The sequence below is a fragment of the Peromyscus californicus genome, unplaced genomic scaffold, assembly GCF_007827085.1.
Source record: "Peromyscus californicus insignis strain IS unplaced genomic scaffold, ASM782708v3 Scaffold_12__1_contigs__length_115047231, whole genome shotgun sequence".
NCBI classification, from domain to species: Eukaryota; Metazoa; Chordata; class Mammalia; order Rodentia; family Cricetidae; genus Peromyscus; species Peromyscus californicus.
The window spans coordinates 61,357,559-61,501,737 of record NW_026294413.1 but is presented as its reverse complement, the minus strand read 5'-3'; the positions used below and the strand labels follow the sequence as shown (position 1 = coordinate 61,501,737).

Below are 144,179 nucleotides of genomic sequence, written 5' to 3'. Positions count from 1 at the left end.
CCAGCCTTGGAGTCAGGGCCATGCGGTCTGGGGATGCTGAGCCGAGCAAGTAGAGATACACAAGGGGACAGCTGGATAGGGGATTGGAGAACTGCAGTCCGCCCCAGCTTTTGTTTCAAATCTAAGAGGAAGGTGACTTCTACAGCACCCACTTCTGACCCTTCTTCACCAACAGCCCTCTTTAAATAGAAGTACTACTTGACAATCACTTAAGCGATGCAGAAAAGGACATGGGAGAATTGTCGCTGGAGCCCAGATTCAGGGCCATCAGAGGCTTTGCCCGTTCCACCTGCTCGGAGAAAGTCCTCATGAGACCTCAGAACAGGATGGATTTGATAGACACCCTTCCAACTCCCACATCTTCTTAGTCTGGTCGGTGTCATAGAAACCCCACTGGAACATGTGTGGTGAGCATCCCAGTGAGTTTCACTGTCGTCAGAGAGGGCAGCAGAGGCAGGAATGGCTATGACCCATCCACAGCTCTCCCTCATGAGCACACAGAGACCCTTACAAATACCCCTGACCCAGCACATACTGATGCCATGGGCGCTTTGGCACAACAGCCTTAACTCTATGGAATTAAACGTCTTTCAGCCAATCATAACAGAGCTCGGAGGTAGGGCTTGTTGCTGTGGGTTAGTAGTTAGGTATCGGTGTATACATCTCCATCCAGTTCATAGAGCAAAGACAAACATTTAGAGAATAGATGCAAGGCTGGAGAGATGGTACAGTTTCCTCAGCACTGACTGCTCTTGCAGAGGACGTGGGTTCAGTTCCCAGAACCCACATGGTGGCTCCCAACTGTCTACAACTCCAGTTCCCGGACATCCAACAACCTCTTCTAATCTCCACAAGCAGCAGGCACACACATGGCGCACATAGATATATATATATGCAGGCAAGCATTCAAACACAAATTAAAAACAAACAAACATTAAAAACAAAGTGCTAGATAAAAATTGTCACTTGAAAATAATGAGGACTATAGAATGACAGGGAAAACAGACAACTTAAAATTAAAACGTTTTCTTAAAGTTATATTTGAGTTGTTCCTTATGAAAAAAAAAACACCTGCCTTAAAAAGATAAAAAACCAAATAGCGTCTTCCCCTTTCCTCTGAGCCCTCTGGAGTAGACACCAGAAGTCTTTGGCATGATAACCTGAGAGATGTGACATGTGAAATATACTTACATGATGTAGCTGATGCTGGACACCCGGGGAAGAAACCTGAGTTTCAAAATCCTCTCTTAGATAACTTAAAAGTCCTTGAGGGTTGGGGAAATAACTCACTTGGCAAAGTTCTTACCTTGATTATTGGAGGAGTGAGTTTGATCCCTAGAACCTACCTTTAAAAACTGGATGCGATGGTGCACTTATATTCCCAGTATGGGGGAGGCAGGACAGGCAGATCCCTGATGTTCTCTGGCCAGCAGGCCTAGACTAATTGGTGAGACAATGTCTCAAAACTAACAAGGTAGATGACTCTGGAGGAATAACACTTGAGGTTGACCTAGGGCCTGCACATGTATGCACACTCTTATATATGCATACATGCACACACACACACACACACACACACACACACTCCTTACACTTTGCTGGCATTTTAATTTTTTTCTGTTTTTGACTTTCATATATGTACACAAATGAAATGTGATCATATTTACCCATTTTCTCCTCCAGCTCTTCCCATATTCTCCCAACACAGCCTCTTACAGATTTCATGTCTTTTTCCTGCTGCCTGTATGTGCATGGGTATGGGGCTGGTCACTGGGGCAATAGAAACATGTTAGTAGTCATGTCCATGAGAAAGAACAATTCTCTCTTCCTCAGCATTGCCAAAAGCTCCTCCATAAGGGGCAGAACCTGGAGGTCATCTACCCCATCCATTATGGGGTTTGGGCTAGCTTGATCTTAGGCAGGTAACCACAGCTGCTGTTAGCTCAGAATTGTTATAGCCATGGCATGCCCCAAAGACAGCACTTCATAGCTCTCCTCATCTCCTAGTCTCAGCACTGGAACATCTCCTTATTGACCACAACCTGCTTCAAAAAGAAGCTTTTATGACCAAGGTTGGGAGCAGCCCATGTCTGACAGCACCAGGAGCTGATTGAGTGGTGGAAGTTTGGGCCAAATGTTCAAAGACTGGGGACCTATTACCTGTAGACTCCAGGAGCTAGGCAGGCTTGGACAGGAATTTTTGGTATTGGAATTTTTATTCAACACAGAAGTGCTTTAAGGTAAAGTATAGAGGTCTTTAGATTAAAATGTTAAATTGAAGACCCTAGATTACATAGTAAAATAAACAAAGGTTATATTCTACAGCCTAGCCATCCTAAGAAATAGAATTCATTCACATAGTGTATTTATTTCTTATAAATTATGCTAAATGTCTCTATAAGATTAGATTGAAAAGCTCTAAGTGCTTTCTTCCCAATATTTGTTTTCTTCAATATGAACAGCAAACTATTTTTTTGAACTTCTAAGTAAGTAATCACTTATATTAAAAAAAGCCTAGGCCACATATTTCATACATAGAATAATATAAAACACAAACATGGAGTCTTAGGTGGTATATATTTGAACGTCAACTTGGGAACTTTTTAGATTAGCAAAGGGGCACTAGTCACATCTGGCAGGAAATCAAAGAAACAATACTTTTTAATCTAGTTTCAACTTCAAAAACAGCATAAGAAACGGAAATGGCTAGCTCTGCATCTAGTGGAGCGAAGTCAGTTACCGCTGTGTTTTGAACAGTCGCTGGTGAGATGAAAATCTGAAAATAACATAAAAGAACAGAACCACATTTGAAAACGTGAAGTTCATGATGCCTGTGGCATGGGTTTTGATGAAGAGGAATCCTCACATGGATAATACAAGGGAATGCTTTCACTTTGGTTTTATGGAAGATTTTGATGGTAGTCATTTTTGTTACTATCTTAGTTACTTTTATATCGTCATAGTAAAACACCACAATCAAGGAAACTTACAAAAGAAAGCATTTAATTGGGGGCTTGCTTACAGTTTCAGAGGGTTAGAGTCCAAGAACATCATGGCAGAGAGCATGGCATCAGGCAGCCACGGCACTAAAGCAGTAGCTGAGAGCTCACCCACTGACCCACAGACACAAGACAGCAAGAGAAAGCTAACTGGAAATGGCATAGACTTTGAAACCTCAAAGCCCACCCCCAAGTGACACACCTCTTCCAACAAGGCCACACTGCTGTGGGATGTCCTGTATGTTGTGAATAAATAAAATGCTGATTGGCCAGTAGCCAGGCAGGAAGTATGGGATACGCGGGACAAACAGAGAGGAGAGGCTGGGAGGTGGAAGTCTGGAGGAGATGCCAGCCTGCTGTCCAGGGAGCAGCATGTAAAGGCAACAGGTAAAGCCATGGAACATGTGGTGACATATAGATTAACAGAAATGGGCTGAGCATAAGAGTAAGAGCTAGTCAATGGTAGGCCTGAGCTAATGGCCAAGCAGTTTAAATAATATAAGAGTCTGTATGTTTATTTTATAAGTGGGCTATGGGACTGCCGGGGCTTGGCAGGACCTGGAAAGGAAAACTCTTGCTATACCACACTGCCTAATCCTTCCTAAACAGTTCTACCAAGTGAGGACCATGCATTCAAACATTTGAGCCTATGGGGACCATTTTCATTCACATCACCACAGTACCTAGAATTTAAAGACTGAAGAATTATCTGGCTATGAATACTATTAATAGATTTCACAAAAACTCTTTGAAGAAACTGACATTGCAAAGAATAATATTAAGCAAATAGAAGCTGACTCAATGGGGCCTTAGCTTTTTTCTACAACCCAATCTAGTCTCAGTCTGGAAAAGTTGATCCACGAAGACCATCCATCCATCTTCATCATTTGTCCTTCCATCCATCCATTTGTTTATCCGATCATCATCCACTCACCTACCCATCAATTATTGATCTACCCATCTTTTTCTCCTCTCCTGATGCCTTTGCCATTTCTTCTGTGAAGTAGTAAAACCACCAGTAAGTAGTTTATTTGAGAAACATGCCGCCATACTGATTTGGGAGGTATTGCCCTTTGTCCCAGAGAAACACCTGAAATTTGTGATAAACTGATCAAATATTATAGCTCAAAGTTAAAAGCCCCTTTGGAAATAGGATACAGCAGTACTTACTCACTGCTAAGCCCATTTGAGGACATGTGAGCTATCTAATCACTGCTTAGAGCTGCATGTCACTCTGAAGCTTCTCGTTTCTATAGCTACACACACTGTTAACAGAGATCCTCTGCTCTCAAGAGATCTTTTCAACCTGTATTTCAATCAACTAAATTAGGGGAAGAAAATTAAAGAGAACAGTGGGAAATCACTTGTTTGTTGACACAGGAAATTACACACACACACTAACACACACACCTACCAAATTGCTATTGATTCATCATCAGTTATTCCATGTTGGTTAGATCAACCGTTAAGACAACTCAGTCACCAAGGCATAAGGAAACGACAGCCTGCTATCCTGTGTATGTAAAGGGCATAGTGGCTTGCAATAGTTCCATGATCATGTAAGGTGGGGATGTTGAGCAGTGCTCTGGATGCCTACCTCAGGTCCATGTGAATCTGTGAATGTTTGTGGCTGATGGAGACAGCATTTCTTTCACAGCAAGTCTAAAGGAAAATGGCAAAACATTGTTCAGGGTAATAATCGGAAATTATAGCACCATTTCCTTGAGAATGCTTGATTCTACTAAGCAGAGAAGTTTCTCTCTTTTATGGAAAATTCTTAATTGGTTTGGAAAACAGATAATATTTTTCTTTTTCTTTTTTCTTTTCCCCTTTTTTCTGTCTTTCTTTCTTTTTTTTTTTTTTTGTTTGTTTTTCAAGACAGGATTTCTTTGAATAGCCTTGGCTGTCCTGGAACTCTCTGTAGACCAGGCTGGTCTCGAACTCATAGAGATCTGCCTGCCTCTGCCTCCTGAGTGCTGAGACTAAAGATGTGCGCCACCACCTCCCAGCTAATATTCTTAAGATGCTACAAAAAATGTAAAATTCAAAATATAGAACAGTGCAGGTTTAACTTTAACTAAACAGAAGTGTGAGGACAGTTATACAAACAAGGTTTATTTCATTCTTACCCCTCCTTTACTTCAGTCAAAATTGTGAGAAAATGGACAGAAGGTGCTCACATTCTCCCTGGATATGATGTTCATCCAGTGTAAGTAGAAATAGCATTCCTGCCCTGGATACAGAGTGTTCAGTTCTGAAAGTCACAGCAAGTAAGTATCTACCAAATAACATGAAACCTGAGACTGGGCAGCGGGGCAAGAGAATAGGTGGGAAAGTGAAGGAAAAGAACCAGAGACCAACATCTGTTAAAATTACTTATGCATAAAAGAATATTTAGATGTAAAAATCATAATGCAATTCAGTCTTATGAATGCCTTTGGCTACAATTCTGCACAAGACGCTCCAAGAGACAGAGAGGGGCTGAGAGAAGACTGAGGATTAAGAGATGAGAGAAAACTAGCTTGGAGGCTTGCCTGTGATTGCTTTTCCAAGAACCCTCGTGGCACCAGGGTTTCCAGGCCATTAGAAAGTGGGAGCATGATGCTTTTCATTAGAGGGAGTCTAAAACCAACCAGGCTGGTGTAATGATCCTAGCAGGGGAGATGATGGTACCCCCAACACACACATTTCCCAAATCACTTTACCGTGTTCTTCATGTTTGGGTTACAACCTCAGCCTCCTCTGTATACTTTCACCCCTCTCCACCCTCCCTCCATGCTCAGGGCTCTTCTACCCGCGTCCCTCATGCCTTGCTCCGTGTTTTCCAAGCTTCTGCTGTGCTCTACACTCTCAAGTTACATTCTGAGCTACGTCCACACAAGAGGAGGGAAAGAGACTTTGCAGAGTCTCCTTTGTACCAACTGAAGCCAAAACTGTTCTCTGCAACTTGTTTCTGGGCTCACTGGGAATTTGCTCTTCTGCCAGATACCCTTACGCTCTACAGACTTTTCCTAATCCATCTTTACAAAAATGAAGGTAAAACCATGATCATTCTAGTTTTCATCAAAGCCAGGCGGGAAGAATTAGTGAGACCTTCTGTGCCAGGAAAGGTTTCTTCTAGCCTTGGAAGTATCTCCTGACTTAGGACTGTAAGCACAAAGCAGACATGAGCTTTTCTATAGGAAGTGACATTGGGATTAGTAATGCCAGGACTGTGGTGAGTCTTTAGTCATAACATGGAACACTGTGCTCCCCGATGAAGAGCCCCCAGGTGATACTCAACTTCTCGGTTGAGTTCTACTGAATCACATGTCTTGAAACTCATGGATCCTCGGGATTTATCATTATTTCAGATAGATTTACTGCATGGGGATCTGGCACTTAGAGAGGGAAGAAATGTGGAAAGGGGGCCAACTGTTGAGAGGGATTTTAAGATGTGAAAGATTTGATGCTTGCAGTCCAATATTCTGTCTAACACGAATCTCAGTGGTTGCCTATCCACTGAAGACCATCATTTAAGTTGAGGAAGCCAATCCACTTTGGGGAGAAACTGTGTGTCTTAGAGTTTCTACTGCTGTGATAAAACACCAAAGCAACTTGGAGAGAAAGGTTTATTTTATCTTACAGTTCCAAAGCATGAGAAAAGCCAAGGAAGGAACTCAAACTGAGTAGGAACCTGGAGGCAGGAGCTGATGCAGAGGCCACGGAGGGGTGATGTGTACTGGCTTGCTCCCTATAGCTTACTCAGCCTGATTTCTTATAGAACCCAGGACCATCATCCCAGGGGTAGCACAATCCAGTGTGCCTGCCACTTCAATCTCTACCTTTAGAAGCACAGTCTCCTTCTTTCCTACCTATATTGTCTTCTTCTTTTTGCTTATAAAAACATGGAGCGGCATTCAGTGTCCCACTCAGATAACCCCAGTCTCATCACAATAACCTTAATATAATATTCACAGGTTCCCTTTATTAGGATACAAATATATCTTTTGGAGACCTGCCCCATTTAGTTATGGCAACATAATCAATACATATAAAAACCATTAGAGGAGCAATGCAAAAGAAAGAAAGAATGGAAGAGAGGGAGGGAGGAGAGAGGGAGGGGAAGCAGAAATAATTGATCAGAGAGTGACGTGTGTGTGTTTGTGTGTGTGTGTGTGTGTGTGTGTGTGTGTGTGTGTGTGTGTGTGTGTGTACTTGGATGTTTATGTACCTGCACATACATGCATGTTGCTAGGGACTGAAATTAGGGCCTTACACATGCTGGCAAGCATGCCACCACTGAGCTGCAATCTTACAAAGGGTACTATTTTTTATTAAAGAAGCATGCAGATGTGTGCAAGAAGAAAGCTGGTGAGTGTGTGGGAAGGGAAAAAACCAGGGCATGAGCAACTGTGGAATCTGGACAAATCCTCCTAGAGGCAGAAGGGAGCTCAGAGTGTATGGGTACAGAGGAAGGGTTGGTAGTTCTACAGTAAGACAGTAAGCATGCCCATTCAATGGTTGTTCATTATCTTTGTGTGCTCAGAAGCCAAGCCACACGCTGAGAATGAGGACATCAGAGGAAGGTAGCTTGAGAAAGTGTGCCCCTGCCTCCAGACAGTGAACAGTTGAAGATAGCAGTGAACTGTCTCTTGAATTTCCTCCAACAGTACCACACTATAGAAGTACAATGCAAGTTGCTTATGGAGGCTTGTGTTTTCTAGTAACCATACTGAAAGTTTTCTTTTAAAGGTACGCTTAATTATATAACATATGTGTGCAGTGTTTGTGCATGGCATCTTTATGTAGTATGGGGGGTGCACGTGCATGGGATGCAGAGGCCAAAGGAGGACATGGGGTGTTTTCCTTGATCATTTTCTACCATCTTTTCTGAGATAGGATCTCTCGCTGGACCTGAAGCTTGCTGTTTTGGCTGGGCTCGCTGCCAGTGAGCTCCCAAGACCAGCCTGTCACTGCTCCCCATTGAAGGGGCTGCAGGCATTCATAGCTGTACCCGGCTTTTATACAGGTATTTGGAGATTTGAACACCAGCCCTCTTGCTTTCAGAGCAAGCATTCTTATACCTAATTCCTCTAATAACCCATTTTATTCAACCCAACACGTGCAAACCATTATCATTTTAACATACAATTAGTCATAAGATACTTAGGTAGGTTCAGTCCTCTCTGCTAGCAGCAAAAGCACTGAGGGCTCCTGGGAAAAGAACAAAGGGACCTGGCAGCATGTGCAGGCAATGTACATGTACAGATGTGTGCAGGTAAATGATCGTCATAAATACCGACAGGAGAGATGACTCCAAAGCTCAGTGTTAGGTGGGGAGGTGTAAAAAGACAGCAAGGACCAAAGGACCCTCAGAACTTGCTGCTGTGCAACAGACGCAGAAATGCAGGATTCCTGCCCTCAGAAGGTTGACCGCAGGGACAGATGTGCCCATTAGCCAGACTGTTAAAGACAATGTGCGATAAGCACCAGAAGTGCAGCATGAACTGTGCTCCAAACAAATTAAGGCAGGAGGAAGCCATTTCTAGAAGGGTGACCCAAAGGGAATAGAAGGACAGTGGATAAATGGAATTTTAATCCATCTCTGGGAACCACAGTACAAAGTGAAGGGGGAAAACACAAGCTCAGATAGAAAAAGCAAAAATATTCAATATGTATTAGAATAAGAGTAAAAAAAATAACCTTGTTCATCAAGAAAATGATTCATTGAAATGGAGTAGGCTGCCTGCAGATGATGATGTGCCTGCCTTTAAAGAGGAGTTCTGGGCCAGGTGGTGGTGGCACATGCCTTCAATCCCAGCACTCAGGAGGCAGAGCCAGATGGATCTCTGTGAGTTCGAGGCCAGCCTGGTCTACAGAGTGAGTTCCAGGACAAGCACCAAAACTACACAGAGAAACTCTCTTTCAAAGAAGAAGAAGAAGAAGAAGAAGAAGAAGAAGAAGAAGAAGAAGAAGAAGAAGAAGAAGAAGAAGAAGAAGAAGAAGAAGAAGAAGAAGAAGAAAGAAGGAAGAAGGAAGAAGAAGGAGAAAAGAAAAAGAAGAAGAAGAAAAGAAAAAGAAGAAGAAAAAGGAGTTCTGGAGTTGGGCTTGGCTTAGAGGTAGAGCACTTACCCAGCACACATAAAGTCCTGGTACCGACTTCTGCCCTAGCTGGGGTTCTATTGCTGTGAAGAGACACCATGACCATGGCAACTCTTAAAAAGGAAAACATTTAATTGGAGCTGGCTTACTGTTTCAGAGGTTTAGTTCATTATCCTCATGGCAGGGAGCATGGCAGCATGCAGACAGACATAGTAGTTGAGAGTTCTACATCTGGATCCAAAAGCAGCAGGAAGAGAAAGAGAGACAACTGGGCTTGGCTTGGGCTTCTGAAACACAAAAGTTCACCCCCAGTGACACACTTCCAACAAAGCCACGCCTACTCCAACCAGGCCACACCTCCTAATCCCTGTCAAAGTAGCACCACTCCTGAATGATCAAACGTTCAAATATATGAGCCTATGGGGGCCATTCCTGGTCAAACAACCACAGAAAAATTAACACTAATATTCCTCAAATTGTTCTACAAAATAGAAACTGAAGGAATGTTACCTAATTCATTTTATGAGGCCACAATAACACTGATATCTAAACAATATAACAAGACAACATAAAAATTACAGACCAATCTCCTTTATGAATATTGATGCAAAAATTCTCAACAAAATACTTACAAACTGAATCCATGAACACATAAAAAAGATTTTCTGCCATGATCTAATAGGCTTCATCCCTAAGATACAGGGATATTTCAACATATATAAATCAAAAAAAAATGTAATTACCATGTAAACAGACTGAAAGACCAAAATCAAATGATCATTTATTTAGGTGAGGAAAGGTCTTTGACAAAATTCAACATCCCTTCATGATAAAAGTTCTGGAAAGACTAGGAATACAAGGGACATATCTAGACATAATAAAGGCAAGTCACAGCAAGCCCACAGCCAACAGCATATTAAATGGAAAGAAAAATGAAAGCATTTCTACTAAAATCGGGAACAAGAAAAGGTTGTCCACTCTCTTCATACCTATTCAATACAGTACTTGAAGTCTTAACTAGAGCAGTAAGACAACTGAAGGAGATCAAGGGGTTACAAATAGTAAAAGAAGAAGTCAAAATATCTTTACTTGCAGATGATATGATTTTATACATGAATGATCCTACAAACTGTATCTGGTAATTTCTACTGGTGGTAAACCCTTTCAGGAAAGTAGCAAGATTCAAAACTAACACACAAAAATCAGTGTTCTTCCTATATACAAATGACAAACAGGCTGACAAAGAAATCAGGGAAGCAATACCTTTCAACATAGCATCAAAAATATCTTGGGTTAACTCTAACCAAGAAAGTTAAAGACTTGTATAATAAAAATCTTAAAACACTGAGGAAAGAGATTGAGGCAAATACCAGAAGATGGAAAGATCTCCCATGCTTATGGATCAGTAAGATTAATAGAGTGAAAATGGCCGTCTTCCCAAAAGCAATCTACATATTAAACTCAATCCCATCAAAATTCCTCCACAATTCTTCACAGATATTGAAAGAACAATTTTCAAATTCAGTTGGAAAAACACACACACACACACACACACACACACACACACACACACACACACAAAACACCTAGGATTGGCTAAAACAATCCTGAATAATAAAAACTGCTAGAGGTATCACCATCCCCAATTTTAGGTTGCACTACAGAGTTATTATAATAAAAACTGCATGGTATTGGCATGAAAATAGACATATTCAATTGACTCAAATAGAGGGCCCGAACACCTGATTTTTAACAAAGAAGCAGAAATACACACTGGAAAAAAGATAGCATCTTCAATAAATGGTGCTGGTCAAACTGGACAGCTGCATACAGAGAAATGCAAACAGATTCATCTTAATTACCCTGTGTAAAACTCAATTCCAAATGGACCAAGAACCTCAACATATGATCAGATGCCCTGAATCTGACAGGACAGAATGTGGGAAATGGTCTTGGACTCATTGTCACAGGAGGAGACTTTGCAAACAGGGCACAAATGGTACAGGCTCTAAGACCAACAATAATTAATAATAATAAATGGGACCTCATAAGCCTGAAAAGCTTTCATATGACAAAGAGTACCATCATTTGGTCAAAGCATCAGGCACAGAATAGACAAAGAACTTAACCAACTACACAGCTGACAGAGGTTTAACATATAAAATATATAAAGAACTAAAAAACTGGACATAAAGAAAACAAATAAGCCAATTAAATAAAATCACGTACAGAACTAAGCAGCGAGTTCTCAAAAGATGAAATACAAATGGCTGAAAAACAAATGCCCAACATCCTTAGTCATCATGGAGACACAAATCAAAGCTACCCTAGAGTTCATCTTATACCAGTCAAAAGGGCCAAGGGCAGTAAAACAAATGACATCCCATGCTTGTAGGGGGTGGGAAAGGAGGAATTCACCCACTGCTGGTGAAAATGCAATCTTGTACAGCCACTATGGAAATTGGTGTGGTGGTTCCTCAGGAAGATGTGAATAGATCTACCCCAAGATCCAGCTATATCACTTGTCTTAGTTAGGGTTACTATTGCTGTGATGAAACACCATGGCCAAAGCAACTTGGGGAGAAAAGAGTTAATTTGGCTTACACTTTCACATCACTGTTCATCATCAAAGGAAGTCAGTACAGGAACTCAAACAGAGCAGGAACCCAGAAGCAGGAGCTGATGCAGAGGCCATAGAAGGGTACTGCTTACTGGCTTGCTCTCATGACTTTCTCAGCCTGCTGTCATACAGAACCCAGTGTAGCTAGAGTTTTCCTGCCTGGCCCACAGTCAGGACAAATCTCTCTCACCCGCCAGTCCCACAGCCACTCAGACCCAACCAAGTAAACACAGAGACTTATATTGGTTACAAACTGTATGGTCGTGGCAGGCTTCTTGCTAACTGTTCTCATAGCTTAAATTAATCCATTTCTATTAATCTATACCTTGCCACATGGCTCGTGGCTTACCGGCATCTTCACCTGCTGTTTGTCATCATGGCGACTGGCAGTGTCTCTCTGACTCAGCCTTCCACTTCCCAGCTTTATTCTCCTCCTTGTCCCGCCTATCCTTCCTCCCTGGCCACTGACCAATCAGTGATTTATTTATTGACCAATCAGCAACACATTTGACATACAGACCATCCCACAGCAACCCAGGACCACCACCCCAAAGGTAGCACCACCCAATGGACTGGACCCTCCTCCATCAATCACTAATTAAGAAAATGCCCTACAGCTGGATCTTATGGCGGTATTTTCTCAATTGAGAGGTTCCCTCCTCTCAGATGACTAGAGCTTGTGTGAAGCTGACATGAAACTATCCAGTACAATCGACACACAAACATGTCATCATTAAACCAAAACCACTCTTTCTTGGTAACCCCCAAGATCACACAATATGCAATAATAAAGACATCACAATAAAAAGTCTTAAAACTTAAAAAGTCCCTACTGCTACTGGGCTACACTTTCAACAATAGCCTCTCCTGGGCTGTCTTTATGGTGTCAAGCCTCAAATTCTCTTCATGACCCCTTCAACCCTGAGGCTCCCACTCCCACCTTTACCAGTAGCTGGCCTCTCACAGTGCCAAGCCTCAGCTGCTCTCCATGATCCCTTCATAACTTTAAAGCCAGTGCCACCTGGGAGACTCTTACATGTAACTGAAGGGTATTCTCCTGCCTGCCAGTTCCCATATAACCATTCAGAGGCTTAATATTATTTATAAATGTTTGGCCATTAGCTCAAGCTTGTTACTAACTCTTACACTTAAATTAACCCATAATTCCTATCAAAGTTTTGCCATGTGGCTAAGTACCTTTATTCATCTTGCTTCCTCTGTGTCTGGCTGGCGTCTGCCCCGACTACACCCTCCTCCCTGTATCTCTGTTTAGCTTTCCCACCCAGCTTTATTCTGCCTGGCTATAGCCCAAAACAATTTTATTATTAACCAATGAGAGAAACACATATTCACAGTGTACAGAAGGACAACCCACAGCACTTACACAGTATCAAATTTGGCTGCCAGCCCAAGTCACACCTAGGCCACCTCCAGAATACTCTCAGGAAACACTTCCTAGAAGACCTCACCTCTGTGATGCTGGTCTCTTCTTAATCACAGCTAGTTCTTCAGCCCCAGCTGATGGGCATCCATTATCCCAGCAAAGCAGAGGTTTCACTTTAGTGATTCTGTTCTCTTGTCAATCACAGCTGATTCCTCAGCTTCAGCTGACCAGGCACCACAAATTCTTCACACAAAAAGCCTGGAAGAGTCTTCTTCCCTCTGAAATTTCACAAGCCAGGCCTCCATCATTTGCACTGCTTTCAACATTTGTCTATCCTCCTGCAACCCAATAAGTTCTCAACATTCAATGACTTTTCTATCCCAAAGATTCCAAAGTCTTTCCACAACCTCCCCAAAGCAACATGGCCAGGTCTGTCACAGTTATACCCCACAATCCTGGTCTGTTACAGCAATAACCCCACAATCCTGGCTGTCACAGCAATATCCCACAATCCTGGTACCAACTTTTGTCTTAGTTAGGATTTCTATTGCTGTGATGAAACATCATGACCAAAGCAACTTGGGGAAGAAAGGGTTTGTTTGGCTTTCCTCTCCAAGTTGCCTAGAGAATACTTCCACCTGGCTGTGGTCCTGGGGCTACAAGAAAGCAGGCTGAGCAAGCCATGAGAGCAAGCCAGTAAGCAGCACCCCTCCATGGCCTCTGCATTCCTCCTGCCACGGCCCTGCTTGAGTTCCTGACCTGACTTCCCTGGATAATGTATAGTGATTTGGAAGTGTAAGCCAAATAAGCCTTTTCCTCTTCAAGTTGCTTTGGTCAGGAGGATTCATCACAGCAATAGTAACCCTAACTAGGATACCCATAAATCACTAATTAAGAAAAATACCCTACAAGTTTGTCTACAGCCCAATATTATGGAGGCATTTCCCCAATTGAGGTTCCCTCCTCTCAGATGAATATAGCTTGTGTCAATCTGACATAAAACTAGCCAGCACACACTCCTGGGCATATATGGAAAAAACTAGTATTCATGGTACTGAAAGGTACTCTGCACACTACCAAAGGCGAAAGGTAAACACCAACCCAGCTGAAAATCCTGCAATCTATAATGGTGACCTAACTATATGGTGTGCTGGTGCAATAGTGGTACAAAAAAAAATGTTATATAAGCAACCACTATCTGATTTGATTTAAGACCCTTTCCATGGATGAAACCCATGCTTGTTACTGCTTGGGTAGCTAAGAACCTGAGACTAGACAGGCCAGGAACCTAAAAGAAAACCAAATACTACTCTTCTCTGAAGGAACATAGCAATAAAATGACTCCTAACAACATTCTGCTATACCTGTAGATCAGTGTCTAGTTCAGCCCTCATCGGAGAAGCCTCCTCCTGTAGTAGAAAGGGAACTAATACAGAGACCCACAGCTGAAGAGAGTTGTGCAGAGAGTCAGAGACTTTGGAACACTCGGTCCTAAACGGTGTATCGTCACCAAACCTCTCCATTCAGGGCTTGGGGAAATATGGGGAAGAGGAGAGGGGAAAGATTCTAAGAACTGGAGGGAATGGAGGACTTGAAGGAAAGTGTCTTCCAGACACAGCAGGACTGACCACATAGGAGCTCCCAGGGACTGTGGCAGCGTGAGTAGTTTCTACACAGGTCTACACAGTCAGATGGGGTCCCAACACTGAGAGAGGAAAGTGGACAGATGATCACATCTCTAACCAAGAAGCTATCTTCAACTGACAATCTCTTACAAAGGAAAAAGTGGCTTTCTCCCATTGAGTCTCACTGATATAAACCACATTTAATAGAGTGTCCAGCAGCAGATGGCCACACAAAACAAACTCAATGGTATTTTGGGAGATTTTTTTTTTTTTGCCTCATATTACTTTGGGCGTTTTTTATCTTATTGGTCTTTTGCGTGTATATTACAGTGCTGTGGATGATTGTTTGATAAATAAAACACTGATTGGCCAGTAGCCAGGCAGGAAGTATAGGCAGGACTAACAGAGAAAAAAAAGGAAAGGACAGGAAGGCAGAGAGGGGAGATACCAGCTGCCGTCCAGGAAGCGTCATGTAGAAGCAACAGGTAAAGCCACGGAACACATGGCAACATAAAGATTAACAAAAATGGGCTTAGTATAAGAGTAAGAGCTAGACAATGGTAGGCCTGAGCTAATGGCCGAGCAGTTTAAATAATATAAGAGTCGGTGTGTTTATTTTATAAGTGGGCTCCAGGACTGGCAGGGCTTGGTGGGAGCTGGAGAGAAACTCACCAGCTACATTACAGTTTATGATTTTATGTTTTATCTGGGAGGAAATGAAGGAAGGGAAACAGTGATGAGAATATATTGTATGAAAAATAAAAGAGGTTTTGCTTCTTACTAACACTTATTTTAGACAGATACACCTCACCACTCAGACCCAGTTATTAATTCTTTCAAAAGCAAGCCACTCATATATACTATGGTCTTCCTTCCTCTAACCTGGCGCTGCTTCCACAACAGACTTCTACGTCACAGCAAGGCCCTTTTAAGCTCAGGTATAGTCATCATTGAACAATAGAAAGCATGTGTAGATAATTGTTACCAAAAATAATAATGGAACCACCCTCTCTTTGCAGATCCAAATGTTGGATTGTGTGACGAGAATTGCTAGATTGCCCACTCCCACCTTCTCTTCGAAGCACTTTGCTATCTCAATTGGAACATTTAGAAACAGTAAGAGAAGCCAGATGGTTCCACATTGAGAGTTTAATAGTATGTACGTGTATTTACATATCGTAGAAGCTTGGTGCCCCGCAGTCCATCATTTTAAATGATGTGCACAGATCAGTACATAATGATACAAGGTTTAGAAGCAACTCTTCCTGGTAAATTACAAATGACAGGGCTGGGCTCACAATGACTGCCACCTATGAGTAAAGAGCACTGTCACTGCGTGTAATGGAGTGTCCAACAAACAGAATGAGTCAGTGCCCAAATGTCCCATTCACTCAAAATAATGTGAAGAGCCATGGTCCTTCTACTATACAAGTCTATATTAAGCCTGAGAGCCCCACAATAATACAAATATAGATTCAAATATCATTCAGTCAAAACCAATGCTTAATATGGTTAATAAATATATACATATATACAATCCAATTAGCTCCACAAAGAGAAATATATTTCAGTCATAAAATCAGCCGTAAGTTAACATACTTAAAAAATATACACTACAACTTTAAAAATATGTGCACTCGCATGCTACAATGCTGAAGGCTCCAGGCGCTCTTGGGCAGATGTAGACAAGAACTATCAAGTCCTTTTGGGAACATGAACACCCATCACTGCTAGTTGTTTAGGAAGGTGAAGGATCCGGTTTTCTCAGCAGGGCCAGCTGCAGTCTGGCTGTCTCTCACGCTCATACATCTGGGAGATTCTGTAAGATCTGTCTCAAGGAAGCACAGGCCACCACATGGGCATCCGATGGGAGATTAGCAAGTGACTGGATCAACTTCTTGACTATGGTCTTCAGGCACTGGTGGGCGGCATTCAAGTCTCTGTCGAATTGCTGTCCTTCAATCTGCAGAGCCAGGTGACTGCAGATGTTTCTAAACTCAACACTGTCCTGCAATGAACAGCAAACAGGCGGGAAGTCAGAGTGATGATGGGACATTGGTTGTGCTTCCCTTGCCTGATGTCCAGATTTTTCTCCAAGAACCACTCTCTCCATCCTTAGCTATAGGAGGGTGGTTTGACCAAAGCTGACCCAATCCCACCTCCAGGTCCATGAGATCAGAACTGATCAGGAATGACAAAATGACCACACCCAGTCAAGTGACCTGAACAGAGATAGACAGAGTGACCACACCCAGTCAAGTGACTGGTCAGGTACAGGTGATCACAAATGCCACTGGTCCCACGGCTACTAGACTGGAAGAGAGAAGCTCTCTTTGACCAGGATTACTTGGAAACATTTTGTAACCTGTAGAACAAAGTACTAATGAGGATGTCTCCAAAGCAAAAAGGTAGATGAAGGAGATTAAAAGTGACTGACTCTAATAATCTTTCTTGACTATACGGATCCAGCAGGGAACTCCAGGACTTCTCATCTAGCTGAGTTAACGAACAGCCATTTTTACTGAAGTTAGCTGAAGCCAATTTTCTGTTACTTATTCCTAAGAGAGCCGTGACAAATACATAAATAGCTTGTGTTCTTACTGTTTGGTATTTACCATGCTCAGGATTCCACAATAGAATTTACTATGCAATGGACGTGGCCTCCAGAATGGCCAGCCTGGGTTACACAGTGAGATCCCAGTCTCAAAAAACTTAAAAAGCCTAAACTGGTAGAGCATGCAACAAAATAAACCATGCAACATATACTACACAAATTGGAAAATATTAGTTTGAACCAATGGAAATAATCAAACAGAGTTGTTTTGAAACACGTGTGGAATATTTGTGGAATCTGATGCCAGCATATCATCACAGAGCATATCTTAACACATCTGGAAGTCTGTGTCACACAAAAAGCACAGCACAAGCAGGGAGAAATCAGTGAGGCAGCGCATCTTCCCAAACATACATGAGTTTAAAAAGCACTTCTAAATAATTCATAGGTCTACCAAAAAAAAAAGGACTTTGAAATACTTTATATAGAACATGCACAGAAACATTGCATCAAAACTGTGGAAAGTAGAAAGATATGCAGACTTAAATACCTACATGCATAAGTAAAAAATTACAGAAAGTTCCTAAGCAAATAATTAAACCCAATAGCTTGGGGGGAAAGCATAAAATGCTACCACACCCCACTTCCTACCAATGGAAAGAAGGGCTAAGAGTCAATGGGAAGGTTGGGGAGTGGGAGGTTTGAAGAAAAATGGCGCCATAGGCTCATATATTTGAATGTTTGGTCTCTAGTTGGTAGAATAGTTTGGGAAGGATAAGGATGCATGGCTTTGTTGGAGGTGTGTCACTGGGGGTGGGCTTTGAGGTTTCAAAAGGTCACAGCATTCCCAGTTAGCTCTCCTTCTCTCTGCCTCATCATTATTGTCTCAACATGTCAGCTCTCAGCTACTGCTCCAGCACTGTGCCTGCCTGCGGGCTGCCATGCTCCCTACCATGATGGTCATGATGTGCGCCTGTTCATACCTAACCCAAATTAAAATGCCTGGAAAAATAAACCCAGCTGGGGCAGTGGTGGCGCATGCCTTTAATCTCAGCAATCGAAGGTAGAAGCAGGCAGATCTCTGCGTGTGAATTCGAGGCCAGCCTGGTCTGCAGAGGGAGTTCCAGGACAGCCAGAGCTGTTACACAGAGAAACCCTATCTCAAAATAAAAAAACAAACAACAACAACAAAAAAGAATATGAAAATAATAAAGTAAAATAAACCCATGGATCTGAAACCTGAAGTTGATTTCACATTTACTTATGGAAAGACTCAAATAGGGCATCTTTAGGTGAAATCATAGAGGTTTCCAGCTGGTTCCCAATGGCCTGGGCAAACTGCAGAGGTCTGGTGAACTCTGCAAGGTCTCTTTTTTGATTAGCCTAGTACAGTCTTTTCTTTTAACCCTTTCTAAAATACAGTTACAGTCAACGAAAACAAGTGATTGGGAATTGACTTTCCATGGGACTCCTACTCCGGGGAGGGGGATGTAGAGGGAGGAAATAAAACAGTTGATCTCTTTCTTTCTAGAAGGGCTGAATGCCAACTCTGAGTACACCCATCATTGCCCTCAATCAACTTAACGCTGCTCCTGCTGGGGAAGACTGGAATCCCAAGACAGGAGGTTAAGGCTCATTAAATGCTTTGTGGCTTTCAGTAGAAACACACAAGATCAATACTGGCCACGATCTCCCTCTGAGTGCCTTCCATTCGATGACAAACCATATTCTCCTGTGACTGTTATAGAGGAAGTCCCCAGACGCTCCCCCAAATGAGGCAATATCCTACAGCACTTTGAGCACTTTGCCAGAGTTAAAACCACATACACAAGCAACTGAAAACAGTTGGGGGAGCCCCTAAAGCATTCTGTAATTCAGACTCTGCCTATGAAACGTGACCATGGCTACAGCGGCCCAAACTGAAGGCACCACTGACCTCTTCAAGTGCAATGAGATTCCCCTCCCATGTCTTGATTAACCTAGTGGGGTATCAATCTAGCCCTGTTTAACTCAGCTAATAAAGTAGCAAAATTATTTTAAATGTGCATCAAGCTATGTGACTTGACTACACTGGATAAAGTCAAGGAGACATGTTTTCCTGTCTCTAAAGAGCTGATAATGCAGTGGGGAGAATGGGCACATGATCATCTATCCAAACATGCAATGAAAATTGATAAGCTCTGCAGTGAGAGGAGGAAGCCATGAGTGAGTGTGTGTTTTGACATGGACATGGCCTGTGGAGGACTCCCAAGGCCTTGGACTCATGGGACAATTGGCAAAGCCATTACCCACAATAACCAAGCTCAAGATGGGTAGCAAAGCTCTCCTCCGGGGTCCATATATATGAGTGTTTATGGACCGTTGGTCAGTGTGTGCAAAGACTATCAACTGCAAATTCTTCCTCCAGATATGTATAGCCTGAGACTGCTTGCCTACAGAGATGGGACTAGCTAACTCCTCCCCCTGTGCTGTACCTAATAAACATGCTGAGCTTCCAGGTTGAGGCGGAAGAAGGCAACCAGCAGCTTCAGCTCTACAGGTATCTGTGTAATTTTTGTTTATTCTCTCACCACTCCCAACCATGGTTCCTGGACCCAAGCCACATGGGACACGGCAGAGGTCCATGGGAAAATTGCAGACATTGGAGAACAGACTTTTACACACTTAGAATCAATGCCCAGTCCAGGGTCCCTACTAAGCTGGGTGAGTCCTTTCTACTCTGTGCCCCATGCATTCCTGTCAAAAATTCATTCAGATACACTAGAGAAACCCATGCTCACACAACGAAACTACTTTAAGAAGATTACAGTTTCATTGATTTATCATTGTGGTAAGTGTATCATGATGTGTATATGTGTGTTTGTGCACACACTGATGTACACATGCCCGAGTGCATGTGGAGGTTGCAGGGAGAGCAGCTTTTGGCAGTCCATTCTCTCCTTCCATCACAGGTTTGGGGGATTAAACTCAGATTGTAAGGCTTGCATGCCAAAGGTTTCTACCCACTAAGCCAAATGTCCAGTCTAAAAGTCTTTTTAAAAACAACTGTTATTATTATTATTATTATTATTTTTATTATTAGCAGAAGTCTGTCCTGTAATAGATAAAACAGTAGCCTTCTCCAAAGATTCCAAAGATAACATACTGATTCCCAGCACCTGTGAATATGTCACTCAGCACGGCCATCAGGCCTTCGTGAGGGTCAGGACGGGCCTCCCTCTGAGCAGACAGAGCCCATTCTCTCAGGAGCAAAGCAATTGCCATCAACACTCTGGCTCTGCCCTTTGACAGGTCACCTTCAGACAATCCATTTTACCTATGGAATATGCATTTTCTCATCTGTAAAATATAATTAATGATAGCTGGCATAGAGAACTGTCTACACTGTGTACAGCCACCCCTGCTAATCAGTGGCCTGCCCAGGGGCATGCTCTCTTCCTCAGCTCTGAGCTCTTATTCAGTATGAAGGAAGTCTCTTAGGAACACCACTGCCCTAGGGCCTTCTTGCATCATATATTGTGTTTATTAATAATGCATACGTCTGGAATGTTTGAACAGTATTTTTTAAAACCTGAAAAGAAGTATGACTTCAAGTTCTTTGCTCCTATAATGCCCATAAAAAAGGAGAAGTTAAGCCCTTTTCAGGATCTTACTGAAAATAAACACTTTTCTCAGAACTGAAGGCTTAAAGACAGGAGGCATCTGTCAGCAGGAGCCAGCCTATTCAGGGCTTGCTTTCTGAAAGCAGCATTGATGGGCAATAAATCCATAAGTGCAATATGATGTCACAGGCTCTTAAATGCAGGTAATGCTTAAACAACCTATAAATGGATGTAAGTACATGTTCATGTGGGTGTGCAAATGTGAAGGAGGATAGAGATCGATGTCAATCACTATCTTTGTGTGTGTGTTATGAGTGTTGTGTGTACAGTGTTTATTTGTTAGTGTGTATGTGTACACGTGGATCTGCATTCACGAATACATAGAGGCCAGGGTTGACATTAGATGTCTTTCTTCAGTCCTTCTCCACCTTTATTTTGGGGTCTCAGTGAACCTGAACCCATCAGTTTGGCTAGACTGGCAGGTCAATGGACTTCAGGCATCGCCTGTCTCTACTCAGCCAAGCACTAGGCTTACAGGTACATGCCATACTGCCTGGCTTCTCCGTGGGTTCTGGAGATCTGAACTCAGGTCTACTCCATGCCTGTGCAGCACTTTCCTGACTAGGCCATCTCCCTACCCCTCTACTTTTAAAATATATATATTTATATTTTATGTGTGTGGATGTTTTGTTTGCATGTATGTTTGTGTACATGCATGCAGGCCAAAAGAGGTTGTCAGATAACCTGAAACTGGAATGATAGAGGGTTGTGAGCTGCCCTGTTGGTGCTGGGAATCAAATTCAAATCCTCTGGAAGAGCAGCCAGTGCTCTTAACCTCTGAGCCATCGCTCCAGCCCCTCCCAATTCTTTTTTGAGACCAAGTCTCTTACTGATCCTGGAGCTCATTGATTCAGCTAGACTAGCTGGCTGTCTGGCAAACTTCAGGGATGCTCCTGTTTCTGCCTCCCAGGATGGAACTGCAGACACACACTATCATCTTTCACATGGGATGAAGGTAAGAGCCTATATGTGCAGGGTAAGCACTTTACCACTGATCCATCGCCACAAGCCCCTAAGGTGATGTTTTTACCTGCCATGCCACCTCCAAAGTCACGTAAGAGATCTGCATAACTTTGGTTGGCAACCTACTGATGTCAGAATGACGTTCATTCTCTTCAAGATGGTCACAGCCCAAGCTAGAGTTCCAATGACCTCACAAGCCTCTTTCTTCCTGTTTCCCCCTACATCCCTTCCTAACAGTATCTACAGAGAGCAGGAAGGACAGGAAGTGAGGCAGACAGGAAGGCAAAGACAAAGGTGAGCGGGCTGTGCCTCAGAGACAGAGATATACACGGAGGCAGAGGCAGAAACAAGAAAAAAAATAGTACTATTGATCTTCAGAGACACAGCACTGAAGATAAAGAAATCATATACTCTGGAGGAGACATGCCTCCTGGCATCCGTCTGGGAGGACTGGGCCCGTTCCCACCCCGGTGCCATCGCCTTTTATCCCATCTATGCCATGTTGCACTTAAGAAGAAAAGAAACCTCTCCTGGGTTTCTTGGGGCAACACCTTGTCCTTGAACATCTGCCTCGCCAGCACATCAGCTCCTCTTCTGCAACCCAGGGCAGTGCTAACAACAAACATGGCCCCAGACCCATTAGGATTCTCCACAGCACGTATGTCAGTGGAATGAGAATGGTGTTTCCTGCCAGAGAGGAAGACTGGGAACTTCCCCAACCTCACCTGCTCGTTAGAGTCTGGCTTGCAACTCCAAGGTCACAAGGCCATGCTCACATAAATTTGTCACTGTGCATCAATGAAATACTCAGTGTGGAACCTGGGTGTGTACCAATCACCATAAAGAGTCCATCGTCTACAGGAAATTCAGCACTTTTACTTGTGGTGGGTCATAATGAAGCCTCCTCATGCTCTAGCTTTGGGTATGGCACCATTTACAGCAGGAAAGTCCAGTGAAAAGCACTTTTGTGAAGAGTCCAAATGACTCAGGTGTGCTCATGGAGATCAAACCCCATGTAAGTTCCTGCCCAGTAGCCAAGCAGAGCTGTTTTAGAACCTTCTGGCCTCTTTCCCCGAAGTTTCATTTCAGAAAGCTTTCATGTCATTTCCACTATAAACTATTATAAAACTGTAAATAAACTAGCCGGTGGACCACAAAAGCACATTTTTGTCTCAAGGAACAAGCAGTCTCCTAGCTGTGACTACTGACAACCACGAACTTTGATTTCTTCAGCAGTATCGCAGTGTGGTTTACTCTTGCAATGGCCCTTTGCACCTTGCCCAGGACATTAATCAGCCCTCTGCCCAGGTTACTACATTGACAGAGCTTGTGTTCAAGAGGCCCTTCTGTCAGTCATAAGGCCTCTGTCATTCACCTCACCACACACAGACAGTGCATTGTTCCAGGCCACCACAGGGGTGAACCTAGTGCGACAAGATTAGAGAGGGGGCGTGTTCACATGACTTATCACTATACATGGTTATTAACTGTTCTAGTTTACTGTTATTGTAGTTAATCTCTTACTTACCTAATTTATAGATTAAACGTAATCATAATGTACCTATAGGAAAATACAGAGTGTATTCCGTAGGGCTGAGTACTCTTCTCTGTAGAAAGCATGAGTAGGGACAAGTAGGATTCTCTTCAGTGGGACAAGGAAGAACCCATGGGAGGGAAACATTGATTGTTGATTTGTCTGAGACGATAAGAAAGGCGGGTGGAAGAACTGTGGAGACGGCTCAGTCAGCGCAGTGCTTTCTGGGTAAGCATGAGAACCAGAGTTCAGATCCTCAGCACCCACGTTAAAACCAAACAAACAAAACGCCAGGTGAGTAGTAACACCCTTCAGATCCCAGGGCCGAGGAAGCAGGGACAAGGAGATCCCTGGGACTCACTAGTCAGCCTATCTGGACAAACTAGTGAGTTTCAGGTTTAATTGGAGGCCCTGTCTCAAAAAAAAGGTGGAGAGAAACTGAGGAAGATACCTGACATTGATCTGTGGTCTCCACCTGTACATGTATGCACACAGCATGAACACACATACACCACATACACACATACCACACACACCACACATACACACATACCACATACACACACAACATACAACACACACACACACACACACACACACACACACACACACACACACACACACACACACACACACACAAATGAAATAGTTCGAGGGAAAGGAAGATATTTTAGTCCATTGGCGACAATTTTCCCAGAAGAGGAGTAAGATCTAGATAAAGACCTGGAAAGGGGTAGAGTGTGCGTAGGACCTTACGTCACCCAGAAATGTCTAAAGGATTACCGAGGATATGTGGCCACTGTACTGAACAAACTACCACAACCTCAGTGCCAATGCATTAGGGTTCTTGTTCCAGCAGCCTCAGAACATCACCACTGACCTGACTCACACTGAAACTCCCCATCTGTGACTGATCTCTCTAGTATTTTCTATGGCTATAGAATGCCATGCAGGCCTTACCCCTGCCCGGTCCTAAGTGTCCAGAATCACTTTTGCCCTTCTTCCAAATTGAACTCCTTGCAGCTGCAGCCACATCAATGCTTGTGGTTTGAATCACACAGCCCCTCTGCTCCCATGTGGAAAGCAAACAGTCATTTTTAAAAAAGAAAAGAAGAAAGAAGTTGCTTCCCCAAGCAGCCTTCATAGATTACCTTTGACAAAACAGATTGTTCAGCCTCTCTAGCTGCCAGTCTGTCTGTGTCCTGCATGTCTGACATCACACTGCTGTAGTTGGGTTTTTTGTTTGTTTGTTTGTTTTTTACCCTTTAAGGGCCCACCACCTAGCTCCCAAATAAATACATGGAAATGGATTCTTACTTATGAATGTCCGGCCTTAGCTTAGCTTGTTTCTAGCCAACTTTTCTAACTTAAATTATCCCGTTTCTCTTTAACTATCTCTGGGCTTTTTACCTTTCTTTATTCTATATCTCTTTCTTTCCTTCTTACTCCCTGGCTGGCTGCATGGCTGGATGGCTGGCCCCTGGCATCATCCTCTCCTCCTTTTCTCATTTCTCCTCTTCTCTCTCTTCCCTAGATTTTTCCTATTTATTCTTTCTGCCCTCTAGCCCCGCCTATTTCTCTCCCCTGCCTTGCTATGGGCCATTCAGCTCTTTCATAGACCAATCAAGTGTTTTAGACAGGCAAAGTAACACAGCTTTACAGAGTCAAACAAACGCAACATAAAAGAATGCAACACATCTTTGCATCATTAAGCAAATATTCCACAGCATAAACAAATGTAACACATCTTAAACTAATATTCCCCAACACACTGCTACGGCTTGTATATGAAAAACAACCATGGGCTCCTGTTTTGAGTGTTCTCCAGTGAATGACTCTACTTGGGTTAGGGCTGTACAGCTTTTAGAGAGTGGGGCCTATGTGGTGGAGGTAGGCTTTTGAAGACTAAAGACCATTCCTAGCCCTCACCCACCCATCCCCTTCCCTGCTTACAAGTTCCCATGATGTCCAACCACCAAGAAGCTCTTCCACCATTCCTTCCTCCAGAGGATGCACCAAAATGTCTTTGCAACTGTAAGCCAAAATTAATCTGTCACTGGGCAAACAACTCAGTGGGTGAGTTATTGCCTGGCATGCTTGGGGTCTTGGGTTCACTTCCCAGTGCCATCAAAGAGGAAAAGAGGCGAAGGCTAGGCCAAAATAAACCTCTACTTCTTTAAGGTATTTCCATCAGGCTTTTGGTCATAGTGACCCCAAAGCAACTATTGCACACATGTATTTCTAATGTGTTTTAATATTGCACAGCACTTGAAATTTCATCAGTTCTGAGATACACATTCTTTTATAACTTAAACTCAATGAAATTAGTATGTAATTCACAGCCAATGATGGGTCACACATTGGCAGAATTTAAATGTTTTCTTGGGGCGGGGGAAGGAAGAGAGAGAGAGACACCCCTGCATCAGACAGTGCTTGGTGATGTTTGATTTGAATTTTTACAGCCTATGATGCAACTTAATATAGTGCATGTTTTCCAGACTTTGGCATGTAGAATAAGAACAGCATCAACTCTTAAGGAATGTACCAAGCTCTCCTCAACACCGCATCTCCTCTGGACTCCCAAGTGGTTAGATAAGATGATGCTCCTGGCCACAACTTGAGAGCCAGCAGGTCCCAAAAAAGTTGTGACCTTAAGACAATGTCAAGTTTGCTTTCTATTGCTGTGATAAACACAGTGACCAAAAGTGCCCTGAGCAGGAAAGGGTCTATTTCAGCTTACAGTTTACAGCCCTTCATGAAGGAGTCAGGGCAGGAACTTGAGGCAGGAACTGAAGCAGAGTCCATGGAGGAACCATGATTACTAGCTTGTTCAGCTAGCTTTCTTATACAACCCAGGACCAGCTGCCCAAGGGTGGCACTGTGCAGTGGGTTGTGGGCTCTCCCCTCCACTCCCCTCTCACATCAATCACTAGTCCAGAAAATGCCCCCACAGACTTGCCTACCATCAGTCTGAAGGAGGCATTTTCTCAATTGAATTTCCCTCTTCTCTGATGACCCTAGCTTGTGTCAAGTCAATAAAATCTAACCAACACAATTAGGTTAGTTAACCGTAAGGCCAGGACCGAACCCCAAAACCCTAGACCCCAGCTTACCTCAGCCCTCTTCCCAGTTCTACCCCCCATACACGTCAAGCTGACTCAGAAGGAGTCCCTGTTACTGTTAGCAAGCCTGTCAATATCCGGGACCACCTACCTGCCCTCAGCCCACTTTATGAGGATTTAGGTTCTCTGTCAGGTCTCTGCACTCTGTGAGGAACTGGATTTATGAAAAACTATTGTGATTCACGAGTGTGAAGGAACTTTAAATAAACGTGGATGATGCCATCATAATATATGCAACTGGGGACTTAAAGTGTACTTAAGGTTACAGGCTTGGAGGAGGAGGTAGCGGCAGCTGACTTCTACAGGTAGAAAAATTATTTGTGTGACAGGTAGGTCTTGACAAGGCTTCTGCTCCTCATCCTGCACCCTAACCCCTACACACACACACACACACACACACACACACACACACACACACACACACACACACACACACACACACACACACTGGTCCTGGTCCAGGTCTAGTTAGTCAGGCGCACCCCAGGTGGTTGGTTCTCAGGCTCTCTGTCCCACATGACAGTCCTCCGTGCTTGTCTCCTTTTGCCCTCTTCCCCCGCCCACAGCAGGTTGACCACACCCTGCTTGGACCCCTGTGGCCCCATTCACTCCATCCAGCCACTGCAGGCCAAGGGGAAGGCATGACAGACTCACCTTCAGGTGGATGGGGAAGGGCCGCTCTTGCTGGAGAGGCCCAAGCAGAGTCTGCTCCACGCTGACCAGCTCCGAGGTCGAGTCCACCACGCGGGCGAGAGCGCTGCGCATCGCCATCCTCGCCAAGGTGCAGGGCCCGCGGTCCCGGGGGAAGGGCAGCAGCTCCGCGCCCCCCTCTGCGCCTCGCAGCCCGCCTGCTTCGGGGGAGCTCCGCGCTCCCGCGCCCCCGCGTCCCAGCCCCCGCCGGGTCCGCATCTGGCCTGAGCGACGAGCTTGGGCGACGGGCACGTGGTCCTGACCGCGCGGGCTTCCGGGGGCGCTAGGACCGTCGCCCCAGCCCCACTCCTGCTGTAGCAGCTGCAGGGTCTGCAGAGCCACCATTTGGTGGCTGATGGAAGCCACTAAGGGCGCAGGGCTGGCCATGGCCGGCTGGCAGCTGTGTGAGGACGAGCAGGTGGAGCGCAGGAGAGGGAGCCTAGCGGCGTTTGGGGTCGCAGGGTCACATTTTTTCTAACTCCTGGCTCTCCCCCCGGCCTCCACGTCCCTCAGCGTGTGTGGCCCGCCCCGCCCCCGGCCCGCAGGTGGTGACCCGAGCTTGCCCCGGCATTCAGTTTCAGGCAGAATGGGCTCAAAATGACCCAAAGCTGCCTGAAGCCTGCTGGGTGAGCGCTTGAACATCAGCCAGATGCTGAGCTCTGCTTCTTCCGCCTCTCAGGGCTTTGGTGGGGAAAGCGCTCTTTGTGCGGATGTATCTATCCCCAGATACCCCGCCCCTTTCTTCCCAGAAGGATGCCAGCCTAGGACCGCTTAAGGCAGGGGAGGCCCCGGCCATGGGGTACCACCGAGAGCCAAAGTGCCCAGAGCTCCCGCCAAACTCACAAAGGAGACTGTTGGATTCCCCTCCCTTCCCGGGGGGTATTTTCAGAAACTCCTAGAACTAGTCTTCAGGCCTTGCAGACTCCCAGACAAAATATGTGGACAATGTATTTTAAAGTTCAGCCCTTATTGCTCAGTTCCCGCAGGTACTGACATCCCAGTATGCAGAAATGGCGTGGAGAAAGAGTTGGCACCACAAAGGAAGAGTTGACTGTTTTGTGCGGAAGGACTCAGGCAGCAAGGTCAAAGGTCAATCCTCTTCTGCATGAACCTCAGGACAGCTGTACAAATACCCATTTTTAATTACACCAAACATGGCTGTCTCCTTTAAGTGATGTGAAAGGACTGTTAATTTTAATCTTTTTAGATTGGCAGTCATCAGTGTTTTTGTTTTGTTTTATTTCGTGAAGGGGGGAGGGGTTGGTTTGGTTTGGTTGTTGTTTTTAAAGGCATTTGGAGGGAATAGTGAGGAAAACTATCCCAGAAAGCATCTTTTCTTTTTTTCCTGCTTTCTTCTTGTAAGGAGAATCCAATGATCCAGCAAAGGCAAGGGCATGGAGGAGTGAAGAATCGTGGGTGACCTAGAGGCCCAGGCAGACCTTGGGTGTGTCCTGTCGAGTCATTTCTGGAAGCTCCTGGATGGAAAGCCATGGCTTTGGTGCTGTCAGCACAGCAGAGTGAGCAGTAAGAGATACCGGGCCCTTCAAGATTTCATTGACTCCGGGGGAGTTGACAGGGAATCCTCCCCACCCTCCAGCAAAGGTTCTTGGAATTCTCAGTGTTTCCTTCCCCTTGAAAACCAATCTGAATAAATAAAGAGGTTTTGTTTTATTTTTAAGCAAAAACAAGCATGTTCACATTAATTATATCTAGCTAAAAATGCTAGTCTGTGCCAGCCACAGAGGAAATTTGGAGAGAAGCAGTTTAATATTGATTAGTTTATCTTGCCATAAAGTTACTTAAGTTCATACGCAGAAATACAGAAATTCTTCCAAATAGTGTATGTATGTATCTTTTTTTTTTTAATCTTTAGATGTTGAAGCACATTCGGCGAAGATGAAACAGGAACAGCACAAACCACACTTTGTTTCCACAGAGTGTGTCAGGTCTCTGGGAGTTCATGAACTAACCATCTGCTCGGCTGACTGCAAAACTCTCCTGACAGATGCCGTTCCAGGCAACAGGACAGGAGGTACTAGACAGAGCAGAACCTCAGCCCTCTTCTACACACCACACTGATTCTCAGAGCCATGAGACAACTGAACTTCCAGAAGTCCATGAGATGAAGGCCAGAAAACCACACAGCATGAGGGGTGATACCTCCTACTAAAAGAGGGCCTAGTGGCTCTTCCAGCAAAGCTCTTCCTCTATCCAACCGTGAGTCACATTTGTGTTTGGTGTGATCTCAAAATGGCTTATGGCCCAAAGCTGGAGATCAAAGACCCTAAGGGAAAGGCTTCATGGGCTATTGACACGAATTAATAGTATTAGCAGATCTGTCCTTGGTCTGAAGTATCTGCAAGAGTTGACTCTGTTGAGCCATCAGACCATGTGCATACCCACACCCATTGTGTATCTAGTCTGAAACACTGAAAGAAGTGTTCATTCAAGAGCACAAAACGGTGCACATCCAGTATTTTTGTTTAAGTGTCTATTTGAGTATTTTATGGAACCTATGTTCTCATTGCTCAATGGATACTCTTCATCTTTCATGTTCAGCCCATAGGCTTGATAAAGCAAACTGATCCAAGTTGTAGAAGAAAGAGATTTGGGTCATCCAGGCTGCAGCCAATCCCACACCACCTTCCCATGGTGAGTGGTCAGGAACCATTTAGAATCCTTTCGGTTGAATGCACTGTAAAAGATAAAACAATGGACCTTCACAGTATAGGTCAGGAGGTCACACAAGCAGCAAAGAACACTTCCTCTTTCCATAAGAAAGTATAACACAGAAGGATTTAATCAACAAGAATTTATTGTCCCACATAATAAGAAGTCTGAAGGTGGCTCTCACACTGATCAATACTTGAGTTCTGGGGTGTCATCAACACCCTAGGCTCTTTCCATCATTTTGAGAGATGATCCTCAGGATATCGACTTTGTCTTTTGTGCTTGGTTCTTGAGTTACTTTAACCACTAAATAGTGACAATGACTGCTGGTTGCCTCTGGACAACAACCTCTAAGCCAAGAGGTTATTTCTTCTTCAGTAACCTTTCTCAAGTGCAGGGAGATGCTTCATAAAAAGCTCCAGCTGTCTTCCTCTACATCTTGGCCAAAATTATAGAACATATTTGTGTCAAGGCAATTATAGTTGAGAGAAAAAGGGCCAAGATAAGAATGAACCAAAATTCAGTCCTGAAGCATATGCATGTAAGGTGGATGGAGAATACCCAATAGGAATCAGGGTTCTGTTACCAAGCAACAACAGTGGCAACCAAACACCCGGAAGCTTTAGCAGTGGCCCTGGGAAAGGACACATCTGATCTCCAGGGTCTCTCCTATTTCCAGATACACAAGAAGCAAAGTATCACGAGGCTAACCTTTCCATTACAAATGACTGACTATGATGTCCCTTGTACAAGAGAAACCGAGGAGGTATGTGTTGTGGAGCTTCTGTAGCTATCCTGTGAGTTTGAGGGGAGAGCTTGCCTATGAATAACTCAATACCAAAGAAAAAAGCCAAAATATCTGGAGAGAAAATCAGGAGTCCTTATAGTAGCACCATTTGCAGCCTGCACAGAGATGCTCATGAAGACAGCCCCACCCCTGAGCTGTTTGGTTACAGAAGACAAGAAAGTATCTTTTTTGTTTGACCCACTTTGGGTTTAATTTATTAGAACAGAAGGAATCATAATGTAAACAAACAACATAATATATCACTGAAAAAGTAGCAGGTCAATTTCACTGACCTTGTGACCCAGCACGCGGTTAACTAAACGCTACTGAGTACATCTGATCAACCAGCTCCACAATACTTTTGCTATCCCCTGACCTTTGCAGGTTAAAGCTCTTGGAGCAACTCCCATCTTCCCCATAGCCCATGAGAAACTTTCAATTGACCACTGAGATCATTGAGACTCTTGTGGATGAGAGATGAGAATAAAAAGGGGCTAAAAAGCTCAATGAGTGAGCAACAATGCCCCACCTGCCAATGGACAAGGAGGACTACTACATGAACAGAAGTCCAGCACTTTTTTTACCACAAAGGTTCACAGACTCCTTTCCCACATGAGCCAAAGATGCCAGTGCTCATAAAGGATGTTTGAGAAGCTGGGCTCAGAAAGGATAGAAGGGAACAGGTGCTTAGAGTCACCCTCAAAGGACTCATCAGAGCCCAGATATGTTTGAGCCCTGCTTATCTTTTTTTTTAATTTTAATTTTTTTTTTTTTTTTTTTTTTTTTTTTTTTTTTTTTTTTTTTTTTGGTTTTTCAAGACAGGGTTTCTCTGTGTAGCTTTGGCGCCTTTCCTGGAACTCACTTGGTAGACCAGGCTGGCCTCGAACTCACAGAGATCCACCTGGCTCTGCCTCCCAAGTGCTGGGATTAAAGGCGTGCGCCACCACCGCCCGGCTTAATTTTATTTTTTTAACAGGGTCTTACTGTAGTCTTGGCTGTCCTCACTGTCCCAGTCTCCTGAGTACTGGATTGTATGTATGTGTTGCTTCTTTTTTTTTATTTTTTTTATTTTTTAAATTATACTCATGATACTCATTAATTACACTCATGATATTAATCACATTTGTGGTATTCATAGATTACATTCGCAGTATTCATTCAATTATATATATATATTTTAATTTTAAATGCCAAATGTCATTTATTGAAGGAGGGAGGAGGTCTTAAATACAGGCTTACAGCACAATAGGAGAACCCCAGAGGGCAGAAGTTCGATACTGATGTTTTACAATCTTGCATCTAAGCTATTAACGCCCATTATTCAGGATACATAGACAAGGAACTTCCCTTAAGCATTCAGGAGGGTGGAACCTGGCAGGGAATAGCATAGGGAGGATGTCAAGGTCAAGATCCGCAAGCAAGGCAACAGTTACTCAAAACGGGGGCCAGGCACTTACAGGTCCCCCTTTTATTAAATAATGAGCTTCTGACTTGGGTTGCGTGGGACGTCAGCAGGTCACCTTACCCATCATGGAGACGCCTGCCCAGGCCCCACAGGTGTTCTGTCTTAGGTTGGTGAGTGCTGCCCCCCCAGGTGTTACCCATCTCTGAATACTCATCGTACAGGCTCAATCATGTGTGAGCTGCAGAGTTAACTGCTGCCAAAGATCTCAAAGTGGCACTGAGCCCTGCTTATATTCTTTGGCACTTTTCTCCAAGAGGGATCCAAGAGAATTCCATAAATGGAGCCAGCCATTAACCTTCAATGCACCCTGGGGGAAGTTCACAGAGTGGGGCAAAACAAAGCATGTCCGACGAGGCCAAAGTGTTCTTGCTGAATACAAACCACAGAGGAGGACCACGTTGGAGAAGAAGATGCTGAAGAGACACCCCAAGATATGAAAAGGTACGGTGAAGGAGGATCAGTCAAACAAGGGAAAGGTGCAGGCAGAAGAAGACAAAGCAAGAAAGATCAAGTTTCCTTTGTAAATACGTAACTGTAGTGTTTAAGACTCCAAGTCATAAAAGTACACAAGAAGTTCTAACTTCAGCCTAAACATTTTCAGTAAAGAAAAAGAGAGAGGGATGCAATCCTGTCGTGAAACTGCTAAATTGCCAAGAACAATCTTTCCACAGGGCAATGTGCCTTCAGAACATCACGGATACACATTCTCAGATCCTACTAGGTTGATGACTTGGTAGATCTGAGTAAAGAAAAAGGCAAGAGTAGGTGCAGAGACCATCATGTCTTGATATAAAGTGTCCCCCAAAAGGCTCATGTGTCAAAGGCTTGGTCCCCAGCTGGTGGAGCCAATCATTGAGCGGGCTTTATATCGAAAGGGTTCTAACCTAATCAGGGATTCATTGGCCAGTTCGTAATGAAGTATTGGAAGGTGGAGGATACTGTTGAAGATGAAGTCACTGAGGGCATATTCTGGGGGTAATAGTGAGTCCCTGATCTGTCTCTGCCTTAACCCCCCACTCTCTGCTTCCTATCCACACTGAAGACAAGCAGCTTCCCTCTACCATTTGTACTGTGATGTTTGACCTCGTCACAGGTCCCAGATATGGCTGTGTACTTTATCATAACAAACCAGAGAGGGAAAAGTTTGGAAATGATGAGTACCACTTGGGCCTCCTGATAAAATCAGACAAGAGTTGCCCTGCTTTGCCTTTTCAACACAAAATGCAGTTCTTTCCAGATGTAGAAATTATTTCACTTGGTTCATTTTATTTACTTAATCAAATTCTAAATTTATGGAGGAAAGGTATTTCTATGCAGCCTGGGATAGCCTTGAACTCACTGTCCTTTTGCCTCAGCCTCTGAGTGCTTGGATTGCAGATGTACACCATCACACTCACTGCATTTTAATAGTTTATCCTACGAAGAATTTTTGATATTGGAAGAAAAAAGAAAGTTTTAGGAATACATGTCAACTTTTTAAATTGTTGCAATTTTGCAAGTGAGGGAGTTTTTTAGAATAAGAGTTTGCATTCCACCTCCAAGTTACTTCAACAGAGCAGACTGGCCAAAGTCACTCCCCAGATAATATTTTTTTTTCCTTAAGGGAAAAATAAAGGACTACTGTAGAATCCTAAATTATTTTGACTATCTCTATAGATAAGGTTTATGTGTTGAAATGGTAAAATTTAAAGACAAAAAATGGGGAAAGAGTCTGTCATAGTGGCACATGCTGCAACCCCAGAAACCTAAAGGTAGAAGCAATGTTGAGAGAGTGTGGCCAGCCTAGGCTATATATTTATAACCTACCTCAAAAAGAAATGAGGGGGGTGACTTTGTCAACTGAATTCTAGGGTCTTTAACCTTCATGAAAAGAAAATGTCAACACCTTGTCAGTTTAGGATCACCGTGTATTTCATATTCTAGTAACTTCCATTTGAGTGCAATAGAAAGAACTAGACTGGGAAATAGTGGCTCATCCCTTTAATCCCAGCACTCAGGAGCCAGAGGCAGGTGGGTGTCTGAGTTTGAGACCAACCTGGTTTATATAACAAGTTCCATACCAGTCAGGGCTACATAGGGAGACCCTATTTAATTAAAAGAGGATGAAGAGGATAAATGAAAGAAAACCACTTGACTTATGTTCACACACACACACATACATATTTGTAAATTTACAAATTTGGAAATTTACAAATTTCCTTTGTAAATATGTAACTGTAGTGTTTAAGACTCCAAGTCGTAAAAGTACACAAGAAGTTCTAACTTCAGCCTAAACATTTTCAGTAAAGAAAAAGAGAGAGGGATGCAATCCTCTCGTGAAACTGCTAAATTGCACATATTTGTGTGTGTGTGTGTGTGTGTGTGTGTGTGTGCATATATACATACATACATCATACATACTCTTGGTCCCTGATGGATTTTCTTTAAACTTCATGGTTGAACAGACACTGGGGTTGGTTGTATTGATTCTATGTACTCCTCCTCTATGTCTCCAAGGCTCCTATTCCTATTATTATAATAAATAAGAAGGGAAGGGTTGAGGCACACAGCTCTTTAGCTTGGCTTATGCTATGCTCCACAGACAGAAATCCATGGAGTCAAAAGCTCATACTAGAAGATTCCGTAGACTTTCCCAACTCAAGCCCTACCTGAAAGGGATGAGAGCAGGGCTGGCTGGACAACTGGGAAAGCCTTCTCACCTCCACTCTCTGCATCTGGGAAAACAAGGGATGTCATCAAATCTGTTTACGTTATTTGTTTAGTCATTTAAATCATATTTGTTACAAAGTATTATTGAGAATGGTCTGAGAAGTTGAAACAGGGTAAAAGGTACTAAAAAAGGTATTTGTTAAATATCTCTGATGTTACCCTTTTCTCCCCCTTGGCAGAAAAAAAAAAAAGCCCACATTCTTAAACTTATATTGCTACACAGCATAAAGAACATGCCTTTTTTTTTTTTTTTTTAAATCTGTTTCCATACTGTTCAACCACTTGGAAATGGAGTCTTAGAAATGCTAATTTGACCACGAAGTTTAAACCATCCATGGAAGGAAATGATCAAATACTATTAGGAAGAGCAGGAAGAACGGCTCTAACATAACCAAAGGTGCCGGGACCTTGGTGTCTGTGGATGTCCCGGAGACTAGAAAGGCATTCTTTGGCTGCATCTACGAGGGTGTTTCCAGGGATGTCTAACTAAGGGAGTGAGACCCCTCTTAAATATGAGCTGGGGACCCAGGTAGAATAAAAGAGGGGGAGACGGAGTGCAGATGCTCCTTGGCACTCCCAAACCCTGGTTGCCATGGTGAGCTGCCCTGCTGTGCTACTCTCTCCCCTGAAATCACCTTCCATCCTGCAGTAGTTTTCCTCTGGCATTTTGTCACAGCAAGGAAAAATTTACACGTATAGTACACATTCAGATATTTAAGTACATGATTTACACTTGGAATGATTTTTACATGTATGAACTGGTATAAAATGAGCAAATAGTTTGATAGAGGTACGTATGTGTATGATGTTATTTCGACTAATGAAGAATAACCATGATATGATTATTATTACCTTATTCAGTTTTATTCCTCACAGTTTGGGAGGAAAGGTTTCCAAGGCTAAAGTGTCAAATGATGTCTGGTGAGGGCTATTCTTTCTGTTTCCAAGATGGCACCTTACTGCTCCATCTTTCAGGAGGATGAATGCCATCCCTTCATGGGGTAGAAGGGGAGAGAGCAGAAAAGGACAAACTCTCCATTAAACTTTAAAAGTATTTTGTTAGATTTATTTCTTTTAATTTATATGTGTGAGTGATTTGCCTGCATGTATGTGTGTGTGTCACATGTGTGACAGGTACCTTCAGAGATCAGAAGAGGATATTGGATCCCTTGGTGCTAGAGATATAGATGGTTATGAGACACCAAGTAGGTTCTAGGAATCTTGATCCTGAATCCTCTGCAAGAGTACCAAGTTAAAAGTACCAAGTACTCTTGACCACAGAACCAGTCCATTAATTTTTTTTTTTTAGACTCACAACTCTCATGGGCCGTCTTGACTCACTGCCCCAAGGCCACACCTCTCAATACTCCATGGTTCAATTTCAGTATGAATTTTTGGAGAGAGCAAAACCATTCAAAACTCAGCAGCAATCACTGGGGTTAAAAATAAAACCAGAAGTATCCTCACTTCCCGTGTGAGAATAAATAACAGATGGATTCGAGCTCAGTATAAACTGTCAAGACTGTGTCAGGAGAAAAGAGGAGAGACTTTGTGTTGGGCATCGAGGAGGGAAGCATTTCTGGTGACGACAGGACGCTACACCGAGGAAACTGGAAGGGTTTTATTATGTACAATATCGAAATACGCGATGATGAATGACAAGTAACATTAAAAAGATATTGAGAGAGAGGGATGGTATGTCACATGTATAAGAGTGCCCAGGGAGTCCAGAAAAACATAATGGGGCCTGGAGAGATGGGTCAGCAGTTAAGAGCACCTAGCACTCCTGCAGAGGGACCTCAGTTTGGCTCCCAGCACCCAGGTCCATCAGCTCAGAAACCCCTGAAACTCCAGCTCAGGGATCCAATGCCCTCTTCTGGACTCTGTGCCCACTCTCACACATGTGACATGCCATCCCTCTCCCTCAAACCTCCCCTACACACACACACACACACACACACACACACACACACACACACACACACACAAATGAAAAATAAAAATAAATCTTCACAAAAGTGGCAGCTTGGAGGGGGGGAAAAGGAATGCATATCAAAACCACAGACATAAAAGCAACCACAATTTTTCAATGACAAGGATTTTGATTGAATATAGCAAAAAAAAAGGGGGAAAAAACAGAAAAAAATTCAAATGTTCAGCAAAAAAACATGAAAAGATACTTACCCTCACTGGTAATGAGGAAAACAACACACATGCAGTCTGTATGTCATACAATCCTCTCACTACACAATCCTCAGTGGTTAATGTGACATTAGTGTAGCAACAATGTTGGGCAATGTCTGCAGAAATTTTGACACACGAACAGAAATGCACTTATACAGTATTGGATCTTTCTAAAAGGGGATGAGGGTGGAACATAAATCATTGCATCCCCTGTTTGTAAAGAAGTGGGTGGGAGCATAAATCATGGGACACCTAGGAATGTGTAGAGCCAATGGCTGCTGTTGTGGAAGGAGTCAAGTTGGAAGGAACACAGCTGGCCTGAGTACTGATGCTGACGGGGCTTTCTCCAGGCCTGGCTGTCTAAGAAGCAGCGAAGCAGGGCAAAGTCTTCCCTCATGAAGTTCAGTTCTAGTGTCAATGATTGGCCAGTAAGAGGAGTGGAACCCAGACAGACATCGACAACAGTAAGTGCTGGAAGAAAAGTAAAGCTTGGAGAGCCTTTTGTATACTTACTATTCTGTTGTAAGATAAAATCAACTGGGTAGAGACTTGACTATGTATCAATCAATACCATGTGAAATAGAAATTCTAGGCAAGGGAGGAGTAGTATTTGGTCAGTAAGGACAGGAAGTTCTTTCTAGTGTCTGCTCTGCCTTCCTCTCAGTACATGGCTTTACTCTGTTGGTTACATCAGGGCTAGTGCACCTCCACGTAGCCAGTCAACATGGCATGCATGAAGGCAGACAGAGCAGACTTCTTTATACATGCCATATGGCTATACTTGAAAAAAAAAAAAAAAAGAGTGTGGGGGTCATCTGCCATCAAGATAACCCAACCTCCCGAGTGTCCCTTCATGATACCTGAGACTCATCACACACATGATTTCATTGCCGAAAATGACAGGATTTTAATCATGAGGGTTATTTTATTTGATTTTATTTGTAAGCTTTACAGCAGCTCTGAAGAGAAAGGTTTCCTCAATGCAAGTATTGCAGCTCTAAAGGGAAAGGTATCCTGGCAGTCGGGAGCCAAGAAATACTACAAAGTCAGACCACAGATCAAACCTCACATGGATTTATTGGGACGGAAAAATAAAAACAGGAGAGTGGTTGTAGTGGGTAGCCATTCCAGCTTTGACCTGGAAGTTCCAACCCCCACTGAGGCTTCGGTAACAGTCATGCCTACAAGGCGGGCTGAGAGAGGACGCTGAAGACCCGAGATCCAGATGTGTGGGCTCTCTTGGTTCCTGGACCCTGGACACTGGAGGTAGATCGAGCAGAGTTCTCCAGAGAACACCGCCGGACTGCGCCACACCTTTCCCAGACCCTGTAGCCTATCCCTTCACTTCTAAGTTACCCCACAAAATAAACCTTTTAACTATGTGGAGTTGCCTTAATAATTTCACCAATAAGTGGTTGCCCCTGCTTGGGAGAGAGGCAGCAGAGAACTTAGCAGGAGCCAGGCTTATATAGAGTTTCTTGGGGGCAGGGTTTTCCAGAGTAGAGATTTCTAGGGTGAGGATTCATGGGATTTCAAGTCCTGAGCTTGTGGCAAGCCCAGGGATTGGTGGGCTTTTGAGCTCAGGGTTTGGTTGGATTTCAAATCCTGGAAGTGAGCTTAGCCTTTTTACTCAACAGTTCTTCAAAATAGAAGAAACAAGACAAAGATTGTGTGTGTGTGTGTGTGTGTGTGTGTGTGTGTGTGTGTGTGTGTGTGTGTGTGTGTGTGTGTGTGTGTGTGTTATAGCAGTTTCTTCTGAGATTGAAACATTCCAACTTGCAGGAAAGTTCCTTAAGCCAGCAGGTAAACAACTCAAAATAGGTTCAGGAAGTCCATGAAACTGACCAGATCCACTAGCCCTTTCCTCCCAGAATAAGTAATGAAGACTACTACTGAGAGTCACTCCTGGAGAAGACAAGCCACAAAGGAGACTCTGAAACCAGATCAGCTGCCTGGAAGAAGCAGACACCAGCCCAGATGGCTGAAAAAGGCTTAGACCAGCAGTTCCCAACCTGGGGATCTTGACCCCTTGGGAGTCAAATGACCCTTTCACAGGGGTCATCTAAGGCCATCAGAAAACACAGATACTAACATTATGATTCACAATAGTATCAAAATTACAGTTATGGCCGGGCGGTGGTGGTGCACGCCTTTAATCCCAGCACTCGGGAGGCAGAGCCAGGTGGATCTCTGTGAGTTCGAGGCCAGCCTGGTCTACAGAGCGAGATCCAGGAAAGGCGCCAAAACTACACAGAGAAACCCTGTCTCGGAAAAACCAAAATAAAAAAAATTACAGTTATGAAAAAGCAATAAAAATAATTTTATGGTTAGGGGTCATGACAACGTGAGGAACTGTATTAAAGGGTCACCACATTAGGAAGGTTGAGAACCACTGGTTTAGACCAACTGAATCACTTAGAAAGGACACTTTCCAACCTGTTGAGCTGCCTGCAGGCTGTGCAGTATGCTCCAGGTTCCCAGCCTTTGTGAGCTGTCACCCATACTAGGGTGGGCCTTGGTGATGCAGCTGTCTTTGAGTCATGTCTAATTCTGTGAGCAACCCCTCACCTGTAGCATGAATCTTAAAAGTTCTTACTAATAAAATCAAACCCGAGGCCAGTTGTTGGGGTGAAATGCTGGATGGTCAGAGAGACAGAACAAGCCACATCTATCTCACCTTGCCAATTCCTCAACTGGTCCTGTTTCCTCAGACTGGAAGCCTCTGAGTCCTCATCCAGAATGAATCTCAGCTGAACTGTGTTGCTCCAAAGCCTGAATGCTTAACCAGGCCAAATGTTTAACCAGCCAAATGCTTCCAGTTTCTGGTCCTCACGCCTTATAAACTTTTCTGCTTTCTACCACCACTCCCTGGGATTAAAGTCTGTTTTCTGGGATTAAAGGCGTGAGTCACCATGCCTGGCTGTTTCCAATGCGGCCTTGAACTCACAGAGATCCAGAGGGATTTCTGTCTCTGGAATGCTAGGATTAAAGGCGTGTGCTAACATTTTCTAGCCTAAGTATCTTGTGGCTTTTCTGTTTTCTGACCCCAGATAAGTTTATTAAGGTACACAATATTTTGGGGAACACAATACCACCACACCTCACCCATATTCCTGTAAGTGACCCCAGTAAAACTCATGGTTCACCAAGTTTGACTTTGGTGGTATCCGTATTACAGTCTGTTATGGGGTCCCAGTCTGTGATGAGTAAATGTGTGTATTGTGTTTCTTCAGGAATTTTTTTGTCAAACAACAATGTGTGTATGTGTGTGCACTTGTGTGTGTATGTGTGTTTACACGTGCAAGCAGTTCTGCATGCACATCTGCATGCAGAGAATGGTGTATGTGCATATGGAGGCCATATGTCGACACTGGATGTCTTTCTCCATCACTGTCCACCTTGTTTCTGAGAGAGGGCTTCTCACTAAACATGGAGCTCACTGATTTGTTCTGATTAGCTGGCCACTAAGCTTCAGGACTAGGTTTTCTACCTCCTCAGAACTGAGGTCAGCAGCATGGCTATCCTCAGTCTTTTTGTGTGGGTACTGGGGATCCAAGCCTGATTCTCATCCATGCATAGCAAGTTTTTTACTGACTGAGCAGTCTCTCCAACTCCTAGACAAAGTTATTTTTAGTAAGTAAAAACAGGTTTTTTGTTTTTTGATTTTTGGTTTTTTAGGTTTTTTGCAAGCAACCCTGTACTATAGTAAAAGCAACTACAAGGAAGAGGAATTTATACCAAAGGAACTAATACTACAAAGCAATTAAAATGCATCAGAAGTGGAAGTATGTCAGTAAATAAAAATTATATACATAGTGAAATTTCCTTAAGATATCATTGTGTAGCCGTTCTTTGAGATAAAAACATTCCAGCCAGCAGAGAGGCTCCTTAAATGCAGGAAGTAAACAACTCAAAAGTTTCAGGAAGTCTCTGAAACTGACTAGACTCATTAGCAGCCCCCTCCCTAAAAGTACATATGCTATAAGTACTCCTAAGAGACATTCTCCTCTGAGCTATCTAGGGGAGGTTCAAACCAGACAAGCTGCCTGGGAGAAGCAGAGAGCAGTAGAGGCAACTATGAGGGATTAGACCATCTGAGCTGCATAGAAGAGACCCTCTCCAACCTGTCTAATCACCAGCAAGGTATGCATTGAGCTCCAGATTTCCTGCATTCACAAGTTATTATCCATGCCTAATCTGCCTTTGTGTCATCTCTGCCTGTAATTAACTCCAATAAAACTCAATGGTTCACACAGTTGGACTTTCGTGGTGTCTTTCTTAATCTGTCATTAATGTCCCATCTGAGGTGACCAGGAATAGTGTTATATAACAGGCATGAAGCTATTTAAAATAAAAATGACAGTGTGTGAGTGAGTTAAAGCATATAAACATGCCATCTGTCTGACAAAAAACAATCCAAAGATGAATGGTAAATACAGTGCTGGAAGAGTCAAGTATTTTACCTGAAATGAATAAATACTCAGCTGAGCAAATTGAGCTGTGTAAATGTTGCAGTGTACCTGTGTAGACTATCTGAAAGCTGTAAATCCAGGTGAGCAAAATGGGAAGGCTAAGAACTGTCTAACAAGAATATATACACACAAGAATAGGCAACAGAAAATGGTCTTAGTTAGGGTTTCTATTGCTATGAAGAGATACCATGATCACGGCAGCTCTTATAAAGGAAAATGTTTAATTGGGACTGGCTTACTGTTTTAGAGGTTTAATCCATTATCGTCATGGCAGGAAACACAGCAGTATACAGGCAGGCATGTGCTGGAGAAGGAGCTGAGAGTTCTACATCTTGATCCACAGGCAGAAGGAAAGAAACTGATCCACTAGACCTAGTTTGAGTTTCTGAGACCTCAAAGCCTGCCCGAAGCAACACACCTCCTCCAACAAGATGACACCTATTCCAACAAGGCCACACCTCCTATAATACCACTCACTATGAGCCTATGGTGCCATTTTCATTCATACAAGAGTAAGCGACAGAAAACGCAGGAAGCAGCAAGCACACTTCCCAAGTATCTACACCTACAAATGAAGGGGATACTGTGAACTACAACCGCAGCAATCATCTCCACAACTTAAATGAAAAGGGATGAGCTCTGTGGAAGATACAACCTGGCAAAGATTCCTGAGAACCGATGGATAACCTAATTAGAGAAACATGGTATAGCAGTTCATCTATATCCACCAGAGCAAATGGACACAGTGGAGCAAATAACCAAGGAAGGTCCAGCATCAAAGCATGCTTTCCAGAGTAGTCTACCAGGCAGACCAAAGCTTGCCAATGACACCACAGGAAAGCAATGGACCTATGTCCCCATAGACCTACAGCTTAAAGTAAAACTTAGCAAATTGCAACAAATAATAAACAAAAAGTATGCCACATCACGAGGAAGTGAGGCCTACATGGGGATTGTCTCAGTTAGGGTTTCTATTGCTGTGAAGAGATACCATGACCACTGCAACTCTTATAAAGAAAACATGTATTTGACGCTGGCTTACAGGTCAGAAGTTTGGTCCATAATCATCATAGCAGAGAAAGCATGGTGGCATGAGGGAAACATAGTGTTGGAGGGGCTGAGAGTTCTACATCTGGATCCACAGACAGCAAGCAGCAAGGGACAGTGAGCCACTAAGTATGACTTGAGCTTCTGAAACCTCAAAGTCAACCCTCAGTGACCCACTTCCTTTAACAAGGCCACACTTCCTAATAGTGTCATTCCCTTTTGGCCTGTGGGGGCCATTTTCATTCACACCACCACAGGAATGCAAGCTGGATTTAATATTTGAATTTGTTTTCATTGAAAAACAGCAAATTAGTAATCTAAAAAAGAAAACCTGTATCATCACAGCTACAGATAAAGAAAGGACATTTGATAAAAATCCACCTCTATTCTCAATGGAGAGAGAGAGAGAACGCAAAGTAGGACAGAAAGGAACCTCCTCAGTGTATCTGTGAAGATGCCTCAATGAAAAAGTATAGTGACATCACAGTAATGACACAGATTGTCCCCTAAGCTCAGGTATGAGACAGTGATGTCCACTAACACTATTTCTGATCAACATTGTTCTAAGAAATTTTAGCCAGTGTTGGAAGTTAAGAAAAATAAACAGAAGATGTCTAAATTTGAAAGGAAGAAGGCAAACTATCTTTGGGCATTTAAAGCAGGATTGTCCATGTGGGAAATCCACCTAGAACGCAGCAGAAGCTCACGCATCAGTGTGGCATGTATGCAGGGAGGAGATGCAGAGTCAACCACACTTCACTAACAACAAACAATCAGAAACAGAATGTGTAAAATCTCCATTTATAATACATCAAAAAGTAAGAAATGATTAGAGCTAGCAAAATATGTGCAAATCCCACACACTGGAAACTAGAAAATATTGCTGAAAGTAAGGAAGAGCCAAGTAAGTGGAGAAATAACTGTTTATTGTTCAAGAGAAACAAGTTTGTTGGGATTTGCCGTTCTTCCTGGATGAAGACATGGGTTCAACAGTCACATTCCAAGGAGCAGTAAGCTTCTTCTACAAAACTGCAAACCCACAATAAGACTTTATGTGGAAATATAAGAAACTTTGTACATATTAATAATTTTATGGAAGAATAATGCTGCTCTCTACCCCAGTAAGAGAGACATGGGAGAAGCTGGACAGACAGATAATGAAACACAAAGTCCAGAAGCCATCTCATGCTTAATGCCCGAGCCTAAATGGGAAAAGGAAATCTTTGCCAAACCAGTGCTGTAAACACTGCAAAAATATTTAGTAATAGCTAGAATAATTCTAAAGTATAAGAATAAAGCTACAGTGTCTGATTTATATATATTACACACATACATAAACATACACATAATCAAACAATTTCTGAAAAAATGAGCTAAATTAACTTAAAGTGGAAAAGAAATTTTTGATAAATGATGTTGGAGGTGTTGCAGCTCTTTCAGAAAATATAATAAGTGGTGCTAGAAAAAACAGATCTCCCTCTTGAAGATGAACTTCAACCCCCATAGAAACCTACAGAGAAACGAGGAGAAATATCTCCTGTACATTGCTAGATGAGCAAGAGTCAGAAATGAACAAGCCATTTGGAGGAATGTTTGGAAGTTTTTTGTACAATTAAACATGCATGTCCCCTCTGACCAAGCAGTTACATTCCCAGGTACTTACCAAGAGAAATGTAAACATGTGTGATCAAAAGATTTGCAAAAAAGTACATTCTCAGGATTTTTATTCACAATGGCCAGAAACTAGGGGAAAAAAAAAAAACATGTCAGTCGAGTAGAAAAGTGGATAAACAAACTATGATATGTTCATGGAGTAGAATACCTCTCCAGAAAAGAAAAAGTTTAAAACTAGAAATAATTGCAAACACAAACTTGAGCCTTGCAGACATTAGTCTGATTGCAACAAATGAACAAGAAACGTCTCATTTTAGGTTTCTAAACTGGCTCCATGACAGTGGCTGTTTTATAACACCTGCAATCACGCTGGAGGGCCTTCATAATCATCATCGAGGTTAGTCATAAGCTAATAATTCTGGGTTAATTACAGACCTTACTAATCATAGGAACTCTTAAAATCAGAGGCTGCGGGGAAATCTCAGGGACTCAGGGCTTACGAAGAACTCAGACTATCCTGAGGTGGGAGCGATCCAACTGGAAAATGTACGATAGAAAGGGGTTCTGTCAACAGCCAGGCTGGGAAGAAAACCCTGACTCCACTGAGGCCTTCAGCTCCCCTCGCACCTTGATTTTACCCTTGTAAGATCCTGAGCAGGAATTTAGCTGTGCTCTTCCAGGCTTCTAACTTACAGAAACAAAACAAAACCAAGGCCATTGCTTCGAGCCACTAAGTTTGTGGCAACTGGCTTTGCAGAAATAACTAACACAACAAATAACTAAAATCCATTTATTGATTTACTTGAGAATAGGAGACATCCCATGATTTGTTAAGTCAGAAAGTAGTTACATCTCAAAGGAGAGAACTAACTCAACGAGGCATAGGGGGCGTTTCTGAGCTAATAAAAGGTTGTTTCTAGTGGTGATGATTGGCTTCTAAAACTGCCAAAAACTCCTTAAAAGATGCATTTCTGTTAAAGAGGACATACACTCTCAAACAAGAGAGCATCAGCCTGCGTCCACAAGAGCGAAAAGCTTACAACCGAAGTTCTGAATTGCTAGTGAGAATATAAAATGGTATAACCAGCTTGACAAAGAGTTATTTTGTTTCGACAACAGATAAATATTCTTCCCATAATGCCACATTTCTACTCATAGATATTTATGTAAGAGAAGCAAACACTTATGTCCACAAAAAGACACGTGTAGCTCTGTTCACAGCTGCCTCATTCATAATAGCCTCAAGCCGAAAACACCTTCCAACTCATCAGCAGGAAATTCATAAGCAAATTGCAGAATATCCCCACAATGAAATCTCATTCAGTAGCAAAGGGAATGACACCACCCAGTAACATAAACAAATTTAAAATAATTTATGATTAGTAAAATAGTCTCTGCTCAAAAAATGCACACTATTACTTCTCTTTAGATGAAGTCATCAAATAGTAAAAGCTCTCTGATGACAGAAGTCAGAGCTTGGGGACCTTCGGGTTTCGAGGAAGGATAGTCAATTGGAGGAGGACATAAAGGAACTTTCTAGACTGGTGAAAATATTCTATGTTTTGGTTTTGGTGGCAATGATTCATGAATATGAATAAATAATTAGCAGAACTTCAGACTGAATTTCTGGATTCTGTATATTATATTAACTGGCAATCTTATCTAGATCTAAAGAATGAAAACAGGAGGATTACTTATGTAATCACCATTTTCAGTAGTTGATGCAGTTAATTACTGTGTATCCAACCCTGGCTACGGTCTTGCACTAAAGGACCACATGATCTGATACTCTCTGGATAGTTATTTTAACAAATATGCTTCCAACTAATCTTATCAGACCTCCCCCACTGTGTGTGTGAGTGTGTCTCTGTGTGTGTGCATGCATGTGGGAGCCAGAGATCAAGACTGAATGCTTTGCCCAGTCTCTCTTCACCTTAGTTTTTGGGGACAGGGTTTCTCAGGGATCTCAGCAATCCCTGTGCCTAGCCTGGCTGGCTAGCAAGCCCCAGAGATCTCCCTTTCTCTGTCTCTCCAGTGATTAAAATGACTACTGCACCCAGTTGTGGGTTTTTTGTTTGTTTGTTTTACGTGAGTGCTGGGATGTGAACTTGGGTCCTCGTGCTTATGTGGCGGCCACCTTACTGGCTAAACCGTGCCGCAGTCCAATCCCTTCCTTAATGAGAAATTTCATCATTCCAAACAGGTCTTGCTTGATTGTGAAAATAGTGGAATGTTCCCTCTTACAAATATTCTATTAACCTGAAACATTTGTATTTCCAGCAACTATAGCAGGAAATAATAGCTTATTTTTATAGAATATGGTAGTGTGTCAAAGAAATAGTTTGAGTTAGAATTCTTTGTCCATTCAAATTCCATGGGTTACTTTTTCCCATTTATTTTATTTTATTTTTTTACTTTATGTTTTTGAGACAGAGTCTCCCTCTGCAGTCCAGGTTGACCTGGAACTCAGTATAGACTAGGCAGGTCTATACTGGCCTCAAACTCATGGACTTCCTCCTGTCTCTGTCTTCTGGGTGCCAAAATAAGAGTATGACCCTCACACTCCATTCATTCATTTCTGTGGAACATGTACTCACTACCTCTACCCTCGTTACATCAAAGATTTGCTCTATATTGTAGTGACTCTGAAGATCTGATAGTTTATATTGAGCAAAGGGATTATTATAGGGGCATACAGCTTATTATACAAGCCCATGTTGCCTCCCCAAAGCATTTTGTTTCAAAATTTAAAGCAGTTTATAGTTCATAAAGGGAGAAATACCTATGACCTGCCAGCATGTAACAGAACTTATGTCATTCTAATAATAAAATTCAATTAAGAATTAAATACTGGTTTTGCCTCTAAAACCTGTTTTTAAACTGACATTATTCATGTTTGGCTAGTGACCAGAACAAACTAGTTTTTTTTGTTGTTTTTTTATTTATTTTTTTATTTTATCTTCAGCGACGGGGTCCTAAGGGGAGATGATGACCAGGGGATGAGAAGATAAAGAAGATAAAAGATAGGAAAGTTTAGGATCAGTAGGTCTCACACGGTTGATGGCTCATGCAAGCATGTTGATTAAGAAGAGCAGCATCTTATGCACAGTTCTTAGGGGAGGCATGGGATGAGGTCAGCAGGAAGCTAATCAAGCCGTGTTGCACCTGGGGAACACGGAGTCTCTCAAGCATGTCGAAGACCAAGCACACAGTGGCCTTGGGGCTGACAACTCCGGGCTCTTCACAGGGAAAAGCCAAGTTCCCAGGAACCAAAACCTTAACTCCTTCAAGGCTCTGGCCCATGCCCCAGACCAGACCTTGCCAAATCTGCCGCTGGGCAAGGACACAGAACTGGGTTCCCTTTGTCCTTTCGGCAGGGCTCTGAGAAAGCCTTGGATCGGCCTGGCCTCCTACAGACTGGGATATAGCACAGTTGCTAAGGGAAATGTAAATAAGCAGTTTGTTTTTTTTTAAAAAAAAAAAAAAAGTTTGCCCTCATGCATTAATAGCCTTTAAATGCAGGCCTGCAGCCCTTCCTTAATACCATGCCATGTTGAACAGAAATGTGGTCATATTAGAATTGTGGGGAGGGAGGCATTTTTTGAACTTTAAACCCAGCATTTCCACATGTAGTAACTGATGTTTAGATATAAGTAAAAGGGCAAAGAGGTTGACATGTAAGTATATTTATTGGTGAATTATATTTTTATTTAAAAATGGTAAATAAATCCTATATCTAGCCATAAGAAATTGGTTGTAAATTATGATGTTTCGATGTCCTGAAACGTTATGATCACATAAAAGTCATGTTTCCAAAAAAATAAATTGAGATATTTGGAAATGCTGGTGCTGTGATAGTTAATAAAAAGCAGGATGCAAACCTTGCCACAGAATGAGCTCAGTTGTGTGCGCATGTGAATCATCACACTGCCAAGTACATACACATGTGGTCCTGGCTTAGGTTTAATCAAATGTTAAGAAGACTTTTGTTAAGGTATCCAACTATGGAAACATTTGTCATTTTGCTGAAAGCTTTCCTCATTTCATTAAAGAAAAACGACTCAGTGAAATTTGTTATATTCAAGGTGATCATGGTATGGAACCCGCAACAATGAATTCATCCCAATCCTAATTCCCCCACCCCCCACCCCCACCCCCACTCTCATTCCATTCCTTTGCTGGTCAAATGCTTCCACAAGATCAAGTTGCTAGAGAAACCGGGCTGAACTCTGAATACAGCATATGGAAAATAACAGAATGTAGCCAAGAGGCAGAGCAAGGCTCAGTGGATAAAAAGTCAGTCACATCACAGAAAAGAGAGATGTTAGTTAAGCAGACATACTAGGAATCTTAATGCAAACTGGCCAAAGTGATCAGATATTCGACATAGATTGGGTCCCATGAAGGGCTCAAAAAATAAGTGGAGAAGTCATTGAAAACATCCTGACCTTCACATGTGCATACCACACACATGCGCAGACACCTCCCCACACACATACACATGAAAGAAACATATTAGTATACTTTAGAGCACACTTTAAAAGTGTTTATTGCTCTTCCAGAGGATCCAAATTCAGTTCCTAGCAACCAGGTCAGTAAGTTCACAACCACCTGGACTCTAGCTCCAGGGGATCCGACAACCTCCTCTGGCCTCCTCAGGTGCACACACACCCGCAAGCATACACATACACACACAATTAAAAATAGAATCTTTTTTTAAGTTCTGAAACAATATGCAATAAAATAGTGAAATCCCAAGTCCACTTCCCTGTACAGAACCAACTGTCTGTTTCCTCCATGTGTTTGCCTATGCATTGCACATTTGCATATGCATAGAGACATATCTATTTTCTCATTGAAGCTTAATTGACAAAGGCTATGACATTCTGCATCTGTTTAAAGTGTACATCATAGTTAGCTTGACAGATTTCGCCCCGTTAAGGTGCGAAATCTATCCTCTAAGGTGATCGAAGCACTGAGCCTTATCATCTCCCCTGGAAGGCTGTTTGTGCCCCGTGTTTAGCCCAGTGTTCCCATGACTAGGCAGCGTTTTGTTACTGCAGATTAATTTGCTTTTGCTAGAATGCAGCACAAATGGAGTTGTACAGCAAACAGGCCTTTGTCTGCAGCTTCTTTCATTCCACGAATATTTTGAGAATCATGCCTTTGATTGTGTGCATAAATAATTCCTTTTCTCCTTGCTTGATAGTATTTAATCATATGGATACACCACATAATGCCTGTCTTGTTGACACCCTTGAGTCATTTCTAGTTCTTTACTGTCAGGCGTAAAGCTGCTATAATCATCTTGGAAAAGCAGACATGTATTTTCATTTTTCTTGGGTAAATACATACCAGTGTTCATGTTCTCAGAAGAACAGAACCAATAGGATGGAAGAATATACACACACACACACACACACACACACATACATACATACATATATATATATATATATATATATATATGTTCTTCAGAAGAACAGAACCAATAGGATGGAAGAATACACACACACACACACACACACACACACACACACACACACATACATATATATATATATACATATATATATATACATATATATATATATATATGTATATATATATATGTTCTTCAGAAGAACAGAACCAATAGGATGGAAGAATACACACACACATACATATATATATATATGTATATATATGTATGTATATATATGTGTGTGTATATATATATATATATATATATATATATATATATATGTTCTTCTGAGAACATGAACACTAGGGATGAAAACCACTGTGGATGCTGCTCTCCAAGAGGGGCTGAAATGTAGTTGATGTAGGGCTTCCCTCCCCAGATTTTCTTTCCTGGCTTGTTTGGTGGGCATAAAGCAAGCTGTAGCTTTCTAGTGTTTGTAGCCTGTTCTCGTTGTTAGAGAGTGACAGGTTCTTGCCACCTTCTGTGTCTTGTACAGAAGTGAAGTCTTGTCAATTCAAGTTTTGTATATTGTCTTCAGAGTCTATGTTATATACCTGTCACTAAGTTACCTGAAATACGTGTTCACGAACACACACTTGTTTAAAATGGCTGAGTAATACTTTGAAGACCCCTGTAATGTCCGTAGCACTTAAACTCTCTTCGACTTTCAGAATCCTACCCGCCGGAGCCTCCGTACATGTAAAGGGATTCACATAATAACCTACTATCTTAGTCAATGTTCTTTCACTGTGAAGAGACACCATGACCATGGCAACTCTGACAAAGGAAAACATTTCATTGGGGCTGGCTTACCGTTTCAGAGCTTTAGTCCATTATCATCATGGCAGAAAGCATGGCAGCATGCAGGCAGACTTGGTGAGAGAGAAGGAGCTGAGAAGAGGAAGAGAGGGATCCACTGGGACTGGTTTGGGCTTCTGAAACCCCAAAGCCCAACCCCAGTGACACACTTCCTCCATCAAGGCCACACCTCCTGATCCCTGTCAAGTAGCACCACTCCTTAGTGACCAAGCATTCAAATACAGCCTATGGAGGCCATTCCTATTCAAAGCACCACACTCACCCAGCAAACATTCCAAGCCTATTTGCATTCTTGGGACTGTTTTGAGATCTAGAGATATAAGCCAAAGCCTGTACTCTGGTGGTCTTCTCAGAGCACCAAATTGGGGGTCATACATGTAACTTCATCACAATCTAACATCTGAAACAGTCATTTTAGGAGCCAAGGTATTAGGGATCATTTATCTCAGATCTCTACTGAAACAATACTTCTGGATTCCACACAGATACACTGCCGGCAGGGAGCTGTCTCACTCCATCAGCTTCTAGACTTTGTTCAGCAAAGTCAGAGATGCTTATGGAGAATCATGGATTGAACTCCTCTGTGTATGGGTAGGTCCACCTTGGAACCTCCATCTTGTGAGGAGATTAAACTCTTCTCTGTGTATAATTTTTCCATCGGCCATAGATTTAATGTAGATATTAACTCTCACTTAATAAGCCATCTAATGTACTTTAACAGAAACAGTCTTCATCTATAATTTTAAGAGTGCCAAATATGACAGGAGCAAACAGATCTGGGAACTAACCTGAAAACCATGCATACTGAACAATTGCTGTGTTTACTTCTTTTATTTCACCAACTGAAGATATGACAGGTGAAAAAAATGCCTTTCGTGGTAAAAAGAATTTGATAATGATATTAACAGTTTAAACCAAAGGACTATGCCCTTCATCTAACATAAGACATGAAATCACTTTTACTGATATAATTTTAGCTTATCAACTGCAGTAGACATTAACAAACTTTCTCAGAGGGTTTAGATTATAGTGTAGGCTTTGCTCACGACACAATCTTTTGTGTGACAATGACTTGCTTCTACTGTAGCAGAATGAGAGCAGCCATAGAAGGAGGGAAACAGATGGCCAGCTGTGTTCTGCAAGATTTAGTTACAAAACAGGCAGCTGGCTAACTTTAACCTAAGGGGAGCTTGAAGATGTAATTAGCCGTTCCAGAAGACATTACAGGTATAATGACTTAACCGAAATGATTTGGCCTGCACCTGGCTGTAGATGGAACTCTTTGCTACATGATTGGTATTTGCAAAATGCAACCTTACATATAAGCATTTCCAGACATAGATTATGGAATATGAGTGGGTGTCATATCAACTAACTAATCAAAATCTTGTGCCTGACTGTGGTTAGAGGGAAAATTCCCAATAGACTACTGTAGTAGGTAGATCTTCTCCGGATGAGTATTAGACGAAGATAACTTTAAAAGTATAGATGTCTTCAACAATATTCATTCAATCAGCACTGATGTCGGTCATGTCATGCTTGGACCTAGGTATACACAGACGAAGAAATTAGTGTGTCTATTCCCAAAGGGCTTACAGTTTAGTGACCCAAGTGATGGAAAACAAATAACCAGAGGGATTCAATGGAAAACAAATAATTAGTTTTGCCCTGATCAAGGCACCCTGTAATGGGGGAGGGAAGCTGTCAACTTTGCTGAGGTCAACAAGGAAGACTTGATGAAGTTCTCATTGAGTTGATCTTTAAAGACTGCCTGCTAGTCCCTTCCCCCACCACATGCACAGGGAAAAGGAGGTTGGGATGGAGTTGATGATTCCAGGAAAAGAGACAATTGCATCGTATTGTCCTTACTTTCTCCTCATGTTTTATCTTTCTCTTCACCACTTCACTCTTCTCCCAGAAACAACGCTAATCAATAACTAATCATTTTTTCAGACTGGCAACACAGGGTGTGCTTGACAGTGTGGGGAGAGAGCTCTTAAAAATGGCTGGTTGTGGTGCAGGAAACATTGCTTGGTTACAAGCCCTTGCTGCTCCTACAGAGACTGCGGTTCAGTCCCCAGCATTCCCATCACGCCGATTCCCAGATCCAGAGAGCTGATGTCTTCTCTGGGATTCATTTCACACAGAGACACACAGAATTAATTAACAATTAATTAATAGCAAATTTTTTTTTTAAAAAAATCACTGGTTGGAGAGCAAACTTCTATAACCACTTTGGAAAACAATTTAGTACAAAATCCAGTTGACCACATGACCTGTATCTGAGTGTGTTCCACTTCTAGGTACTGACCCAATGGGAAGCTTCCCATTGTATGTGAAAGGATGCAGGTACTAGGACTCAGTGTAACACGTTAGTAACTGCACAAATACCTGAAAAAAAATGCTCTGACCATGTAATGTTATCTTTGAAGAACCACATCAAGTGTGATTCCCCAACAGTCTGGAAGACTCTACAGATGTAAGAATAAGCTCACCTGCTGCTGGGCATGGTGGTACAAGTGTGCCATTCCAGCATCTGGAGGCTTGAGGAAGAAGTATTGCAGATTCAAAGCCAGCTTGGACTTTTGTGAAACCCCCATCTCACAAATTAAATAAATTGAACAAATAAGTCAAATGCCCTGGGTGTATGTTATCAAGGTGAAGGGCCTTTTATGTGGCATATGTCAAAGCACATTGTAGAGTGCTATCACCTAGATAGCACAGGGAGAGTTTACTGGGAAAAGGCCTGACAATCCATGCCTTTAAGAAAGGATGGCAGTATGACACACAGAGGGAGTCACTGAACCACAGCATAGTCTGCAAGGAGCCTCGGTCCAGAGGCCCAAGTTAGTCCTGGTCAGCTCTGGAGCTGTGGACTCCCCCTAGAGGCACCCTACTGAGTAAAGGCCAGGTCTTCCTCTGGCTGCCCTTCCCCAGCCAGCCATTGGTGGGTGTTCCTAGTAAAGACAGCAATGAGCTGTTGGACTAATGGAGCTGATGAAAATACAATCAATCACCAAGGGATAAGAAAGAGATAGAAATGGGAACTTTTATACATCAAACACAGCATACCAGTCCTCTCCTATGAATTCAACAGAATTATAAAACACCTATATGTGAGAAAATCGGAGTCATTGAACATCGACTGGGTAAGAGATAAAATAATGGAATTCATATTTATTGTGTACAGTGTGATAACAGAATTATGGACTTGGGGAGGATTAAATCTTTGTCTTGGCCTGGGGAACTGGTTCAGTGGGTAAAGCTATGGCTACACGAGCCTGACACCTGAGTTTGGATCCCTAAAATCCACACTGAAGCTGGGTACAGTAGTGAACATCTGTGCTGTGGAATAATCCTCTTGTACACTGTAAAGATTTGTCACTCAAGTTGGTTTAATAAAACACTGATTGGGCAGTAGCTGGGTAGGAAGTTAGGCCGGAAAGCCAAACTGAGAATGCTGGAAAGAAGGAGGGAAGAGTCAAGGAGTCACCAGCCAGACATGGAGGAAGCAAGATGAGAATGCAGTTTTGAGAAAAGGTACCAACACACGTGGCTAAACACAGATAAGAATTATGGATTAATTTAAGTGTAAGAGCTAGTTAGCAATAAGCCTGAGCTACTGGCTGAGCATTTATAACTAATATTAAACCTCAGAGTCAACTATTTAAAGAAGTGGCTGCTGGGTATTTGGGAATAGGCAGGTGGGAGAGAAACTTCTGCCTATACATCTGTAATCCCAGTGCTTCTTCAGGGAGACAGTAGGAAGAGACAAAAGAAGCTCAGAAAACTATGGGCCGTTAGCCTGGCAGATGCCATGGAGAAACAACAAGAGACCCTGACTCAAACAAGATGGAGGAAGAGCTGAACCTCCAAAGCTTCCTCCAACCACCACATGCCATGGCACATGTACTTGTACCCACACACGTGTACATACACGTATACAAAAATATGCATAAGAAAAGACACCAAATACATCTTTCTCTTTTAGATTTCTATATTGTTGAAGTGCGTATGGATGAAACAACAGTGATGTTGTTGTGCCCGTGTCCCTAGACCCTGGAACAAGACCACTATGGAGCCGATATCTGATGCAAACACACAGGGGTTTATTGATTACAAGCTCAAGCTGGGTCCATAACCCAGCACTCTGACCCAACAGGTGGAGAACAGTCATGAGCTCCTGGGGTTTAGAGTTTTTAAAGGGAAAAACCGCAAGCAAGGAGGTACAAGCCTTGGCGTCTCAGGATTGGGTCAGAGTATGTAACTTTTGAATTCACTGGTTGGGGTCTTGGAGGAATTTTCAACAATGGTTGTCAGAAAGCCACAAGGACATTTGGAGCCCACAGATGTTGTTTACCAAAGTTCCTCATTGGCCAGCCCACCCCAGTGGGGTCACCTTGACCGGGGGCCCTGGCTGGTTGTGATTTTTCTTGGAACTGTTTGAGGTTTTTACTGGAACTACATTCAGCCCCTCGTCAAGTCCTGTTTAAAATGGAGTTCTTTCTTAAGATGGAATCTATCTTGCTCTCTCAATGCAAAAGGGACTACACAAGGTGGAAAAGCATGGCTGAGGCTTGGGTACTGGGTACAAGTGCCCCACCAACTGCCTGAAAAACCTCTCTGCATATGTACAAATCTTCATAATTAACTGTTTTTGCAAAAGGGTGTCTAACAGCCTCGCGTCATGCTTCTTCAAGTCAGTTATGTGAAATATTTATTAAAAATCAGGATGTGTGTCATGGTTTGGAACTAAAGTATTCCCATGAACATTTTGAAGGCTTGGTCCTGGTACAAGCAGTGTTCTGAGATGGTTTGTTTTATTGTCTGTTTTGAGGCAGAATCTCATTATGTAGCCCTGGCCAGGCTGGAACTTGTATGTAGACCAGAGTAGATGTGAACTCTCAAAGATCTTCCTGCCTCTGACTCTGGGGGCTGGGCTTAAAGGTGTGCCCCACCATGCCCCAGCCTGAGTTGGTTCTTTGGGGAAGTGATTGGATCATGAATGAAAACCCTGCCTGTATCAATGGCTCGATTCATTGATGGATTCAAAATGCAAATAGGCTGTTTGGAGGTTGCATAGCTATGGTAAGCCACTTTGACAGAGTGAGTCATTGGGGCATTTCTTTGATGGATGTTACTGGCCCAGGTCCCTGGGTGTTTGCCCATGGCTGATAGCTTTCCTCTGACACACCCTTCCTCCCTGAGGTTCCTACTTTTGCCACAGGTGTAGAGGCAGTGACAGCTGCCAGTCAAGGGCTGGAAACCTCTGAGACCAGGGTTGAAATGAACCTTTCTGTTCCTCCTATGTGTTAGCACAGTGGCAAAACAAAACTACAAGCACAAAAAGAAAGTGACATTAAACTTAAACATTATATAGGTGAGATTCATAATACTATTTTCTTGGCTTTGGGGTGTTTGAGAATTTTCAGACTAGAATGATTTGGGAAGTCTGCAAAATACCAAGGGATCTTAGAAAAACACAGGCAACCCTTTAACCATAATCCTGAGATTTTCAAGGTGTTTTGTTTTTAATTCAGAGCTATTTCTTTTTCATCAAAATGGAAATAAAAAAATGAGCAAAGATCCCCTTGGAACAACCCTGGCTGTGATGGAGGTTGAACCGGCTCCTATCTCCACATTATAGTTTAAATATAGTTGAAACTCATATTGATGTGTGGGTACCAATATAACAGTGTTAATGGTAGGATCAATATGAGATGATGAGGTTAAGAGAGATCAATCAGTGACAACTGGACTGTCTGGCACTGTAAGAGTAGGAGTTATAAAGCAAGACTGCCCTTCAGCAACCTTTCCACCATGTGATGTTCTTCCAGCTTCAAAAACCTCAAGTCCAATACATCTCTTAGCTACCGAAAGTAGTCCAGTCCCTGGAGTTCAGTGTGTATGGTCTGCAATTAGTTCTATTACTATAATTGTTTGGTTGGAGCCTCTGGGACACTTGACAGTATTAGAGAAAATGTTCACATTATAAAATAAATGAATAAAGAAATAAAGCAAGAGCATATATAGGAAATGATGGAAGGAAAGAGGGGATATAGGAGAAAAAGGAAGTAAGAGGAATGAGAACACAGAAGAACTGTGGCTTTGAAACACTAACCTGAAAAAGCAGAGAAAAAAAAAAACAAATAATGAGTGGAGTAGCCACGAAAGCTGTAAAGTGAACTGTGTGAGGTGGCACACACTTGTACACTCCACCAAGTCAGACTTGGAATATAAGGCCAATTGTGGCTACATAGTGAGATGGTATCACTAGGGGTGTGGGTGTGTGAGAGAGAGACTGGGGGAGGGGTACTGAAAGAAATGAAATTGTATATTTGAGAAAGGTGTGATTCATAACAACAGAAGAGCAGATGAAGAGCCTATGAAAATCTTAATTATACCAAGGAAACTTAGTAATAGGTTTTCTGCCCCCCATAAGAAGTTTCTCCACCAACGCAGTAAGCCAGATCAAGCCGAATTGAAAAAGTATAACAGGGATATTGAGCAAAGCAACTCCCAGGCGGGTTCTTTGGTCTCAGAGATCCAGGCCAGAGAAGTTATGCTGGACAGAAAAGTTTTATAGATTGTAGGCAAGGGGTGATGACACCTACACAGAAGCTGAGTCTGTGCCCAAGAACGGCCAAAGCAGAACCCTTAGGGCGGGGACTGGAGTGGCTGGTGGCGACAGAGGCAGACATTACAATAGTCGCCAAGAATTCAAAATTGGGCTTTGGATGCCTTTCCTTTGTTGGTAGACACTCTGAGCTGGAGGGGTTTGGAGAGAGAGGCAGGAACGGGGCTTTCCTGACCATTCTGGGGCGAGTCCAAGGTTCCAACGGAAGTGAGGGTCCTGGGATCATTGACCTCTCTGTAAAAGGGCAGCAGCAAAGGAGTGTTGAAACAGAGAACGGAATCTTGAAGAGTCTGGGTGAATCTGATCCAGTACTTGCTTGTAGAATCACTTTCACATTGCAGAACCACTTTCAGATCCTACCATACCACTTGAATCCCAACTCTCCCTGGTCTCTGGTTTGCTAGTACTGGCACCAAAGCTTTAGTGTGGTTGGTACAGAGAAATCCGCCATGTTAGGAAATCAGTCAATGAAAGAAAACTCCCAGAGAACATCAACATGAAATTTCCCTCTGCAAAGGAAATGATGCTCACAGGCGGCAGTGACCTGAAATGGGACAGGTGTCTTTGAAGCTCAACACTGCCTGGTGGGGCAACTTCTGGTTTTAATTGTGTTCCAGTCTCTTTTCCTACTGGTGTTCACTTGTCATATCTGTGATGTTCTGTTGTGAGACCAAAATGAGCCATCTTAGAAATAAGGCCAAAATGCTTTCACCCTAAAATTAAGGCCTAAGATTTCTCCTTTTGGGAATAGGCCATTAGTTACTGAAACAAGTCGGTCCAGATTCCAGAAACCAGGAAGTGTAAAAGTACAGAGTCACAAGGTAGTCACGAGGTAATGCCTGCCAGACTATGGAATGTCCTCTCCCTGGTTTCCAGGGTAACTGACCATAAAAATGCCCCCACCTGAGGGCAGCCAATGAGAAATGGTGGCGGGCAACCACTCCCTTAGAAGTAAGATTAAGCCATGATTTCTAGAAAGCCCCTAGAAGCAAGCCAATCAGGATTGTACCTGTACTAGCACCCCTAAATGATGTAACCTTGTGATTTTTCCCTTTAAAAGCTGAGCTTGCAGATAGGTGGGCACTTCCTCCAGCCTCCACTGCGTTGGATGTATTGGACGAAGTCCCTGCCTAGGCTTGTATAGCTTTTGGATATCCCAGAATTAAACCTTGCTTTTGCATTCCGGCATGCTCGACTTTGGTGGTCTCTCTGGGGGTCGCAATCTGGGCACAACACTGTAACCTGAATTTGACAGGGAAAGTGAGCAGCCTGCTTTGGAGGGTGTGGTATTGTGTTCCCCGAAATATTGTGCATGCTAATAAACTTATCTGGGGTCAGAGACAGAACAGCCACAATATTAAACATAGAGGATAGGCAGTGGTAGCACACACCTTTAATCCTAGCATTCCAGAGGCAGAAATCCATGTGTTCAAGGATACAGCCAAGCATGGTGACTCACGCCTTTAATCCCAGAAAGCGAGCCTTTAATCCCAGGGAGTGATGGTAGAAGGCAGAAAGATATATAAGGCATGAGGACCAGAAACTAGAAGCATTTGGCCTGGTTAAGCTTTCAGGCTTCTAGCAGCAGTTCAGCTGAAACCCATTCTGGATGAGGACTCTGAGGCCTCCAGTCTTAGGAAACAAGACCAGCTGAGGATCCAAGGTGAGGTAGCTGTGGCTTGTTCTGGCTCTCTGATTTTCCAGTGTTCACCCCAATAACTGGCCTCAGGTTTGATTTTATTAATAAGATTCTTTAAGATTCCTGCTACAGGAGGGCTTCCATTAAGTCCAAGCAACAGACTGTTAACTTTAAAATGCCTTACACACGTAATTTATATTCGACATTCTAACCCCCTTTGGAGCAGAAATAGGAAGGTGTTTCTTGTGAGTCAGATTCACAGTTAAAAGACAAAAGGTCAAAACGCACATGAGACGCCTAATAACCCTGGAGACAAGGTTTCATTTTCTTTACCAGGAAACCACTCTTAAATACATAGAAATTCGGGGGTGGGGAGTGGGGAGTGGGGAGTGGGGGGGGAGGGCCAGTGGCTCAGCCAAGCTCCCTGTTCACATGCAAAGTGAATGCTTTGCTAGAGGAAGGCTTTCTAAGGAGGACCCAAGTATTACCAAAGAAAAGAACCAGGAGTAAGCTGGCATTAACATTAAAAAAGTGCCCTGGCAGGGGAAAATGAGGGAGCATTGCTATAGTTCAAACTTACTCATTTTGAGAAATCAGTTCCATTTGCATTTAAATGGGCATATTAGAATACCACAAACCAAGGGATATACTTTGTAAAATGTTGACCACGCTTTTTTTTAAGTCTCTAGAGGTTTATCCAAATACATTAAAAAAAATATTTATTCTATGTGTATGAGTGTTTTAGGGTACATATATGTATCTGTACTGCATGCATGCCAGGTATCCTTGGAAACTGAAAGAGGGTGTTGGGTCCCCTGGAACTGGAGTTATAGATGTTATGAGCTGCCATGTGGGTGCTGAGAACTGAGCTCAAAATCTTTTTCTTGAACTTTCATTCATTTTTAATCCCAGCCAGTGAGTTCATGATCTGTCCATTTGCTGTGGTCACCAATGCCTACATTTCTCGAGGAAGTAAGCTTGATTCTCTTTCCTCTCTCCCCAGCCCAGATGTGGGATCAGTACCATAAGCAATGCCTGCCACCTGGAAATCTTTCATCGGTGCCTCCAAAGAACTAAACATTTCAGAAGCCTGCTTCTATTTCTCATAATTTGGGAGCAGTTGACTTCTCTGGTACAAAATTGGCTTTGCTCAAGTCAAAGGTAGTCCCATCCACGTATGGTGGGCATGCAATCTCAGATGGCATCGGCAGAACATAAAGGAAAACTTGTATTTCATGTTTCTGTGCCCACTAAGAGGCACAGCATCCTCGGCCACTGCTGTGAGCATGAAGAGAACCCCTTTCAGGATGAGAGGAAGGCTGTTCCACCTTTGAAGCTACTTGTGTGAATCCGTGTCCTAACGACTTACTTTGGAGTTGGAACTACTGAGTTAAGTGGTCTGATGAGCAATTTGTACTTCAGGGACCAAATTCTTCAAATCCACCAGTGCTCCATAGGCACTGGGCACAGGAAATCTAAGCATTATATGGGGTACTGTGTGTGCAGCCCCCGTTCTCCAGCGCTGGAACATGTGATTGATCCAAGTGAGCTCAACTTGTAGAAATGATTTAATTTCCATAGACTTCACTTCTTATCTTCAGGCAACTGAAGTTTCCCGATTCAGCTGCCACAGGGGATCTAAATTACCCTTAGAATGCCAGGCTAGACTCTAGCTTTGTATAAATAAAGGACCTTTTATGGGAATTTATTTTACATTTATCCAGCTTAATTCTTCTTTTAAATTGAAACCCGAGGACACAGCGGTCTAGAGACAGAGATAGGGCAGAGCTGAGTTGTGCCGGGCCTGCTGCCCAGGCGCGTGGAGACAGTACCCCGTGCTCCTCCAAGTCCCTTCCCAGGGCCTCATGAGCCTGTTGCAAGCATTACGTTGGGTGCTTGAAGCAAGGCGATGAAAGGTGCCACAGCTAAGAAGGCTGGGGACCAGCATTTCTCCCTGCAGCTATTGCTCTTGTGGTGAAGACACCAAAGAGGATCTAAGCCCAGGAAAGGGTTTAAGAGCGAAGATCAAGGTCAGCATGGCTGTCTGGTAGGAGGAGGCCATCCTGTTACATTATCTCTGGCCCTCTTTTCTTAAGTACCCGAGTAGCTTTTTTAAGAACACTAGCTTAACCATCACATTTTGATGAATAAAATCTGGAAGGACAGGCTGATCTTTTATTATATACCAGATCCTCATGAAATACCTGAACTTCCTTTTGGGGACTACTGCCAAACAAATCTATAAGAGGCTTTTCAGTATACCCCAAAGCACACATGGTTCCTTTTCCCTTCCTCCTTGAATCCAGACATCACTGGCTGAGTTTCAAAGAATTCTGAGACCACACACGACTAGTTAGTTCTTCTTTATCACCTCCCTGCTCACTCACACATCTGCACTGAAGTCAGCTTCTCCATGTGTCACGTTCTGTGTTATTCATAAACCTCCCTCCTTGGGGTTTCACTACAGATAGCCAACATCAGTAAAGCCCTCTCAACCCTCCAGTAACTGTTCAAATCCCCCCACCCTATAATCTCCTATAAATCCCTCCTCTTTTGAGACACACCCAGCACTGTTCCTTGACTTCAACACAAGAGTTCATGGCTGTGCTTGTTGTACTTTTCTAGTTATTTTGTTTGTATAAATCTTCTCACATAGAAGAATAAACATTGATTTCTTTTTTATATGCAGTCTACAGAGAGCACCTTACACACTACTGGCCTTGAAAGCTTGTGTGCAGATGCTTATCAACTGATGGAGATAAAGCACTGGAATAGAGATGATCCCTACATCCTGAGCCTTTCTGCTGGTCCTGCTACAGTACCAACTACGCTTTACAGTTGGACAGGCTCTTGAAGACAGAGCACTAGGCTTCCTTGGTCTCGTCTACCCTGCCCTCTCTGCCTTGCTGTGGATTCTGAGTACAGCTGCTCTTCATAGCTAGCGAGTACACATGCAGAATCTCTGATTTCAAAGGACATATGACGTGGACGATCCTTTCCACTTCCAAGACTGACAGGACCAAAGCTACTTCCATTCACTCTTGTTCTCAAAATCCCCAAACAGTCTGGTGTCTTGCAGATACATGAAGCCATTCCTGAAGTCTAATCTCAATGTTCCTGGCTACAGCTCAAGTCTGTTCCCTTTATCTTGTTTCTCCATGAAAACCAGTACCAGGGCGTTCTCTGCTGAAAGCTGCTTCCACACCATTCAACTGTTGTTAAAAATGCATTTACCAGCCTGTCAGGTTTTTTTTTTTTTTTTTTTTTTTTTTTTTTTTTTTTTTTTTACAAGTTAAGGATATGGCTTGCTGTATTTTAAAGCTGACCTTGATTTAAAAATACATAGCCATCTATAATGTTGAGTATGAGGAAGCCAGCACTCTAAATCTCCAAACAGACAGAAACTACTAGGAAATTCCATGATATTTGTTTTTATTTTTATTTTTTATTTAAGATACCATAAATATAGATGACATTGCCTTTGTAATATAGCCTGTCGTGTTCTTGAAGAATAGTGACTACTATTTGGAAGCTAGGTCATGCTGGTCAGTTAGGGAAATTATATATATATATATATATATATATATATATATATATATATATATATATATACACATACATACATATACACACACACACACGCACACATCTCTATGTTACCAAATATATATCTCATATTATAGTTTTCTTTCTACTGATGTGACAAAATGCTGACCAAAACCAGATGAGGAAAGAAAGGGTTTATTTAGATTACACCTCCAAAGTTATGGTTCATTACTGAGAGAAAGTCAGGGCAGGAACTCAAGGCAGGATCCTGCATGCAGGAACTGAAGCTGAGGCCATGGAGGAATACTGCTTACTGGCTTTCTCCTCATGGCTTCCTCAGCCTGCTTTCTATGAACCCAGGACTACCTGCCCAAGGATGGCACCACCCACAATGGGCTGGGATGGCACCACCCACAATGGGCTGGACCCTCCCACATCAATCATTAATCAAGAAAATGATCCACAGACTTGTCCACAGGCCAATCTGATGGAGACAATTCTTTCATTGGTTCCCTCTTCCTAGATAACTCCAGCTTGTGTCCAGTTGACAAAAAACTAACTAGCATGTCCCATATATTACAATATACACCATTTTTGAGTGATCATATCCTTTGCCTAAGTATCAGGTCAAGCACATCCCTGTGAGAGAACTCACCCTGTAAGAAAGGCAGGGCCTGGAGTTGTGAACGTCTTGCTTCATTCTCCCACAGAGTAGGGGTTATGGGCCTGTGCCACTACACCAATCTTTACCAAATTCTTGGTAGTTTAACATTATTTGTACATCAAAGGTTGGATTTTATAAGCCAACATACATAATTTATAGTCAGTAATGGTTTTTCTGTTTGTATTTTACAGTAATCATTTTTCTAGATATTCAGAAATTTAGGTATATATCCATCAAAACCAAACCTTGATTAAGCTTTGGTTAGATGCCAAGCACTGCAATACAGACTAGACCCTGACTTGCATGTTCCCAAGTGTCCCTCTTCCCCTTCCTCCAAGATACCCACTTCAAAAACATCTTCTAGTCTGTGGTTAGCTTTTAAATGTCCCATTTCAGCATTTTCAAAAGCCGTGAAAGGCATCAAATTCACCAGTCAGTCCTGTCCTCTGCAGTTTGCCCCTTCGGCCTTGTTTTAGGTTGAAAAGCTCCCTGTATAATTTCCTCCTTTCTTGTAGATCCCACTGGGCATATCAGGTCCTCTGAGAAACCCCTCCCAACTAGTCACCATGTACTTGTCCAACTCAGCCCTTCATTTCAAGATGCTATCCACAACTTTTAAAATTCTGGGTAATTTTAATTTAGCCTACAAAATAACAGGATTTGTTCTGATATTTTCATACTTACGTATCACGAGATACGTGATAATTTAAAGACTTACTCACTTCAAAATATCCCAAGGAGCCTATCAGCCCCGCAGAGGCAAGGCACTTGTGTGCTCTGTCCTGTTCCTCTCCTCACCACTATCCCCAGCCCCTGCACAGGGACTTGGCTCATAACTAGAACTAAACAAAGGGGCCAAGAGGAGAACTGGAAGGGAGTGGGCCCTGGTCAAGAGAGAGGGGGACATAAGAGGAGGCGATGGTGAGGATGCCGTGCCGAGGGCTTACACTGTGCTTGATAGACAGTTGCAAGTTACAGGAGTGGTCAGAGCAAAGACGCGGCTTGCTCCACTTCGCTTTAGCTGTGCTGTCCGATCTCTGGCAGCTTCCAGACCCACTGGATATCTGATTTGGAGCTAATTAAAAGTAACCTAAAATCACAATTTGGTGTCCCATTCACATCATGAACATTTCAAGTGACCGGAAGCCACACGTGGCTAGTGGTTAGCTTCAAGAGATGCAGCCCTTCAGCCACAACAGTGGGTTGAGTGGGTGGCCTGGAAGACGGTGGTCACTGTTATGTGGAAAGTAAGGGGCAGGTTCTGGTGTGTTCTGACATGTGAATTCACCTGATGGTAAATCTAAAAACCTTTTTCAGTAGAAAAAATAAAACATACCTAAAACTATAACCCATTGGAAAATGTTGAGTTTTTAAGGGGCAGTTTAACAGTCCAAAAAAAAAAAACCAATGTTCAGATGTATATTCACTCATGCAAATCATCTGTAAAATCTCTCAAAACATTAGAAATACAGTTTCAAAATTTGTACTTTAAAAAAAAAAACCAAATACACATAAAGATTAGTATAAGAATAAGGAAGAAAAATCTGTCAGCAAACTGACCAACTGGGAACATATCTAAGCTTTTATGGAAACATCAAAACCATTAAGTCAAAGTGAGATCTCTGCTGCCTATCAGAAATAATGTACCCGGATTTCACGTGTTTCACATTCCCACTGGCCACGCAGCCCCCCAATATTTTTACACCATGACAGCTGTCAGGAAAGTGGAGTGTCTTGTATGTACATTGGTCTTTGATTAGCGTCTTAATAGGGGTTTCCTGTTCAAAGTCATCAGCTATAAAATGGTTTTCAGCCTAAGTATGCAGCAAGTTGATAGTGATGGTTCTTATGTTATCGAGGGTATAAAATAAAATGATCCTGCAGTCTATGTCACTGCTTGGAAACCAAAATCCCAACTCATTATTAACTTGTGTATCAAATTAGTCTGTTTTCTTAGTGTAGAATAAAGAAGAGAAACCTGAAGGGTTGGGATAATGTCAGTAAATTGAATAATGGAGTGAACTGAACACAAGACATTTAGATACTGCTCTCTCTCTCTCTCTCTCTCTCTCTCTCTCTCTCTCTCTCTCTCTCTGTGTGTGTGTGTGTGTGTGTGTGTGTGTGTGTGTGTGTGTAGGGAGTGCCTGCAGAGGCTAGAAGTGGGTATTGGATCCCCAGGGCTAGAGTTGAGGCAGTTGTAATCTGCCCATTGTGGATGCTGGGAACCAAACTCTAGTATTCTGCAAGAGCAGCAAGTGCTCTTAACTGCTGCAACTTCTCTCCAGCCTACTGTTATATTCTTTAAGAAAAACAGATTTACATTTAACATTTTAATTATGTATATACTTTAAAATTTAAAATGGCTTCCGTACACCAGCCAGTCTGCACTGCACACTCCTTTTCTAGGGCCTGCTCTTTATCTGGCTCTGCAAAGTTGGGTGAGAGCTGCAGTTAACTCACAGCAGTCAGTAGCTGGACTTTTCTTTGGACTGCCAGCTCACAAAAAATTGACACAGAGACTTATTATTCATTATGAAAACTCGGCCTTAGCTTAGGTTTGTTCCTAACTAGTTCTTAGAACTTAAATTAACTCATTTTTTTAATCTATATTCTTTTATGTGGCTTGGTTATCTTAACTCTGTACTCCCATCCTGTTTCCTCTCTGGCTGGCTGGTGACTCTCCCTTTCCTCTACCCAGAGCTCTCTCTGTCCAGAAGTCCCACCTATACCTCCTGCCTAGTTATTGGCCATTTAGCTTTTTATTAAATCAATCACAGGGACACGTCTTCACACAGTGTAAAGGAATATTCCACAACACTTCTTTTCTGTCTAAATAAAAAAAGAAAGGTTTTAACTGTAGCATAGTAAAACTATAGACAATAAGAACAATTATCAGGTAAGAATTATATTTACAATGTCCAGTCCATTGGCATTTAGCAAATTTAGAGAAAATACTCCACTATCTAACCTATCTTAGTCCAAAATTTTATAACTAACCCATTTTTGTAATAAATTGTATTACCATCCTAAAAATATCTTTTTGGACCTTAAAACATTTTCTTAGATAAACAACGTAAGCTTTTATGGTTCTCAGCCTTATAAACTTTACATTTCTTATGTTTCTTTTTTGAATTTGGTAACAAGAAAAACTGTAAAACTATAGTTATCTAGTCTTCAGTCCTCATCAGAGACTCACGAAGGATAAAATATTACTTGAGTAAACAGGAAGTACAGAGAAAGCAACTTCTCAAACTACAGAAATGACAGAGACATCTGGCTGCCTGGACAGTCAACCCAAGGTTCCTCTGCAATGTTGGGGCATCCATCTTCAGCCTACATGCCTAGAAAATCTGACAGATTTTTCTGTAAAGCAGAAATTTTGAAGGACTGTCCTACCTTGTCTTGGTAAAGTTCAGCAATCACCTTTCTGCATGTCCTGTTTGTCCAGTTTGGACAGTATACTGTCAGCAGATAAGGTAAGGGCAGTTTCTTGTCCAAATGGCTAGCTTTTGCTACAAAAAAAGCAAACTCCATATGGAGGTTCTTCCTGCCCATCATACTTTTATAAAATTGATTGGTGCTGCCAGGAGCAGGCATGTCTCACTGTCATGAAAAACCTTATGTTATTATAACACTTTAAATGCCATAGTCTGTAAATCTTTAAAGTGTTCGAAGATTACCTATCTACCTAAAATATAACTCCATGTGACCTTGAAAACATACCTACCATGACTATAAGTTTGATTGTTATAGATGACTATTAAACTGTATTTATTTATTATCCTAAATAGCTTTCAAGGACTAAAACCTTACATTACATTTTAAAATGAGCTGCATAGGTACAATGCCTTAAACAAGAAATTAAAACATATAATACAGTATAAAAATGTTAAATTTGTATCAACTACTATACAGGGCACATATGCTATACAGGGCATATATGAAGCAGCTGCTGGCTAGAGAAAGTGGTAGAAATTGTATTCCTATTGTGTGTGGTTACTATTGAGAGGTATCTACTCTGACACTTAAACCATTCAAAAGTCTTTATACCAACCAACAACTACTCTGGGTGTTCGGGATCCATAGCACTGAGCCTTTCTCAGGGTGAGCTTTTAAGAACAAAACTATATCCTGGCTTGACATGCCTCTTTAGTAAGAACAGTCAGTAAGAAGTAGAACTACAGAAGCCAAAAGGCAAGGCTAGTACATATAGTGACTTTACCAGACTATATTGACTTGGACAGATTAGGTCTTTGTTTTCATTTTGCCAGGTGGTGCTGTCTATGGGCTGAGTTTTACAGCGTGAATAGTACTTCCATCATGAAGGCAATTGTGCTAAGGTCTCAGGGTCAACTAAGGTCTGGAGCCTGTTACAGTTACTATATGAATGTCATCTTTACATTGGATCATAGAATACACATCTGATGTCAAAAATAATTTTGCAAAGAAACAACTTCACCTAGAGTGATGTCATATAAACAGCACATGAACAAAGCTTTCACAAGAATTCAGTGAGGACTAGCTAGACATCTACTCCCTCTTGGAGCTGTGTCTTAGCCTGTGCAAAATTTTGCAAAGTTAGAATTATATGAAACCTGAAATTAATGTTTTTTTCTTTTATTCCCAAGCTTATGCCACTCTTCCCGTCTGCAAGCCTGTACTTAACAGGCTAAGCATTTTGAACATATATTCAACAGTAAGGTTTAGCATAATGCTCAACTCTCAAGCTTGCTCATGCTTTTTGGAATCTCCTGATAGTTTAAAACAGAAACATGTACACAGGAGTTTCTGTCCACAAGTTCCATATTTTTGTTCTCTCTCTCTCTTCGTGTGTGTGTGTGTGTGTGTGTGTGTGTGTGTGTGTGTGTGTGTGTGTGTATGTGTGTGTGTGATGGATGAGCATGGGTATGCGTATGTATACATGTCCACATGCGGGGTCCAAAGGTCAATCAATATCAGGAGTCTTTCTTACTTCTTCTCTACCAGAGCTTTTAAGACAGGGTCTCTTTATGAACCTGGAGCTCACCAGTTTGGCCTGACTGTCTGGGAGCAAGTCCCAGAGATCCTCCTGTCTTGGCTCCACCCTCAGCACTGGGATTACAGATACCAGCAGCGCACTCTGCTTTTCCATTTATTCTGGGGACCAGATTCAGATCCCCAAGCTTGCATGGCAAGCACTTTACCAACGGATCCATCTCTTCAGCCTTCTCTAGTTATTTTTTAGACAACTTAGTCACTGCCAAAGTTTAGTGACTAATATTATGGTCATAAATACAGGGGCAATCCTTTCACAATTTGAATATTATATTCTTTAAAAATCTTCCCAACTCCAAAACAACATATGTTTCACTTATAACAAATTATTCACCTCTGATACAATTGTTATAAGAAATAAGCCAGGCTTATTTGCTTTGGCTAGAAATTTGACAAGGACATTTTAAAAATCATGCTTCGTGATTATACTTAGAGAAATTACAAGCATTTAAAGAATAACCCCATGGAGCTGGAGAGATGGCTCAGCAGTTAAGAGCACTGGCTGCTCTTCCAGAAGACCCAGATTCAATTCCCAGTACCCACATGGTGGCTCATAGTCATCTGTGGTGGGATTTGATGCCCTCTTCTGATATAAAGGTATACATGCAGATAGAACACTCATATACATAAAATTAATAAACAAAACTTTAAAGAGAAAGAATAATCCTTATCTGGGAGATGGCACAGTGGATAAATTGTTTATCATATAAACACAAGGAGCATAGTTCTGATTGCCAGAAAACTGGGCATTCACAGCAGCCACTGGTATAGCCAGAACTTTGAAGGCAGAGAGAGGGGCCCTCAGAGCAAGCTCGCTTGCTAGATTAGCTGGCATCAGTGAGTCTTGGGTTCAGTCAGACCTTACCAAGAAAATAAAGTACAGAGCAACTGAGGAATACATCTAATGCGAACATTGGGTCTCTACACGTAAACACATATATGTGCATGCACATTTGTACACACATGTACTCACACATGTACACACACACACACACACACACACACACACACACACACACCACACCACAATCATGTGTTAAAAAATCCTCTTAACTAGTTAAATTGTATTAGAGGTATCTGATGACCCAGTGAAGAAGATTATGTTTTCAGGGATGTGGGTGTTTAATCATCTGGTATAAATCACAGAACACTCAAACACGACACTGACTGTTGTCCTGCAGAACTGTCACCATTGTCACTTAATGACATTTATTAGTTTTGCTATAGAGCAAAACACTGGCTAACACACTCGCATTCCTGGAAAATGTGCTCATTGTTCGCACATGCCTGTGCCACAGCACATCTGGAGGTCAGGGACAACCCTCAGGAGTCAGTTCACTCTCGTTCCATCATTTGGCTTCTGATGTTGAACTCAGGAGAAACTCTAAGTAACTGATGCTATAAAGTGCTAACTAACACACTTGCCCAGGAAATACTAAGCTCCACAAGTAGAATTTAGTTAAAGGAGTGCTGCCTCTGATATGACTGGGAGATAAGTAGTGTACTAACCGGGATTGTTAGAAACCGTAGGAAAGAAAGTTCTGCAGCACAGTTGAAGTTGAGGATTGCTGAGAGAGTTTCTGCTAATGCTTGCTCATCAAGTTCATTTCCAATTAGGCTCCATTCCCATAACAAAAGGAGACAATCTAGGCTTACAACCAGCCATAAGGCCTATCCCATATCAAAGACCATGCCTCTGAAGGGAAGCTCAAGGGAACAGCAAAATCACAACCATCATTAAGTCCTGGTCTGCCATGAGGTTCTCTGTGCTCTTATCAGGAAAAGCATAGTTCTGCCACGTGGGCAAGAACAACACTGTTGTACTTAAATAATTCTGGCACTGTCCTTGCTGTGTAAATCTCTCATCTGCCCAAGCAACAAAACTTGCAGTCTCCTGTTACTGTTTCAACTGTTCAGTGTAACCTGGGGCCAGGACCTGAGAGAGATATGAAATGCATAAGCCTAAGGTGCATATAAGTTAGCAACATCTTCTATTCGAAGCCAGCTCCTCTTTGAGCATTAGCCAGAGACAGACACACAATATTATTAAATACCCTTTCCCTTATTAACTCTCTGTGTGCAGTGATTTCTCCCTAGGAAGGCATATTAATTCTTTAACACCTTTGCCTATCCAGCCACCTTGATGGTCCAGTGGTGTCAAAATTCTTTATTCTAAGCCAGCACAGAAAGTAAAGCAGGTCCCAGGGGGGCCCCCTTTCCCTCCAGTGTCCTCTTCTGTCTTTTTATCCTGCCCTGTGACTCTTATCCACAGCTAGGGGAGACTGGCACATGCAGTAGAGCTGTAGTGGGTAAAGCAACAGCAGTTCTCAGGTGGCCAACTGCTCGAGTTTTAGCGCTGCACAAATGGCACGCTGACTTTGCTTTTATCTGACCAAATCATGCAATGTTCCTGCTTGGTCCTATTTTTTCTCATGGTCTTAGATTAGTCTGGTTAGAGGTGGGTATTTTTAAGTGGTTCGTGTCTGATGGGAGAATGTCAGCATTTGTCTTGAGATCCAGACCAACTTGTGGTGTCACCAGCTGTTCTATGTCCTTTCTCAAAAGCTTCAGCCATATCTGTAACTCAGACCTCCACGTTTGTGTTGCCTGTGTGTCAGACTGCTCTCAAAAAAAAAAAAAAAAAAAAAAAAATGCTATTAGTTTGGATAAGAAAGAACATAAAGGGCATAGTCTGCCCAGAAAGAAGAGTTCAGGACAAGCTACTGTCCCTGCTAGGTAACTGGCTCTTTGAGAGATGAATCCTCTTTTCATCTCCCGAGTCAGGGCTGAATTGCTTTTTCTATTGTCATTCCGGCACTTGGGAGATTCCCTGATCCAGAATTCAATGCTATCCAGGGTTACATAGTTTCAAGGCCAGTCTCTGCCTTTTGGTGAGACTCAGTGTCAAATCCAAACCAAACCAAAACTAAGTCTTGTAACTAATATAAAAGTTTATCCTGAATAACAAATTCATGTGTTGAACTCCACGTTATACACATATTTTGGGTTTTATCTTAAAGAATTATCTTAATCATCAAATTGTCCCAAATCCAATTTGAAGACTGCTCGCAAGCATTAGGAACCTCCATGTGTGAAATACACATCCAAGCAACCCCTGCAGGCAAAGGGTGTGAGAGCTGCAGGGCTCCAAACCTCCTGTGACACCAGCACCCGCGCAGAATTCAAAGAGGAAGCCGAGCGGGCGGGCCCGGAAACAGAGGCACTCTGGTGGCCCGGCGCTGGTGGGGCCCTCGGAGCCACTTCCGGCGGCGTGAGACATGGCCGCGGGCCGAGACCGCGGGGACTTGGCTGCTCGGCAGCTCGTGTTCCTACTTCCAGGTAAACGCGGGCGGCGCGTGGGCCGGGAGCGCTCAGGGTGGCGGCGGCACGAGGCTTTAGCCCGGGTCAGCACCCGTCCGCGAGGCCCTGGCGAGCGCGGGCCCGGATTCGGTGCCCTACACTTTGCAGCGCATCCTTGGTCACGTGCCACTCCGCGCGGGAGCTTCAAACCCGGAAGTGTGGGGAGAGAACGTGCGGGTTCCCTGGTGGGTGTGTTTTTGCCGGTATAACCACCCAGCCTGCGGAGGGCGGCGGTGGTTCCGGGACTCCGCTGCCTCCGGGAGTTACTGGATGTTTACAGCTCAACGTCTAGAATCTTGCTGGATCCAAAACCAGAGATCCGGTTGTCCCATGCTTAGCGGCTCTGAGGCTCTGCGGCTCTGGACAGGCCTCGGTGGCCAGGCTTTAGGGAAGTGGCGTGGGGTTAAACCGAGCGTGGTTTAAAGCAATTCCAGTTCACAATGACAGCCAAAACCCCAGAACCGGGCCCTTCGGTATCCCTCTAGATAGTGATCAGTTATCAGGACGTGTGGGGGCCTGGTACAGTGGACAGTCGGTGCTACATGAGGAGGGACCTATTAAAAGTCACATGAAATAAATTTGGGCTGGGAATGCAAGCTGGAAACAGTCTGCCATTTTATAGGCGTTACATTTGTTGTTACATCGTGGGAGAAGAGGAAAACTCCCTAGTCACTTTAATTTTGAGTTTTGGCTCAGCAAACGCAGAGCATTTTTACAGCAAATATACTTCACCAAGGTACAGATACCCGGTGATAAAGATTTTTACCTCTTGGCATAACAACCAGACACATACATCTTTTGCATTTATAGCGTCTCTCCTTTGTAAGGGTTAAATAGTCAAGTGTATGGATTTTGAGTATGCAGCTCACCCAACTCAACACGGCATGCTGCAGATCGAGTTGAGTGGCTTTTCCAGCTAGAGGCTATAGCCTCTTCTAGAGAACCCGGGTGTCCTGTCATCAAATTAGTTGTGCCTGTTGGGACCCCTGTGCCCTTTGTCTTCCTTCCCTGTGTATCATTTCCGCCAGATCCATCCATGTTGTATGTACCATGGGTTTTGTTGGCTGTGTTTTTGTTTTTGTAGGATTTTTTGGGTTTTTTTTTCTAATTGCTTCTTCTAGTTCATTGTATGCATATCAATACTGCCCTACTGAGGATGGATATTAGGTGTTTCTGGTTTGCAGCTGTTTGGAGTTCCACTTCTGAGAATATTCTTTTGAGGCTGTTGGTGGACACCGACACTCATATATTTAGAGTGTCTCTACCCTGGAGTGGTAGCTGTTCTTAGGTGCTTGTTTGTGGGCTTAGTTTTAGTACTGCAAAATGGTTTTCTGAAGTGGTTGTTACTGATTCATACTGACTCCAGCTGCCCATGAAGAGTTCCAGTTAAGCCATACCCTCCTTACAAGTGTTTGGATGGTAAAGCAGCTGGTGAGAATTCATGGTTTTGGTGGTCCATCAGAGGGCTAGCTGGATACCTTATTTAATTTGATTTTCAGAGTAGAGGCCTCTTTCTTTTGCAGTCAAGTATGTTGATACTATGTAGATACACACAGTAGCTGGTCATAATTTGAGTCTTTTGGTGACTGTTTCATTCTTAAAGTGTGTCATAGTCACATCAAACGCAAAAGTATTGAATGCATCCCTCAACACGATAGGTGTACTAGATCTCTCGGGGTGATGGTGAGAAGCATTACAGCCTGGTTTCTGTTGAAAGCTGATGTGTCCTCTTACCTTTTAACTCTTTAGGCTGATAGTACAGTGTGGTCAGTGTTAGGGCTTAGGGTTTTGAAACTTAAAAAAACGTGAGCTGCTAGTCCTCTGCTCGTCCAGATGGCCTTTAGCGCCACCTGCAGGCTCTAAGGGTGCAAATACGTTTGCTAGCTGCCATGGTGACTGCCCTCAAATGGAAGGGCATTTGCCTCCTGGGAATGAGACTCCATCTGTGAGTGTTCTGATTCAGTAGGTCCTGGGCTGAGACCCAAGAATGTGCTCGTCTAGTAAATTCCCAAGCACTACTACTGCTGGTCTGGCTGGTCCGGGGACACCCCCTGGAACTACTACAGTGAGGAATGGGCGTGGGGAGCTAGAGTGTGGGTACCCATGCCTGAGGCTTCACTCTGTGATGGACTAGAGTGTCCATAGTCAAGAAGTGCATGGCAGAATCCAGGACGAGGACCATCTTCACACTTTGTTGTTTCTTGCAGCAAATGAAGAGTCATCCCAGGTAGCTATGGATTCAAGAGCAAGAGACTGTGTACCCTTGGCTAAGTGTACAGTGAAGTTGGGCCCTTCGTAAAGAAAATCAGTATCATATCAAAGTTGGCAAGGGTATTTGGCAGAAGTGGGCTGTACTGTTTGAGAACTCACTGTTCTGAAAGTGAGCAGAAGGTTGTATATATTCAGGGCACAGCACCTAATCTTGTGATAATACTCTCCCAACATTTAATTTACATTCAAGTTGCCTGGAATAGTCATGAAGACTATATTTAAAAACTTGGTTGCAGATCATTTTTCCTCTAACTCACAGTTTTGTTTTGTGAAGTTGAAAATCCTAGATAAGTGAATGTTGGACTGTGGAGGGCGGATTCATTTTCACAGGCAGATGGGGTGTTGCAGCAAGGTAAATGCCTCCTTGCATCTGGGATGAGCGCAATGCTTTTCTCATGTAGCCTAGGAATACTCCAGGGATGGCTGTTCAGTTACTCTAAGACCATCAACATCTCTGTTTTTGGAATATGTTAGAAGTTTCCATCCCTCTTTGCTGCCCCCTCCTCCCAAGAAGGTAAACGTTGAGTCATATTTTTTATTTTTATTTTTATTTTTTTGAAATTTTTTTAAATTTATTTTAATTTATTTTGCAATACAATTCAGTTCTACATATCAGCCACGGATTCCCTTGTTCTCCCCCCTCCTGTCCCCCTCACCTTCCCCCCAACCCCCCGAGTCATATTTTTTAATACTTGTTTTCTTTAGTCGAACTTTTGTACACTTGCCAGTTCTACTGAGCTGGGTCAGGTGTGAGAGTCAAGTCAGGACCACTATAGAGAGGGCAGGAGGCTGCCTGTGGCTGTTAGGGTAGACTATTAACAGGACTCACCTCCCAGGAAGTTTCCACATACTGGCAAACCTTAGTGTTCTATGACAATAAAAGGAGAGTGGAATTAATGTAGGACTCATATATGTGGGTCCACATAGAGTAAAAAATGTCCTTCATCGGCCCCCTGAATGAGGAGTCTCCAGATCAAACTGGGCTTCAACACAAATCTTCAGTTCTGGACACAGTTATCATTGATGCTATGCCTTTTTATTTTACAGAAGTTCATGTTAAGAGGTACTACATAGCTCTCAAAGGAAACGTCTTTGTACATCGTTTCCGCAGGTAGCTCAGGTGATGGCCACTTCTTCTGGAGGCTAGAGGACAGGTGGCTTTTAGGGAATCCCAGGCCTGCCATCCTGGACATTCATGTACAGTAGCTTTTTAGCTGGAGTGTCTTGATGACCACAAATGGTCTCTAAATACAAAACAAGAATTGAAACTATTGTAGGAATTCACATTTTAGAAGTAGGTTCTCATTAAAAGATTTTTTAGCCAGGTGGCGCATGGCTTTAATCCCAGTACTCGGGAGGCAGAGCCAGGTGGATCTCTGTGAGTTCGAGGCCAGCCTGGTCTACAGACCAAGATCCAGGACAGGCACCAAAACTACATGGAAAAATCCTGTCTCGAACCTCAACACCACCACCAAAAAAAAAAAAATTCTTAATATATAGAAGGGAGAGCTAATTTTCTTGTTTAATGATGAAGGGACTTTATATCAACATTATTTCTGATTAATGACCTTGTAAAAAACAAAGAAACACATCTTTATTGGGGCTGGGGGGAAAATGAGATATAAGGTAAAAGAAGGGTTACTTTAGACTTTGTCAGTGATGACCCTAGGAAACAAGCGACCTTTTCCTCTTACCTAAGGGTTGGCACATGGTTAACCTCAGAAGTAAAGTGGAAGTGGCCTTTCCCCCCTGTGTGCATACATGTTTGTGTTTAGAAACAAGCCTTGTGGGTTGAAAGCCGCCCTTCCCTTGGCAGGTGTTGGAGAGCCTGGCCAATCCAAGTGTGGCCTTGAGACAGCCTCTGAATAATTCAGCGAGACTTCTTGGATGACGGCTCACCATTCCCTGCAGGCAGTTTCTGGGTTGTCCAGCATGGAGTGCATTTAACATTTTCCACACGAATCTGGCTTTGTCTTTATAGAGCATTTCTTGGTGGGGCCCCGCTGACCTTTCTCAGATGGCTGCTGGATCTGCTCCGGGCTGTTGAGCACGTTCTGAAGTGATGGATGGAATCGATCAGTTGCCAGTTGGTAATCTGTTGGTGTAATCTTGTCCTCTTAGTGATGGTTCCAAAAGATGTGGAACAAGTAACAACTTACAGATCCTACAGCTTTATCCCCCAGGGCAAAATAAAAAAATCATAGAAGAAAGTGAATTTTAAAATGTGAATAGCATCCTAGGAACGGCAAAGGTTTGCCACACCATAGAGCTTTACCTGAGATGTTAGGAAACAGCTCAGTCAGCGCTGAAGCCAGGCTGTAATGAAAGACACGTGGAAGCTAGGTTCACATGCTTTATCAATTCTGTGTCCTTGGACAAATTGCTGCCTCCTGCAGGCTCTCTGTTCCTCGCTTCAACAGTGGGAGAGCAGAGCCCGGCTTGTGGGCTAGTTAGTGGTGGGCTAGTTTTAATGTCCACGCTCTGTCCACCTTTAGCAGGAGTGGAAACAGAGTGGGTTTTTGATAAATAATCACCCTAAAGAAATCTCTTTTCATTTCTTCCTGGAGTGTCTTCCCCAACACTGTCTTTGCTCTTGTGCCAGATTCTACTCTGGCTTCAAGGCTCAACTTTATTTCCCACAAAGCCAAGTTATTTGCTCCAGCCCAACATTTCTTTGAACGTTGGTGGCTTTTTATCTGCCTGCAATCCTGTCTCCACCCAGCTTCAAGGCCAGCTCTGCATGGAAGCCTTTCTCACTGGGCCCTTCCTATCAGTGGGACCTCTTCTGCCAGTGACACACGTAACTATCATTTTTTATAGATAAGCATGTGTTAAACTCCTGTACAAGTTAGGAGCTGAGGGGGATCCAGGCATGTTCTCCCTCAGTAGCCATTAGCTTGTCAGCAGTGATGCTGGCTGCAGCTTCAGAGGGTGCCTCTGAGAGGCAGAAGCATGTCCCCTTAAACTTCTTTGTGACTCCATTGGTTACCTTGTGCTGAAGTCGAAAGGGAAAGGACCCATGAAGAAGTCACAGCTCCACAGCGTCCAGCCCATTCCCTGCCCTGATGCGGTTGGTTGGTGCTTGAGGTCTCTCCTGCTAGAGCAAACTCTCATGAAGGCCTGGGTTTGCTAAGAGTCTGTGGGATTGTCCACTTAATTGTTTTTATTTTATTTTTTGGTGGGGACGTCGTTGAGGCAAGGTCTCACACTGTAGCCCAGACTGGCCTGGAGCTCGTGGCAATTCTTCTGCCTTCCCTACTCTAGTGTTCCACCATGCCTGGCTACGTCATTGTCTTCAAACATGAGTTTGTTGGAGGTTTTTTGTTCTTCAATCTCAGCTTTTTATCCATTACCTTTCAGTTATAATTTCTTCACTGTTTTAAAAAATAACTTAAAAAATAAGAATAACAGTATATACCCAGTATAGACATTTTAGTATTACAAAGCAAAATAAGACAAAAATCCATTGCCCATAATTCTTTCATCCAGAAATGACTTTGGAGATAACTTTCCAATCCTTTCTTGTTTGTATCACAAAATGAATTCCACTGTTTTCTTCTTTTTCCCATTTGTTTTTATTTCGAATTTTACACTTGCTCCTTATTCACAGTTACATTAAAACTCAGAGCTGCTGGGATCATGGGAGAGGACCTGGATGCTCACTGTGCACAGAACAGGGAACAACAGCCCGGTTGCTTTACCACAGAGCTGGGAGCTAGCTGGGAGCGTTTTTCTCTTCATTTTGATAGGACAGTTTGCTGAAGAAAGCTGGCAAGGACGTTTACAGCATATACTTTGGTGATAAGGAGGCATTTGAGTTATAACAAACAAGGGGTGTTTCACACAAAAGACGGTACATAGTTGGGGTGGGTTCTCTTTAAACTGGATAGGTTGAAGAAAACAATCTCTGCAAGAAAGGTAAAAGTTCACAGAACTGCGATGGGCTTGATGAGCAGCCTGGGATGTTTTGAGAGCCATCAAAACATGTTGGATTTTTCAGGTCCACCCCCTGCTCACTTCCCTCCGTGCTCTTGGCATGAACAGGATTCTAGTTTGAATGGTCCCAGCCTTCCTTGTATGGAAACTTCTGCTTTCCACTGTGGCTGCAGAACCTCTGGGGTTGAGTTGCAGAGTTTGATGTGAGCTTCTCTGGGGACTCCTGGGCAGCAGCTTCATATTTTCCTAGGTGGGGCCAGCTGTGTGTTGTGGCAGGGCTGCTGAGTGGAGCACTTGAGGACAAGCGGCCCTAGAGTGTTGTAGCAACAGGTAGCCTTGGGTTTCTGCCTCTCTGAGCATCAATAACTTCCTCTTAAACCAACTCCATTTCCAGTCAGAAACAGCCCGCTTCAAGGGAATGCCATCTTGTCACTTTCTAAGACAGTCTCTGGCCACCCCCAAAGGGTCCCTGTGATCCAGCCTCCTAACCCCCATAGCAGCAGCTAGAGTAGGAGAGGTTAAGGGTGTGGGGGCTCTCCTGGAAGGAAGGCTGCTGTACAGATAGCACCAGGAGCAGCCACCTCAACTGGACGTGGCCTGCCCAAGTCCAGCTTTGAGTAACCGGTAGGGGTAGTCTCCTTGGTTTGTGCAAGGATACCAGAGGTTATTTGTATGAAGAATGGGATTGTGGTAGTGAGTTAGAGTTGTCCCTTGGGGTGGGTAGGAGAGTGTTGGTTCCTAAAGCCCGCAGATGCCAAGCTCCACCAATACTCAAGCCCTTTGTGCGTTTGCATAACCTACATAAGCCACCCAATGACTTTATATCATCTCTTGGTTATTTGTAATACACAATGAAGTATAAAGGATATGCAGCTTCATTTGATGTTGTACTGTTCAGGAAATAGTGACAAGGACACAAACCCACACACTCAGTACAGTTGCAGGTTTTTCTAAGTGAATATTTTTCAATCTGTGTGTGGACGTGAAGAGCTGGTTTTATTCACCTTCATCTTCTCAAGGATTACATCCTTTTTAGAAAACCTCCTGTCTTTGGGTCTTGTAGCCCTTGTACCTTACAGCACACCCTTACATATGTTACTGTATTTGATCTTCACATGACCTTGGGCAGCAGTTAAAATGAGGCCTTTTCACTGCTGCCTTGACTCAAACATCAGACCATCTGTCCAACAAATAATAGGGTTTTGGTGGCACAGACCGTCACCTCCCTCCAGCTTCTCTCCAGGATCTGTGCTTTGCCCCAAGGCCACCGTTCTGCCTGCATGGTGGCATTGCAGCATCACAAAAAAAGCCAGAGGCCCAGGTGTGGCTAGGGTTCCCTCTGCTCTGTTTGGTGACCAGAGCACATCTCTACTGGAGCCCACTCCACTTGGTATCAGGTACCTTAGTCAGATCTGTTCCATGTTCCCCTCCAGAACTAACCTGTTAGCTCAAGCTCCTACTTTATATGCTGCTGGTCTTTATGGCTCCAAGCCAACTGTGGAACTGTTTGTTGTTGTTGTTGTTGTTTTCCCAACCAACTTTCCCCTGACAGACCATTCCTAGAAACATGGCTGTTGGTAGGGACAGTCCTGAAGAATGACAGCCCTTGTTTGACATGATCTTGGTGGAGAGTGGTTTTATTTTTGTCTCCAAAGCCTCACAGGAAAGTTATATCCAAAGAAACTCATCATGGGAAGCATTTGACTGGTGTGTACTTTTTTTTTTCTTTGACTAGCCTGTGAAGAAACAGAGCCTCAAAGCCAGAAACGTGAACTAGATCTTGCTGATGGTGGTGCTGACATCTTGGGAAGGGAAGGCATATAGTTATTTTTGAAGTTAGCATCTTGAAAGCTGCAAGGAACTTGAACACCATGCTGGTTTGTCTTGACATATCTGATTTGATACCTGCCATGTGCCCTTCAGGCATCTCTGATAACTTAGAGTTTCCATAGATGAGAATATCATTCCTAATAGATCAGTTTTCATACCATCAATGAAACTTGACTTTATATGGTTTTAGATGTTTCTTACATCACATAATAAACTTCTGTCATCTTTCTAGTATTATTTGGTCTTGTCTCATTTCTTTCTGACTTTCCTGAATCCCCCTTCCTCCTCATCTCCTGCTCCCTGGATTATTCTACTGGCTGGCTTGGCAAGCTTATTAGGTGTCCCTTCTGCAAGAGTGTGGGATGACAAGACAAGAGGGGGACAGACAACTTGACACTTACATCATAGGAGAAATGAGCTACAGTTTGTGGGTTTCTAATTTTTCGATTATGGAGAGGACTTAAGTCGGGTTTAATATGTTGCCCTGCAGTAGTACTTTCCTGAATTACATCATGACCCACATTTGATTCTCATCCCAGAAGTAGAACTGAGTAGAATGCCTCCTTCACAGAAATGCTGTGGGGTGACGTTATGTAACTTACGCAGAGGACCACATGGTCCCTGGTAGGACCATAAATGACCAGCACTTACTACCACTATTATTTTTTTTTTTAATTTTACATTCCTTGGGGACAGTTGTCTTCCTGTCAGTGGTGTGTGTTCTTTAAAGTTCAAGGGTCAGAGCAAAATGCTGGGGACTCAGACATAAGGAAGCAGAGTGGCAGACGGTGACATCAGGAGTCTCTTCCTGCATTCAAAATGGCCAGCACATATCTGTTCTGCCTGATCTTGTTGGGAGGTGTTTCATATGAAGAGATTTTCTATAAAAGTGAAGTTATACTTCCGAAGTATCAAAACTGCTTTTGCCTTTTCTTACTGAGCTTTTTCTAAAGATGAAGAATGCACATTGGATTTACTGAGAATGCTTTGTGTGCAAGAAACTCCACCAAGTACTTTACACTATTTTCCATTTTACATGGATCAGTAAGACAACTGGTTCTAACTTAACCTTTTCTGGAAAGGCTCCTTGTTAGGCCTTTTAACTCTCTGGAAGTTGTGACTCTTAATTATATTTTGATTTTTTTTATTCCCTGTGCATCCCTGACTTTATCATGAGGTGATGGAAGTAGACTAACTCTAAACTGAGTAATTATTTTGTGCTCTGGGCTCTTTCCATGTGTGTCAGCCTGAAAACTGCTTCTAAATGAACTGTTGTGCCCATTTTATAGTTGAACAACTGAGGCACAGGCAGGTTCACTGTCTCACCCAAGGTCACACTGCTTGGTAATGAGAGGGCCTGGGATTGGCAATGGACCTTGATGAGTCCAGGTCCCATGGACCTATGATGACATTGGAAAAGTAGTTGGGACCGTCCGCAGCTCCTTTTCTCATCATTTCCTACTACACTAAGAGTGGGGCCTTTAGGGTAGTAAACATGAGCTTTTATTTCTTAGTTTATGTTTTTCACCTCTTCTGGACACAAGTAAAGAGAAGTTTAAGGGAAAATAGGAGCTTCCAAGTCCGATAGGCAAAGAACCAGCCTCCCCACAATGATCCAAGGTTTTCCAAATTTAAACCAAAACTCTTGAAGTGTGGTAGAACCTTTAGTCTACAGGCAGGAGTAACTACCTATGGAATACTACGTGAGACTAAGGGACATAAAGTCATTATAGCAGTACAGTTCTTTCTCATGCCTGGTCTTCCAGGTGCAGAGAGCCAGCCTCCTGGAAGCCATGAAGACACCAGGGGAGACAGCAGAAGCCTTTTCAGGCTCTTCCAGCCGAGTCTTCTTAGAAAGCTGCAACTGTTGCCGCCCCCCAGTCAGCAGTCTCCACAAAGGGGCAGACCAGACTTGCTTTGAAGCCAAAAAAGAAAAAAAAATCCTGCTCCAAGGGCTTTGTCCCCAGCTGACCTGTTTTGTAGCTTCCTGGAAAAATCCCCCTTTCAGGGCACTGTTATCTGGCATGACTTGGTGCTCAGAGCTTGTTCTCTGGGAAAAGGCCTATTCCTGAAGGTATTTGTCTGAGAGGACTCTACCAGTCTGTCAAACAATAACCTGACCCAAACCTTAACGGGAACATGTAGAGAACCAGGTGTCCATATTTATTCACAGGGAATGAGAAGGCTCCACACATACTGAAGACTATGTGAAGGCCTAGGAAAAGCCTGGGAGTGCCTCAGTGTCTCATCTCTGACTGACTAATGCCCTGGGAAAGCAATAAATAGAGGTGAAGGCAGTGGTTTGAATGTCTAAGTGTCGAAGGCTTGCCCCTACATACGCAGAGCCCCTTAGCAAAGACTTACAGGACCTGAGTGCTAATCACTAAGGTGACTGAACTACTGAACTACTACTAAGGTGGCTGGCTACAGAGAATAGACTCACAGAGTTAGTCCAGAAAAGTCACCAAGTGACTGAAAACCAGCGACAATTCCTAGGAGTTAGGGAGGGCAAGCAATTTCAGAATTGCCACATTTATTCTGTTTTCTCTCACTTGTAATGTTCACTTATTTAAATGTACCAGATGTGCACTCACAGGAAGTATGGCCGGAATGTGAGGAAAGTCATTGATGAGACTGCCCGAGAGGAGGCTGAGGTGTTGAGTTTATTCTACAAAGGCTTTAGTCAGAACTCAGGAATTTATTCTAAGATCTAAAGCAAACTGTCTGGATGATGGCGTAACTGAAATCTCACCGAGTAGAACAGAATGTTAAAGAACACACAGACATCACTTTTATAAGGGACCAAACAAGAGGATCTCTCTCGGCTTCCCTCAAACAAGACCTAACCAGCACTGTAAATCAGTCCGACCTAACAGATAGGTAGGTCATAAACAAACATATAAATGATCGAAAATACACCAAATACATTGTACAAAAACAATGAAGTGAATGTGGAAGGCAGTTACAGAAGGGAATTTGGGTGATTCACAAATACGTGGAAATTAAATGCCATGGTCCTAATAACCAATGAGTCACAGAGAAAAAAATATGAGGGAAACTAGGAAATCCTTCTGAGAGGCAAGAAAACAAACATGGAGACTTAGGAAATGCCTGTGAGAGTGCTAGGGCAGTAAGACTCAGAGCTGCGGAGCTGCGCACTGAGAGCTTAGTAACTAGAAAGGCCTGGGGAGTGTGCCCTCCTCTCCCGTCACCTGTGCGCCCACCCCAGAGCAGAGCAGAGCAAGAGGTAAACATGAGCACAGAAGAGGGAAGGAAACCTTAGACACCAGAAGGATCCGCAGAGCCAGAGGTGGCTCCTTTTGAAAAAACAGTCAGTACATCTTTAGCCAGACTGACCCAAGGGGAAAAGGAGACGAAATTCCTAAAGTCAGGAGTGAAAGAGGGAACATGGCTGCCGACCTTATAGAAGTGGAAAGGGAATGAAGTAGATATTGTGGATGAAAGGGACATATTCCTGGATAGAAAAATTACCAAATCAGCTAAAAAAAAGACCTTCGTAGACACAGTAAAGAGGTTCAATTAGTAGACTTTTCACAGAAAAGGCCCAGCTTCCATTGCTTAACTGGAGGATTCTATTAGACATTGAAAAATAAGATTGCTCCTGCAAAGACTTTTCAAAAAATGGGAAAAGAAGAAGGCATACGTCACAACTCAAGACTGTGGGGCTAGTGTTACCCTGAAAAGCAGACAAAGGCTTTGTAGAAGCCAACTTATAGTTTATGCACATAAATGCAAAAATCCTTAACAACTAGCAAATAAATCCAGGAGACTTAAACAAACAAACAAAAAAGGATTATGTATGAGCAAGTGGGATTTATTCCGAAACAAGACTTGAGTAAACTGTGACATGTGCCCTGGTGATGAGTAAAAGCCGAAGAGAATCAGCCACAGGAAGAGCCTTGACAAAGTCTAACACCCTTTCCTGAGCAATGTCCTCAGCAGTTTTCAGAACAGGGAACTGTTTCCATCTGATAAAAAACCCACAGACAACACTATGGCAACAAATTTCATGTGACATTTTGGTCTGTGTGTGGTGGAATGAAAGTATTTTGAGGAAATTGGGGTAAATGATGTATATCATTAAAATTGATTGTACCTATGCTTAAGGGAAAACTTAAGTGGTGTATGGGACTGGAATTTATGTAATGTTCCTCATTTCCTTGGGATAATGCAGTTCTGTATCAGGGCTGCCAGGTTGCCACAGGTAGGGTCCTTCACTGCCCTGTGGGGACTAGATGATAAAGAGGCGAGGGACCCGAGAGATTGATGGACAGGAGAAGTAGACAAGGGATAAGGGTGTATTGGAATAAAGCTTCTGTGGGGGCAGGGGTTTATTTGTGTGATATTCCCAGCCTGAAACAGCACATGAAACAGCAGCAAAGAATGAATAGGACAGGAACAGCTGAAGCTGAAGGTGACTCGGGACTGGATGGCTGGTTTTCACCCTGCTGTGCCTGCGTGGAATCTGTCAGTGAGGAGGCATTTAGGGAAGGCCTACTTGGTGGTTGATACTGCCCCATCAGGATGTTTCAGAATGCTAAAGAGAGCCAGGGAGGCTAGATCCTGGTGGCATTTGTCATTGTGAATTTGTTGTTGTCAGGGTTTTTGATAGGCAAAAACTGTCGGCTAATTTTTTTCCTGTTTAGAGGAAATCTGTTTATCTTGGAAAGCTCCACAGGATACAGAAGCACTGTGTTTTGGGTCAGCGTCTGTGTGAGTTCTCCTAGAGCACAGCAGTTGACATCTCTTCAGATCACTGCTCTCTTGCTTTCTGATTGCTGTGGAGAAGCTCTGTGGTGATGGAATCCCACCTGTTACCCTGGCCTTGTTGTCTGTACTTTTGGAATGAGATCCCAGAAAAGTCTTTGATCAGACCAAAGCACAGGTATTGTTTTTTTTTTTTTTTTCTGGCAGTTTCATATTAGAACATTTTAATCCATTTTGAGTTGGTTTCTTGTTGATTCAGTGCAGCAGCAAGTGGTTTTGTGAAGAAATAGGATTTCTCACACTTACAGGACATCTTCATTCTGTCTGCCGTTGTCTGTTTTGGAGAATATTGGCATTTTCAGCGTGGCACACTGGTTATTTTCTTGGTTGTGCTGTGTAACTGCAGACATCCTTACAGCATAGCGTTTTAGGATGCCGAGAACCTCCCCACTGACTGCTCTTTGTAGAAAAGATAAAAACACTGCTTCTTTTGGAGAGTTTTTAGAAACGTCTTTTTGACTTGGCGTTTCACATTCTTAGTTATTTGGGGCTCTGGTGGAATGGGAAAGCTGGAAGACAAACAATACAGTTTTCTCATGATAAAAGGAAGTGGTTAAAATAATTCAAGTCCACGTTGAACGGTCTGCCATTGTCATAAGGTATGAGGAAGGTGGGTGAGGAAGGCTGTCATCTGTCCTGTGTCTTGAGACACAGGGAGATGAGTAGTACTTGCTAGGCAAGAAACACAGGCGTGGGGAAACAACTTGCTTTGGTATTTTAGAAAGTTCCAACAGGATCAAACTTAACTAATTTACACTTCAGTCTCCATGTGTCATTCCAGAAAGAGCCTTGATGGGGTTCTGACAGTTGAATCTGCACGTTCTATTTATGTAACATTCTTAGAGTAGACTTGTGGAGCTGGGGAACAGGTTAGGAGCTGTCAGGGTGAGGTGTCCAGAAGGTCCTGTCTGTGTGCTTTGTGTGCTCTGCAGCTTGTTTCGTGAGGAAGCATTTAGGGGTGTCATGCCTTCTTATAAAGTTATAAAGTGGCCTTTTAAAGTTCCTTGGTAAAGTCTGTTAGCATCTGCTTCTCTTTACTTCCACTCTGCTTGTGTCTTTATGTCTATGTGTTGTTCTTGTGGGCAGCAATGTATTTCCCTCTTGCTTTTCAGTTCGGTCTGAGTTGCTGCTTATCATTGGGATGCTCAGACCCTTGACATGTGGATGTAATCATTGATGTAACTAGGGTTGACTCTGCTGTCCTGATGTTTCCTGTTTATCCTGGGTGTTCTTTGTGTCTATTTTGCCCTCTTCTTTTTGGTTAAGTGAGTATTTTTCATGATTCATTTTTATCTCATTTATTGTCTTATGAGTGACAGTTTTTTTGGTTTCATAATTTTAGTGACTGCCATAGGGTTTCTTGTACATGTATTTAATTGACCAAGTCTACCTCCAAGTGCTGTTTATCATGTCACATATGGCACAAGAACCTCACAAGATAGTGTCCTTACACATCTTCTCTTCTGTACTTAAGTCATACATTTTCCGTGTACATATGATATGAACACTACCCTGAATTATTTTAACTTAAGCAGCCAATGATCCTTAAAGAGGTTAAAACAATACAAGCAACTCTCCTTCTTCAGCCATACGTTCTCCAGTTGGAATTTCTGCATCTGGCCTCATGATCCTTCGCCAGAAGGCTCTCTCCCTTAGCATTTCTTGTGATGCACATGTGTTACCGATGATTTCTGTCAGCTGTGTATGCCTGACGTTTTATTTCCCACCCTCCCTTTCCAAAGGTGGTTAGCTTCTCTGTGGTTGTGGTGCTTTACTTTATGGATGTTTCTGGATTGTCCTTGGACTTGCGTTGTTTTCACACCTGAGCTGTCTTCCACAGCCTTGCTTCTCTGTACATACTGGGACCACTCCCACCCCGGGTTACTTTAAGATGGTTCTGTTTATGGTTAGTTTTGAACTCTTGGTTATGTTGTTTGTTTGTTTGTTTTTCTTCTTTGTGTACTTTGGGATCACTGAGCCTCCTGGATGGGTGAGTTTATAGCTCTCCTCAGACTGGAAACATTTCACATGTGCTTTTTAAGATAGATTTGTCTTCTCCTGGCTCCTCTTCTGAAAGCTTCCGTCACACACACACACACACACACACACACACACACACACACACACACACACACACACACACACAGTAGGAGGTTTGAAACTGTCCCGTAGATCAGATTTCTTTTTTAAAAATGTCTATGCTTTTAGAGCGTTTTCTGTTACCGAAAGAATCTTCAAGTTCGTTTATATTTTGCCATTAGCTCTGTCTGTCTTTTTTTTTTTCTTCTCTAGCATTTTAGTTTAGATCATTAAAAAAGTCTTCTGTCCTTTTAATGTTTATGCATGAGGTTTGCTTCTGTGCCTTTTCCTTTAGTTTGAACGTTCCATGTACAATACCAATCTCTGTTGCAGGAGTTGACCTTTTTCCCACCCCTCATCAGTTTACCTTTTGGAGTGATGAGTATTTCTATATTCTTAAGTATTTTTGGACTTCAAAAATATGTTACTTGGCAAGAAGAGTCTGATCCTTTTGCCATTGCTTTGTTGTTGTTGTTGTTGTTTGTTTTGTTTTTTGAGACAGTGTTTTTACCGTTGCTTTTTAATTAGTGTGATGAGATCTTAGCAGCGTGTCAGTCAGGAGTAGTTGTTGCCTCTTTCAGAGGCAGTACCTGTGGAGTGTTCTACCTAATGCCCTGGGGTCATAAACAGTGGGAAAACCGAGTGTGAGTTGTGTTCTCTGAACACATGGAGAGGCCCGGCTGCACACACCTGGGATCGGTTTCTTAGCAGCCTTCTCCACTGTGGTCTCCGTCTCTCTAGTCTTTGGAGCTCCCCTCTATCACATCAGCCCTAACTCGGCCAGGCTTTGCCTCGCTCCTCTGCACCAGGCCCTGGAAACCCTCTCAAGGAAATAAGCCAGGGCAATGAGCCCGCTGTTCCGCATGGCTGGTGTCGGTGTCTTTAGAACAGCAGCTGCCTCATACTTTGCATGGTGGTTGATGTTGTTGAATTACCATTACTCTATCTTAATAGAAAGTAGAAATCTTAAAAGGAGATTTTCTTGCTTATGGAGTCTGTATTACGATTAGAACAAGCACAAGTTGTGTTCTTCTTATGGAGAGCTGATTTCTCACCCTGTTTGCAGTATCTGTGTGCATGTGGAACTGAGGTGGAGTGGGCAGAGCAAAGAGAGAAGCTCAGTTCTTCATTAAGACCTCTGGGGTGCTCTTGTGTAGACGGGCTGTACCCCTTGATCACCCTCCTGGGGTGCTCTTGTATAGACAGGCTGTTCCCTTGACCACCTTCCTGGGGTGCTCTTGTGTAGACAGGCTGTACCCCTTGACCACCCTCCTGGGGTGCTCTTGTGTAGACGGGCTGCACCCCTTGACCACCCTCCTGGGGTGCTCTTGTGTAGACGGGCTGTACCCCTTGACCACTCTCCTGGGATGCTCTTGTGTAGACGGGCTGTGCCCCTGACTGCCTTCCTGGGGTACTCTTGTGTAGACGGGCTGCGCCCTTGACCAGCTTCCTGGGGTGCTCTTGTGTAGATGGGCTGCGCCCTTGACCAGCTTCCTGGGGTGCTCTTGTGTAGATGGGCTGTGCCCTTGACCAGCTTCCTGGGGTGCTCTTGTGTAGACGGGCTGTGCCCTTGACCAGCTTCCTGGGGTGCTCTTGTGTATACGGGCTGTGCCCTTGACCACCCTCCTAGGGTGCTCTTGTGTAGATGGGCTGTGCCCCTGACTGCCTTCCTGAGGTGCTCTTGTGTAGACGGGCTGTACCCCTTGACCACCCTCCTGGTGTGCTCTTGTGTAGATGGACTGTGTCCCTGAATGCCTTCCTGGGGTGCTCTTATGTAGATGGTCTGTGCTCCTGACTGCCTTCCTGGGGTGCTCTTGTGTAGATGGTCTGTGCTCCTGACTGCCTTCCTGGGGTGCTCTTGTGTAGATGGTCTGTGCTCCTGACTGCCTTCCTGAGGTGCTCTTGTGTAGATGGTCTGTGCTCCTGACTGCCTTCCTGGGGTGCTCTTGTGTAGACAGGCTGTGCCCTTAACTGCCTAGAGCCCCTGGTTCCTTTGGTGTCTGTGAGTTTTGACTGTGCCGCTTAGTCTATTGAAGGTGTCATCTTGTCTGCATGTTTCAATCTATGTAATCCAAACTTGGACAGTCAGATGCTGTAGAAGAAGCACTGCAGAAACCTGCTTTCTACAGATTAAAGTCAGTCCATCATAATGAAGTCTTGAAGTGCTGACACTAAGACAGACACAGATTAGTGGATCAAAGTAGAATGTCTACATGCAGACCACAAATGGATTTAAATATGTAGTGTAAAGATTTTCATGGTGGGCTCACTCCGTGGGCTCTGATACAGATGTCCAACCAATTAAAAAAAATTAAAGTTGGATTTCTTTCCAATATTTTATACCCAGGGTATATTCTGAATTAGCTAAATACAACGTATCCACAGAAAATATAGGAATACACATACTTTTGAGGAAGAAGGCTTTGTAAAGTATGACACAAAAGTTACAAGCATAATGAAAAATAAGATTACCAAGATTTATATCTTTAATATGACAAAAAGATAATTAGAAACAAATAGAGCTAAAATACAGTGACTGTCTTTATTGTATAAAGCCCACTCATAAAATAGTTTTTTTTTTTAAGAGGAAGCCCCCACTGAGAAAATGAGGAAGGGATATGATTGACTAATGGTGTCAGAAATGAAAACTAGGGTCTAGTAAATGTTTATTTTAAAAATGGCCTTCCTGATAATAGCTGTGCTTTATTTTGTATTTCTGTTTGATTATGCTAAGTGCCTTCAACTACTTAGTTTAAGTTTTTTAAAAAATATACTCTCATCAACATTTTCTAAAAGGAGATTGAGATTAGAGAGAAGACCGTTAGCCAGGGTAAGGATGCTTACAACATCTGACCCTAGAGTCTGCCCTCATCACTTCCTTCCCCTAGAGCTAAACTAAACCTACCTCAGATTCCGCTGTAGCTCCCCTGGAAAACAGCTGTTTTCCGAGAATCGCACAGCTAAAAAATGATAAACATTTTAGAAAGAAAAATTGCCTAAGTAGAAAAATGAGAGAAAGTGAAGGCACAGTTGAGAGACACTCTTTAAATTTCTCAGATTCACTATTTCTTTTCAGAATATTTAAAAGATGCCTCAAAGAAGATGAAGAATGGCCTCCTGTTTGTAAAACTGGTCAACCCGCGCTCAGGTAGGTCTTGCTTTCTCAGGTCCTCTCATCCTGCAATGTTTCTAGCATTGTGCTGAGTGTGTGGAGCACTTGCTTGCCTAGGTGTCATTTTGAGTTAACTTAAAAGTTCACAGCATCCTGTGGTGGAAAATGAAGCCGATTAATTTTCCAAGATAAATCATACTAAACACTGCAAAGAAGATTTTTTTTTTTTATACTTTTCATCTACAGAATGTTGAGTCTTTAGAAATGTTGGCATGTTTGAGTTCTCTGGAAATGGATTGATTTTCTTTGGCTTTCTTATGCCAACTTTCCTTAGCGTTCTTACACAACACTAGCCTGCATTTATATTCACTTTGTGTTGTACAGTAAAATAAACAACCAGAGTGAAAACGCAGAAGGCCGTCTTTGACATGTCATGATTTTGGTTGGTTTCGTTTTTTAGCTGTTCCTTTCTTTCACACTGACCAAAAAGGCTACCTCTCCCCCCCCCCCCCCCCCCCCCCCCGCCCCGTTAGACGATGGTTTTTCTTTTATTAAAATTATTGTATATTGGAGAGCTTTATGTTTTATTGAGAGAGAGGTTTATTTTAATTTTATATCCAGCACATTTTGTTTTGTGTTTGAATTTTGGGGTAAAAGTATTAAAATACACTCAGCCATGAGGTGACAGCAGATTCTATTGATTTGTAAGGATCTGTAAACACATGATGCCTGTATGTCAGGGCTCTCCTGGTGACGGTGTCACCGCAGAGTGAATGAGGGAGAGCACATGGGTGGTGTTTTGTTGAAGAGATGTGTAACTCCAACAATGACAGAGTAAAAGAGAACAAAAAACAAACACCCGCCCTTCCTCCCTAGTGTCTTTCCTCAAAGTGCCACTGAATTTTCCTGTCGAGCCACACTGAACAGCCAGAGCTGAGATGAGGAATTCAGAAGCTTTAGGAGGCTGTCCCCTTCTAAAGCACTTAGCAAGAGAAACCGTGCACAGACAAGGCGTGGGTGCTTTATTTTCACTGCTACTTTATTTGGCGAAGGGAAAAGAAGGAGTGCTCTAAGCCCTTCCGGTGTCCTAGGTAGTGTTCTAGGAAATGTACGGGTGTTTTCTTTTGTTCGGCTCTCACAAACACCCTCTGAGTCGGGTTCAGTATTGCCCTGCCCGGATTAGCAAGTAGAGCCATAATAAGGGTTAGGTAACTTCTCTTGTATCACACTCAGCATGTGATTCCAGCGATTTCAGAGACCGCTCTGTGGTTAGAAAAAGATTTGATGAGTGGAGCGGTAAAACATCAGATATGCATCCCTTCTATCCCCGTTTCTCCCACCACATAGACTCATGGTGCTGAGAACTGACTCTGACCTGAGTTAGGGGTAAAACCTCAGGTATGCACAGGCTTCACCCCTCCTGTCCCCACACATCTGATTTGCTGAGGATTGAACCCTGGACCTGGCACATGCTAGACAAGTGCTTTACCGGTGACAGAGCTGAGCCTCTGTCCGTCCTGCCCCCTCCCCCTCCCGCCCGCTTTAAAAGAATAAAACAGAAAATTCCATCCATTTGACTAAGGCTTGAAGTGTCCTTCCCTTTCTCAGTACAAAGGCCGGTGGCATCTGAGGGCTTGGTCCTTGTCTTGGTTCCCGTGTACAGGGAGCTACATGCTGGCGTAGGGACAGACCCAGGCACTAGCTCACCCATCTGTCAGAACCATTAGGATTTGGTAGTTAGGAGGCGGTGTAACAGTCAAGGTAAATGGCTTGTGCCTTTCATTTTCATGGTTTACGTTTAGTGAGGATTATGGAGCTGGAAAGTGAATGTCTATGCCTAATACCCATAAGCCTTCCTTGGAGTTCACGAGTGTAGAGCATGACTCCAGATGTGTAGGCTCCTCTTAGGAACATTCCTTGGAACTCTGGACAGACTTCTGATGTACATATGTGCATGAGGAAAGTGATGAATACTAAGCACATCTGTGTTACAGGGGAAGGAAACTTTTACTTATTCGATATGTGTCTGCAGCAGCTGTTTGAAGTCAAAGTCTTCAAGGAAAAGCACCGTTCTTGGTTTATAAATCAATCAGTTCAATCAGGTAAGTGACAGATAGATATAGATATATAATGTAATTTTTTTCCTATCAGTAACTAAACATACTCCACAGCTCCTGTGGGTATGTGGGTTCATCCTCCTGGCTTGGAGTGTGTAAGTAAGAAGCTATTCTGTATATCAGAAAGGGTTTGGATCAAGTGAAGCTAAGTCATGTTGTCACATGTTAAACTGACAATTCTGCTTTATTTCCTAAAATGCCAACACATCCTCTGGCAGGAGTTAGATGGCCTGTACCTTGGAGTGCAGGTTGAGTTGATTGGAAACATTTCCTTTAGAGGAATTTTGAACATTTTATTTCCTTGAGCAAGCTGATACAGTTTCTAAAACATGCTAGAATGTAACAGCTTTTTTCAGAAGTGGTTTCTCGTGTAACTTACTGTGCCCTCTTTTAGCCCGCTTTCCTGTCACTGTCATAGAATAAAGACACATACCTAGATTGCCCACCTATTAGAAGAGAAGATGTGCTGTGCCTCACAGTTGGGAGGTGTTGGTCTACAGTCCCTTGGGCTGGTTGGTCTTGAGGTAGCACATCGTGGTGGCACCATGTGGCCAAAACACTCACTTCCTGGCCAACAACCAAAGAGAGAAAGAGAGAGCAAGAGTAAAAGACTCCAAGGTCCCACCCCCTCCAGGAGAGCTGATGCCCTCTGGGGCCTCTATGGGATAAAAATACATTTTTTAAAATTAAGTGTTGTAGGGAGGTGGAAAGTACACGGTCCCCTACCATTGCTGTAGCTGTGCCCAATCCCTAGGCAGCACGTCAGAGCTCCAGCTTCTGCTGTGGCACACTCTCAGCTGGTATTGGCTGATAGCTGCAGACATCAGGTGGAGACTGGGAAATGGAGGGAAGCTCTCTTCTTTGGGGATTTGAAGCTGTGTGGAGTAAAATCTATCTCTAGGAAATGGGAACATTTAAACCAAGGTGTTTGTCGACTCCTGAGTTTGCCTGATGGGAAGCACAAGCTGTCGCACAAGCTGCCTGGTGGGCAGATGTCATAGGCATGTGCAAGAATGAATATGGAGTTTCACATGCAGCTCACCCTGAGAGATGGAATAACCAAGTGGTCCTCATGAGGCATACACCTCTCTGTTCCTTTTCACCTGCAGGGGGCCTTCTCCACTTTGCAACACCCATGGACCCTCTGTTTCTACTCCTTCACTACCTCATAAAGGCTGGCAAAGAGGTGAGCTTCCCACTTGGGGCGACTGCAGGGAGGGGCGGGAGATACCCCTTCTCCTTTTCACAGTGCGCTTCAGTCATTAAATATGTGCCCCATGAGTACCAGTGTGGGTCAGAGCACCCTGCCCTCCCCGGAGAAGCAGCACCTTAATGGTGATCAGATTTGCTACTAGGGCACTGTGACCTCAGTGGCCTAGCTTGCCACTCTTTGTACCTCAGTGGTAGCCACGCATAGCAATGAAAACCTCTTACCACTAAGTGCTTAGATGTGAATGTTAAGAATTTGGTCAGGAGATTTACCTTCTTATGTGAGTGTCTGAGAAATAGATAACCTGGAGTGTGCCTAGTAAACACTCATGGGGAAGCTAGGTATGCTTGGGACTCGAGCATCCAGAGCAAAAGCACTAATTTCTCTCAGCACTCCACCTCTTGGGGCTTTCCATGATGATGTCTGTACCTCAGGTACAACAGCGGTGACTGCTTAAGCGCACTTCCCTCATTCAGAGCGGTGAGGACTGCATTTGGATGGAGGGTTAAGTAAAAGTCTTTGCTTGTACTACTTGAGCAACGATGTTATCTTTTTGTTTGTTTTATTGGCTTTCTGCTTTTGTTGTCATTTGTTTTAGATTTCTTTTATGTGTATGTATGAGTGACTACACATATGTACAGTGTGTGTGCCTGGCACTCATGGAGGCCAGAAGAGAGCATCACAACTCTGGGAACTGGAGCTACAGGCAACTGTGAGCTGCCACATAGGGCTCCTCTGCAAGATCAGCAAATGTTCTGGCCCTCTGAGCCTTCTCTCTAGCCCCACTGAGCAAGGATACCTTTTGTTTGTTTGGTTTTTGTTTTTTTGTTTTTTTGAGACAGGGTTTCTCTGTAGTTTTGGTGCCTGTCCTGCAACTCACTCTGTAGAACCAGGCTGGCCTCGAACTCACAGAGATCCACCTGCCTCTGCCTCCCGAGTGCTGGGATCAAAGGCGTGCGACACCACCGCCCGGCGAGCAAGGATATCTTAAGTGAAACTGGCAATTTAAAAACTGCAAGAATACAGTGTATGGGGGGGGGGGTGCTTTGGTGTCTCTGCCTTAACTCTGGAGAAGAACCCAAGTTTTGTCCACTATCATTTCAGTTACCAGTGCCATGCCAACCTGATGCAAGTGCAGTTGGCCTCTTATCATGACTATAGATTTGAGCTGGGAACATCCTAAAGGGGAATTAGGAACACTCAGGGGTCCATCCATCAGCTTAAATCTTTGAGCTCACTTTTTTTAATGAGTTGCTTGAACTGCTTAAGCCTATCTATATTTCTTGGACTCTTACATTTGCATATAGAGTAAAGCTTGTGGTTCATTTTATGTGGTCTTTAAATCAAATTCTCAAAACTTTATTTTGTAGATTGATCGATTTTAAGTTGTAAATACTGAAAATCATAAAACTCACCCAAAGCTTTTCTTCCTACTTTCTCTTGGTACACCTTCTTCTCTCCTTTTACAGTGTGTTAGTGGAGCCCTGCCCCTCAGCTGACTCACTTCGCTCTTATCTGAAAGCTGCCATGAGAGCCATATATTGGGGTGCACGGCTGTTGAGACTCATGCCTCTAAACGATAGAGATGGTTCTGGTTATTGCCAGGAAGCTGTAGGAGGATTCGGGGATGAAGTTGAAAACTTTAGTTGGTTCACAAGTGTGGTGTTTTCTAGGGTAAATTAACAGGGAGAAAGGCACTTGGCACTCACAGCTTCAGGGCAGAGCCCTGCCTGCCCATCTCCTGTTAAGAGCAAGACCCGGGTTTAGTGCTCCTCAGCCTGGCCTTCCGGGGGCCTCTAAGGCCTTGTGTGGTAAATTCAAGGTGACAGATGCAGAGGGAAGCAGAATGGTGCACACAGAGCCACTGTGTTTTTTCTTCTTAAGTCCTGGAAGTGTAAACACATGGGTGTCTAGTATTTCTTCCCTTCATTTTAGATGGGGTCGTATCTAATTTAGTTATTAAAATATTGTCCCCATTTTCAAATTTGGCCTGTTCCTGTTAAATCACAACCTTTAACACCAACTCTTATTAACCATATTTAAAACAGATTTTTATTTTACTTCTTTATGTACATGTGGCAAAGGAAATATCATGACTGTGGTACCATACATGTCAGTACTATTTAAAGCAGCTAAGTGTAAAATTCCTGGTTGATCCTGGAAGGCAAGCCTTTAAAGTAGAAACCTAAAGACTGTAACACTGGGGAGCCTCGGTTAGACGGCAGAACATTTCAGACATTTTTCACCCTCTTTTAGCCTAATGAAAAAAATGTAACAAGTTATCGTGTGTACTGTGAAAGAAACAAGAGGATTCACCTTGAAAGCCAGAGAAAATCGATCAGTCACACGTCTGTCTTTAGAAGTTTGGTCACAGGAACAGAGAGACGGAGGTGGGACCTGGACAGACAGAGCATCCTTCCTAAGCCTAGCTCCCAAATCAAGAGAATGTCTTCATCAGATACGCTTTCTCCCTGCCATTAGGAGAATTAGGAGAAAGTCCATCTGAGAACGTCTACATGGCTTACCCCTGACAGCTGTGTCAACTTGTCTGTCTAGACGTGTCTTAACCTGCCTGCAGCTCTGTTCTTACGTCATGGTTGCCTTTTTCTTTATTCCCGTCTAATTTGGAAGGCTCAGCTGATGGCTCCCGGAGGAATGGATTCACTTTGAGAATTTTTCTTTTTGGAGTAGGGTCTTTTTGATTTGTTTTGGTTTTTTCTTCAGCCCTGGAGTGAAGACAGGGAAGCAGATGATATATTCTGGGTCTGGTCTGTCTGGGCTTGTTCTAGGCCTGTGTGACAATGGGGACTTCTGCCTTGTGACCTCAGCTGGCTCTTTTTCATATGGAATAACTGGACCACCTTCAGACAGTCTCCGTGATCTTTTCAGTCCTGTCTCTGTGTTTTCCTGGGATTTTCTGTTTCACACAGTGACTGTACCCTTGAGGGAGCTAGCTTGATGTTTGGAAGGCCCTCCTCACAAGAGGAACTCAGGGATGGCCCTTGAACCTATCCCAGTTTAGAGGCCCCTCAGTGGAATGAGGAGCTCAGATGCTAATGTAAAGATTTTCTGTGAAATGGTCCATTTTTTTCCCCTCTTCTTTTTGTGTAAAATCTTATTGACTGGACTGTTTGCCACCTGACTGACTCAGATGTTCCTTTCAGGGAAAGTATCAGCCCTTGGATCAAGTTGTAGTGGATGACATGTTTCCAGATTGCATCTTGTTGCTGAAATTTCCTGAGCTTGAGAAGTCACTTCGGCATGTGACAGAGGAGAAAGGTATGGTGCACAAGCCTTTGGAGTCAGGCTGTGGTCGTGTGAATCTGTGAGGTTCTCAACAGAGAGATCTGAGGGATGGAGCATGTTCTGGAGAAGCTAAGGTGCTACAGTCATCGAAATGGGAGAGCAAGGGAGCCTGAGCTGGGAGATGGGGGCAGAGGGAAGCAACTGTTTTGATGTAGACCATCCGAATCTGGTGATGCAGTGGTGCTCACGTGAAGGAGAGAGTCAAGAATGACTCTGGACTTGAGCCTCAGCCTAGCCCAGAAGACATGCCCTGATGGCATCCAGCAGATGGAATGTGGACCAGAGGAGCAGGCTGAGGGGTGAAGAGTGTGGTTATAGGTACTAGTCACAGGTGTTTTGAAAGGAGAAAATGAGCGATGTGCATGTTGGTGCGTATGGTGATGAGCTTCGTAAAGACATTTTCTTTCAAGTGTATCATGGACTTTGAGACTTCATAGAATACACTGAATAAGAGTGGAAAGAGCAGACACCCTTATCTCATTCCCAGTTTTAGAGGAAATACTTTGAGGTTTCCTCATTTAGTATAATGTTGGCTGTGTCTGTCATGGGTAGCCTTTGCTGTGCTGAAATACATTCCTTCTCTAGAGTTTTCTTTATTTCTTCTTCATCAAAAGATCTTGGACTTGTCAAAGGCCCTTTCTTCATCTATTGAGAGAATCATGTGATTTCTATTCTTGAGTCTATTTAAATGTTGTTATTAAACTTACTGATTTGCATATGTTTAACAAAGCTTGCATGGAATGACGCTAACTTGGTCATGATGAATGATCTCTTTAATATGCTGTTGAATTTAGTGTTTTGTTGAGAATTGTTAGACCCATGCTCATTACTAGTTGGAATTTTCTTTTTTGTTGTATCCCGATCAGTTTGGGTATCAGGGTACTGACTTCATGAAACAAGTTTAGTAGTGTTCCTTCTCTCAATTATATGCAATAATTTGAAGAACACTGAGGCTACTTCCTTAGCACTGCATGAGAAGTTCAGCAGCTAATCCTCCGGGTCTGGGTTTCAGTTGGGAGACATTTTATTACTGTTTTGATTTCTTGCTTATAAATAAGTTTCTTATCTGTAGATCTGTTGTTTATATTCTCTTGGTTAAATTTTTATAAGTCATATATATCTAAACATGTATTCATTTCTTTAGGATTTTTCCAATTTTCTGGAATATAGGTTTTCAAAGTGATGCTCTTTTGAATTTCATTGGTAGATGTTGTCATGTCTCTTTTTAACCTCTCATTTTATTACTTTGGGTCTTCCTCTTTCTTTAGTTAGTTTGGGCTTTGTCTATCTTCCTTTCGGGTCAATTTTTATTTCCTTGCTCCTTTATATTGTTCTTTTCGTTGTGTTAACTAATGTCTGCCCTGGTTTTTATTCTTTCTTTCTGTCTAATGATTTGAAGTTTGGTTTGTACTTTTAAAAAACATGAGGTACATCATTAAGTTATTTATTTGAGATCTGAATGGTGTGTGTTTGTTTTATAATGTAGGCATTTTTCGTTATAAACTTCCCTCTGCTTTTATTGAATCCCACAGTTTCTGCTACATCACGTTTTCATTTTCATTTGTGAATATGTTTTGACAAGTTAGAAACACTATGTAGACTTCATGTCAGTATCTAAAAAATCATCCAAGTAATTTCAGAGTTAAGGAAAAAGAAAGTGTGAGCACCAGAACATGCTGGTAAATTATGGTGGTTTAGGGTCACTGATGGTCTGACACCTGTGACAGTTCTGAAACCAAGGACGTGGTGACTCCCAAGAAGCATAAGTTTACAGTGTGTGGGGGTGGGGGGGCACTAACTGTTACATTTGAGAGGTCTACTAGTTCCTGCTAGTTCCTATCTGGCCACATTTGGGAACCCATTTTGGGTCTGAGAAGTATATGACACCAAGATTGTAAGTCTTCTCATTAAAGGTCCCCCTGATGCTATGTTTGGGATGGACAGCCATCTTTTCATGGTGACGTAGATGAAGTTACCCATAACCATTTTTGAATGCTAAAGTGATGAAGAATAATTACAAGTCAATTTAAGTTTTTCCAATTTATTATGAGTTGAAAATGCAATTAACTTGTATCCAGAATTCTGCCATTAGCGCTGTATTAAAATAATCATCTGGAACTAAAACTCAGAAGCAGGATTAGTAATCCTTTGCTCACTTAAAGTCTGTCTGAGAGCAGCACACCCGCACCCACATGCCCCATTTGGTCCAGCTGTTGTGTCTTCAGGTGCCTCTGTCGCTGTTCCCCTTACTTTTCAACATTACCTAGCACATAGACTAATACATGTAAACTCAAGTTTCAAGAACCCTCTGTCTCAAATGTTTTTCGTTTGTGTTAAAATTATAGCAAAGCAGAGCAAAGTGATTCAGTTTCCACATTATCCAGAAAGAGACTATCTGGTGCCCTAAGGGTTTGCAGTTTTCTTTCTAACCAACCTTCCTGTAATGAACAGTAGTCTGTAAAATTGACAGAAAGGTGAAAACCAAAACCCTTGAAACTGGAGAGGGAAAAGATGCCTGAAGACCTTGCATGCCTCTTTCTTCCAAAAGAAAACCCTCCAACAGAATACACCAGAGTGGGTCCACACCGATGGCCTCACTCCATAAGGGTGTGCACAGACACAGTGCACTGTCCATCGGGGCATGGTTCCCATAAAGATCTGTAGGAAATGTCCAGTTCTGCATTTACACCTGGCTGTGAGAGCCTGTCAAATGTAAACACATGACATCACTTTATATACTGTAAATCTTTACAGTAATTCTTGTCACTGTTATAACCTGAGGCTCAAAGAGCTTAACGAATGTGACCAGCATTACAAAGAGTGTAGAGACAGGATTTGAACGCATCTGATAATGGTTCTTGCCTTCCTTCGTACAGCCATGTAATACTCCATGATACTCTACTAGAATCTTGAGGTGTTGTATTCCCTCTCAATAATCGCCTTTTATGTAGCAAAAAAAGAGTTAGAGGAGGTAGCCAGAGAGAGTGAGGATGGCTTCAGGAGCAGACACTTCTGGCCTACAGAGAGCTCCCGAGGGTTTTTAGGCATTGTATAGCTTCCAGGTCATCTTCAGTGATTGTGTTAAATAGTGGCTGCTTATTCAAGTTTGAATTCCTCTATTATAAATTAGTGTTTGGTTCTGTTTTCTGGTCTTGATCTATTCAGATTCCCCCATCTCATGAGTATCAGCCCTAGATGCAGGTTTCAGTGTCTGTGGTGCTGACACTGAAGATCAGGTTGAGTCCAGTAGGTACATAAGAACCTTCTGTGCTGCTTTCTCCCTGATGGAAAATCACAGCCACAGTCCCTTTTCAAGTAGCCTGTGCCCTGACTGCATTGCCAAGGGGGAAATGCTCTGATCTAGTTACTGACTCAGGGTCCCAGCATGTTCTTGGGCAAAGAGGATCACAGTTAGTGGAGAAGACACAGGAAAGGACTAATAGCAGGTCATGAACTTGGCCTTGACTGAGACACTTTTCATAGTACAAGCCAGAGCTGCTCTGTACTGGGCATATAACTAACAGGCAGGTATGGGAAACTGACTAGTGCAGTTGCCAAGATTCTAACTAAGGAGGAGGGGAAAGTGTTCTGCAGGCTTCTTGATCATGGAAAACCTTGAGAAAGTAGAAATGAAAATGTGCCCTAGGCAGTTTGTTCAGCAAGTCTTTGGGGGGAAATTCAGGTTTGCACACAAATTACCCAGTTACCTAACATGTTATTTAATCATAAAACTACTTTTTTTGATCTTTATTTTGTAAACTCAATCTTTCCAGATCCTTGAGGCCAGTTTTAGATGCACCAAATACATGAAGGGAACAAACCCTTATACCATATGCACATATTGTCTAGCTCACTGATTCACAAGTATTAACTTTAGGATGTACATGCATGAGGTGTTTTGTTGTTGTTTTTTAGGGTGGTTTTTTTTGAGATTTTCATATGCACATACTATGTTTACATCATCTCCACCCCACCCTCTCCACTTCCAACTCCTTCTGTCTCCCCCACTCCTTCTCAAGTTCATGACCTGTGAGGGACCAGCCCCTACCTTTTTCAGGGTTCCTATGAAGAGGACAGAGGAAAGGAATAAGGAATTTGTAGATAAAATAATAGGCCTAGCCAACGAGAGGAAAGACAGAAACACAAGATAGCTTCGGGAGGACCTTGGTCAATACCCAATGGCCCAGAACTTTATTCAAAGGGGCTTTTTATAACAATGCCAAGGGGTGAGTCAAAAGACCTCTCCGTGCTAGATACAGCCAAGTGTAGACCTTTCGCAACACCTGGTACCCAGGCCCATGGTCCAATCATCCTCTTATGCAGTCCTGCTGGGTGAAGCAAGCCCAGATCTTACTAGGAAACCTCTGTGGGCTCTCACAGGTCCCTCTTCTTAATATTTTAAGAGCTTGCAAGTAACTGTTAACAACCACAGCAATCCCCATAACTGCCATGCCTCCCAGTGAAGGAGTAGAGGATGATGGGATGTCATTTTTGGAATGGGTCTAAGATGACTACAGCAGTCTTAGATGTATAAAGCCCTTTTTTAAATAAAAAACCACATCAAATAAATCAAAAAGCTCCGGATGCAACTGCATCAAACTTCAAGACTCCCTTAGCTTCACCAAACATTAACAGATTAACATAATTCTAATATAAATATTACTGTACATAATTACAATTCTCTCAAACTTACATCCAAAAACAAACTCTTAATAGAACCTTTAACACTTTAAAAACTTTAGCAAAAATCCAAAAACAATTTCTTAATAGAACTATACAAACATAGGGTACATTAACACAACTTAATATTAGTCCACTCAAGGGACAAAAAACAGTATTTTTTATAATTAAATTAAATAGCCTGAGGAATATTAACTCCTCCTTTTCTTTATAATTTTTAAAACTGCATCTTGAACCTGAGTAGAAAAAAACCTAAACTTCCCCCATTTAAACAGTTCCATTTTTAGTACAAAACAGTTCGTGAATCATCACAGTTAATAGAGTCCAGATGTGTAGGAAAAGTCAAAATTGTCCCATTGCAATGGAATCACTCCTGTCCATCTAATTTCTTAAGTCTGAAAAAGTTAAAAAAATTAATTCTGGTACCAGTCTTACAGTTTCAAATATAAAGAAATGTTTCCCACAACCAAAAACTTTTGCAGTTAACAATTCTAGTTCAAACAAGCATCTCTGAAACTTTCATTCTCAGCCACAGAGGCACTTTCAGGTAGAGCAGCATTTTATAGCAGTCTTTCCCTAGGAACATTGCCTCAGAACAAAGTAACTACCATAGTAACTGAGCTGCTATGAGCGCTTCGGTGCGCAGACTTTAGCTGCCGGCTCTGTTCATTTCAGCTTTTACAATCCCGGTCCTGAGGCCCAAGCACTCTCAACTGCCTTTCGCCACATGGGTTCAAGATTCCTCCCTCTACTACAAGCTGCAGCTTGCATACAGCAACCCTGGCTCCAAGAGAAAACCCAGCCACGGCCAGTGGGGCCGATGCACCCTTATCTGCTTCGCTCGGATATCTGAGTCTTCCTTTCAGTGATGCCCTACTTACAGTCTGAATGCTGCCCCTAGGGCAACTCCATGGTTCCAGCCACACCCAACCACTGGAAGCTCGGGCTGGCCTAGGTTCCAGCATCTCTGAAGCACAGCTTTCACTTCCACAGCTCCCTGGGCTCCACCCCATCTCAGCTGCTTGCTGTCCACCTCTCTCACAGCTGGGCAGCTCCGCTCCTCACTGCAGCTTTTTTACGGTAGAAAACTTGCAGACACTCACTGCTCCACCTGTCTCTGCTTTTGCTGGCTCTTGGTGTCTGCTGCCTGCGCGCTGCTCTAACGCCCCGCGGGTCTTATTGGCAGTTTCTGGAGCTTCTGAAGCTGCTTAGACTGCCGAGTTCACAGTCTGCTAGGTCCTGGACGCCCCTCTGCATTCCAGGTCCAGCACTAGGGAAATTCTAAGCCTACCCTAAGTTCCTTCCTATTAAGCCTACACAATATCCATATACCTAAAGCCTATTCTACCCTAATATGCCTAAGTCTACATTTTTAGACCTAATTTTAGTAGAGATTGAGAGAGAAAGAAAAAGAGAGATACTTGTTATAGCCTAACTTTAACTACTTTATTATTTAGCTTAACTTGAACTACTCTACTTTATATTTAAAATTTTACTCCCAAAGAATAGAATACCCCCACTTTCACTTTTACTACAAAACTGGACATGTCCAACCACTTCCTGCAGGGTACTTTCCTACTCTCACTTAACTTCCTCCGCACCCAAGTCCCTAGTTTTGGTACCAACTGTGGGGGACTAGTCCCAACCTTTTTCAGTGTTCCTATGAGGAGGAGAGAGGAATAAGGAACTTGTAGATAAAATAATAGGCCTGCCAATGAGAGGAAAGACAGAAACACAAGATAGCTTTGGGAGGACCTGGGTCAATACCCAACAGCCCAGAACTTTATTCAAATGAGCTCTTTATAACAATGCCAAGGGGTGAGGCAAAAGACCTCTCCCTGTTAGGTATAGCCAAATGTAGACCTTTCCAAACACCTGGTACCCAGGCCCGTGGTCCAGTTATCCTCTTATGCAGTCCTGCTGGGTAAAGCAAGCTCAGATCTCAGTAGGAAACTTCTGTGGGCTACCACAATGACCTCTTCTTTTAATTATTATGGTTACATATGTGTGTGTGTGTGTGTGTGTGTGTGTGTGTGTGTGTGTGTGTGTGTGTGTGCGCGTGCGCGCACGCGCACACGTGTATACATAAACGACTATAACCTGCTGAGGCATTTGGTGGTGCTCATATGTATATGTGTTGAGGACTAATGACTTGATAGCCCATCAGAGGACTTGTACCTGGAGTAGGGTTGATTCTCTCTCTTCGAGCAGTTGTTCATTGCCTGCAGCTCTTTATCTTTATGGACCTTATGTGATTTCCCCCATCTGTGCTGGAATGTCAACTAGTGGTGTCACTTTTCAGGTCATGTTTAGGCAGCCACACTAAGATTTCATGGGTGCAGTTCCCTATCACAGATAGAAGATATTTTGCACAGATATCCTGGTCCTCTGATGGTTATAGTCCTCCTACCCCTCTTCTAGGATGGCCCCTTCGGTATAGGGGTGATATTGTAGCTGTATCAATGGAGAATGGCAACCCCATGGTTGTTCTCTCCATTTTCATCAGCTGTGGCTTTCTGTGATCGTCTCAGGTCTGCTGTAAAACAGGTTTCTTTGATGATGGCTGAGAACTACACTCTCCACACACTGAACTAGAGTACAGGACCCTTGCATGTATTTTTCAGTTATAGGTAGTCTGGCCCATGTGAACATTTTAATCTAACTTGTTCTTTAAAATTTATAAATTTCAAGATTAGCTCTGGTTTATCCATTGGGTCTTGTAGAACATTTTAGAATATGGTGAACACCTTGTCCTGGGAATATTTAACTTCAGAATTTATGATGTAAAAACTTTATAGATAAAAAGCCTAGCTAGCTTTATGGTAAATTATACTTTACTTTAAGAAAGAAGCAATTCTCAGAGCAAGACTATTTGCTCAGACATTTTCAACCAATAGATAAGGAAGGAAATTTTGAACTAAAATTTTATGAGATCAGAAATGACCCCGATACCCAAATCAAAGTTGTTATAAAAAGAAAATTAGACGAGCATCTTTGGCCATCACAGACTGAAAAAGCCTACAGACTATTTTACAAAAATAAATCAGGAATACAAAGTCTGCTGAGCATTAGAAAGTTAGAATAATTCACAATTTGTGTAATTTAACAGAAAAATTGTGATCGTGTCAGTAAATGTAGAAAAAATTTACAGAGTTCAGTCATGAAGTACATTTGAAGTGAACTCTCTAACTCCGATAAAGATGCCTGTGCCAGACTCCTCACATCACCATTGTAAGAGACTGAATACACTTTCTCCTTTGGTACACCTCAGACAAGGCTATCTCTGTTTTCAACTTGGCAGAAGTCTTAGAAGGCTGAGGAATATGAGGAAAAGAGAAAAGGCAGGCCATTGAGAATCACTGTAAAACTGCCCTTTTTTTTTTTTTTTTTTTTTTTTACAGACAGTATTGTTGTGTGTATAAAAACCCAGAGGGACTTACAAGAAAGTGGGATGTTCAATAAGCAAGGTGTTGAGATGCAAGGTCACTTACAGACAGCAGCTTTGTGTATGTAGTCATGTGTCGTGAAAGTTCAAGGTGAGAAGGGATTTTTGAATCAAATATCCATTATGAACAAATATCCAAATAATGGACATTGTCAGAAAAAGTAATTCCTTTGCTTGTTGAATTAAATGCAAAAGTAAAAATGATTGAACTTCTAGAAGAAAAAGGACAAAATCTGTATGATCTTGAGGAACTCCAGTATTTCTTAGGCACAGAACTACCTGTATAAAAAAAGTGCATCTTATATTTCATCAAGTTAATAGTCTTGGTTTTTTTTAAAGACCCAGTTATGACCACTTGACAGTTTTCTGTGACTCAGTAATTCTAGTCCTAATTCTTTTTTCTAGGCATATTAAAATGTGTATCAGTGTAAAATTTTGAGTGAGGATACAGCCTCTCTTTTGTTTTGTTTTAAATAGCAACCATTCCCAAATAGCCCAAGAGTAGAACAGATCAATGGCTGTCTTGGATGGGTCAGCAAATGCGGTCTCTGTCACCAGGGCCACGCCACAATGCTAAGGAGGGAGCTGCTGCAGACAGCAGCATGGGTACATCTCTCAGAAACTGTTGAACACACTCCATAAGACCCATTTCTACGAAGCTCTAGAAAAACACTTCTCAAACTGTGCGTCACAACCCCTTTGGGGTCGCAGATCAGATATTTATATTGTGATTCATAATGACAGTTATGAAGTAGCAATGAAAGAATTTTATGGTTGGGGGTCACCAGTACATGAGGAACTGGATTAAGGGGTCGCCGCATCAGGAAGGTTGGGAACCATTACCCTAGAATAAAGCAGAAAAGAACCTACTAGGTGCTCAGTGGCCACCTGAGATTGGAAAGGTGGGAGGGAGAACTATAGGTGTTCAGGGCATGTTTTAGTTTTGTCTCACACTGTTGTGATAAAATGCCCTGAGAGAAGTAGCTTAGGGGAGAAAGGGTTTCTTTTAGGTCACAGTTCACAGTTCCAAATTACAGTCCATCATAGCAGAGCAGCTAGAGTGGCAGGAGCTTGAGAGAACTGGTCACGTTACATCCACAGTCGAGAACAGAGCAGCAAATTCATGCCTGTGTACATGCTACTCCTCAACTGGCTTTGCCTACTTTTATATAACTCAAGAATGGTGCTACCCACAGTGGGTAGACCTTCCCACCCTAATCGGTACAGTTGAGGTATTCCTCCAAGACACGCCCACAAGATATCCTGATCTAGATAATCTCTTATTACTGAGATTCTCTCCTTAGTTGGGTGTGGTGGCACATGCCTTTAATCCCAGCACTGGGGAGGCAGAGGCACGAGGATCTCTGTGAGTGCTAGGCCAGCCTGGGCTACAGATCAAGTTCCAGGACTGCCAGGGTTACACAGAGAAACCTTGTCTGGGAGGGTGGGGGGCACAAAACAATAACAACAAAAACAGAGAGAGTGCAGTTCCATTCTCTGGTGATCCTAAGTTTTGTCAAAATAACAGTTAAAATCACAGAGGAGATTGATTACCTGTAATGATTTCTCCGTAATGCTTAAATATTATACACTAAAAATGGGTATGTACACTCATTCTACCAACATAGTGTCTAGCTAACTCTTTTTTGTTTTGTTGTTGTTTTTTTTTTTTTTTTTTTTGCTTTTTTTGAGACAGGGTTTCTCCATGTAGCTTTGGAGACTTTCCTGTAACTCACTGAGCCTGTATCCCAGGCTGGCCTCAAACTCACAAAGAACCGCCTGCCTCTGCCTCCCGAGTGCTGGGATTAAAGGCATGCGTCACTACCGCCCGGCGTGTCTAGCTCTTGAAAAAAGTCATTTGTGACCTCGCAGTAGAAGGTGGGCCTTCTGATTCTAGCCACACTTCCCACCTCCAGTCTATCCTAGAGAGGTCGTGTTCAGGCAAGGCATGATTGAGTACTGCCCCAAGATTTGAGCTCCAGTAACTAGGGGCATATGGTCCAGGGTGAAGGTGAACTGTTTTGCTGTGGATTTACTAGGGTTCATTTAGGGTGTTATACTTCCCATTGTGTTAAGGGAAAACAATCCAAGAAGTCCTGGGAGGTGGAAGACCAAAGGAACCAGCTTAATGGGTGCATGTTGGAGAAGGGCTTTTCCCATGGAGAATGGGGGGTGGGGGGGTGGGGTTAAGAAATGCTGGCACAGGGACACTTCCTTACTCTGGGATTCACAGCTGGGGCTGGAATGCTACTGTTCTGTTTTCTAGTACTTTGGGCAGTTTACTTAATGTCACTCTGATGGAGGTCCCTTTAAGATTGCTAAAATCACTGGGTAGTGAAGAGCTTATTAAAGCTCCTGCTGTTAGTGTGCAAAAATGCCTTTGTCATTTTTGTTTGTTTGTTTGTTTTTTGTTTTGTTTGTGTGTGTGTGTGTGTGTGTGTGTGTGTGTGTGTGTGTGTGTGTGTGTGTCATACACTGTATTGTAATTTGGGTGTATTACCTCCTGTTGTACTCAAAACAGTCCCTTAGGTTATCCCCTCTTTTATGTTGGAGGAAGCAGGTTCTGAGAGTGAGGTCACATCCCCAGGTGAGCTGGGTGTATGTAAACTCAGACAGGCAGCTCAGTCTGACTCCACCCAAGATGGGCAGGAGAGCCTCGCCCAAGGGGCTCAGGAAGTGGTGTTCTTGTAGGAAATTTGGAGATTGGGGCAAAAGAAGTGAGCAGCAGAGGTGAATCTTTCAGGAGAGACTTGAGCACTGAGGTTTTTTTCGAAAGTCTCAGGTAGTGAGTGAGTTTCTAACAAGTCACTAAAGTGTGCCTTCATTGAGTGGCTGAGCGCTCACCGTGTCTGACTTGTGTGCAGGGGGAGAAGTGGCCCCCAGGGGAGTGCAGTCCAGTCTAACAGCCTTGTACTGCAATGGACTGTGTGCCCAGGCCGTCCTGGCCCTAGGAGAGCAGGAGTTCTTAGACACGTGACAGAATGTCCTTCTGTGTAGGGTGACCCCTCCCTATCCTGCTGCATCTGGCCCTGCATGTCATCAGCCACATGCTACACAGGGGAGGAGATACCTGGAGACTGAGACTCAGGGTCATTTAATAGACTTCCATAAACTACCCTAGAAAAGCACTTTTCATTTCCCAAGGCCCAGAGGGAGGGGAGGAGAACTCATTCTGTATGGCTCCCGTGGAGTCTACCTGGCCAGAGGCTTTCCAGTGCTCATGACCATGACTCCTGCAGGGCTGCAGAGAAGGCCAGGTGGGAGGGAGAAGAGAGCCCGATAGTGAAAGCATTACACAGGAGGTCCTGGTGTCATTACAGTGTGGAAAGCCAGGTGCATCATGAAGAGATTAGCTAGCCTTTACAAGAGGCGAACTCTATCCCTGCCAGGGAGCACACTGAGATCACCATGAATCGAAGTCCTCCTGAACGAGCAAGGGTAACATTGGTAATACATCAAGAGACAGATCTGTCTGGTCCTCCAGGCTTCACCAGTCCCAGCAGGGCAAGTGTTGAGTAGATGCTAAGATGTTTTCCCCTGAGTGTATACAGTGAATTTCCCAGCTGCCTGCTCCACTGTGATGCCCACCCCAAACCTGGGCATTTCCATTTTTATTGAAGAAGGACCTGTTTTATTGAAAACATTGGAGTGAGTGAGTTGTTCAGAAAAAACAAGATTGCTTAGCATGTTAGTTGATGGCATTTAAAAAAATGTTTTCTTCTGAGTTTTTGTATGAGTAGAGGAATTCCTAAATGTCTGCTCACTTAGTGGTATTGACGTCTGAGGAACCCAAACTCTGCTTGGGATTTTATTTATTCATTCATTCATTCATTCATTTATTTACTGTCTCAAGTATATTCTCAGGTTTCTATCATGAGATTTTGAATAATACAAACTACTATGAAGTGGCTTGAAGTCACTCTTTGTGTATGTAGTTTGTGTTATAAGTTCGTGGCTTTTGTTAGTTTAATTCATTATCCTGAGGTTCTTACTTTTCTCTTAATTGAATGCAGAAGTCAACAGTAAGAAGTATTACAAGTACAGCACAGAGAAGACGCTGAAGTGGCTGGTGAAAAAGGTGTGTGGCCTTGAGACTAGACAGTAAGACCAGATGCACAGCCATCCCGAACATCCAGGAAAATGCCTATAGAGATCCCAGGTTAAACAGAACCTAGTTTTCTTTTGATTGCATGGTCCTGTCCCAGAATGCCAGGAGCTCTCGTGGTTGGATGTTGTTCACATAACCGGGAGGGGCAGATTAACTCGAGAGTCTTTTCTCTCCGTTCTCACAGCACCTCCCACCATGTCGTGGGGGTCTCCGGAAGCTCGCCCATGTGTTGAGATCCGTCAATACTGCGGCCCCACCTCTCTTTAACTGCGCAGCCGGCTCGTTTCCTGACAGCTGGGATCTCAGTCATTGTTCTGTTGCTGTGAAGAGACATGGCCAAGGCAACTCTTCTAAAAGCATTTATTCAGTTGGGCTCTTGCTTATAGTTTCAGAGGTTTAGTTCATTATCATCCTGGCGGGGAGCATGGCACTGGAGCAGTAGCTGAGAGATACACCCTGATCCGTAGATAGAGAAGCAGGCACTGGGCCTGGCATGGCCTTTTGAAACCTCACTTCCTCTATAAAGGCCACACCTACCCCAACAAGGCCGGCCTCCAAATCCTTTCAAAGAGTTCGACTCCTTGGCGATTAAGTGTTCAAATATATGATCCTATGGGGGTCATTCTTATTCAAACCACCACAGCTAACAAAGATAGTTCTAGGTGCTTAAATATTTCCTGGATATCAGGTGGACCAAAAGCCATCTGGAAAGTCATGGCATTACAAAGTTAAGTTGAAAGTATATTCTTGCATTTTCCTCCTAGGTCAACCAAACTGTGGCAGCATTGAAAGCCAATAATGTCACTGTGGGAGCCCGGGTACAGTCATCTGCATATTTCTCTGGTGATCAGTTTTCCAGGGACAAGGAAGGTAAGCAAAGGGTTGCCACAGAATTAATCTCTTGTCTGCTGTCTGAGGGTTTCAAACTGTAGAAGCTTCCTGTTCTCCTGTGTGGGCAGGTTTCCTCTGAGCTCAGACACTGATGGTTTCCAGCCTTAGGTGGTGCCGGTCATTAATTGTGGCTTGAATCATTTGTCTGATGAATACTATTTTATACTAATGGTGACAGTGACTCTGAATACTCTTGCTACCCTTTAGGAAGTGTTTGTAATATGACAGGTGTACCAGAGATGTCATGAGAGGCAAGGCTGTGCCAAATTCCTGGCTAGCAAATAGTGAAGCCAGGGGAATGCTGATGGAGGCCCTCAGCTAGACTACATGCCCTTCAGCCTTTGGCCTGACCATCATCCTTCCTCAGGGCCCCTGGCGGAGGTTGCTCTTTACAGTCCCAGTATCTCACATCTCCTGAGAGAGCTCTTGGTGTTCTATCAGTGGAAATCAGTTCACTTTGCAAAAGAAATTGCTTTGGTTGTATTTCCATCTTTCCTTCCTTCCTTCCCTTCCTACCTTCCATCCATTCTGAGAACTGAACCTCCAGTCTCAAGCACACTGGGCAGACTCTGCCACTGCTCGACATCCTCAGCCTGACCTAGTGTGGTTGGTGCAGAACACCAGAAGTTAAAATTAGATTCTACATTCTGCACAGTCAATTGTTCTTCCTGTTCTGTTACCGTGTGTGTGTGTGTGTGTGTGTGTGTGTGTGTGTGTGTGTGTGTGTGTGTGTATGTGTGTGTGTAAGATGTTTGCGTTCTTACAAAGCAGATACCTAGGAGAGACAAATCATGTAAATGATTTTACTTATTTTTTTTTTTATTTCTTTGAAGTGAGCATACTCATTCCTGTTCAGTAATTAGCTTTCTTCTTTTCTGAAGCAGGCTTGCAAAAAAAAAGGAGCCATATAAAAGAGATGCAAATAGGTCTTGCTGTTACAGCTGGTTTGTGATTGTATTTGTATTTGGGGCTTCAACTAAGAAAGCTGGCCTGAGTCTTTATTTGTTAAGGGTATGTAGGGCCATTCGATACACAGTCACACCTGTGGCAGCATCCCCTATTACATCTCATCCACTGTATTTTTCTTGTCTGATGGGTGGGTCTTAGTGTCTTTGTTTTACCAATGCAGAAACTGAAACTAGAGTTTAAGTGAATTTCCAAAGCCACGTAGAACAATAATTTGAAATGGATTGTTTGATTCAAACCACTACAGTTATTAGTAATAATTTTTCCTTCATTCCCTGTTCTGTTTCTTTCAGAAGATTATGTTCGCTATGCCCATGGTCTGATCTCTGATTACATCCCTAAAGAATTAAGTGATGACTTATCAAAGTCCTTGAAGTAAGTGTTGTTCATCTCCAGTCTGATTCACAAGCTTGTAGCTTGAGCTTTCCTGCCTGGCCCACAGTCAGGACAAATCTCTCTCACCCGCCAGTCCCAAGCCGCTCAAACCCGATCAAGTAAACACAGAGACTTATATTGGTTACAAACTGTATGGCCGTGGCAGGCTTCCTGCTAACTGTTCTTACAGCTTAAATTAATCCATTTTCATTAATCTATACCTTGCCACATGGCTCGTGGCTTACCGGCATCTTCACATGCGGCTTGTCATCATGGCGGCTGGCAGTGTCTCTCTTACTCAGCTTTCCATTTCCCAGCTCTATTCTCCTCCTTGTCCCGCCTATACTTCCTGCCTGGCCACTGACCAATCAGTGATTTATTCATTGACCAATCAGCAACACATTTGACATACAGACCATCCCACAGCACAAGCTCCTTCGTGTTCCCTTCTGACAGGGGGTCCTCGATGGCATGGCCTGTCAGGTTGTTAGGAGATGTTGTTATCCTTGGGCTGCATCACACTGTGACCAGGAAAAGACTTTTAATAGACATTACATAGAATGATTTGATTTTGTAAAAACTGCTTGTAGCTATGTAAGTTTGGGGTTAAAATTATAGCTTTGTGCAGTTTTAGAGGATACCCTGTGTTAAATTTTTGTCCCTATGGCAGTTAATCTGATCCTTTGTGGTCGTTTTAGGAGAGAGATGGGAAGTAAAAGCAGACGGTAATAGTTTTAAGAAGTACGTGTGCCAGTTCTATAGGATGCCTCCTTCACTGTTATAAGATCTCCACCAAGTACCTGCAGCCCAGTGCTGAGTGCTCTGGTCACCGCAGACTATCCTGAAGGGCAGCAAGATGCTTGGTCTTCAAGACGACCTTCCTGTATAAAGACCTTTAATGTATTTGAAAGACTTTCCTTTTCCTGTTAATTTTCAAGATATTAGTGGTTGGTATTAAAGTTTCATGTGTGTGATGATTTAATAGCTTTTCCTGACCCTGATTAAACCCTTTTTCTTCTTTATTGTGAAATAAGTGATAATATAGTTGCTACTTACAGCAAATTCCATAGGTCCTGCTGTCCTAGTCTGCCTTCTGTTGCTGTGATAGAACACTAACCAAAAACAGCCTGGGGAAGGAAGGGATTATTTTGACCTACAAGTTACAGTCCATCTTCAAGGGAAATCTGGGCAGGAACCTGAGGCGTGGTAATAAGAGACGTGGCTCATTAGCTTGCTTATGTAGCTTTCTTATACAGCCTGGGCCCACCCCTCTGGGGATGGTGCTGCCCACAGCGGGCAGGGCCCTCCCTCATCAGTCAAGACCGTACCTCAGAGACATACCCACAGGCCAGTCAGTTTGTTCAAGGCAATTCTTCAGTTGAGGTTCCCTCTTCCTGGGTGATTCTAGGTTGTGTCAAGTTGACAATAAAAACTACCTAGCACACCTACTTCAAAAAATTGAAGTAGAAACTGGTTCCTTTACTAGTTAGGGGTGTGGAAAGCTTGCTTTTACTAAGCTTCTCTCTGCTTGACGTTTCTCTGGATTCCCACGCTGCTTGTCTTGATAAAGGCCTTTGTTTCCTATCTGTTACTTGTGCTGACTTTTTCTTTACATTAAAATTTGGGTTAAATATTTTGGGTGGAAGATAATGCAAACCAAACTACTCTTTGATAGAGGAACGATAACATTCATGTGACTTTACCCAACAGTTGCAGTACTTTTCACTTTTAAATGAATGCTAGCATTGTCATTTATGAATAAACAAACAAAAAAAATACTTCCGAGGTGAACATGAAGCAAGTCACTTCCACAAAATGGGTTCTAGCTGTGTCTTTTCACTTAGACATTACTAGTGTAAGGACATAAGAGGCAAGATGTCATTCATTCAATGAAACTGCCTTCTTCACTGAGGTGAGCTGGACAGTATGTGAAGGTCAGGTCTCTCCAGATAAGACTCACTACAGCTTCTCTGTTGTCTATGAGACATGAGACATACCCTAACAGTGATTCTTATTTTTAACTTCCTTAGGCTTCCAGAACCTCCAGCTTCATCTTCAAACCCTCCATCAAAGGTAAGAAACTGTGACCAAGGTGTCCTTGGGGACTTAGAAAACTACTGTACCTTTAACCATCACTTCAGCCTTTCTATTCTGTTTTAAAGGGTAAAAAAAATCTATCTTGCATAACATGGTATAACTTGAATTCTGATTGTATGACTGTTTTAGTTTGTAGATTTTTCCTGGATGGTGTAAAGCAAGTTTATTTTAGCAAAGACTCTTTAGCATATATGGTCAGGGCTAGCGAGCTGGCTCAACAGCTTCGAGAGCTTGCTCCTTCTGCAGAGAACCAGAGTTGGTCTACAACCACCTATATAACTCCAGCTCCAGGGCACCAGGAGACTTGATACCTTCTTTGTCCTCACTGGGCACCTGCACACACCTTTTCATATGCACATACACATAAATAAAAATAAATCTTTATAGATATATAATTAAAATTTTTTTTGCCCCTTAAGATAGGGTCTCACTATGTGGCTCAGGCTGGCCTTGAACTTAGTCCTTCTGCCTGTCTCCCAAGTCTGAGATTACAGATGTCTGCAGCCATGCTGGCTGAAATCTTCTTGCATTGACTACCTGTAACTGAATGTCATTTTGCCAAATTAAATTGTCATTGGCACAAAGGGATACAGGGCTTGATTTTTCTAACACAAAGAGTACTTTGAAGAAAGGATGACTTGGGCTTTCCTGAGTTTGAAAAGCATATTTGTGTATGACTGTCATCTGTTAATAGGAATCCTTTGTGCGTTTGTGTTCCTGTGTATATAAGGGTGTGTGTGCACACACACATGTCCACATATGTGGGTTCACTTGAGCACACATACCTGTGAAGGCTAGGGGACAGCCTCAGATACTATTCTTCAGGAAACACCATCCACCTTGTTTTCCCTTTTTTTTTTTATTTTTTTGAGACAGGGTTTCTCTGTGTAGCTTTGCGCCTTTCCTGGATCTTGCTCTGTAGACGAGGCTGGCCTCAAACTCACAGAGATCCACCTGCCTCTGCCTCCCGAGTGCTGGGATTAAAGGCATGCGCCACCACCGCCCAGCTTGTTTTCCTATTGTCTCTCACTGGCCTAGAGCTCACCAAGGAGGGCCAGACGGGCCATCAATCCCAAGGGATCTGCCTGTCTCTGTCTCCCCAGTGCTAGGATTACAAGCATGCGCCACTACATCTACTTTGTTATATGGGTTCTGGACGTCAAACTCGAGTTCTCTTATTAGCATGACAAGCTTTCATCTCCCCAGCCTTTTTGGAATGCCTTTCCCTCTTCAGAATAGTCTCAGAATTGCCACCCAAACTCCTCCACAGCTTGTGTTAATTTTCAGATCCAGATGGAGAAGCCAGGCATTAGCTATACCTAGTCACAGCTGTAGCCTGCCTCACAGTTCTGGCCAAATATTAGATCCCTATGTGTTACTCCAAGATGAGAATAAGCATGCACCTTGATTTTTTCTAAAGCAATGGTTCTCAACCTTCCTAATGTTACAACCCTTTAATACAATTCCTCGTGTTGTGATAACCCCCAACCAGAAAATTATTTTTATTGCTACTTCATAACTGCAATTTTGACTATGGTGAATCATAATGTAAATGTCTGATATGCAGGATACCTGATTTTCAACCCCCCCCAAAGGGGTCACAACCCACAGGTTGAGAACTACTGGTCCAGGGTATCACCCAGAGCCTTTTTTACTCCCATAAAGGATAGCACTAGGCAGAGATCTACAAAAGTCTGCTCTACCCAGATACTTTCCATTCAGGTTAACCTTTAGCAGTAACTACAAAGGACAGAGAGAAAAATAATTGCCCTACTTTAACAAAGATGGTAGGAGCTATAAGAATGTTTGTTGATTTCTCTTTTTCAAAAAAATTAAGTGTATTTCTTTTCCTCAAATCTGTCTTCCTTGGTAACTCAGAGATCACCTATGGATTAGTCTTGCTTTACCCAGCTGGACTGCATAAGGGGATGGATTGACCACATGCTGGTTACCGGGTGATTGGAAGGGCCTGCACTTGACTGTGCTTGGGGTGGATCTTTTGCTCCACCCCTTGGCATTTCTATAAAAAGCCCTTTAGTAGCGACAGAAGGGGCTGGTGGATAAGGATCCAGGGCTTCCTGAGGCTGTCCTGTGTTTCTGTCTTTCTCCCTCTATATTTCTATCTAAATCTCTTATCCTTCACTCCTCAAGAGTACCCAGGTAAAGGTGGGGGCCAGTCCCCCACAAATGGCACCCAAGCAGGGAACAGGGACTTCGAAAGGAGAAGGGAGGCATCGTGGGTATAAGGCATGCCAATAAGGAATTGAATAATAAAGGCTACGGTATTTTATTCTCAGGAGTGGAAGTTAGGCGGTGGAATCCTGAAGTTAAAAAGTGAGGCTACAGCGTATATTTCTTTCTATCAGGGTTTCTTTCTTTTTCTCTCTCCCTTAATTTCTATCTATAGGAAAATAGTGTAAGAAGAAATTTAGAATATGAGTAGAATGTAGGAATGTAGTTTAAGAAAAAAATTAGGATAAGATAAGCAACAAAACAGAGGAACTATGTCCTTGAATCTCCAACTAGGGGGCTATGAATGCAAAATCCTGGGGAAAAATCAGAGAAAAAATTTATTAAAGATGAGAAAAGTGGGCAGAAAAAGATTACTGTGGAAGCTTTTGGCCTATGAACAGCTTAACTTTAAGTCCTGAATGGCAGAGGAAAGAATTTTCCCTGATGCGGATGCGGATGCGGACACAGACGAAACAAAATTCTCCGCTCCAATGGCAAACACCATTACAATACTGTACAATCAAAATTAGTTTCCGTTTGACCATAAAATCAAAGTTAGGAGAACAGAAACTTTGGGGAAGACTTAGAAACCTTCTCTAAAAAACTAAAAGCTTTTCAGGTCTTTGCTTCTCAGATTTTTTCTCTTTCTGTAAAGGCATAAATTAGATTCACCTGGAAATAACATCAGTATGGGAAAATCACCTGTAATAGCTCTAGAAAAAACAAAAAAACTTCTTGAAATATGGCAAATCCTCTCTGCTAGTTTGGTCTCTCCTTCAAGTCAGTATTAGAAAAACAGCAGCCAGAATCCCCTGTGGCTAGAGCCTAGCCATAGTACAGGTGGAGAGCCAGAGAGCCCAGCAGGGCAGCTTCCTCCCGGCAGTGGTGTGGGACCTGGAGATGGGCTGCTGGTGTGGAGGAAGACAGGAACTCTGTATCTGGGGAAAGGAGGTAAGTCAGGACAAGACAAAGATCTATCCAGGAGGGAATCTCTCTGAAAAGGCTGGAAAGACTTTTATAAGAACTTTAATTTTCTTTCACTGACCTGGTATAAGGCTGGAGACAAGTGCCACCCTAGTGTCGGGGGTGGATGCAACCCACCCCAGGGAGAGTGTGAGATGAAGAGAGGTACACCTGTCAAAGGGTAATGCAGACGTCCTAAAGCAAGGTTAGGGAGAACAGAAACCTCCTGGGGCAAAAAAAGTTGGTTTGATTTTCAGTATGAAAACAAATCATGTAAATGGAAAAGGAGTACCTGAAAGGCAGCATGGGAAAAATAGTCCGTAATGTCCTTGTAGCCTCCTACTCCTTCTCCATGTGTCCTAGGGATTCTGGTGTTCAGAGGACATGCTGTACTGGATGATATAGTATAAACAGCACAAGCTGAAGCTAGGTGTTAATCCCACCTTTAATTACCACCTTTAATCACAGTACTCAGAAGCAGAGGCAGACAGATCTTTTGAGTTTGAGGTTAGCCCTGTCTACAGAGTGAGTTCCAGGATAGCCAGAGATACACAGAGAAATTCTGTCTTGAAAAACAACAACAAAAAAAATTACTTAAACAGCACAGGCCATCTCTGGCCTCTGACCTTCCTATTTGTGCCCAAGAGTTGACTGGTTTTTATAAAGATATGAGCGCTTTCAGGAGTCTCTGCGTGTAGTTACGTAGTTATAACAGGTTGCATAGAACTTCACATCCTCACTATACTTGGTGTCCTGCGGGCTCCCCCGACCCCATGTGTTCACGTGCCTGCCTTTGCTGCTGCCCAGCTCCCTACCCCATTAGGTTTTTGGTTTGTCAGTGTCAACTGGCAGGAGCTAAATGCAGTTACTGGGCTTAGAGACATTTTTATAAGAGTGCTGAAGACCACAGACTGTTGGGCTAGGGTACACTGCCTCACACCTGCTTAGTAATGTTCTTTGTGTCTTTCTGACCCACTTGTTATTTCTCATGAAGCAACTGCCCAGTTGATAATGATTCAGACTTTTAAATCTCAAAATAACAGGAAATACCAAGCCCTTATTTTCCTAGTGTATATAGCAGAATTATGCCAGAATTAGCGTAAGAACTGGTCACATGCAGAAGATACTGCTCCCCCTCCACTCCCTCCCCTTCCTTCACTGCTCCCCTTCACTTTTCATCCCTTCCCCTCCCCCCTTCACTGCCCTCCTCCCTTCATTCCCCCCCATTCCTTCCCCTTCCTCTTCTTTTCCTGTTCTCCTTTAATAAACACTTTGTTTTTCATGCGGATGTGAGCTTTTAAAGCACCTTCCCTCTTCCTACATGTTGACCATTTGTACGGTGGTGTCCTTGTCCTATGGACCAGAAATGAACAGCAGATATCTTTGTTTGACTTTTCAGTGAAGTGGGGCAAGTCCAAGTGCTTTATAATGCCATCTCTCTGTGATATATTTAAAATTAATTTATTCTTTGACAATTTCATACATATATGTAATATATCCTACTGCCGCTTCCTCCATCCACCCAGCCTCCCCCCACTGCTACACGTCCCCCTTCCTCCCACCAATTCCCACCCCTTTCTCATGTCTTTTTATTTTGCTTTTGGTTTTGCTTTGTGGCCCACTGGGTTTAACCAGGGACCCCCCTGTGAACATGGGTGTGGAGTTGTCCTCTGGAACCTGAGTAATTCACCAGTTGCTTCATCACCTGAAGACAGTAACTTCCTCTCTCCTCAAAGCCCACAAGTGCCTTTACTTCGCCTAGGTGGGATTAGGACCCACGAGTTCCGCTTCATCTATGGCTGTGTCTTGTCCATTCTCTTTGCAGGCAAGTGCAGCTGTTGTGAGTTCATGAGTGCTTGTAAGACAGTGGTTCGTGGCCTTCCTCTCAGTGGGCTAACGCTTCCATCTTTTGCCCCCTTTTCAATGGTGTTCTCTGAGCCCTACAGGAATGTGGGTGTCCCCTTTAAGGCTGAGCACTCAATAAGCCATATGTTCTCATCACCTGGACTCAGACTGCTTCAAAGAGAAGTTTCTTTGATCAAGGCTAAGGACAGCACTAATCTTGAGTCAACTCTGACCTGTTCTTAGCTTCTGCAACTTCTGCCAGGTCTCCGAGCACCTGGGCACACTTCCTGAGTCCATGGAGAAATGCTTGCCTTAGAGAAGGGACACAAACATCCTCATGACTTCATGTTCAGCCTTCATTTTGCCAACTGTCAGCTTTGCTGTCCTGGCTGAAGGCCTGTCTAGTTCATGTGCCCCTCCACACCGTATCTGGATGGGAAGGTGTATTCTTTTGTTCGTTTTATCTTTTGACAATCTCATTCAATGTTTCTAGCTGGACTGTAACTTAATCTGTAGCCCAGGTTGACCTTGAACTCATGGCAGTCCACTTGCCTCAGCCTCCTAAGTGTTAGGATTGCAGGCGTGTGCCACCACACCTGGCATGCATCCATTTACTTTGTGCTGGTAGGTCATTACTGTATAGTAAGCCAGCCTTTGCTGTTGACGATTCCTTTGCTAGAGATTGCTCCGTGGCCAAGAACATCTTCCTCTCTCGGTTTCTCCTGGCAAGGAATTTCAGAAATCCTGTGTCTTTATCTTGTGTGCTGGGGGCTGGGAGCCACAGCTCTGCCAGTTCTTTGTCCAGCAAATGCAGAGTGTGAAGAAGGAAGCAGGGATGAGTCTGCATTTCTCAAGGGCACTGGTGCTGACATGTATGCGCCTGGTATTTCCATGAAGAGCTTAAAAAGGTCTGTGCAAATCCACATTGTGATCACCCTGCAGTCTGCCCTCTGCACGGCACAAGGCCACCCACTCAGCCCTGATTTATCTGAGAGGACTGGTGGGACTTCCCTTCCACATTATGACCACCCGATACTAAGTGCACAGAATTCTCACATGCGTAGGTGGTGGTGGTAGGTCCTTGGTCTTTTGGGGGATCCAGCTCTCAAATAAATCACTCACGGAGGCTTATTCTTACTTATAGATGTCCCGCCTTAGCTTGGCTTGTTTCTTGCCAGCTTTCCTTAACTTATCCCATCTACCTTTTGCCTCTGGGCTTTACCTGTTCTCTTACTCCATGGCTTACTGTGTAACTGGGTGGCCCCTGGAGTCTTCCTCCTTCTCTGGCTACTTCTTCCTTCCAGATTTCTCCTCTATATATTCTCTCTGCCTGCCAGCCCCACCACCTATCCTTTCTCCTACCTTGCTATTGGCCGATCAGTTCTTTATTAGACCATCAGGCATTTTACACAGGCACAGGAACACAGCTTCACAGAGTTAAACAAATGCAACATAAACAAAAGTAACACACCTAAAAACAATATTCTACAACACATAGGTGCAAAGGGATCTTGTGAATAGTGAAAATATGTGAAGGTTTGACTTAGCTGCACTGAGCCTAATGGACACAGAATGCATGTGAAGACTTGAGATTAACAGACACACACACACACACACACACGCACGCACGCACGCACGCACGCACGCACGTCATTTTTTTTTTTTAGAAAGATAATTTTAAAAAAAGAGTTATGAGGCAGGGACAGCAGGATGGCTCAGGGGATAAAGATGTTTGCTGTCAGTCCTGAGTTACTGAGTTTGGTCTCTGGGATCTATCCAGTAAAAGCAGAGAGCCAAGCTTTTCAAGTTGTCCTTTCTCTTTCACATGTGCACTGTGGCGTGCACACACACACACACACACACACACACACACACACACACACACACAAATAAATAAATGTATTTTAGTTTTATTATTATCATTAATTTTTTAACTTTATTTTGAGATCTGACTCCACATCCTCTGCTTCCACCTGGAGTGTTTGGTTGGGTTCTCTGTTCTCGCGCTGCTTGCTGTGCAGGTTTTTGTGTGGATGAATGGGGAGGCTGAGTGGAAGAGAAAAGGCAAGGCTCCCACTGTGCCAAGTTGGTGGTCACAGAATAATGCTGCCTGTGTTCAGTAGTGGACAGTAGAGCAGGCTGGGGCTGGATGGCATGAACCAACTGGCAGCAGGAAGGGGATTTTTGACTCCAACTTCTAGGCCTTTTATTGGGCCCCTCCACTGTCCCTGCAGCCTGTAACCCCCTGGAAATCCACAATGCCTGCTCCATAAAACGTGGGTTTATATCATTGAAGGACTGAGAGGGCCGAGCCATGTACCTATTCATTTGTGGCCCATCACCACCATGGCTGCTTCCTGGAGGAGACGTCTGGCTTCGTCCCTGAGGTTCTTGTCAAAATGTGAAAGTTTGTAAAGTGTGAACCTGTTGGAGTCCTCTGGGTCCCCAGGGTGTATTTGTTTGTTTTTAACGGATGGTGAGAGGATGGTGTCTGACGCTGCTTCGCTGCTCTAACATTGCAGAAACTAAAGTCATCAGATGAGCCTGTAGAAGCAAAAGAAGATTACACTAAGTTTAACACTAAAGACTTGAAGACTGGCAAGGTATGTGTGCCCAGGTGTACTGGCACGCTGTACAGGCCCAGTGGCCTCACATCTCCAAGCATGGTTGCACTATTGGCTACACTTATACTTTTCACCAGGAAAAATGGTTAACTTGCATTTCTGGCATCATAATTCATTCACAATTGTTCAGATAGTGAATGTGTTAAATTAATACATTTTGCAAATCCAAGAAAAGCTTTGGGTACACAGAAAGGGTTTGAATTTTGCTGTGTGTTCATAGTGATGGATGAAAGGGCAGCAGTTTCTCCATGAATTGTTTTTCAATCCTATTGCCAAGAAGGTTCCCAGAAATTATAGTAAATAACAAATGTACCAGTTCCACCATTCAGCATTCACCCTGCAGATGTCTGCTGAGTAACCTTTCTTGCTGGGTTTTATTTTACGCATGCATCCTGAGTAACATGCTGCATTCATTACCTAGGTTTCGGCTCTGCCCTTTTGTTTAGCATTATGAGAGTGTGTGTCATTAAACCTCCCTTGCCACACTGGTCCTGGCACACAGTCACGTGATTTCACCAGTTCCTGTGTTTGCACATTCAGGTTAGCAACCGGATGTTTGCTTTGGTGAAAGGAAGGCATTCTTTTTCAATCCTCTGCTCTGACCACTTCAGTGCCTACCGTTTAGAAAACTTCAGCTCAGAGAACACCCAGCCTTTTCAGGCAACTGAAATAGACAGCTAAAATACTTTCCAGAAATGCAGGAAAGCTGGAACTCCAGACGCTACCAGCAAGTATCCTGCGTCCATGCCTGCACTGAGTCTTACTTTTACTTTTGACATTTTTGCTTGTCAGACGAGACATTTCCTCAACAAGAAAGGTCTGTTCTCCAGGTTGCTCACTGCTACTTCGTGTTCGCACAGGCTATCAGTTGTGACCCTGGCCTTTTTGTGTGTTGAGACAGCGATGCTTCTGTGTTGAGCTGTGAGAATTTATTCTGATTTAAGGCTAGTAACTCTTTTCATGACACATGCAGCGTACAAAAAAATTCCCAGTGTGTTTTTTGCCTTTTTGCTTGATTTAAACAGTTGTCAATTTTTATGATTTTCCCTTTTTTTTTCCCCTTTGTGCTCACCCATCCCAAGACAAGTTATCTCCCATTTAGATTTTAACAATGTATAGTCCTTATATTGTTTAATTTCTTTTTTTTTTCAATTTTATTCCTTTGGCTTTGGTAGCAGAAGAAATTCCAATTTTAAGTTTTGCCCAAATAGCTCATTCTCAGTGTTCTGTGTACATGGGGACATTGTGAGTTTCTCTGGTGGAAACTTTTCTGCCCTGTCTTCCATGGAAAGGCCATTCACTTCCCCGTGGTTACACCCACCATGGCACTGAAGAGAGTCAGTGACAGGGACCAGATAGAAATGTCCAGGGCAGTGTGATGTGGAGTCAGCCCTCTGGAGAGCATTTCCCTTTTGCCACCTCACTGGGACAGCTCGGCAGCAGCCTGGAGTACACTGTCTTGCAGACCATCTTTTGAATATGACAGCTCTGTGTAGATGTAACCAGCCGTCTTATTAAATAAGAAACACAGAGCCGATTCAGAGAAGAAAGCCAAGAGGTCAGAGCTAAGAGCCTTACCCTTCCTGCTTCAGCGATCCTCCTCAGCCAAGAGAGCTCTCCAAAAAAAAGGGCCTACTTCCTGTGTGTATGTCTTTATATAGTCTAGCTGTTCTGCCTTCTCATTGGTTGTAAACCTAAACATATGACTGCCTCGTCATTGCCTGTATGTACAGCCCTCCAGGTCCTCTGTGGTATTGAGATTAAAGGCATGTGTCTCCAATGTTGGCTGTATCCTTGAACACACAGAGATCTACCTAGCTCTGCCTACCAAGTGCTGGGATTAAAGGCGTGCACCACTACCGCCACGCTCTTGCTATGGCTCTAATAGCTCTGACCCCCGGGCAACTTTATTTATTAACATACAATTAAAATCACATTTCAGTACAAGTAAAATACCACCACAGCTCTGCCCTTGGTTTTCTGTAGAGCACAAACAAAATCAGATTGTGAATTGTTCATCATTGGGTGAAGAACACAGGCTGTAATTCCCCCAACAGTCGCCACCATCGCCTCCATTGTCTGTATCGTTACATTTAATGCACCCTCAAAATGATCCCCGGAGGGAACCATCCTTGGAGCATTCCAACTCCTCAGAGTGGGGCAGGTTTTCTTTAGAAGTCTGGGTCTTGAGTAGGTAGCAGGCTTATTTCCACTCCAGGACACATGTCCCCCCTGAACCCAGACTCAGGCTTATGTGACTCGCGTGTGTGATGATTTATAAATATTGCAAATCTCTCTTTATTTTTATTAACAGAAAAATAGCAAAATGACTGCAGCTCAGAAGGCGTTGGCTAAAGTTGACAAGAGTGGAATGAAAAGTATTGATGCTTTTTTTGGTGCAAAAAATAAAAAAGCTGGAAAGATTTGAAGCGTTGAAAATAAAATCTAATGACGCAGAAAAAGAAGGTTGCCTCTTGCTTGCTCTGTCTCTCTTCTTGCCGCTGCCATCCTGACCTTAGTCACTCCACTAAGGAACAGGAGAAGTAGTTTTCAGATCCTGCCAACACTTGCTGGGGTTGGACTGTATGTCTAACAAAGTATTGCATGAGGACAGGGTCTCTGGAATGTTTGCCATGGTGAGAAGTCATCAAGTGACCAGAGTCACAGTCACAGCTTCCTCTGGAAGGTTTCAGTGGTGGTCAGCCATTCTCTGCTCCTTCCTATGTGGCTTCAACTGAAATGAGATGGACAATAAAACGGTGCATTTTGGTCAATCTTATAATGAGCCATATTTTGTTTGTATGAATTCATGTTCTTTGTAAAAAAAAAAAAAAGTATAAAAATAAAACAAAATTGCAGTCGCTAGCCTTTCTATTATGCAGACACAGCTAGATAATTTTCTTAGAATAAAAAATAAATATTTTCAAGAACTCCAATAGTAATTTTGTTGCTTTTTACACACTGTCATTTTGTAGGCACTTCCCCAGCCTCCTGGGTACTCATAAACAGGCTTGTTAAGGCCTGAGGTGGTGGTAGGGGATGCAGGGCACTTTCCCTTCATGCTTGAGGTACTGGGCTCAGTCTCCAGTACTGCCAAAAATAAATACACGAATGCTTATTTTAAATTACAGTATAATTTTCAATTATTTGGATATTTAATCATTTAATAACCATTTTCCTATACAACTCCTGCACCTAAGGCTTGGGGTCATCAGGAAAAGGGGGCAGAAAGATTGTAAGAGCCAGAAGAACGGGCTTCTGCTGTGAGAATGTCTCTAGAAATAACAGGGAAGCCTTTACCCATGGTCTCGTCAACATGGCTGCCTAAACAAGATCCACATGGGGCAACACCTACAGACATGCTGTCGTGGAAGAGGGGCAGTCAGCCCTAGACAACGAACTACAGGCAACTAAGTGATGCTGAGAGCTAGAAACAGCCCTCCCCAAGGAAGAGCACACCAATGGTGTTAAATATTGAGTGGTCGGCCCTAAAAACAGACATGCAAGTAACATTATATAGATTGAGCAGGTTGTATTTATATATTGAGGAATGTGTATGTGTGTATGTGTTAAAGAAAATAAGTGGTTGTGAATCTGAGAGAGCAAGAAGGGATACATGGCGTGGAGAGAGGAAAGAAAGGAGGAAATTGTGCAATTATAATTTAACTTCAAAAGATATTTTATATATATATATATTTGTAGAAACGCATTTCACAAAAAAGTTAACAAGCAGTGTATTTGGTTTCTTAGGTTAAATAAAATGCATCTTACTATGGTTTTTAAATTTTGTGTGTGGATGTGGATGTGTGTATATGATGTGTATATATGTGAGTTCAAACACAAATGTGCCACAGCACAGTGTGCAGGTCAGAGGAAACCCCGGGTGTATGCTGGTCCTCCTTGCCTGTTTAAGACAGGGTCTTTGTTGTTTGTTGGCTCTGTGCATCATCAGGCTAGCTGGCTTGCAAGCTTCCCGGGGTCTCCTGTCTCTGCATCCAGCCTTGTCAGCAGAGCGCTGGGTTATGGAGTTTGCTAGGCTACTGTTCCTGGCATCATGTCAGTTCTGGGGATTTCAGCTCAACTGCTTAACCCACTGAGCCCGCTCCCCGGCCCTTGGAATGGGTTTAACTAACATTTTCTTGATTAATAATGATGTTGAACATTTTCACATTTTTTAACTAATTATATAGAGAATTGTTCTTTTTCTTCAGTCACTTGGGGTGATAGCCAAAAGCTTTCCACTGTAAATTATTAACTATCATTGTGATTAATAAGTTTTGGGTAAATATTCCTGGACTTTATAAGCATCTATCTATTTCACATATAATTTCTCAAATACTAGTTTTAGGCTCTACTATATTCTTTAAACTCATGTCTTCTGTATTTACTTTCTTTAAAGAACTTTACCTTTCCCATTTCTTCATCTATACATTTATATTATGTTCCTATCCAATGAGTTACATATGAGTTGATGCTCATTTGTTCCAGAAGGGCCAGTGGGGGACCCTTCCAGCTTGCTCTAGTATCGTGTGTGTGTGTGTGTGTGTGTGTGTGTGTGTGTGTGTGTGTGTGTAGTGTAGTGTATTATATATGTTTGTGGGTGTGTATCTGTGCTGCACATGTCTGTGGGTGTGTGGAGGCCTGAAGTTGTTATCAAATGCCTTCCTCTGTCCATCTCTGCCTTATCCTCTCAAACAAGGACTCCCACTAAACTTGGAGCTCATTGGTACAGTTGGGCTGGCTGACCAGCAAGTGCTCCAGGGCCCATCTGATGCCCCCTCCCCACTTCCAGTGCTCAGATTACAGATGTGTGCATCCACATCTGGCTTTTTACATGGACTCTGGGCATATGAACTTGGGTCCCCCTGCTTACACTGTAGGTACATTACTGGCTGCCTCCAGCCCTGCATTTATGTCTTTTAAGAATGCTGCTACCATTGTTTTTCTTTCTACAGTCAGGGCAGACAGGTTCTTGTACTTTGCCTGCATCATCTGAATCAGGCTTTCCCCAAGGAATTAGATACTACAGTCTAGGTAGTAAGTGAACTCACTGTTACTATATGTTGCCTTTCAGTGTCCAGATCTAGGAAATGATTCAGTCTGTACAGTGCTTGTATACACACCTCCAAACATACTTGTATCAATCTTTCTAAGGCAGTACCAATCGTCTGTATTGGTCTTTAGATTCCTTCAGTAGGCTGAAGCAGCTTTCTTCTATTCCTATGTTAAAATGCTAACAAATGTTAAATTTTACCAAATAATTTACCAGAAAACTCTTTTAACAAAAATATATCAATATCAGAGTTATGATGGTTGAAAGGGTTAACATCGCTTTGCATTCCTAGGATAAGCTTGATTTTGATTGTGCCTTCTCTTCAAATACAGTACTGGATCTTTCTTCTGTATTGTTACAGATTTTTATAGCCCTGTTCATGAGGGATACCGGCCTGTGGTTTTCCTTCCATACGATGCTTTTGTCTGATTTGGGTAACAGGATAAAACTTGCCAGTCTTAGTTTGCCTTCTATGGCTATAATAAAGACACCATGACCAAAAGCAACTTGGGGAGGAAAGGGTTTATGTGGCTTACATTTCCAGGCATCCAGGGATGGCAGGGCAGGAACCCGGATGCAGGAACCAAATCAGAGGCTGGAGCAGTGCTGCTCACTGCCTTGTTCCTCATGACTTGCTCAGTTTGCTTTCATATAGAACCCAGGACCACTGCCCAGGGATGGCACCACCCATAGCGGGCTGAGCCCTTCCACATCAACCAGTAATCAAGACAGTGCCCATGGATTTGCCTGTAGGCCAATCTGATGGAGGCATTTTCTCAATTGAGGTTCCCTCTTCTCAGATGACTATAGGTTGTATCAAGTTGAAACAACAAGAAATAAAAAATAAAATAAACAACCAACAGCTAAACAACACATGGCCTTAAAAGGAATTGGAAAACACCTTCAAAATTTTTTAAATATTCATTTATTTATTGGTGTGTGTATGAGTGTTTTGCCTGCATGTATGTCTGTGAACCAATTGCATGCAGTGCCTGCAGAGGTCAGAAAAGGGCGTCTTGACTCCCTGAAACTGGGGTTACAGATGGTTGTGAGTTACCATATGGGTACTGGGAATCAAACCCCAGTCCTCTGGAAGAGTCCATGGAACCTCTTTTAATAACTTGTCTTTGAAAGGAATTTGGGGAGTTGTTTGTTTCTTCCTTATGTATTAGAATTCACCAGTGACTGTTGGGCCAGGAATTTCTGGAAAAGTCTTTAATTTCAATTTTAATTTTCATGATACTATTCCAGTTTTCCCCTTTTTCGTATGCCAGTCTTAGTAGTTTGCCTTTTTTTTTTCAAGTTTTTTATTGGAGTGTGTTAATTACAAACACTGCTAGGTTTCCATATATGTAGATAATATGTTTTAATTATATCTACCCACCGTCCTCTCTTGCTTCCCTCCACTCCTGTGGTTGTCCCTTCTGTACCCAGGGAGCCTTTCTCCTTTCATGCCTCCTTCCTCCTGTGCATCTGTTGTGATGTACCCTTTTGCATGTCTGATATTGGTCATGGACATCATTTTTCCTTTCTTGATTAGCCCAGGTAGTTGATCAGTTCCGTTTATCTCTTCAGAACCGTGGTCACATGACTTGGCAGTCTGAGGGGACACCTGCGGTGGCTTTTCTTCCTGTTAGAGTTTGTGTCTGAGTAGTGGCAGCAAGCTGACTGCTCACATGGCTTCTTGGTGTTGATGTATGTGCTTAAACACCTTGAAGTTTGAGTGCATAATTGTCCTTAAGTTTAGAGATCTCTAGGCAATCGTTTTTCAGGTATTTCTCTGCTGTTTTCCTTCATCGCTTGCCACACCCTCAGACTTGGGGACTCCATGTGTGCCAGGTTGGTCAACTATCATCTTGACACTGAGTTTCTGTTTTCAGTCCTTCCCTGTTTTGACGGCTCCTCTGTGGTTTCAGTGGTGTTCTGGTTTGTGGTAGTCTGCCCTCCATCAATCTCTATTGGTGCTATTTTTTAAATACCATAACTGCCATCGCTAGGCATCCTTTGGGTCTTGTGTCTTCCCAAGCCCACTGTGTTTCCATGTCACGGTCGCATTACTTTGAACGTCCTTGTCTGCCAGCTCCACTCTCCTTGTCATTTCTGGGCTGGTTTCTGGTTTATGCTGTGTTTGTCTTAACTTACTTACTTTTGACAGTGGTAGGATTAAACCTGAGTCCTTGAGCGTGCTAGGCAAGTGCTCTATCACTGAGCTACATCCCAGCCTTTTCTTTTTTCTTTTGAAATGGTATTTGGATTTATAGGGAAAATGCAAAAATAGTAAGGAAAGTTTCTGTGTACCCTTAGACCTGTGTCCCCAATAATAATCCTTTGCATAGCTGTGTGGCAGTGACCAAAACCAGGATATGTATAATGATATCGGTCTGTTAATCTGTGACCTTGTGGGAGTTTTACCTTTCTAATATTCTCTGTTCCAGAATCTGTTTCATGATTTTGAATTTTGTGAGGTTCCCAGTTTTGGAATTTCCTAATTTGCAGGATTGCCTTAGTGTTTCTTTAATCTTTCAAGGCCCTGGGCATTGAACCATTTGAGAAGAGCGGTTGTTTATTTTGCAGAATACTCCTCACTTTTTGAGATGCCCTGAGACTGTGCTGCTATCTCTCGTGTGGTCAACCCCAGAACTAGTAACATCAGTCACAGCAGACACGGGATAGCTTTTGCATTGGGCACTGGTCTAAATGCTGGGCATTCATAACTCGTTTATTCCCTGTAACAACTGGAGTTGCAGAACAAGGTGCCATAGAAGCTAGGTAGATGATGTTAGCTGCAGCAGGAGGGGGAATAGCTCACGCGTGCTCCCTTGCACTGTGGGATGTCTTTCTGTGCACTGTGAATATGTGTTGCTCTGATTGGTTGATAAATAAAGCTGTTTGGCCAATGGTGAGGCAGGATAAGGTTAGAAGGTACATTCTAACTAGAGAGGAGAAGAGTGGGGCTGATGCTGTGAGCCCCCACCAGGAGAAGCAAGATGTGAAAGTACCGGTAAGCCACGCATCGATTAATAGAAATGGGCTGAGTTAAGTTGTAAAAGCTAGCTAGCGAGAAGCCTGAGCCATTAGGCCATACAGTTTGTAAGTAATATAAGCCTCTGTATGTTTACTTGGATCCAAGCGACTGCTTACCTGGAGGGACACAGGAAAACTTCAGGCTACAGGTGTATGTGTGCATGCATGTGGATATATGATATCTTGAGTTGCATTGTTCAAATGATGTAATCTATATGTTTCAAAAGACTAAGTAAAAATGGCTTGCTTGTTATGTTCATTTTTAGTTTAGAAATGTTTTTCCTTTGGGGAAGGAGACTAAAATTCAATGGCCACCAAACCCAGGTTTCTGCATAGGGGCTGAGAAACAAACTCATAAACTATAAGTTTATGGGGTGCATAGTACAGGCTTACAGAGAAGAAGTTAGTGCTGTGAAAATACAAACATCCAAAAAAAAGTCAAAGGAATTCTTACTAGGTATGAGTCACAAAGAAGTCCAGGTACCTCTTTTGCCTATAAATATGGTTCGTAATTTTAGTCATGAATATTTTTCAAAACTTAACATTTGTGTAGAACTTAACACTTCACAAATGCCATCAGAGTGCCAAGGCCTTGACCATGGTTTGTTGGCTGCCTTAACATTCTTGTTTGAGAAATCCCTCAGAAAAAGGAATATTGCCTCTAGGTAGGTAGTCTTCACTTGTTTTTTGTTGGGTTTTGGCTAGCTGTGGTAAAATTCTTGACTTGCAGCCAAGGAAAGGCTCCAACAGGATGATGATGATGAGAGAGAGTAATGGGTCTTTTCCTTTCCTGTGTTGCTGTAAGTTTCCTGTCTTTCTGTCTTGCCTCAGTGATGCTCACTTCTCTGGCCCTGTGGAGGCCAGATCTCAACATCAGGAGCTGTGCGCTGCTCAGTTCTTTGTCTTGCACAGTCCGAGGCAGGGTGCATGCGGTGGCAAGACGTTAAGCACATGAAAGAGGGACTGTTAAAGGAGTGGATGGAACTTGGTAGCTAACCAAAGTTCTTTCCTTTGATGTCCAGTCTGATCCCCAATCAAATTGTCCACAGATCTTTCATCTTCTGGTTTGTCTTTGTTGTTTGAGACAGGGTTTTATGTAGCCCAGGCTGTCCTCAAACTGACCATGTAGCCAAGGCTAGCCTTGAACTCCTCATTCTCCTGCCTCCACTTCCTGCATGCTGCAATTATAGGTATTCATTCATTCTTCTCTTGAAGTTTATATGTTGGCCCTAAACTCACAAGGAAGTACTCCTCTGTAGGTATAAAGCTACTGTCCAGGGAAAGTTCTTTACCATCCTTGTCTGTTGTGCGGTTTGCTGCAGTGAAGTCTGAGATCACCATTATTTCTCCCATTTTACAGTTGAAAAGGGGCAGGGTCACCTTATTCTCCCAAGGTCACACAGCTAATAAATAACAGCAGAATGTGAACTTAGGGCCTCTGACTCCAGACTCTCCATCACACCCAACATCCTTTCTCCAGCCTGCTGCTGTATCTCAGAAACGGCCTGCTCACCCACTATAAAAATCAGCCCCTTTTTACAGCTTGGAGATTGACTGTCTTCCTCTATTTGTGAAGATGGCCCAGCTTGATTAGACATCTTATATATTTTCTCCCAAATATCCCTTCCCCTAACACTAACTTAAAAATCATGTGAGCACAAAGACTTTTCTGAAAGGTGTGTGCAGGCTCGGACAGACAGCAGAAGGACATTTCCTCAGTGCTTGGAAGACCTGATTTGTTGGAATTGGAAGGATTCCATTTTCATGCCTTCTTATGTACTGAGACCTATACACTTCTCAGGTTGATGTACTCTTTGGGGCTATCAGACTGGACTAAAGTTTCCCTAGCTATGTTTAGTAGGACTCTACAGTTTCCATAGCAATTACATATCATTTTTTTAAATTAATCTTTACAACCATCCCAAGAAAATCAAAGAGAGATCCTGCCCCCATTTTACAGGTGCCCAAAGTGAGGTAATAGAGACTGTCTGTAGCAGAGCCAAGAAAGCATCCTTCTTTTTGGAAATGCAAGCTTGGGCCTCTTTCTTTTGGCTTCCTGGGGGTTTTTATACCATTCTCTGTATAGCTTACAGCCATTGTACTGGTTTGTTTTCCATTGCCGTGATGAACACCATGACCAAAAGCAACTTGAGGAAAGTTTATTTCATCTTACATTACAGTCCATCATAAAACGAATCAGGGTGGGAACTCAAGGCAGGAACTGAAGCAAAGACCACAAGTACTTACCGGCTTGCATTCCATGGCTTGCTCAGCCTGCTTCCTTGTATACCCCAGGACCACTTGCCCAGGGATGGCACCAGCCTCAGTGGGCTGGGTTTTCCCACATCAATTATGAGTCAAGATTTCCCATAGGTTTGCCTACTGGCCAATCTGATGGAGGCATTTTCCCAATTGAGGCCTCTTCTTCCCAGATAGCCCTAGCTTGTGTCAAGTTGACAGAAAAATATAAGGAAATAAAACAAACCAGCACAGCCATTGTGTGGTTTTTCCCGAGGAGACAGGAACAAAAATCTAGACAGGACACCACCAAGCCAAAGATGATTCCACTCATGGAAAGCCTTGTGAAGCAGTGAGGCTTTTTTTTTTGGGGGGGGGGGTGGTACTTACAGAACTGGGAGTAGGGGAGTCCTTACAGGACCGTGGGTGACTCAAAGGCAGCTGCATCGTGAAAGAGCCCACCCAACATCCAACATGAGTGACCACTCAAAACAGCTGCATTCTGGAGCTCCCTGAAAAAGTGCAGGCTCCTCACCCCAGCAATTCTTACAGCTTCTATAACTTTCCAGTTGCCTCATGAATCTTCTTTTTTTCTGTAACTTAATTTATTTAAATCAGATAATAGATATTTTTCTTTTGTTTTATTAAGAGATTTTTCTATTCATTTTACATATTAACCACAGATTCCCTTGTCCTCCCTCCTCCCACCCCCCAGCCTCCCCCCTATTCCCACTTCCTCCAAGGCAAAATCTCCCCTGGGGAGTCTGTAGAGCCTGGTACATTCAGTTGAGGCAGGTCCAAGCCCCTCCTCCCTGCACCAAGGCTGAGCAAAGTGTCTCAGCATAGGCACTAGGTTCCAAAAAGCTGGCTCATGCACTAAGGACAGGTCCGGGTCTCACTGCCTGGGGGGCCCCCTAAACAGTTCAAGCTAAACAACTGTCTCACTTATCCAGAGGATCTAGACTAGTACCATGGGGGCTTCTCAGCTATTGGTTCACAGTTCATGTGTTTCCACTAGTTCGGCTAGTTGTCTCTGTACTTTTTCCAATCATGGTCTCGATATCTCTTGCTCATATAACCCCTTCTCTGTCTCTCGTCGATTGGACTCCTGGAGCTTCGCCTGGGGTTTGGCCGTAGATCTCTGCATCCACTTCCACCAGTCACTGGATGAGGGTTCCATGATGACAGTTAGGGTGTTCGGCCATCCGATCACCAGAGAAGGTCAGCTCAGGCACCCTCTCAACTGTTGCCAGTAGTCTATAGTGGAGTCATCTTTGTGGATTCCTGGGGACCTTTCTAGCACTCTCCTTCTTCTTATTCCCATGGTATCTTCATTTATCATGGTATCTCCTTCCTTGTTCTCCCACTCTGTTCCTGATCCAGCTAGGACCTCCCACTCCCCTAAGCTCTCTTTCCCCCCGAAAACTCTCTTTGCCCTCCATTACTACCCCCCTCACCCCCAGTTTGCTCATGTAGATCTCATCCATTTCTCCATTGCTGGGTGATTCCTGTGTCTTTCCTAGGGTCTCTTTACTAGCTAGCCTCCCTGGAGTTGTGAGTAGCAGTCTAGTCATCCTTTGTTTTACATCTAGTATCCACCTATGAGTGAGTACATACCATGTTTGTCTTTCTGAGTCTGGGTTACCTCACTCAGAATGATTTTCTAGTTCCATCCATTTGCCTGCAAGCCTCATGATGTCATTGTTTTTCTCTGCTGAGTAGTACTCCATTGTGTATATGTACCACATTTTCTTTATCCATTCTTCAGTTGAAGGGCATCTAGGTTGTTTCCAGGTTCTGGCTATTACAAATAATGCTGCTATGAACATAGTTGAGCTTGTGTCCTTGTAGTATGATTGAGCGTTCCTTGTGTATATGCCCAAGAGCGGTACAGCTGGGTCTTGAGGGAGATTGATTCCCAATTTTCTAAGAAACCATCATACTGATTTCCAAAGTAGCTGTACAAGTTTGCATTCCCACCAACAGTGTAGGAGTGTTCCCCTTGCTCCATATCCTCTCCAACATAAGCTGTCTTCAGTGTTTTTTATCTTAGTCATTGCCTTATGAATCTTCTAAGTTTTAGGAGCCTCCTGAGATTTATGGATTTTATTTTAAAGGGAAAGGGGAGGAGAAGAGCAAAACTGAAATCACCTAGGAATCACTCATCTTAGAATCAGGTGTGCATGCATTACTTCTATTTCTCTTCTTTTCCCACAGTGGTGGCATCCATTCCACTAGTGATAGGAACATTGTACTGTGTTTTAAACATTCTTTTGTAGTGGACATTGGAGGAAGAGTATCTTCATATTCAACTGGTTTTATCCCAGGATGAAATGGCCAAGCTGGGGGCATCTCTAAAAGAACACATCATGTTACTTCTCAGGATCCACGCTCCCAGACAAGCTTTTCTGTTCTGTAAATGGTGCTTGAGCTCTCAGTGACCCTTTTCCTCTCCCCTCTAGATGCCACCACAAAGACGAAAAAGGGGCAAGTGACGAGTGCTGCAAACCCAAGCAAGGCTTAGCTGCTTCCTGTGCAACTTCAGACGCTGCAAAGGGTTAAGACGTCTTCTGCACCTCCAAGAGCACTCTGCGACTTCAGGAAAACCACCAGGCACCAACGGTGTCTGTCCCTGTAGCTAGAGTTTTCCTGCCTGGCCCACAGTCAGGATAAATCTCTGTCACCCGCCAGTCCCACAACCGCTCAGACCCAACCAAGTAAACACAGAGATTTATATTGGTTTCAAACTGTATGGCCGTGGCAGGCTTCTTGCTAACTGTTCTTACAGCTTAAATTAATCCATTTCTATTAATCTATACCTTGCCACGTGGCTTGTGACTTACCGGTACTTTACATCTTCCTTGTCCTGATGGCGGCTGGCAGTGTCTCCCTCATCCAGCTTCCTGTTCTCTCAATTCTCCTCTCTGTTAGTCCAGCCTATACTTCCTGCCTGGCCACTGACCAATCAGTAATTTATTCATTGACCAATCAGCAACACATTTGACATACAGACCATCCCACAGCAGTCCCAGGACCAGTGATGAATGTGGTGTTCCTTAGATCAGTCATGCCCGTTTCTCCTGGGAACTCTCGGTAGGGTGTTCTATGCTGTGCAAGCTATGTGCAAGCTACCCCAGAGTGTGGCTCCGAGGAGTGCTACTGCCTCAGACTTCAAAATGTCCAGAAGAGGCTTCCTGTGAAAGCAAGGTCATCCCTCTGCCTGACTTGGCTGGCTTCCTGCTTTTTGGGAGCGCCTGTGTAGTTGACATAAACACAGGAGTTCACACTACAGACTCTGACAAACCAAGTTTCAACCTTTTAAATACTTCTTTACTTCTTACCAACTTGGCAGCTTCTAATGCAATAATGATGGCCTAATATGGACATTTTACAACTTCTTAGAGTTATAAACATGGCTTCTTTAAAAAAAAAAATTGTCGAGTGTGTGTATCGCTGTTATTTAGTAGAGCCAAGACAGAGTATGTATAGGAGAGAGGGGGCAGGGATGGATGCCAAAAAGCAGTTCGGTGGAGAATTCTGGGGAATGCCCAGCAAGTCTCTTTTAAGGAGGCAGTGGGAGGTTTGAGGCAGAAATGTCTGAAGTTCAAGTGACTCTTTCACTGGGCATCCAGCAGGGCAGGCTGGCTGCTGCTCAACTGACCTTCACACATCACCCCAACCTCTTCAGGGAATAATTCTGAGTTCTGACTCCCTCAGCCAAGTTGAATCTCATTCTCCAGTAGTCTCATTTGCCCTAGCCTTCTTCCCGACATAGAAATGACCCTGAACCCTCAGAGACTCAGTGCCTGGGTGGCTGACAAATTAATCTGCCTCTCCAAACCCTCCTCTCCAAAGTCAGTGTGGAAGGCTGGGGATGTGGCGCCGTCCCAGGAATGCCTGCCTAGCATGCGTGAGGCACTGGATTGGATACCCTACAGTGTTGTTTTTCTTTAAACTCAGTAGCTGCCCCTTAAGCGACTGCTGTCCTGATCAATCGACAGTTGCAACTCTGCAGCTCCCAGCTGTGGTTTGGCCTCACTGGCCAGAGCTAGGCAGGAATTCGGGTCGCTCAGGCTCTTTCTATCACAGCCGCTAAAGGAACTTTATCTAGATCTCTATCCCTCTATAGAACTCAGGATTCAAAAGTTGAGATGAATTTCTGCTCACTCAGAGAGACTGAATAGCAAGTAGCTAACCTTCTCTTCTTGCTGGTGTCTCCCCCAAAACAGGGCCTCCTTCTGCTCAGCCCCCACTTAAGAACCCTAGCTACACATGGTTCCTCCCTACCACTTCCTGTCAGCTAGTTGCTGATTCAGTCTCCTGACCCCAGGTTAATTTTATTTAATCAAACAAGTGTAACATGTCTTTGCATCATAAACAAACATTCCACAGCATGAATGAATGTAACACATATTAAATTAATATTCCACAATACTACAGCACCACATAAACCTGTAATCCTAGCACTGGGGAGGTGGAGGCAGGAGTGTCGGGAATTTCAAGGTCACTCTCAGCTCTACACAGAGTTAAAGGCCAGCCTGGGATGCATAGGATCCAGCTTCAGAAATAAAAAGTCAATGTGTAAACCTAGAAGTGGGGTGAACTTCCAAGAGGGCCTTCTCCAGACATGATCCTGGCTTGTTTGAGCTCGGCTGTTGTGCTGACACATTGTACACACAGGGATGAGTTGAAATCTAACATTTTCTATCCCATAGTCCCAAGCACTGTGGTAGGAGGTCAGTGCATATTTTGGCTCAAGGTACCTGCCACCAGTAGCATGCTGCAATAGCCAGCTCTGTGTTCTTGAGCAAGTCATTCCCATCAAGACCTCAGCTCAGGCAGGCCTGACTGTTCTCTCTTTCCTCCCAAGACTTAGCATGGGAGCCTTCCTGATGGTCCCCACGGTCCCAGAAGTGTGATGCTGGCCCGGCTGGTGACTAGCCTGTTGGTGTGATTGTTTCTAGCTCAAGCTCTACCTACCAGCCAAACCTTACCCTCTGCTTCTATAGCTTCCTCCCCTCTCACTTTCCTATTCTTCCACATATCACCCGACACTGATGGTGTGAAAGACTTCTCTAGAAATCCGTTCTTGATTGTGCCCCAAATTCACATTCCACTGGTCTCTAGACCACCCCACCCCCTACTGGTGGTACCCACGAACCTGGATGACTCTAGTCTTCTTCCTGTACAGGTCCTTGTCTTAGTCATCAGCATCTAGCTGCTCTCTTCTTTTAGCCAGAAGCTCTAGAGTTGCCGTTTGCACTGAACTGTTTGCAGTTCGTTTCAGACAATTCACATCAGCACTTTACCTAAGAACCCAATCCTATTTTGTTCTCCTTCAGAAAAACCTCGCGGATAAACTCAAGGAGATCGACAGATCTGGAGCTTCACACCTTAAGCTAGCTCTTCCCCTCCACACCCATTGCCACCAGGAGAGAGGCTGTTCCTTGGTGCATGGTCTGCTCGTCTAAGGGTGGAGAACCTAGGACTTGTGATGGAGACATCCCGTGGGGCACACCTGTTGAACATCAGAGGATGAGTGAGAGGGGAGAGATAAAATAAGACTCCCCACTCTGCCAAATTGTCGAGGACTTTCAGAAAACAGTCAATCTCAGAGCTGCGGTGAGGGAGGCAGAGGGCCCTGTGGCTAGGACTGTGAAGAGGTCCAGCTTCTAGAGGTCCACGTAGAAACGGCTCCAGAAGTGTGGACACTGCATTCCCTTTGCTTCTGCAGAGAGACCCACTATTACCAGCATAGATTTAGGGAGAACCATGCACATGAGCAAAGGTGCAGCTTCACTCTGGGGCTTTGTTGTTGCGGTGTGGTGGTGGTGTGTGTCTGTGTATAGGTGTGACTGTGTGTGTCCATGGGGTGGTAAGTCTATGTGTGCGTGTCTGTGTGTGAACTCTTCTGCAGGTGGTGTGAATGCTGCTGCATGTGTGCAGGCCAGAGGCCAGCCTTCAGCGCGTCTCCTCACCTTTCCACTGTGTCTGAGACATGTTCATTGCTGTGTAGACCAAAATGACTGGCTCCAGCCTTCTAGAGATTATCCTGTCTCGGTCTCCTGTTTCCCATATATTTGCCTGCTATGTCCAGCTTTTACAGGGATTCTGGGCATCCAAACTCGGGTCATGGGGCTTAAGAGTCAAGCAATGTACTCACTGAGCCAACTCCTCAGTCCATGTAAGATTTTTAGTAGAAGTAATTGAAGAGGAAGGAAAATTATTAGAAATTATTTTAATTTTTTATGTATAGGATGCTCTATCTGCAGATACACCTGCATGCTAGAAGAGAGCATCAGATCCCATTACAGATGGCTATGAGCCACTATGTGGTTTCTGGGAATTGAACTCAGGACCTCTGGAAGAGCTGCCAATGCTCTTAACCACTGACCCATCTCCCCAGCCCCCTATTTTAATTTTTTATAGTGAAAGGCTAAGTATTTTTTCCTCTTTTACTTGCCCTCTTTTGGAAATGTTCTACCTAAACACATATAACTCATATCAAAACAGCTGAAATTTTCTGTTGGTTTGCTCATGGCTTTGGTTCCTTGAAAAGTCTCTCTCAGAATTTTTACTTTCACTCATGTCTCAGTTAGTAAGTTAGTTGGAGAACCATGTGACACATCCGTCATTGTTTTGTGCTTCCCGCCAAGTGGGCACCTAGCGAATGCTGTGAGAAACCAAAGAGTGGGTCTTCTAGCCCTGCAACGTTAACAGTCTCAGAGGCCCCGGGTGTGATCCCTTGACCCTCTTCCTTAGTCAAGAATGTAGCATTGGCTTAAATTGTGTCAACATGTGGGAGGAGGCTGGGATTAATTATGTTCTGAGGTTTTCTCAGAGCTTTAGAAGGAATCTTAGCTGTCCCAGGGCCTGTCACAGTTAGGCTGAGAGCCTCTGCTCCTGTCTACAGAGCAGAGAAACACAAGCAGCCCAGTAGGTGGATTGCTCCAAATTCTGCCTATCTCCCTGTCTCCCCTGGTTGGAAGTTGCATTCAGCACACCATGGAATAAATCTACACCCCAACTACAATCTCTCTGCTATGTAGTACCCAACATGGTGGCTCAGGGAATGGACTGTGTGCTTGGCAGCAGTCAATGACAGCTGAATGAAGTAAGGCTATGTGGGCCTCCTTGGAGCCAGGCAAGGCAATGTGGATGGAAATTTAGCCTCCTGATACACACAAAAAAAGACCAAAACAGGCAACACAAAGTTGTCAGGTGCAGACAGGATTCTCTATGAAGATGGGCCTGTCTGGAATGAATGGGACTCACTGGGTAGAGCAGTGACACCTGTGTCAGGGCCCACATTAGCCTGTGGTACAATCTACTTACTGTTCCCTCAGCTTCGGAAGGGACAGGAATTCAGGAGACAGACAGCCCGAGCTTTGCGATCACATACTCTCTGGGTTCTTTTAACATTTTCTCTGCCTGGTGCTAGAACCTAGGCACAAAATTAAAATTCCAATTCCACTTGTGGTTAGAACAATGGTTGGCTAACTTGCCAACAGGGACACAGCCTAGTAGGCTGGCAATTGTCTGGGGGCCTTGAAGTTGAACAGGTCTAGGCAAGGCACGCTCCAAGGCAGGAGATTTCCTTTACCCAAGTGTGAAGAAAGGTGTGTCACCTTTAAAGCCACACATTGCTTCCCACTGTTAACAAGGGACAGAGGTGACTAATGACCTAATGGAGCCCAGCCCCTTTGCTGCCCAGCTCCCACTTAGTTTTCTCAACACAAGTGCTGCTATTGCAAAGGCTCAGGAAGGCGTCTATGGTGCCCACTGCTCTCCACTAACGGAGTTATAAAACAGAGAAAATCCAAAGACAAAAGACTTCCCAGCAATGATTCTTAATGATTCTCGGTAAGAGCATTTTTACCATTTCTAAACATAAGGTTTCGGCAACAGTCTCACCAGGGAGCCATCTATGAATGGCCAAGTCCCGACATCTTCCCAAAGCATGAACAAGAACCAATGAGTTTGTTTCCTCACTTGCTTGCTTTTTTGTTTTGTTTTGTTTTGGGGGTGTTTTTTTTGTGGTTGTTATTGTTGTTGTCTTTGCTTTTGTTCAGTCAAAGTCTTGCCAAGTAGCCAAGTAGCCCAGGCTAGCCTTGTACTCAGGGCAGTCCTTGTCTCAGCCTTCAAAGTGCTGAACTCGCAGATGTCTGCCATCATGCCTGAGGTGGGTCTTTGTTTTGAGGAGATGTCTGGGTATGGATTCCTTGGGCCTTCAAAGACTAGTTTCCCTGGAACTCTTGTCTTCATGTTTCAGTAAATGAATACCTCCACTTGGAGTGCGGGTTTTCAGGGCACTGCTCTGAGCTGGCTGAGTACAGGTCTCATAGCCTGGATTCAGTCACTATGGATGAGTAGCAGGGTAGATCCATTTATATGAGTTGGAGTCATGATTGGGGACTAAGTCAGTACTGTGGGTATTAAAAAGTATTGGTTTAAAGTAATTACCCTCAGGATGGTGTAGCAGTCATGGAGACAGAGGCCAGTGGTGGCTGGAAATGTTGCCACGGATTTCAGATGGGCTAGGCCTGCACACTTCTGTACGCTTGTCAATGAAAGAATCTAATACTCCAGACCCAGAGAGGCCAGGATTGTAATTCTGGCTCTGCCATCTTGAGTAAGTGTTTACCTACTATAGTCTCACTTTCTGTGAGGAACTGACAATGTATTTCTCTCCCAGGGACACTGGCATATATCTAGTTCTTAGCACAGCCAGACATGCTATCATTTAAGGCAAGTTAGTTCTCCTCTATCTCAAGGCCGCCAACTTTTCCCCAAGCCAAGTACCCTCAAGTTTAAATTCCACCATTAGTGATTCATCTCTATGAGCTCAACCCAAGTTGTCTACTATGCGGATGTTTAGGATCCTGTGGCCAAACACCTCCATGGAAAAATGATGTCCAGAAAAACTTAAGTGTTGCACACGTGATAAGCAAGACAACGCCTTCAATACTCCAAACCCTCTATAATACTTCACAGTATCTTCATGACCACACACTTTAAAACCCATGGGGAGGGTGTGGAAATAGGGGTTGGTATGTAAAAGGAAAGAAAAAAATTTTTTAATTGTAAAAAAAATCATCTCCCTTTATCCCTCTAGCAACTCATATGAAACATTTAAAGTCTTTACAGCCATGATTTTTATTTACACACAGAGCTAGAAAGTATCCAGTAGACTGTGTGACCATCTTACTTACTGTTAGAAAATACGTTCTCTTGCCTTGAAAAGTCTTTACTTGTTTCTTCTTGAAATGACTCAAAATAAAGCAATCTTTAAAAAATATTTCTTTAAAATTTCATTTCGGCAAGACTGGAAAATAAAAACACAAACAACAGGGATGGTGGTGGTGCACGCCTTTGATCCCAGCACTCGGGAGGCAGAGGCAGGCAGATTCCTGTGAGTTCGAGGCCAGCCTGGTCTACAGAGTGAGTTCCAGGACAGCCAGAGCTCCACAGAGAAACCCTGTCTCAAAAAAGAAAAAAATAAATGAACAAAAAACAATTAGAAGCAATGGCTACCCAAAGCAGGATAGCGTCCGGTGAAAGAAGAAGGAAGGACATTTGGCTGCACAAGTCAGACCACGTCATTAGGAACAACCTGCAGACACGGGGGAGGTAAGGAGCAGGGTCTACATCCGTGTTGACAGCGGTGGGAACAGTGTAAGGATCAAGGCAGCAAGAACTCGCCCACACCAACTTCCTTGTGGAAAGCAAAGGTACAAGGTTGTAAAACCTGCTGATGACAAGACAAAACCTTTCTTCTCAGACCCAGACAAAGCTGGAGCCAGGAATTCATGAAGTAGGAGGAGCTCATGCCTGCCTGTCTGAGACAGCGCTGGTCTGGAGGACTTTAAAAGCCACAAGGAGTTCCTTCATGCTCTACTTGCCTGCCTTGTGGCAGCATGGGTTTCTGTAACAAACTTTATCTTTAACGTTCTTTGAGATGGAAGCAATTTAGATGAGATGCTCTGACAAAGCACGTATCCAGAAGTGCTACCTCCACCAAGAATCCGGAGCTAACTCCAGTCTCCGGTCTCTAAGGTCACAGATGTGTATCCAGCAGCCTATGTGAGCATCTCACTTATTCTCACTAAAACCTTCCTCTTCCTAAAACCTCCTTGATACACAAAATTTACTGTGAGGTGTGTAATCTCATTACAATGCCACACCCTCTGAGAAATTAACCTCTGGGAAATCTTTTATCTGTTAGGTTTTCTTTCTTTTCTTCCTTCTTTCTTTTCTTTCCTTCTTTTTTTTTGGAAACAGGCTAGTGAGGTAGCCTGACTACTTGAGTTGGATCCCTCAAAATCACTTAATAGGAGGAGAGAACCAACTCCTGCAAGATGTCTTCTGATCTCCAGCCCCCTGCTATGTTACAAGTGCGCGCGCGCAACACACACACACACACACACACACACACACACACACACACACAAACACACACGAGTGCAGTCACATGCACATAAACTCATGCATGCACATACACTCTTTAAAGAAAAGTACATACACATGCACAGTCTAAAGAAAAGCACATGAGCCGGGCGGTGGTGGCGCACGCCTTTAATCCCAGTACTTGAGAGGCAGAGGCAGGCAGATCTCTGTGAGTTTGAGGCCAGCCTGGGCTACAGAGCGAGATCCAGGAAAGGCACAAAGCTACACCGAGAAACCCTGTCTCAAAAAACCAAAAAAAGAAAAAGAAAGAAAAGCACACACACACATGCTCCTTAATGAAAAGTGCTTGCACACACACACATACACACACACACACACACACACACACACACACACACACACACACACACTTTAGAGAAAAGCACACACTTATCAGATCTGCAGTGATAAAAGTCGTGTCTCCGTGGCAACAGAAAAGACATCATTTTTAAAAAACCCTTCAGTATTGTACACAGTTAAATCTTCTTCACTCTTTTCACCTGCTCTTTGGTGTTTTATCTACCATCTCCCTTTCCTGAACAGTTTCTTATTTCATGTCCTATATCTTTGAACTAGCTTGGATTGGCTCTCGGTGATTCTCACCGTTAAGGCAGATTGAGTTTACCTTAAACAGAATATCTTGGTCACATCTCAGCATAGCCGGAATTTCCTTTATGAACCAGGGTTTTAAATGGGAAGTTTAGGTGTATTTCTCCAAGACCAATGAAAAGACACTACCAGGATATTTGAAATGCAAGCAGTTGGTACAAAAGTTCATATGAGAAAAATAAATTAGCATGAATATTAAAGAAAAAGTTTAAAAAAAGAACTACCAGAAATATCTTTGCAAGCTCAGTGAAATTTACTGTTTCAGTTACAAAGATTAGGAGTGTGGTGCTGATATCCACTGTCAAAGAAAAAAAAAAATCAGTTTTCTCCAGTGGAGTTTCACTTGGGTACCAACCACACTAAAGAGCAGGTCCCATGCCCGCACAAAATGGACTCCATAAGGTGTGTGTGCGTGTGTGTGTGTGTGTGTGTGTGTGTGTGTGTGTGTGTGTGTGTGTGTGTGGTGTGTGTGTGTATGTGTTTGGGGGGTTGCTTTTTTTTTCTTCCTGGTTTTTATGTTTTTGTTTTTTCAGTTCTTTTGTTTTATGAGCATGTGTGAGTGTGTGTGTGTGTGTGTGTGTGTGTGTGTGTGTGTGAGAGAGAGAGAGAGAGAGAGAGAGAGAGAGAGAGAGAGAGAGAGAATTGAGTCTCATCAAGTGGAGCCTCCTGAGGGGAAATAAAATGATTCAAAACCCCTTGGATACTTTTTGGAGTGCACCATGCAGATGCTCAGAGCAGTTTCTCCTCTGTTTCGATACACACGGAGACGGATTTTCTCATGCCACCTTTAAAGAATGACTCAGGCATTTGGTTGACGTATCATTATTACATTTAGAAGTTAAACAGCCACTGAATTGGTGAATGCTCATCACACAGTTAATTATTCTTGAATTTTTCTGTGCTCTCCGAACGTACTCTATTTATTTAATGGTCCCTCGGGGAGCACCAGGTGCCTTTGTCCCTCAGACAGGGCCAGTTGTGTAAAACCTCTGCATCTGTCAGGTTTCTCTATGTGGCACATAATTGCCTGATTTCCATTTGAAAGTGCAGCCCTGACATTAAAGCCACAGAGACCCACCATGGATCACAATGGCTTCCTGACACCCCCAAGAGGGATAGGAGTGGGGCGAATAAGCATGCTCCCCAAATGAACGCTTGCCTCCATAGGGGCCAGGTCTGAATTTACAGCTGCAGATGAAGTGCTCCTGGGGAACACACCAAGAATAAAGAAAAAGAAAGCTACCGATTAGCATGAGTCTGTCGCAGCCAGATGGTCCTCTTCGGAGAACAAGCTCCTCGGCTTGCTCTCCTGGGTCTCCAGGCTATTGCACAGCACCCACTCTCTGTGAGATGGATGACGATGATCTCACCCCTCAGCCAGGCAACCAGCAAGTCACTCTCTTTCTTTCTCACACAACTTGAGCTGAAGGAAAGTTGGAAGTGAAAGAAAAACTAAGAAGGGACAGGGGAAGCCAGATGTCTGTGAAGAATGAACAAGCCTTAGCCCAGGAGAGGGGGATAAGACACCAAGCCCAAATGACGCGTCAGGAATTGGCATCAGCTGGGCACAAAGAGGGCCGTTGGAGGAGAAAGTGGCAGACAAGGGCCCCAGCAGACTGCCATCTCCTTCTCAGTGCCCGAGAACTTTGCCTCCACCATCCAGGATTTCCCTGGTGTGCAGGAGAGTGGGAGCAGGGGTGGTGTGGCTCTTAGAAGCCCGAGTTTGAGCTCTCTGCCCCTGAGGGCAGGGCAGTGGAGAGTGTTTTCAACTTCTTATTTAGGAAACTATGTCAATACCTCCCTCTGTGGCTAGAGGCCAAGGAATCTGTCAGTCATCAGTCTGAGGACCAGCCATCTGCCACTATCTGGATAGGCCAAGCCTGGGACAAGTGCCCTGAAGTGGAAGAAGCTAAGAGGGGCTGGGAGCAAGGCTGGGTTGGGGGTTAAAATGAGCCTGCCAAGCTGTAAAAGTAGGGGGCGGTTCTCTGCAATTTTCTGCTCTGGGAAGGGCTCTACCTAGAGTATGCTGTCCACCAAGCCAAGCATTCACTGTTTATGAGCAAGTCTCTTATTGGAGTGACAGCCTACATCTGCTGGTGTCCATGAGGTAGACCACCAGATGTTTCTATAGAAACACAGCATGCACAGGTGTGTGCCAGAGCATAGACATTCCATGAGCTAACCAGTTCAGTAAGAGTTCACACACCTCTCCTGGGCTCTGGGGCCTCAACTCACAGAAGATTCCAGACTGAATGAAGGTGCATTTGAGGTATGAGGGGCCCTGTGAGCATTTTATCAGCCTGGCCAAGCTTCCCAAGTATTGTGGTTTGAATAAGAATGGCCTTCTTCCCCCATGTGATAGTGATGGACTCTTACTTCTCTGGTACCATAAGCCCCAAATAAACCCTCCCTTCTATAAGTTACCTTGGTCGTGGTGTTTTAACAAAGCAATAAGAAAGTAACAAACACACCCGAGCACTGGGAAGATTGTCTCTAGCAGTGTTTAATAGAATAAATGGCAGCTCCAGGACGATGTGTGGAACATCCAGAAGGGATGCTTTCTTACATCCCACTGGCCCAGTGCCT

General features: G+C 43.3%; 2 protein-coding genes across 7 annotated transcripts; one reads left to right on the top strand and one right to left on the bottom strand.

Moving 5' to 3' along the window:
* Positions 1-15,843: 15,843 nt before the first annotated feature.
* Dleu7 (deleted in lymphocytic leukemia 7) lies at positions 15,844-27,744 on the bottom strand. Its single transcript, XM_052733000.1, has 2 exons — positions 27,202-27,744; positions 15,844-16,720 (listed from the first exon to the last, which is right to left on the bottom strand). Exons 1-2 carry the CDS (start codon positions 27,622-27,624, stop codon positions 16,514-16,516), a joined length of 630 nt encoding a protein of 209 aa, XP_052588960.1. The 5' UTR covers positions 27,625-27,744; the 3' UTR covers positions 15,844-16,513.
* Positions 27,745-71,222: 43,478 nt separating this feature from the next.
* On the top strand, positions 71,223-133,986 carry Rnaseh2b (ribonuclease H2 subunit B). 6 transcript variants are annotated; one of them, XM_052732996.1, is made up of 12 exons: positions 71,239-71,327; positions 75,601-75,709; positions 89,329-89,400; positions 91,359-91,466; positions 92,591-92,667; positions 95,856-95,970; positions 108,136-108,200; positions 108,995-109,100; positions 110,381-110,462; positions 112,493-112,535; positions 120,122-120,202; positions 122,538-123,159. In XM_052732996.1, exons 2-12 carry the CDS (start codon positions 75,682-75,684, stop codon positions 122,649-122,651), a joined length of 891 nt encoding a protein of 296 aa, XP_052588956.1. In that variant the 5' UTR covers positions 71,239-71,327; positions 75,601-75,681; the 3' UTR covers positions 122,652-123,159. The 6 variants fall into 6 exon arrangements, with proteins under 6 accessions (XP_052588957.1, XP_052588954.1, XP_052588953.1 ...); XM_052732997.1 differs by lacking the exons at positions 75,601-75,709; positions 122,538-123,159 and adding an exon at positions 133,001-133,986 and having other exon boundaries at positions 71,223-71,327; XM_052732994.1 differs by lacking the exon at positions 75,601-75,709 and having other exon boundaries at positions 71,223-71,327; positions 110,384-110,462.
* The last annotated feature ends 10,193 nt before the right edge of the window (positions 133,987-144,179 follow it).

Excerpts from the sequence above, each read along its gene's own strand:
- Rnaseh2b (XM_052732993.1), top strand. The coding sequence starts at position 71,267 with ATGGCCGCGGGCCGAGACCGCGGGGACTTGGCTGCTCGGCAGCTCGTG. Across the intron at positions 112,536-120,121 it reads CTTCAAACCCTCCATCAAAG|AAACTAAAGTCATCAGATGA; the intron begins GTAAGAAACTGT and ends CTAACATTGCAG. Across the intron at positions 120,203-122,537 it reads AAGACTTGAAGACTGGCAAG|AAAAATAGCAAAATGACTGC; the intron begins GTATGTGTGCCC and ends TTTTATTAACAG.
- Dleu7 (XM_052733000.1), bottom strand. The coding sequence starts at position 27,624 with ATGGCCAGCCCTGCGCCCTTAGTGGCTTCCATCAGCCACCAAATGGTG. Across the intron at positions 16,721-27,201 it reads CCTTCCCCATCCACCTGAAG|GACAGTGTTGAGTTTAGAAA; the intron begins GTGAGTCTGTCA and ends TGTTCATTGCAG.